General features: G+C 40.1%; 2 protein-coding genes across 11 annotated transcripts in view; both read left to right on the forward strand.

Annotated features, from left to right (window-relative positions):
- The window catches only part of LOC139758328 (cyclin-I-like), a 54,147-nt gene extending 51,889 nt beyond the window's left edge, over positions 1 to 2,258 (forward strand). The window contains 1 exon segment of the mRNA XM_071679586.1: positions 1 to 2,258. This exon segment is cut by the window's left edge and continues 3,985 nt beyond it. The gene's annotated coding sequence lies outside the window, so the exon portion shown is untranslated.
- A 2,773-nt stretch (positions 2,259 to 5,031) lies between these two features.
- mxt (Eukaryotic translation initiation factor mextil) lies at positions 5,032 to 114,812 on the forward strand. Of its 10 annotated transcripts, none has more exons than XM_071679597.1 (16): positions 5,032 to 5,196; positions 47,848 to 47,929; positions 49,051 to 49,191; positions 49,398 to 49,564; positions 50,315 to 50,618; positions 57,009 to 57,080; positions 63,971 to 64,031; positions 66,122 to 66,261; positions 66,767 to 66,805; positions 69,311 to 69,438; positions 70,501 to 70,586; positions 71,269 to 71,430; positions 74,160 to 74,257; positions 79,402 to 79,601; positions 108,068 to 108,151; positions 110,013 to 114,812. In XM_071679597.1, exons 1-16 carry the CDS (start codon positions 5,056 to 5,058, stop codon positions 110,121 to 110,123), a joined length of 2,016 nt encoding a protein of 671 aa, XP_071535698.1. In that variant the 5' UTR covers positions 5,032 to 5,055; the 3' UTR covers positions 110,124 to 114,812. The 10 variants fall into 10 exon arrangements, with proteins under 10 accessions (XP_071535698.1, XP_071535699.1, XP_071535701.1 ...); XM_071679602.1 differs by lacking the exon at positions 5,032 to 5,196 and adding an exon at positions 9,175 to 9,450; XM_071679604.1 differs by lacking the exon at positions 5,032 to 5,196 and adding an exon at positions 23,618 to 23,737.
- The last annotated feature ends 1,560 nt before the right edge of the window (positions 114,813 to 116,372 follow it).

The following is a 116,372-nucleotide window of genomic DNA, read 5'->3' on the forward strand; positions in this document are numbered from 1 at the left end:
CTGATGAAGTGTTGCAAGAAGCAGCCACCTGATTGTGCATTCTGAGTGCCCAGTGGGCATATAAATCTCCAGGATACCTACATTTTCTTGCTTCCAGATGAGAATTTAGGCTTTCTCTTCTTTTGAAAAGTAAGAGCCAACCATCTTGAAGCACAGGTGGAAGAAATACAGTGCTCAGAAGTGGCAGCCTGGAAGAGTAAAGGAAGAATGTCCTTTCCTCGAGGTAGCATGAGGCACACTAAAGTGGGCTGCTGGTGCTCACACCATTAGAAGTACTAGTCTCAGTGACAAGATATATGATGATTTTACCCAGATTGCATCATATGTTCATGCCTGCAATAAACCGTAGTTGTGTATCTCCTTTAAAATATACGGAGGCAGACAGTTTATTTTGTGAATACTGTATATCACCAAGTAGCTTGAGGTGTACAAGTCCTTCCACAACTCAGTTGCCACCAATGAAAATTTCAAAGAAATTAATTCCATGAAAATCTTAATAATTTGGGATAGTGAACTTTGCACACATACAAACAAGACATGGAGAGGGATTTAGATTAAGGCATTTAATTGCTCAGAGCATAGATTGGGCATATAGACAAAAAATAATGGACACTATAAATATTGAGAATGTTAATGCATTTTCTTATTGTAGTAAGTTTTGGGGACACCTGAGAGAACTAAGGCCCCTTAAAGTTTTGGGATAGCTAGTAAGATTACGCTTACCTCAAGTGAGATATACTTGTGACTTTTACGAGATGATAGTGTACTTTATGTACGAGTAAAATGGTGAATTAAGTGAATGTATATGAAGTGTTTGCATAAAGGAAAATTATCAACCTGTTGAATTGTTCCATCTCTCTTTAATATCATTAGCAATTCTAAGTTCCTTATGCTGTTTTTGCTCAAGTGAACAAAGTCTAAATATTATGACCTTTCCTAGTCGGTGAACAAGCATTCTATAGATCTTCATTAGTGTATACAGTGGCATATTTTGTGAGAATGGATGCTGAGCTGTAATATTATATCATTAGCATACATGAAAGGAATGACATTTAGGAGTTTGTCTGATTTATCATGTATTGTCATATATAAACAAGCCTTTAGTTTTAGAATTTAGTAACACTCATTCACCATAGCTTGTGATGAATAAGGCAGCGAATGAACTTTTTTTTCTATGGTCAAGATCTGTGGATTTTGTGCAAGGAATGTAGTATTACCATAGAGAAAGTATCAAAGACAAGTCAAGAAGTGTAATTTTGCTCAGCATCAAAGAGATTGAAGAAAGCTAATCTCAGAAAATAGGATGTCAGTAATAACTTCCTAGTTGCAAAAATATTGTAAGAGTTTTCAAGTGAAAATCCTACTTGCAACAAAGTTTAATGTAAATTGTCTTGCTTTTGTGTATCTAAAATAGTGCCACAGTATTTTGTCAGTAGCTAGTATACATCTTTATCTTTGTAAAAGAATTTCCTGCCTTTTGTGCCAGAGAACGTGATTGTTTTTTGGAGTGTACAAGGAACTGAAGCCAAAGCCATTTTTGTTATGCCTGGCAATGTGTTGGTATCACAATTTGTTTTATGCTACTTAATTTTAAGTCGGTATTTCATTTTCCAAATTAGTTTTTCTTTTTAGTGGATCACATTTTACTTTTTTTCTTTACTTTAACCCTCCTGAATATAAAGTGTTATATTCAGTCGGAATTTTTCTCTGTTCCCCACAAATATTTTCTTATGTTTAATTTTTCATAATAGTTACCAACAAATAGTATACCTCTGTGTGTGCTGTCTTAGAATATTGATCTCCATTTATTAATAAAAGTACAAAAAATGATGAAATCTCAATGATGCATATGTCAAGGTTGATAGGAATTTCCATGGAAGTGATAGATTCCTTGATGTTACGTATTTAAGCTGGATTCTTAACTGTGATGCATTTAAAGGAGTGAATATGTAGGAGAGTTGTGATTTTGTTGTCCATTTAAGGTAAACATATTTTAGAAACGTGGAAATTCTTGATGATAGATGACCCATCTCTTCACTGCAGTATATATTTGTAAAAAGGGGCTGTAAAGTTTAATTTTATATTGTTCTGAACAAGTTAGAAAATCATTTTTATGAGGAACAGTGATCAAAAAGTGAATTGCTTTTACAGCTAGTAGTATTCTAATATTGTCAACATTTATAGAAATAATGAATTGGCTGAAAGCTTATTTTTGATGTAAGTAATGCATCTTACATCCAATAAATAAAAGAAGATAATTTAGTTTTGTTTATTCCTTTTTTATTTCTAAACATCACCAATTTCATTCCTCACTTGAAGAATTTATTACATAACAGTTTATCGAAGGATAATGAGCATTAATTAGATAGAAGTAGTGAAGGTTAAGGTTTTGTCCAGTTACAGTGCTTTCTTACATCTTAACATTGATAACAGTTGTGTAGTGAGAGGGATTATGAATGATGGTATAGGTTGATAGGGGGAAGAAAAAGTTAGGAAGATTTGGAAAGTTGAAGACCCAAAAGTGCAGAAGACAACAGTAAAAGTTGCAAAAGGATAATCAACGGAAAGGATGTTGAAAATAGCTTAAAGAAACAAAGGTACATTAGTGTCAGAAATAGGATGTCATGTAGTAAGCATATTTGATAAGAGAATGGTTACATGCTTAAACTATTATTTTTTTTCGTACTTGATTGCTGTTTTCTGCATGAGTGAGGTAGCACCAGGAACAGACAAAGGCCACATCTGCTAGCATCCATTCTTTAGGTGTCGTGTAATGCACCGAAACCATACACACCCCACAGACCTTTCCATGGTTTACCCTGGAAGCTTCACATACCCTGGGTCAGTCCATTTACAGTGTTTCAGTGTATCCCTTGCACCCGTCTTTACCCTCCTTCATGTTCAGGCCCCAATCATTTAAAATCTTAGTGACTGCATCCCACTCTCCAATTTTTTCAACCCATTCTCCTTGTTTCCTCCATTTCTTAAACATACCCTCTTTGTCAACCTTTCTTCACTCTCTCTCTACATGCCCAGTCCATTTCAGGATTCCCTCTTCAGATCTCTCAAGCACATTGATTTTATTACCACACCTCTCTCTTACCCTTTCATTACAATCAAATCACCTCACACCACATATTGTCCTCAAGTATTTCATTTCCAGAATGTTGCTCCTATAGCCTCCCTGAGACTCAATTCTGCCCCAGTGGTTCCATTTGCTGACATATCTATTCCCAGGTATCTATTCACTTCTCTGTCTCCAACATTTCTCCAAACTCACACCAAGACTAACCAATCCATTGACTCTACTAAACCTAATAACCTTGCTTTTATTCACTTTTACTCCCAACTTCATTTTTTCACACACCCTACCAAACTGTTAATGCTTGGCTTTATCATTTAATAAAGTTGATGGAAAAGCAGATGAAATAAAGAGTACTAAAGTGAAACAAAATATCTGGAGTATCTTGAAAATGATTGAAGAGAAAATTTATTTGTATGATGACTAGGAATATTAATGTAAGCAGTACATCCAGCTCATACTTGTATATTGAATATTAATTTATGACTAAAGGTCAGGTACTTAACGGCTATGGTGAAGGAGGATTGGAAAGGGAAAATATTTAGATAACATTCGTTTAAAGTAAGTATGGCATTGAAAATTAATGTTACTTGTAAGGAAAGTTGCTAACCCAAGAGGGTCAGTTATCAAAAATGAATGGGATAAAATAAGATATATAAAAGAAATAGTTTGGGATACGTAAGCAAACTAGAAGGGCAGCATGAGAATATTATTGAAAGAGAAACGACGGTATAATTCGTCCATAGCTCAATGTAAGAGTGAATACAATTTTTTTGGGTGTGTTTAGAGACATTTTGATATGGGCGAAACAATGTTATTTCATTGTTCATTAAAAATTCATCACATCTATAGCAATTTGACACAAGCTTTTATCAGGTAGACAGTGCAAAATGGTCTCAAAGCAGAGATTATGATAAGCAGCAAGAGCCAGTCTTTTCCCTTGACTGTCAATACTGTGCGGTTTACCAGCAGACGGTGAATACATAGGATAAGGTTAGGATTTTGGGAAGAGCTTATTAATGGTTTTCCTGCTGAGCTGTGATTTACATAGTCACTATTGCAGTTTAATAAGCTATGTTGTTTATATAGTGGTGTAAGACTATTTGGGACCGCTCTTGTCGACTACCACATGCATTTATTTCAATAAGAACCTACAGTCCGAGGTGAGAAAGTAACCTATTAACTGTCAGGAAGAGAAGCTAGTATTTCTACACCGCCGCCGCTGCATGGGTTTCCATCACAACTGTTCAAAATAAGTACAATTCGATATTAGAAAATAGGATGTAGAAATTATACATTCATAAGACTTTCGGATAATCTGGAGATCACTCCCCCACCCCCTTTCCTTTGTTTTCTTTGGTAAAGTTGGGTATAAACCTCAACCAATCTAACTTAGGTGATCCGATTTTTCTTTGGCTTATAGGAAAAGAAATTGAACTTTTAATGTATATCCAAACGATTGTATGTTCCCTACTACTAGCCTGGATGGTTTAAATTAGTTTGACCCGACTAATCATAAGTACAATGCGACGAGCCAGTCTGGATCCGATTCCTTTTATATACATTTTTTTGTTTCATATTCGGTAACATTAGCCAATTTTTTTTTCCAGCGAATTCTAAGCATGCTATTTCCATTTTAGTCTCATTTTTTTTATTCATGAACCTTACTACTTTTGGTGTATTCATTCTAATGGCAAATTAAATGTAATTACCAAGCCATAACTGCTCAGGTTTGATCTGAGTACTGTCTGATGGATCTGTCAACACAAGATTGGACCAACTATAATCACTACATTTTAACACCAGAAACTTTTACCATAATTCATTTTTATTGAAAATAAATTTAGGATTTCTCATTCCTTAAAATTACATTACTTTCGTCCCATATTCAATGGAATTTATACTTTTAGTTCACTCTACGTCAGTGGTCTCTGTCCAGAGACATCAGGTGACAGGTCCAGAGGTCGGGCTCCATGGATGGTGGTGGTGTAACTGTTTTTGTTGTATTTGTGATTTTCTCTGAACGGTTTCCTCGAAGTCTACTCATTATGGCAGCACAAGTGCGACGTGGCATTGTACGCAAGCTACGGGTGTTTAGTAAAGAAGTTCGAAAGGTATGCAATATGATCCCCAAATTGTTTTGTTTTTCGGTGCCTCAGTTGTAATGCCAGAGGAAGCACATACTTCACTTAATGTGAAAGGAAGTTTATTTGGGTAGGGATTAGACTTCAGAATTACCGAATGATATATGATATTTATTCCGAATTATTCATCAGCTGAAACATATTTTGATTTTTATGGTATCTTTGAAAAGAGTTTACATGTTTCATGATTGTTATGGATGCAAATGCTAGTTTATGCGTTGTGTTGTTGATATTGATACGTGAAGTCGTTTACTGTATATAGCAGCAGCTGACTTTACAATATTCATATTTCTCATGTTGGTTGGATATTTGATTGGGCTTTTGGGCTATTATTAGCCATCGGGGTCTTTAAAGCTGTCATCGTCAAGACATATCCAACAAACCGACAAAATCTTTTAAGACCCTTCAGGTGGTAAAGGTAGTTCTAAGACCAGATACATTTTCCTGATGTTTGTATCCCTTGAATCTCTCTATCTCCTTTCATGCCAGCAGCAAACTAAGATATAATTTGCTCTGACCCATTTTCATATATATATATATATATATATATATATATATATATATATATATATATATATATATATATATAATGTATGCATGTATTTGGTGTGATATATCTTATTTGCAATTGTTAAATGAATTGTGATGGACATAAAGTCAAGCTCCTGTTTTATAATTAGTAAGAATCCGAACTTGACAGACTCGCTCCTTGCGTCACTTTCACCCACCTCGGCTAGTCGGGGAATGACGTAAGAAGAGTTATCCGGTTTGTTGTAAGCTGATTACTCACCTCATCCAGTTGTGACTTAGATGTAATATGTTTGATAGTATTCCATTACTTTGTATTTATCAGTTAGGGTTCTCTTACGCGTTGGAATATCAATCAGAGGAGTCGTTGCAAAGAAAGGAACTTACAGGTGCTTGTGTTGTATACTTATTCATGGGTAAGAATGATTCATTTGTTATTGTGCTTTACGAGAATGTATCGGAAAACGCTTCGACCTCAGGATTTTTTCTTCCCAAAGAGATAACGTATTCACACAGAACACCATTAAAAATCGCTTTGTGCAAGTCCCTTGAACATTGCGGCCCAGATTATACCACGCTTGGTGAATACCCATCTCATGTATAACTGCAGTGATAGGCTTCATGAGTGCCATGGCTTAGCCTCTGCCTTGCCGAGGAGATACTTTGTCAACCAGTCAACAAGTTAGTATCGTAGATTGAAACGAACTCAGGAAAGAAATGTAGTGCCTCTTGCAGGTGTCGGTGATGCCATACTAAAGTATAGATTAACATTAACAAGTGAAATCAAGCTAGAAAAAATGTATATCACGAGGCCATTTGATAAGAGCTGATTATCTCGCAAGACAATGGAAGGAAAGCTATCCAGCAGGAGGGAAGGACAATATAAGCCAAAGATGTTCTCTCAGACTGAGAAAATTAATGGATTTCCGTAGGGATCGTTATTTGGTTCTGTTAATGATTTGCCTGAAAGATCTAGACCAAACCTGACTGCGTTTATTCATGCTGCCGAACTTAGGCTGTTCCCAGAGCGGCGGATCATGTTCGTATTGTAGTCTCCTGGATACATATTTTCACTTGATACTCATTCTCACCGTCAGAAACCAGTAAGATACTGTGCCCCATACATGCAAATACTGCAGCTCAGGGATATCGCCGCTATTGTTCGTACAATTCTAGTTTTTTTGTGTTGCCCATAAAAAAAGTTGCCCCAACAAGAACAGCGCTGTCCGTAGCTTATGTTGTTCTTGCTTTCTCCTCCTACTTAACAATATCGTCAAACGTTCTTCTATCACGTCACAGGCGGGTCTTGAGTTCTTTAGCCTTAATTTTTTTTTATAGTTATTATAAGAATTGTATTGTCATTGTAGATCTTGTTGATCCTAATTGTTAAAAGATAGATGGTAAGCGTGAGAAGGGACTATATTTGGAAGTAGCGCGTCTTTTCCATGTTTTTTTTCTGTTCTATCTTCCTTGTTTCCCCACAGTATGTGTAGATTTTGCACATATAGTGCGTTCAGTTTCTTTATCACACATTGGTTGAATTAAATGAGACATTTAACATTTGGCCCTTTTTAGCAGCACATAGTGGTGGGCCGGAGCCTCGTCAGATTTGGCCGTGACTCCGTGTTTGCAGTGCCTGGACACATCACCATCGTGTACAGGCGCTACTCTGTTGACTTCACACTTGTTACTCCCCTGCTCGCTTCGCAGTGACTCCACGCACCATGTCTTCACAGCTCGGTCACTAACCTTCTTCCGTTTTCTATGTACTTTGGTACCAACTCCTTAGATATAAATCGGGTTTACCCCTTATTTCTATATTCATCTGTTAGACATCCCATATAATAATCCAAAGGCCTAAGTTAAGGTATTTTACGGAGCACTGCCCCCATTTCGTTATAGGTCAGAGAGTGGCCTATCCCGTGTTTGTCTTCATCGCTCGGGCGTTGACCTCTCTTTTCAGTACACGGCCATCGAGCTTCTCTGCCCTCATTACAAAGGCGCTGACCCGGGCTAGTGTCTTTAAGGTGATCGATCCGCTCTGAACACGCTAGAAACAAAAGTAGGAAAAATAGTAGTTTATTTTCCTTAAATAAATTAATCACCCAAACGCTACCTTGCTAACGCGAGAAACGGCAAACGAGGATGAAAAAGATTTGTTCATATAGGTGTTACCGGACTCTTCCTGTTAGTAGTTACACTACAAGTGAAAAGTTACCTCCCTGGGGCAGGGAGAAACTTCTCGCTCCAAAGGAGTCCATCATTTCCTTCCTTCTGATTGCAGCACAGCCTCATAGCTGCATATATATATATATATATATATATATATATATATATATATATATATATATATATATATAAGCCTCGGATGTGTTCAGTTACCCTCCTCAACTGTAACTTTTGTATGATACCAGCATAAGGTCCGGGCAGGGCCGGCTCTTCGTTACGCTTTATAACAACGTAAGGCCCCGACTGCTAAGTGGAGCCCTTAGTCCCAACCGTTATATGACAGCTTTCAGAAAGCAGTATTTGAAAAAAAAAAAAAAATCGGGTACATGCCCCGGCTGCCCCCTTAAAGCTCTTGATTGGGACGGAAAATCCCCCAAAAGAGACAGGGTACTCAAAAGGCTACGGCTTCCCCACCCTCTTGGTCCAAGAGTGCACGGCAGCGTACCACATGTCCAAATGAGGCTGCGGGAGGAGAGCCTGAACTTTTTTTTTCAACACTTGCAATCACCGTGTTCCTTTCCTTGCCTGGTAATGTTTTCATCCTCGCTGGGCAGGGGAGTAAAGTTGAATGTTCTTGATCTTGTGTCAGTTATCCAACTTCTTTCTGACGGTAACTTTTGGCAGTCTTGTGTGTTAATCTATCAGTTTTCTTAAAAGAATAATATATTGATAGGGGATACTCAGAAGAGGTAACTTGTTTCATGAAATTGTGGTCCGTCAGTCTAAAATCATGATACAAAGATAATTGGAGACTTCCTACGGTAGAGTTGATTTTCAAAAACCGTCTGCAGCGGAGAGGCTATTTACTGCTCAGTAAGCCAACTTTGGTGAGCTCGTCACCTGTTTTACTTAGGTACTGGATGAGTTTCATGTAGATGTTACAGAAGCCAAAATATGTGATTCATTCACATGTTTTCATGTTGGGATTATTTACACATTTACACTTTCTAACGATTAAATGAATTGGTAGAAATTCCATTTTTTTTTTTTTGGGGGGGGGGGCGTACAGTCTTGGATAGAATGGCTGCATGGGTGTTTATGGTATAAGAAAAATGTGGTACCTAAGAACTTTTCAAGAGGTACGAATTATCCGGCTCTTAGTTTAGCGTCACTGGTGGGTATTGAAATGCAGGAAGGTTAACCTAGGTGGGCGGGCGGCGGGTAGTCTACTGTGGTTTGGGCGCGGGCCTTGGCTGAGTTGGCTCCGCCTCGCTGGTGGGACAGGCTCTACTCGGTGCTGGGAGCTACGTTTCTCCGTTCACTCGTCTCTGTCCACACGCTGTGCCGTGGTACCCTCCTACGTTCCGCTTGTTTATATGTGAAGTGCAGCTCACCCACTTGCCAAGGAAGGATCCCTCTCTCTGAATCTGAGACTTGGTTCTCTGCTGATAAGTGAGGGTGACATTGAGTGGCATAACGAAGAAACCCAACGTTACGACCATGCAGCTGGACCCGTATTGTGATGTGGTAAGTAAAGGTGATACACAGTTTTATCATTATTTACCAGGTGACCTGCGGCGGCGTGGGCAAGACATTATGGTCACTCAGCCAGCAAACTCGAATGTACAAGTGCAACACAATTATAGGTGTGTATGAGGCAAGTTTCACAGAAGGGTTGACGGCCTCACGTGTTCGGTACGTACATCGAAGTACAAGCAGGATGTAAAACCTACGTTAGCCGAATGTATAGGGATGTGATCTTAGAATTCTGTAAGAACACCCAAAGATGAAGGTTTTGGAGGGTGAATATAGGTTGAATTAACGCAGGCGGTCTTAATGAACATGATAGGTGATAAACGTAATGCCCAACGAACAAAGTATATATATATATATATATATGGACAATAGAGTAATATATGATTTCGGTTTCAGTTTGGATCAAGTGCGTCATTGATTAAGTACGCAGATACAAGCACCGTCTTCAGTGGGTTACTTCTCACATGTATGGATAGTAGATTAACATGTATGAGTTAGGTTACAGAGGGGATGCCGAGGTACAGGGTTAAGGGAATATTGAATGAATTCGTACATTGAACCTGATGAGCTATTGCAGCAACTCTGAAGATAAAAAAATGTTCGAGTCTAGTTTAGGAACATAAATGTGTTGAGGACCGCAGACCGCAGATGCTCGTCACGGGAGAAAGTTGAGGGGGTGGCCAGTGAAAGTTCGGTGCTCCAGGCGATGCTAACACAGCTCACTGACGGTTATTTATGTAAATCACTAGACGAGTAACACGAAACTTTTTTTTTTAGATTACATTTACGGTATTTAATTCTTATTGTTCTTTTAAGGAAGGTATGGTACTACGTCTGAGCCTCATATTTGAACTTTGCGTCAATTCAATTTTATCTATGTGAAAAATTAATGAGAACTGGGCTCCTGTATTTTGTGAAAAAGTGAGGAGTAATGGGATCCTAGTCCTATCACCAAGTAGCACTGTTACTAGGTGCTTGTGGTATTGTTTCATCATCTGTTCCTTGGTCCCTTGAGCACGACGGCCTGACTTATGGTTATGATGATCTTGGCTTTGTCAAAGGGTAGGCCCTCATATCAAGGGGCATGCTATCATTAAGATTTTTTGTCAAAATGTATTTTGTCACGACGGGGCTTACGTGCTTGGGGAAGGATCTTAATCTTTTCATTATCTGTTTCTGTATCGTCAAAAAAAAAAAAAAGAAAAAGGATTTGAGGAGTTGATTATTATTATCTTGATAAAGTCGTTGGGATTCCTCATCAAGCAAAAGCACTTTTCGTCAAGTACGAGTCCTATTTAGACTATAAGTACTTAAGAGGTGGCGTGAGTTTTTGATGGAAGTTCTTAAACTGAGGTACGCGTGTAGTAAATTGTTAGTGAAAGTAGTGAAGTCGAGAGAGAGCTCTTCTGTTTTACTGCATCTTACAGTGTTGCCAGACGGTTGTGGTGAAGATTCTGCGTACGCAGAGTATTGTTAAATGTAATGGGGAAAAGTCTCCTTTGTGTTCATAATGTGTTTTATTTAGATGCTAGTAGAGATGATACTGTTCATATTTCTCGAACCAAGCGAGCCAGTAGTGTATGGAAATGATTGCTCGCTTTGGGTATGCAGAGCTGCCAGGGGCTGGAAGCCATGCTCGTCTTTTATTGTACCTGCTGGTACAATAGGGCTAGGGCTATGTCTGGCAGTGTGAGTGATTTATGTTGTCAGTTTACATGACAGCAATGTGAATTGTTACAGAGCTTGGAGGGACAGAGGTGTGCTTCATGAAGCACAAAAAACTATTAAGCGAAAATGATGAAATTTTACGGAAGTTCGGCTCCGCCGTAGGACGTGTGGCGGTAGAGGTTGACAACACCGTAGCATAGCGTCGCCCACCCGTCCATCACGTACTGCACGTAGCGAGACATGCACTCACCCCGAACATGAAGTGCGGGGTTTCGTTATATACTTACTTGATCCAGAAATTGTTTTTCACGTGAATTGTGCTACTAACCTAATCTATTTTACTAGGATTATATACCGACGTTTGAGTGCGTTTACGTAAGGTAGAGACGCTGTATAGCATGTAGGCGTGTGGTTTTATGCATTTGAGATGAGAGACTTTGTTCATCCATCATGGCTTCTGTTCACGAGATAACCTAGTCTAGTTGGAGGATTCTTGTCCTTCAAAAGAGCATTTACGCCTGCAGGTGTCTCACAAACTCCTGGCAGTCTTTTTGAGGCTCCATAGGTCGTCTGTTGGATATCCTGGCTGTTCTTGAGTTTTTTTTTTTTTTTTTATCACCTGTAAGGGTCCGTGGACGTTCAGGATGGCTCCATGTCCACAAGGTCGTCTGGCCATTCTATTGAACCTCTCTTCGCTCGCTTGGCACTAAGTAATTCAAGAGGTCATCTTGTCCTCGAGGTCTTCTAGTTATCAACATACTTCCCAGGTCGTTAGTTCTCTGTGGTCATGATGGCCCAAGGATGGCCATGATGGCTCTTGGTTGTTCATGAGGGTCCATGATTGTCTGAGAGCCTTCCCCCCCCCCCCCCCCTCCCCCGTTCTGTAGGAAGAAGGTGTCTAACTAATGGAAGAAGATATGGAGGTTTTAGATGAGGGAAAAGAGACAGGAAGGGAGACGGGATTGGATCACAGAAAGTATGTGAAAGTAAGGAGATGAAAGAGAAGCATTAAGAAGGAAAATGGTCATGAACAGGTTAAAGACAATGCGGTGAAGGAAGAAGAAATAGAAAAAAAAGATATTCAGTATGAGACGAAAACTAACAGGTGAGGAAAGAAAGGTTGAAGGAGAGAGGTAAAGGTAAAATAAGTATAACTGACTAAAAAAATGAAAAGGGGTTGACGTAAGAAAGTGCATAGTTTTGGGAAGGAAAATATAATACATCTTGGAAGGTGTGCCCTTTCCTTTGTCATGTGCGGATGCCCGGGAGGTGACCGACCTGATGAGCTGAGGCTGTCCCCCCCCATGCACAACTCACACCGGCACAGCCCAGGAAAACAATGATTTCTTGCCACTCTGTCCTCCACTCACTGTATCAGATGGGGGTGTTCCCTGGGTTGAGCGACATCGTCGCGTGGATGTCCATCGCACGTGCTCACCTCAGCCAAACAGGCTCTCCCATTTGGCTCATCTGGCCACATTTCTGTAAACGACTCTTTCCCTTCCAGGCCTTCTTACTTCGGCCTTTCTAAAAGCCAATTGTGGCATTTTGATTGCAGTGACTGCATTATTTTACGGAAACTCTCAACTTTCTATGAGAACTCTTCCGCTCTTTTGGCAGAAGTTACTATTGAAAGCACATATCTGTTCTTGCCGATCAGGCAAGGGACTTTGAAAACTTTCCTTCCTTCGGATTCCATATATTTCGGCCTCATATCCTCATGAACTCATCAGAAGTATATTATCTCTGACGCGAATGGTTCCTTTATCCTAAGGAAGTGTGACTATCTCTTTTCGTCCTCTGACACGTTTCCCTGGCCAGAAGTATCTCTTCATGCTTCTGTAGCACCACCATCCATCCCTTTGCCATACCGTTTCGACATTACATTTGTTTACTGCTCCCGAGAACTGCCAGTATGTGCGCCCCCCGCCATTGGCTAATCACGCCATTCTGTGCAAGCTCCGCGTCCCGTGATCGCTGGGGACTGAAATGTGTTCCTATTCCCAACACCGTCGAACTGTGGATGGCTCCACCTTCTCATGTTTAACAAACCAGCTACGATTTGTCCCATGTTAAAAGGTAGTCTTCCACTTCTTCAAAAACTCATAGAGACGTATCTTTTCACTCCTTTATCTGTGTAGCTCATTTTTATTTTCATAACCTGGCCCCGATGAGGACTCATGTCCGTGACCGGAACTTTCGATATATATATATATATATATATATATATATATATATATATATATATATATATATATATATCCCTGGGGATAGGGGAGAAAGAATACTTCCCACGTATTCCCTGCGTGTCGTAGAAGGCGACTAAAAGGGGAGGGAGCGGGGGGCTGGAAATCCTCCCCTCTCATTATTTTTTTTTTTTTTTTTTTAATTTTCCAAAAGAAGGAACAGAGAAGGGGGCCAGGTGAGCATATTCCCTCAATGGCCCAGTTCTCTGTTCTTAACGCTACCTCGCCAACGCGGGAAATGGCGAATAGTTTGAAAGAAAGAAAGAAATATATAATAAAACCAGGTTAGTAGAGTGAGTGAGGGGAGAGAGGGTAGGGAAGAAAACGGAAGGTTTAGGGAGGTAGGAAATTGGGTGGGGTGGGGGAAGCGCGATGGTGTAGGTATTTATACCAGGTGTACCATGGCGTGCCACAGGCTGGCTGGCTGGCACAGTGGCTCACACCACCGTCTGGCACCGTGTGTGTGGGGCACACGTGCTTCCCACCGCCACTACGCTTGCTTCGCCACTCTCACTAAAACTTAACACCAGGTTATAAAAATGCATTTCCTTTTTTTCTAAATACCCGAGGGAATATATCCCGGCCGTTGAATGGGCTTTCTGGCTCCTTTTTATGCCTCATATACAGGCAACACCTCGTGCACCGGTTAGTAGAAATGATTTAATTATGAAAAAACTGGTGGTTTGGAGAATCCATTTTTATAAGCCTTAAACGGGTGTTCGGGTTTGCCTAATATCTATCTGGCCGTGATAGACTTGAGAGAGGGGTCAAGACACATGGTTAACACAAGATATTTTATTTAGTACGGAAGTGACGCTGCTCATTGCGAGCTGCTGCAAGTGATGAAGAATTACGTAAGATGAGAAATAAGGCAGAAGAGAGGGTCAGGAAGGGTTCCAGCTGAAGAGATGAGTAGTCGTTTGGATTCATGGCGCTTCTGTAGAAGAAAGGTAGTGCGTCCGATGTCCTGAGGTAGAACAGTGGGAGTGAAAAGGCGTCGCCGAGGCGCAGTTTTGCCGCCGGTGCGGCAGGAGGGAGCCGGCGTCACCGAGGTTTCCGAAGTGCGGAAGGAAGTAGGCGCTTGTCGTGGTTGAGTTGCGCTTTGGAGGGGAACCGGGTGACAACACGGTTTTACATGGCCCTTATCAGCCGAGAAAGGGGTCATAATCTTAAGTGGGTTGCTCCTGATGATGGAAAAAGCCCACGGGCCCCCGTTTGGGGTTCGCGTGCCAGAGCGTCACTCTCGTGGTCTGAGGCGAGTTGTTTGCTTGATTGACTGACTAAATGCACTGGTATTAGTAAGCCAGTCGGGTTGCCCACGCCGATTTTGTTCATAGTGTGGTCGTGGTCCCCTTTGGGATTAAGGTTAGGCACACGCAGTGCACGTCAAAGCGACTGGGTTTGTGAAGTGGCGCCGATAAAGGACTCTACAAGCCTAGCCTCTCATCCTTTTTAAAGGCCAATTCTGAACCGTTGCAGTCCATAACGGAAGCACCATGTTATTATCATTGTTATTATCCCAGAGTATAGGTGGGAAAGAATACTGCCCGCGTATCTCCTGCTTGTCTTTGAAGGCGACTAGGTGGGCGTTAATTGTGAGGCTAGACATTCTTCCTTACAGTATTGTTACTTTTCAAACGAAGCTACAGTTGAAGGAGCCAAGTGAATATGTTTTCCTGTAAAGATCAGTCACCTGTTCCTGATGCTACTTCTCCGAGACGAGATAATAATCATAATAATAATAATGATAATAATAATAATAATAATAATAATAATGATAATAATGATTTATTATTATTATTATTATTATTATTATTATTATTATTATTATCATTATCATTATTATTATTACTACTACAACAATTCAGGATATTTTACCGCAGGTGATAAGTTGGGAGTAATGGTGTAATCTCATCCCTTAGCTTAAAAAAATTGAAAGTCAGGTTCAGTGATCTTAGAAAATGAGGCATTGACGTAAAAAGTGGACAAATGCATTGGCTTTCAGTTGAAAAGTGGGCCAAGGAGGCTAAGAGGTGCTGTTCACCCCTCGAACACGACGTGAACTTTGACATGATCCTCTAAAGGTACTAGGCCATCATATCTAAGACATATCGTCGTCCTCAATGGCCTTTATAGGACTAGTCACTTTATACTTTTTTTTCAGTGAAGACAAGATAGATCTGAAACTGTACAAGAGAGACTAACAAGGTGAATTTATGTATTTCAGAAGATTTCTTGATATAGAACGTTCTTATCTAACCTAACTCGATCCACAAAAACCTCTGGCGTCATGACAGCGTGAGGCTTCCTTCCTTAAGCACCAACGGAGGCCTTCTTGCACTGACACGTGACCTCTAAGAATTAGCTCTCGTTTTCCTATACTTAGACATACCAAACTATAGACACGTGACTGCTGAAAGGCAGCCACGAGGTTTTGTGAGGTGTGAAAGGATGACCGTACGTCTAATTTTCTAAATTAGCATAATTTTGAATGGAGATGTGCAACGTGACAGGGTTCAACTGTTTTTGTTATGTATATATTCAGAAGAAAAAAAATCTCAAGCCTAGCATCCATTGACAGAGAGATGCATTTCGTGCTAATGCTCCTGTGCCTTTACATTATCTTGATACTATCTCTCATGGTCTTGAGAGATACCCCCTCCCCTACCATACTAAGGACAAACTGCTTGTCTTTCTACCGGCAGACGTAAATGATTCCCAAACAAACTTCTATATCATGTGGAACAACGGGAATGATGCCATCACAGACCAGTGGTGGTGGTGGGTGCCCGTCCCTCGCAACGCTTTGGTTCCGGTTGTGATCACATTCGTGAAGTCGTACAGGTGTAGGGAGTCGCCTTATAAGACAGTGGCCTAGAAGTCTTGACGAAGGTGCTGCTGAGAGAAACCATGACCGTGCACTCACCAATCTGTCGGCTTCGGGTTAGCCGCCCTACAGCGTGTGTTTATTTGCTTTTTTAGTGTTAGGTCATCATATGCGGAGGTCGTGCTGTTATGCTCAAAGGATTAATGTCGGAACGGTAAGAACTTGCCGGTAATATCGGTAGCTTTTCCTGCGTTTATTCTCTGAAAATAAAAGACCAAATTACCTTTTCTTGCGGAAACCATACCTAAAACTAAGAGTACGGACCCGTTGCTTAAACCCATATCTTCTGCGCTAGACTCCTGCCATCCCATGCTTTGGCTGTGGGGTGGGGCAGAGGCGGCGAGTTGGCGGGAGTCATGCAGGAATCTCCCACCCGACGTCTCTCGCCACGCTCTCTGCACCCCTGATGAAACCAACCTCGCCAAGGTCGCTGCTTTGTTTTAATCTGATCTAGGGTGAGCTGTCTGTTGGCCTTAGAGTGAAAGCCTGTAATCAGATGACGACAGAATGATATTGATTATTGGCTGGACTAGTTTCTCTAGTTCTGTTAAACCCGCTCTCTCTTATGACTGAATATTTCTTAAATATTACACAATTTCCATAATACCACTCAAGGTAATGTCTTCACGTTCGATACAGTGACTAGATGTAACTATATAAATCAAAATGGAAAGATGTGTAACACAGACGCGGGGATTTTTTTACTCCAGTAATTCTATAAAAATCAATCATATTCTCAAAGTGAGGAATGTCAATACGCTTAAAACACTGCTAGACAAATACCTTCATGACTTTGATCGTCATATGAATAGCCTTTTCTGTAATTACTGTATACCATGCATGTAGTGGCTAAAGTCCCCCAAGAGCATCCGGTGATTGTATTTAAAGTCAGTGTTTTCCATTTGTCCTTATAAGATTTCCAATTTCGTATATTTTAGTTAATACGTGGCGTATTTTCAGTTATTTTTTCTTTAGGTACATATGCTAGGGGTAGAGGAGGGTTGGGAGGAGCATTCTGCTTTACTGTCCTGTCTTCATCTTTATAGTTTATATTTTTATTATTTAGGAGAGGGGGGAAGAAATGAGCAGAACATGCAAATAGAATTCAATTCATGAGAATCTGATGCACTTACACAGGATCACGAAACTTTTGAGGGATAACACGTGGAAAAAGAAGTTTAGCTTTTCATAAATGTTGTGGACTTTCAGATAGTGATAAAGGGACTTTGTACCAGTTAAGCCTAGCTTACACTGTGGGAGGCAGCATTAGTGTTCACACACATATACTGACCTGAACTGTCTTTTCAACGTGCCCCAGAGTTGCGTAATTTACGTTGACCTCAGATGACCAGCCCTTAAGAGTTCGGATGTCAATATTAGCACTAGGCCCTTGACACAGGGGATACGTTGGAAAGTTTTCAACCCCAAAAATAGATGTTTGCTTTACCATGGGGAGTTTGTGTGCTCGGTTTGGGTAGTGTAGCCATGTGCCTATTCACTTGAACATAAAAGAGGAGGATGAAATAGTCGTAGTAATTCATTATTCAGAACTAGGAAATTTCATTGTCTAAAACATCCGGGGTTTGTGTGAGAGAGTGCAGGGACAACTGCAAATATTTTCGGTATTAACCATGTAGTTGATAACAATAGGCTGCGCTGAGGTTCTAAGTTGCCGTATGCTGTAAATTCAAGTTGGGGGAGGGGGAGGGGATTGCTAAGTTACATTTTCAGAAACTCGCCCGGTCTTTCATATAAATGCTACATGTTTTCCCAGATTTTTGTTCAGTTTACTGCTGAACATTCATAAATTATGGTTTTTAGTTTACACACGCTATCGAAGATTTTTTTTTTATAGATTGATATTCTGTATTGTTTAAAAGATATTCTGCGGCACATCATTTAAGAAGTTCTTGTAGAGTTGAAACATGATTTGTTTGTGAAATGTGGTCATGTGTGTACTGCGTCACATAAGGAATGAGGTTATTGAGATTAATGTCGTCAGCCAAGACATCATTAAGTTTGGCGACAGATAATATCCAAGTTATATATGTAACTGGAGAAGCTTAGGAACCTAGTACGCATCCCTTAAATGCTGTGCGGCAGTCTCGATACTTTACAGGAACATTATCATTCGAATATGAACTGTGTATTACAAGGAGAGTTTACGCTTGTGTTGCACCTGGTTTTGCTGTTGTAGTTGTTATACCACTTGGATGTTTTCAGGCCGTTATTAAAAGTATTGAGACTCGTGTAGAAGAATTTTATAGTATCAGATGCCCTTTGAATAGCACCGAGTTTAGCGATCTTGTGCTCACACTCTCATTAAGTAGTGTAGGTCAGTCTCGGTGATTTGTTGTATTGTCCTCGACCTAAGTAGGTCTTCAGGAAGTGATTAACCTCAGAATACTGCAAATCACTGCTAAGGGTAGGAAGGATGGGAACAGGTCGGCAGCGTCATACAGGGAGGACATTTTTATTCGTACTTACTACTATGCCAGTATCTTGTGCTCATGAAACATTTGTTATGGGTTTATGAAAGTTTCCATCGTGGAAGGCCGCCAGGGTAGTGTGTGAAGACATTTAGAAGGATTGCTGGAGCTGCGGGTTAAAGTAACAGCCACTGTCACACTTGAAGGTCAAGTGAAAGTTTCATTTTCTATCTGGAGGACGACAGGTCGAGTGTGTGAGGTTCGTAACCTTTCGGTCAGGTCTTACACTCTCCTTGGTAAGTGATGATGTTTATCAGTATAAGAATTACATTTTTTTTTTTTTTTTTTACCTTTTATGACAAAGGCGACACTCATGGACGGAAGTCCTCATCAAGGAAAAACCTTGAACATAAAAGGGATGAGAGATGGGAAAAAGAAGAATCAAGAAAACGCAGAAAACTTACTCTTTAAATAGGTGTAGGTGGTAGCCGTGAGGAAACCATGAGAAAGTAGACTCTCTCTCTCTCTCTCTCTCTCTCTCTCTCTCTCTCTCTCTCTGATAGGCTTGAGCAGCCACGTTCTCGATTCATGTGTCCACACTTAACCGTGGTTTATAATTCAGAGTGAAAGTTCTGTCGATAGGTTACACGCTTAGATTGTTACGTTCACATGAATGATTTTGCGTTCTCATGTCTAATAACTCGTAACTCCACTAACAAAACTAGTCTAGGAAAATGAAGGTTGCCGGACGACACTTGTCAGGAAATTTAAGAAAAAGAAGAAAAAAAAAAGAAAACTTGATCTACCACACGATGCCGTGTTCCTTGGCTTATCTGTTCTTGCTTTCTTCTTCTGTACCATCATTGTGATGTTGTACACACCAGTGCCTAATGTACAGACACAAATACTTAGGTCTCAATTCCCTCATACATTTCCCGAGGCCATTTTTTTTTTTATCATGAAAATGCATTAACTTATTGGCTTTCGTACGAAGCTACTGCTAACCTACATAACAACAAAGAGTGGTTATTAACTAACCAGTTTCCTATGTTCTAATTACGTTAATGCAAGCGACATATGATCCTGGCACGGTGCGCCCTACCTCGCCCAGCTTGCTCCTATTATCATTATTTTTTTTTTTTGTTGGTGACACCTGGAAGTAACTAAACGTTGGAGACATGGAAAGTTGAGAGCAGGCAGTTGACATTATCCAAGGTCTGGGTCGTCACGGACAGTGGTAGGACCGTACTAGTACGGTCTGTCTGTGGGTGGGGAATTAAGACCAGTACGGTCTGGGGCCGTCCCGGAGACGTGGAGGGGGGGGGGGGGGGGGGCGTTGCCGTAAGACCACAACAACTGGTCCTCACCCCAGACCTGTTTCCCTCTTAACTTTCCCTCATATCGTTTCCCATCACTTTCCAGGCCATAGACTAGTATCTACTTCATATTGTCTTTTTGTTTTTTCTTCCTGACTGTGTGTCTTTTGGCTTCACACACATTGATACATTTATGTAGAGGTTCCTCCACACACTCACACAAACACACACGCACGTCCTTGACGTATGCCTCCGGACGGAAGCAGCGGCGACGTTTCACGGTTCGATGCGTCAAGATAGTGCTCCGTCGCGGTCACTTGTGTTTATACCGGACATACGTACATCTCGATTGCCTGGGTCGGCCATGTGTCCGATAAGTCTGTGGGCAGCAGTCAAGTTTCCCGGAGTCTCCCAGCCTGATATGTATCCAAGGTGGTGTTGGGTCGAGATACATTGTCCTTGGTTAGTTATTTGAGCTTTAGGCTTATCGACCGCCAGGGTCATTAGGTTCGTCGACGAGTTTGGTGTTTGGGTGCGTGATCCCGACAGTGCACGTGGAGTCAAGCCAGTTCTCAGGGGGTTTAAGTCATCGTACTTGGTGACTAGGTGTGTCGTACTTGTAACCGTGGTGTATTGGTTAGCGTTCCTGACCGTGACGCGTTAACGAGCCACCCAGGGTCGAACGCATTGGTTCGAATCCTGGCTGCAGAAATCTTTACAATGTCAACCCTTCGGATGTGGTCGATATGATGGGTACCTGGCTCAGATTGACATATATATATATATATATATATACATATTATGAAAAAAGTTGTAGTACCTGTAAGGTTGTCATCGAACATGGTGAAGCAAGTCGTCGTACTTACGAGGTTAAATCGTAATATTCGAGGGGTTGATAATCATTATTAATGCCTTGAACAGCAAGAAGGTGCCGACCCTGGAGCACAGTGGTACGACCCTTGGGTATGATAGCCTAGCCAGTGATCTGACCCTGAAGGCCATCATATCCAAGGGTCGAACCGATGTGCTCAAGGGTCGTACAGTCGTGAGTCTCGTGACTTAGGCTCATACAGTCGTTTAAGTGTCGTACCCTCATCCTCAAGGTGTACAAGAATTACAGTTATTTCGAAGAGAATGTCAAAGAAAACATATATGTTGCTATTGTTCTAGTGGGCATTGTGTTACCACTGACGTTCTCTTGTTACGTTAGACAAGTGCGAACCCTACTGCACACGCGCAGGAGAGGGTCTTTACGAATGCGACAATAATGAGTGGAATGATAACTACATATAAATCCAAGAGAGGCCATGACGACCTTATCGTACAACAGCTCCTTGATGTTAGAAGGGTCCATGACAAGGCGGAAAAATCTGGAAGTTCCTACGGAGTGGACTCATGGAATGAGTTAAGCAATGAGGAGGTAATGCAACAACCGCTTGGAATTTCAAAGAGCCCCGCGAGCACGAACCTCCTTCCCCGAATGCATAAGTAGGTAAACATACAGTAAACACACACACGCGTGTGTGTTTATATATATATATATATATATATATATATATATATATATATATATATATATATATATATATAATGTGTGTGTGTGTCTTCTCCGTAGGGATTGAATAAAAGTGAAATTCCCTGTAACATAAAGCGGAGAAAGTGTATTCGCCTGGCATCCAGTAGATATGGGTTAGGTAGAGCTGGAGTCGAGCCTAGTTCTCTCAGGGTACCCTCCCTGCTGAGCCGTCAGCTCTGGGGCCGACAGGCTCTCTCCGAAGACGGGTTCCCGAGCAGTCTCTCACACCAGACGGCTAACTCCGTAAGGCTCTCTCCCTAGACAGCTTCCCTGGCAAGCTCTCTCCCTAGACGGGTTCCCCAACAAGATCTCACCCCGAGACAGCTTCCCCAACAGGTCTTCATGAGAAACACTGTTCTCTTGTGTTTTTGTTTATCTTAAAATCATCGACCGTTATGAGTTTTTCTTATATTTTTTTTTTCCTCTAGTTTCGATCCGAACGGGGAACGTTTTTACTTGGGCGATCGTCGATGACTGCGTTATAGTACTATCACTTCATAATTCGGTTACTGCTACTAATAATGATATTGAAAATAATAATGATTTTATTAATATTATTAGGAAGGTTAAGAAAGATGCGATACCGACTGAGGGTCATGATATGTATCTTTAGTTTAAAGTTGGCAGGTTCAACCGAAGCAAAAAAACCACAGATCCTCAGCAAATCAGGAGAGGCGGTAAGTACACCATCAATGTCAGTTACACAGTACAGGAATGGTCGTCAGCAGATAGATGTCTCCCTCAGGTTGTTCACTCCTTGTTCTCCGGGAGGCCGCTGTTAACTGTTCAAATCGAGGCTGGGTAAAATGGAGGAGTGTAAGGTTGTTTGTATCCGGGAGTTAAGACAAGCCGGTGAGCTTAGTATAGGGCGTTATTTATATGGAGACCTGTCTTCAAGAGAATTGTGACCCAGAGAATCAACGTAACAACCCAAACATCTCTTTCGCGGTCCTTTACTCGTCTCATATATCTCCTCTCTAAGTAGAAACAATCGTACATACTAACCGACCCAGGAGAGGTTACAAATTTCACACAAACTCATTTCTAGCGTCTTCAGGGGTCTTGTTAATTTGGGTACATGAACCTCCCGCATTTAGCTCCCCATATTTTTTCTTTTCTTTGAGGCTAAGTAACAATGATTAATTATTTCATTATATATATAACAATTACGCCAGGCAAGGCATAATTTATGTGATCCACGGCCCCATTATCCAGGGCACAGCCAGAGGTAGTGCCTCCTAGGCTAGGCTACAGGCTAGGCAAGGCGGTAGGTTAGGGTGGGCACTGCATGACGGTGACAGATCCAACATATTTCACTCTCGTCTTCGGCTGCCAGTGTCTAACCTTGTGTTTGATTTTTCGAGACTCGCCGCCGTACCGTTGCATCATGGCGCCCACACATCCGCTCAGTTTACAAATACAATCCTCGATAGACATACACCAGTGTGCTCCTTCTTTGTAAACCCTTCACTCTTGCCTTTATTTCAAATCACTCCGGATACCGGTAAATGTAAAAGAATTCAGATTACTTAAATGTGATAACCCAAGCAAAGGTTGAGGGTGGGTTGACAATACTTAATACACCTTCAGTGTCGCAGAAGCTGCCATCTGTTTTCACTGACCTATTTGTCGACACCAGCAGGAGACAAGAGGGGGTTTCCTCTTTTCACTCACTGACATTGAGGAAATGAATGTGTCAGCACTGTTCTTAAAACCGTGAATAATTCCCTGAATACTAACGTTTTTCCAGCTTTCCAACACTGCAGACGAAGCGGACGACGCCAGGCAGCTCCACACTTTCTCCTCGGGGTGACAAATAAAAACCCGCGTTCGATTACGTTGGAAAACCAAATGATCATCGAAATATTGCTTATATACCAAGTGTTTGTATTTTTGAAACATTTGTTCTTGACTTATATGTGTAAAGGTAAACGTGGGTGAGAGTTGATAGTTCTGCACCGAAGTAAATAAGGTATATCAATACGTCATTGAGCTGAGAGAGTATCGAACACCGACTTTCTCTTTCTGCTGCTCTCACTCTGGTCGGCGTTGTGGTGGTGTGTGGTGGTGTGCGGCCCTGAGACTGCCGGAGATAGACACGACCAAAGTATTCGTGGCGAGCATGTGTGCAGGGGCCCAAGGCTGCTGCAGCAATGGTGAGGTATCCTTCCCACCCTGTTCCTTGTCATTGCCGAATCGCTTTGTTTCCGACTTTCTCTCCCTCTTGCTGATCACCGTTTTCTTTCTGCAGGTTAATTGTTTATGACCCTGGGTAAATCTCGTCATAGGTACTCGTAAGTAGGTACTCCCCTCGACTTTTTCCCTTTCCTAATGTTTCCTTGAATATTGACCCCCCTCCCCCCATCCTCTATGTCTTTTTCTCTCTATTCTACTCTACTCTGCTCTGCTCTGCTCTACATGTGAATGACGGAAAGCCTGGCCGCATGCTCAAAAGCAAGGCCACCATGGGCGCGGACTTGTGGGGTGGGATGGGTTAGGGTGGGGGGCTGCATATGGCTAGCTAGCTGGCTCGTCGCCCATTGATCTGATGTGTCTTTTGGGCCACTTACTGGGTTCAAGAGTGCACACACACACACACACACACACACACACACACACACACACATTGTCAGGAAAACGGAACATAGATTAACTATGAGAAAGTCACGGAATTTCCGAAGTTTAAGAATACTCGATGAATGATATGTTGTGGTAGCCCGAGAAAAGAAAAAGTTGCAGTGATTTGAAGGATATGAATGTGAGGGACGACATTTTATTGAACACCCCGGAGCAAGAGCGTACGAACCTTGAGCACGACGGCAAGACCCATAAGGTACGAACGTACAACCCTTGATTACGTCGGTATGAACGAACGACTCTTGGGTGTGGGCATACGAACTTTGAGTACGACGAAGTACCCTTTGGCATATTGACTTTTTATCTGACCCTCTAAGGTCAGGAGAAAGGCTCTGACCATCGTATCCCCCCCCCCCACCCCGGGGGTCGTACCATATTACTGCTTGGGTTGCGGAAGTAAGCAGGTGTCGTCTGGCAACACCAGAGCCTCCTCATGGCGCGCCGCCTGCTGCTGTGTTTGTGTCGCCGTGGCATTTGGTTCCCGGCCGGCCGGGTTAGCCACAACATACTTCCATAGGTCAAGGTCACTTCCAGTCCAGGCAAGAGTTGCCATGGACAGATGTGTTGCTGTGGGCACGCGAGTTGCCTTGGGGAGAGATGTCGCCATGGACAGGCGTGTTTTTTTTTTTATATTGGCAGACGAGTTGCCATGGGAAGATATATATTGCCGTGGACTGACGTTTTTTCTGTGGGGAGACATGTTACAGTGAAACTTTCTTCGCTTTGGGCAAACGAGTTCCCATAAGTAGACGTGTTCCCGTGGGTAGACATTGCTGTGAATGGGCCTTGCCATGGGTAGATGTGCTGCTGTAGGCAAACGCGTTGACGTCGTCGGACGCGTTGCCATGGGCAGACATGCTGCCTTGGGTAAACCAGTTGCCGTAGGTAGACAAGTTTTCGAGTGTAGATGGTTGAAGTACAGGGGTTGGTTTGGCTCCCGGAGTAAGGAAGCACAGATCCATCTCTATGGCTTCCACATATAATTAGCCCACGCAGTTGGAGCACTTGACGTCACTAATTATGACACTTGGTAACCCCTTCCCAGTATCAGATCCCCTCTGTACAGATAAAGAATAACTTCGCACTGCATGGTACTGGTAATTACTTTTATGTACGGGACGGAGCCTATGGAAGAGGTAGGCGAAGGGGTTTGATGGTAAGGGGACAGGGGAGGGGAACTTGGTGGTGGAGGGGGTGAGTGGTGAGGGGAACTTGGTGGTGGAGGGGGTGAGTGGTGAGGCCGGGGGGAGTGGTATGGGAGGGGAGGAGGTGACAGGCAGAGGTCTAACCTAACTAGGAATTTTTGCTTCGTGGAGGCGGACTTGTGGTGCTTCCCTGGCCGGGCCGTCTTGCTCCCCGCTTCCTACTGCAGTTGGTGTCTCACCTGTACATGTTCAGCGCCTCAGCGCGTTGGGCAGTTCATGTTCTCTACGTTTCGCCTTAACATTTTCTCAGTAAACTCAGGATACCTGGACTGAGTCTTCCCAGACTCAACCATTCCTTCCAGGGCTGGTCCTCCTCCCTGTCAACCATACAAGAGGGGGCACACACAATGGGGGTGCAGGAGAGGGCACTTAAGATCTTCAGTCCCTCTTACACCCCCTTATCAAGAGGCGCACAACACACTGTCCCCCTCTCGCTCCCTCCAAACCAAGTCATTCATCTCACCCGACAGTTAGGAAAGGAGCTAATTCCCCATCCCGCCACCGTCACTTCTTGCCACCCGAGATCCCTTATCCCCGAGTAGCAGTTCGGCATCACAACAGCATGGTGGTACCCACCCGAGCTGGTACCATGAACAGCGCCATCCCAACCCATTATGTCTGATGCTTTGCTTCCCCTTGTTGTTGATCCACTTCTTTATTTTGTGTTTCTTCGTCAATCTTTAGCATTTTTTTTTTTTTATGTATTTAGATCATTATTTTTCACCTCCCTACTTGACTGCAGTTTCCCGCTTTAGCGAGGTAAGCGCCAGGAACAGACGAAGAAAGGCCACATCCGCTCACATCCACAACTAGGCTCCACACACCTTTCTATGGTTTACCCCGGACACTTTACATGCCCTGGCTCAGTCAGTCCATTGACAGCACGTGTATAATATTAATTCTTATTACTTCCATTGCTATTATCATTTTTGTTATTGATTGTATTTTTGTTGTTCATCTAGCTTCTGTATTTCATGTTTGATACACTAGATCCAGAACCTAACAACCATATCCAAGCCCCGTAGATTACTGCATGAATACTTTAACCGATTTTATGCCCTGGTTCAGCATATTGACAGCACGTCGCTCCTCATATACCATCCATACTGATCCGATTCATTCTGTCCCGTAAACATGCCTCTCGCCCACCTTAATGTTCATTATGGGAATCTCCAAAGCCTTTTCTCTCTTTTCTTTCATCTTCTCGACCTTTCCCTTCTTCTTACTCCCTCCACTTCTGACGCATACCACATACACTGACTTCGACTTTCACAATCTTCCTCATGTCCCCAGAACCTTAGCCCCCTCCCCCCTCCGTCACCCTATGACTCACTTTATTACCCAACTCCCCTATCGCTGCCATGTCCACAAGTAGGTACATAAAGCTTCCCACTTTCCGTGGTCCTCCCCATTCAAATGCCCTCATAGCATCATGTCTCATTCCCCTACTGCACCACATCACCTTACTTCTGTTTACATATACTCTCGGTGTCCTCCTTTCGCTCACTCCCTCAAACTCTGCCACTAACTTCTGAAGCTTCTACCTAGCTTGAGACTGCCACCAGATGCGTGTCATCTGCAGATATCAGCTGAATAGACCTGTTCCCCTCCCCCACACACAATGGAAATCCGCCCTGCGCCCCAGGATCCTCTCACTTACCCATCTCCCCTCCACTATTAAACAGTGATGGTGATATCACACATCCTTGACACAGAGTCCGTGTTGCCGTGTCTCTCTTGGGGATGTGGGGAAGAGTGATTGTTTTGTGGAGCTGGGAGACCTGGGCTCCTGGACTGGCAGGTTCAGGTCAATCGTGTTCACCCTTGGGTTTTGTTCTATCGTTCCCTGCACCAGTATCTGTCACTTGTATTTCCCTCCGTGATCTTGAAGCCTTGAGCTGATGCGGGCTTCTTCAACCAAATCATCCCCTTCCTCTAACCTCCCAGTCTTTTTTTTTCTTCTCATGTTTGTCGTATTTCCGCTTGTCTCTCCTTAAACTTTTCCCACCTTTGTCATCTCTGGGTTAAAATTTGGGAGCCCATAGCCTTAAGAGAAGACCAAGGAAGTAAGTTCCCGCTATTCCCAAGGCTCTCCTCACTTCAATTTTCTTCTTACTATGCTTCAACGGTACTTTCCGAACTTACAGCATTGTTCTTTCAATCTATCAGCCCCTTTGCTGTAACACTGCTGCTCCGCTTTTACCCTCCATCCTACATCCTCACGTTGCAAACACATCATCATTCTCTTCTTCGTACAACTTCCCGGCCACCTCTTGTATTTACCTCCCCCCCTCCCCCCTCACGTGCCGTCGTGTGAGTCATGCGACGTGTCGTTCCCACCCGCTTCCAGCCACATATGTACAGCCCCTCCCCTCATTTTCCTTACCCGTGGCCTCCTGCTCGTGTACTTAGAGTCATGTGGGTAGATTCCCCACTGTATTATGTTGCACCCATCTGAAACATCGACCTTAAACGACTCCCACCGGTATCTTCAGTGTGCGTTCTTTTGTATGTGTGTAATCTATATATATATGTGTGTGTGATAGTTCCCGTCATTTTCTTTCCGGCTCAAAATAGGGAAACTTTTCTGAGATTCAGTAACGGACAGTGATGAGGGGTGGTTCCTTTCCTAACACGGTACCTCGCACTGTGCCCCCTATTCGTAGGTGATCGCTCCTGTGTCATTTGTACCGAGTGTTTGCCGTTCTTCCTCAAGAATCGCAGAGAAACAATAAAAGGGAACATTTAAAGCACAGGTAGTGCCGCTTTGTTGACGAGCTTCCGACTTGAGTTATATTCTTACTTGGCAACTCAGGTGAGCGATATCGACTGGAGTTATTTTCAGTCCTCGATTAGCTTTCCTATATACGTCGAATCTTCATATTTGTAGGTGTACGTTCTTTCGCCGTGAACTATGCCGTTTAACCCACGTTTACAGAATAACCATGTGGACTCTTAAGAGAGGTTATATAAATTATTTCTTCGGTAAGAACTGACACCCCCTCTCCTTAGTGAGACGGCGAAGCTGGTGAAGTTAATTCAGAGGGCTCAGTGTGGTGATGTCCGCTGCAGTGGTGACGAGTGGAGGAGTGTGGTAGCTGAGGTGTCTTTCGAATTAGTGTTAATAAACGACTACTTTACGATATGATGGTGAGTACACGTTACATATGGAAAGAACTGTTAATGGAGGTAGATCTCATGTTTATAAAACGTCTCTGGCCATAGCACATCAGTTCGATATTGTATGTCGTTTTATAGTTAGTCTGGTATTTCACTCTTTATTTGTGACAAGTAAAAGTTGGATGTATGTAATTATGATATTTTTTCCTTAGTTCTATTGCGTTTATATAAACGCGTTGGTGTTTGATGTTCAAGGAATGTGCGTGGAGTTTATATTAGGTATTTATCGTGACGTTTTAGGCTTTTTTTTTTTTTTTCAAAAGCAGGCTGCGTTTACAATCATTAACATGAGAACTACAAAACAAGTTGTTCGCTTATCTCAGCTTTAAAGAAACAAGGCCATATACCGTAAAGTATGGCGAGCCTGACTCATGATGTAGTTTGGTTGTTGCCCTGTAAGGATGTAATGAAACCGTCGCGTTAATCCGTTGCCACATTATCAAGCACCAATGTAAAACAGAATGATTTTACAAAGAGAGGAGATGCATGGCTCCGTCGTGTAAGGTAGTGTATCGAGCATGACCGTGGGTGTGTGCAGCGGCGAGGGCGGTGTCACGGAAGGGATTGCCTGCCAACCCTTCATCCCCAACCATGGCGTTGCATGTTGCCGAGTGGATGAATTTTTTTTTTTTTATTGGGGTTTTTATTATTGTTTCAGACGTCAGGGCAGTGTAGTTGAGTCTTAGGGCATGACCTGGAGAGTTTCCTCGTGTAAGGGGAAATGAATTGCAGGTTTATTGCATAATAGACGTGATGAAGTTTCAATTCTTGACCTCCTTACCCGAGTGGAAGTGTTCTTAGAACCGGGGGAATTAGAAAAAAAGCTCCCATTCTTATAAAGGTGATTTCCGATTATTTTACACATCCAAGGATAACGAAGGAGGCAAACGACCACAGAAATATGGATTTGCGTGGTTGCGTCTTTTGAATTTTACACTGAATTGGGGCGTGACGAGGAGCCCAGTCGGCGCCCTGTTTGGAAGTTGCAGAGACGTCGGTCGCACCTGCTACCAATTGTGAAGCGTTTCAGCAGACACCATAGGACTGCTGTGCTCCTTGCTGCAGATTCATTGAAGAAAATCTTTATGTAATTTCTTTTTTCCTCTTGTACCGTGAATTTACTCAAAATGTCGGAAATATAATGATAAGTTATATTACCAGGATGTCCTCCAGTCTTACAGTTAGTGAAGGATTTTGATATACAAATTCGAATTCATTAAAGGAATAACGTGCGTGGATATTATTTTTCTTTGCTTTCATTCTGCACCATATTGATCGGTATACAGTATGTACGTAATTTACAGTGTTCATCCATGGCTGTAAATGTGTTGGCTGTCTTAGGGAAATGCTTCGGTTAGTTCTTATATGTGATGGGTAGATGTTCTTACCAAGGAGAGGTATCACGGTGAAGCCAGGGAATGTTGCAATATGATATACTGGTGGGCGGTTGCGTTACCTGGCGTGCCTTGTCGGTCGGGGAAACTGTCATGTCACAGCCGCGGGCAACAGGTGGAAACTCAAGCACGGTCTGCCACACAGCTGACTCATGGTAATACTCACATTACTGAGGGAACCGGGAAGTATCGCTCTCCGAAACTGATTGTGATTCATGGTGAGCCCTGCTAACGTAGTGGTTGTTGTATGTGAGCTTGTGATCGGTGCATCAGGAAGGATACTTCACGGTTAACTTATAAATCATGATCCTTTTAGCGACGCAGTGGTAAAGAAAAAAAAGAAGTAAACCATGACTAGTTTCCAGACTAGCGGAACATTGCAGGCCACTGCGCTCTCCAGGCATGGCGGCCAGCCGACAGCAATCCGGTCACGGTGTTATGCGTGGGTTTTATATTTAGATGTTCATTGCTTGGAAAGTTTACTTAATCTTTTCCTATTTTCATGCACTTCGGAAACCATTGAACAGTCCATATTGACGGTTTTCATGGAAATGTAAAGTTATTCCATTATAGACCATTGCGAATGCATAATTATTCCCTTTATGATTCGTGGCGGATTTAGTGCGACTGCGGCCGCATATACTCCATCGATACGGTCGGAAAACTAATTTTGCGATCCTCCCTCACCCCTTAATTTTAAGTTGCTTCCCTATGAGCTTAGAAGTTTACAAACATTTCTCACGAGTCCTATATTTTAGCTTTACTGGTAGATTGACCGCCCTGTCTTACAGATTTCTTTCCCACAAATTTAGAGATTGGCTCAGATATCATTTCTGATGAGCGAGATCAGTTATTATTGCGGGAGAGCGCTTACCCATTGCTATCTAGAAGTATAGGAATAGCAGGTTAAAACCAGTTTACCCATCCCCCTCTTGACCTCTTGCCCATCTTAAGGTAACCCAGAGGTAGCACAAGTGAAATTTAACTGTATCGAAGATAGTTTAGTGGGCAAATTAGCGTTTAACCGGCCGTTGCCGAGGAGTCGACAAAACCACAACGTTATATTCATTAAGAAACTTTTTACATATTTATTCGTCATATATTAATTTTGTGTACTAGGCGGAGTGTTCTATATGAACCTGGATACGAAAATCGCCCAGAAAGGCAACGCTGTAGTACAATAAATAGACTCGATTGCCTCCTGCAGAAGCACTGTTGGTGGCAGATCTTCCGGAACGGGTCCTTGTTTTAACGATGGCTCGCTGTCTGATATGCTCTACAAACAGATCCGAGAAATCTATGAATTGTTTTGATGGAATAGATGTAAGAGACATCTAGTGGGGGTTAAGGAACTTAACAGTTCGTGCCGTAGAAGAGATAGGTAAGGGACCGCAAGAGCGTCCACGAAACTGCTTTTTGTACAGGGCAAATGTTAATGCTTTGCATAAGGTTAGCCGACATTAGGAAGTTTACTGTTTTGGGTCTTGCCTCATTACTTAATGGGTCTTGCCTCATTACTTGCATAGTTCGTGTAGTTGTGTGTAGAGCTGTAATTGGTACGTTAGTGGAATGTGTTCGATCTTTTATGATCGGCTGGTTGGTTATGTATTTCACTCGGTTGTGATGTACAGGGTTTTGTTAGGATGGCTGTGCGCGTCGTGCTACAAGTGATGAAATGTTGATCTCTTGTTTGAAGGCTTTTGATAGGTACGTTGACCTACGTAAGCAGTTTCGATAATTGTTTTGTATTGCTGATTTCTCTTGTGTCAAGGATTTTTGATATGTTTTGCAGTTGACGTTTTGTGTTGTGTCATGGATTTTGATAGGATGGTTAACAAGCGAGGCTTTGAGTTGTGTCAAGGACTTTGTCAGGAGAGGGTTCTTTCGTACTGAACCTGTCATTGGTGGGTTCATGACGTATTAATTTCTGCTTGATTCGTGTTGTGATAATATCTGCTTTAAGTTCGTCTCCTTAAGGTCATTCTTTTTTTTTTTCTCCATAATGTTGCGTTTCTATCCCAAGCTTTTGCTTCAGTTCTGACATCTGTGATCCCTTCACGTAGCAGCCTTCTCTAGTATGGGAATCAGCAGGAATTTTTCAGCGAAGAAGTGGGAGGTATGGAGGGCATAAGCAATATCACTAGGATGATCCTTCAAAATGTTGGCAGTAGAACAAGGGGAATGGGATGTGATTTGTTGGGTTTTGCTTGACTTACTGCTGGCTAGCGCAGCTATACATAATACATGCAAGTGCCCGTTCCCTCCCTCCCTACGCGCGTCCATGTTCTCGTCGCCTCCCCCTTCCCACACATACATACACACAACAGGCTCAGCCGCCGCTTCGCCACGTACCTCCACACGAGCCTGGCCTGGTTTGGCTTCCCCTTCCCAACAGAGGTCATGGGATCACGGCACGCAACTCTGGCCCCGTGACCGCTGTCCATTATCTCGAATGACATCCACATGGTAGCCACGGGACGTTGTGGCCATTATGTTAGTGTGTTCGGGAAGGGATAATCGATTCTCAGTTGTTTTTTCCTAGCTTTTGAACCGATGTTGATGACAAGGGTCCAACGATATTAAAAGGTAACTACAGCTTTTTACTACAGATATTTCGGTATAGCTCGTTCGTTAATGCAGAAGCAGCCCCCTTAATACTCAAAAATTACTCTCAGAAGCATGAAATTTTAGATTACGATGAAATTACCTTCGGTTCCCCATGTCATCAATGAAGCATAATCGATTGGTTTTCCGTGAAGAAAGACGACTTGTCATGGTGCGGAGAGAGGATAGAGTTGAGCATAGGATAGGTTATTGGCTAAAGGGTGGCTGTCGATTTTGTCGACGGAGCAAGCTAACGTATTGAACGAAAAGTGCGTCTAGGTTAGCATGAGATGGGTACTTGTTAACTAGTATGCCAGATTGTTGATGTAGATTTGATTCAAAAAGCTGTGTGTCAGAGTATATTGAGAACAACGTACGCGTGAGAGTGTAGGTGAAGAGCATATAGCAAGGAGACTGGTATAGAGCGTATATCGATATATAGGAGTTTGACGTAAGCTGGTATAGAGCGTATATCGGTATATAGGAGTTTGACAGGTAAGCCCGGATAAAAGAGGCAAGCTTTTCTGTTACGTAGATCACGAGAGAAGAGGTGTGTTGATAGCCATGCTGAAGAGAAAGTGTGCTGTGTAGCAGTCAGGAGAGAGATAGAATGGTGGGATTGGAGAAAGTGTGGGAGATTGGCAGTGCGGAAGATGGGGAAGCTGGTGTGGCGTGTCGAGTCTTCCCTTCACGACACGCCCCACGTGACCCCCTGATGCCTCGCGCGGCCATGTTTCTAGTGAAACTCCCTCATCAAACTCCAATTCTTCTTATCACTCTTCCTTTCTTGGGTGTATCACGAACGTAGGAGTGACACAGACCACTTTATCTATTGTCAAGAAAAATGAGGAAAGCTTGAACAGACAAATGATTGAAGAGGAAATAAAAGCGAGACATCGAGTGCGGGACACTAGATCACGTCTTAAGCTCACCGGTGTTGCATGTCACGTCCTAAGCTTTAGAATATCTTCTCAAAGCAAGTGACACGGGCACCGCCTGTATTATGATGTATCGTGAATGAAGTAGGCGTAACCTTTTTCAAAGGGTATTGCATTATTGTGTAGATTATCCTTTCGCAAAACATTTATTACTTTTTTTAAGTACAGAGTCTCCTTGCGTAGACAAAAGTCCCCAGAGGCTTCGGAAACTGATAGAAGTCCTCTGAGCTTCGTCTCTCCTTTCTCCTAATGATGAATGATCATTATTTTATGTCAGTTTTTTCAATATCTTACATTTATTTTTTCTGTGTGTGTGTGTCTGCGTGTTTGTAGGTTTACGTGAGTAATGACTGTACTATCCTGTGTTATGAACCCTCTCTCCACCAGACTCAACAACTCTGCTTTGTTTACCAAACAAAAGTTCACTAGCTTCGTTTGACTCACTGGAAAGTAAAGGTTTAGTGGCGGTAATACGCACCGAGAGTCTGCCAAACAGAGATACTAGTGTACAGTCTGTCTGTTTGTGTAAATTCATCTTTCTCCAACAGAAAATTTATATTATGTCTTTCGATCGGGAATGCCTCCTCCATGATATATTTATCCTTTTTGAATTTGTTTAACCACGAAGAGTCCGATAGAAGTTCACATTTAGCTTAAAGCTTGCTTGTGTTTTTGTCACTGTGTATACGCTAGCTAATGGTATTGTGTGGGTATAGTTGATGAAGTGGGTGCGAGGAACTCTGTATACGAACTGCGGCCCCAGCCACACCTTCGAAGTGTTGTAATGGGTGGGGATGGTCATCTGCGGTACACACATTATGTTTGGATTGAGGTGGTGACTGTTGCTTCCCAGACGCCATGGGAGAATTTATAGTCGTAGAGGGGAGAGGAGCTAAGTCGGGCTGAGGGACTGCAGAGAAGGATGAAGGGAGAGTAAAGACGAAGTGGTGGAGGAATGGTGAGGGCGTTGAAAAAGTGGGCGAGTCAGGCAGCAACAAGGTGGCGGCCGTGACGTCACCGGTTGTGAGGGGGGAGAGGGGGATTCCACCATGCAGGTAAACACCACCAGAAATAGTATGGGCCACGTGCTTCCTGCTGGGAGGGCGGGCCGGGTATGGCATGCCCATGTAACACGCAGTACCTCCTCCTCCTGCTGGCGGCGGTAGGTAAATGTTGCGGGAGGTTTACATTCTGAAAACAGTAGACGAGATGTATTTTCTTGTATTACGGATGACTGTGGTCACTAGGAGGACGCAATAGAGAAGAAAGGGCGCCTCACTTATGTAACATTGGTCATCGTCTGCGGCCCTGTCGTCATACCGGACTCGCTCCCATGATTTTGATTTCTGTTGCAAAAGCGTCCGATTTTACTGTGCACATCACACCATCTTGTGGGCGATGGCGCGCTCGCGCAAGAACAGACAAGAGAACTCGAAAACTGGGGCATAGGTATTGTGTTATGAATGATTAAATCTTCAGGGAATTGTCTAGAATAGGCAAGGTTAAGATACTTAAGTGTTCTTGAAACTGGCGTGGCTGGCGGCGGAGAACCACCACAGGTGTTACTGCACTCACGACCCTTCGTGGTAAAGAGTGAGTTAACAACAGTGTCGTCAGAGATCACAGTTTTGGGCACAAGGACCTTACTGTACAAGTTATGCCACGGAAATGTATATTGATAATAATGATATGCATCTCTCGTAGACGTGTTCTAGTATTGTTGTTATTTAGATCTTTCAAAGTTATAGCGTATATTTGTTTCTGATATGAATATTTACGGGAAGGATATTAATGTTCAACATTGTCATTAGGTCTATTATAAACATTTTAGATTACGAAAAAAACGAACACTGATAAGTCTCAGTCCCAGAAATGAAGAGTATTATCAGTATTTGGGGTAAGACATATGTGGAGCAAGCGGTAAACACGGCCATGATGTAAATGGTGAGATTGAGTCACAAGGACATCACAGAATGGCCGGTCACGCAACAAGTATAACACTCACCTCCAGTTTTTATTCTTCGTGGTATGACATCAGCCTCTCTGTAACGCATGTCCAGACCAGTGTCTGTAATTGAAGATCATTTAGAAATTTTGTAATTGTCCCCACAGCATTTTACGTCCATGTGAAGTTTAACATGGAGGTTTATGCATTCGAAAGGCTGATATGTAAATCATACAAGTTTTTATTTTCCGAAAGTTGTGATGATAAGTTTCGATGCCGAGTTTCACATCATTTTTCTGCTTGTTAGCGAAAAGTAAAATGCACATTAAAATTTGGAATGTGTTAGGAATTATTTCTTATGGAAAACTATAATGGATGATTTCGATATATTGCAAATAGATTTTTTTTTCGTTTTTTTCATCAACGATTGTCAGGAAACAGTTGTGAAACAAAGGAATTAGAAACTTTGGGTGTTGCCAAGCCACCTGCTGCGGCCGAAGGAGAAAGTTGAGGGACTTGGAAGCCACAGAGTTGGTATTTACAGAATAACAGAAAGGTAGCCAAATACTCTCATTTTATCCTGTTTTGGCACCAGGGAGAAAAATATTGGAGGCGGAAGATTTTGCTATTGCCCATAAAGGTACAAATCTTTATTCCTGTCGCTATATATATATATACCTTTGAATCTTAAGTGAGGAATACTTCGTATATGCGATAAAACTATTTCTTATTACTTTTGCAGACACACAAATCACGTATTTTAGTCGCTGGAGAACATACCGGCATCAATTACCGGTAAAGATCAGTGATCGCATGAAACAGTAGGCTCATGTAGAACACGATGCGTTCAACTTTTGTAATAGAAGTCTTAGTAATAAGCTGCCTCATGTTTAGAATTAGGTTATTGAATATCCGAATTGCAAAACTAAGGAATACATTTACCTGAAATGCCCGTTAAAAGAGTAGTAAACAGAGGCCGAAAAGTAGAGTTGTATCACGGGTGTCTGATTAGTGTACGTGGTGAAAGCAAACTATTGTGTCCAAGTCGGCAGTGTTTGCTGCTCCGCTATCACTGCCTGGAAACACTTTGGCGCACGCGCAGCCATCTTCTATGTAGCACGTGAAAGTTGTGCTTTAAACAACTCGACGTGCATGCGACACATGGATGGATTTAAGAATAATTAGTCGATCATCTTCCCGCGAAAAGGAGCTACTCTGGAACTACTAGTAACCGAGCCCCAGTTTTGGCAGGCTCAGAAACCGAGAGCGCTGCATTCAATTGAGATCTCGCGTACGAATTTCACTTTAGGTTTTAGGATTTAGGTTTGGTTTTAGGTCAGGGTAATGGGGGGGGGGGACGATGTCCCCCCCCCCCCCACTGAACTATATAACAGAAGTTTTTGCGCAAAATCGCCAGACCTCGCGTGAACTCGGCTCTCACTCTTTTTCCCGAGCCTGCAAAAGCCTCGAGCCCAGTTACCGGTTTCTTAGAAACTTCATGTAGCGAAACCCGTAAAATCCACTACTTCATTCTAAATGAACCTGCTCAGTGTGTATGGCGGCGGAAAAACCCTGACAAGTTCTGGGTTTGAAAGTGTTGCCAAGCATCGTTTCCCTGATCGAAGTGTATGATGCACATGCTACCGTGAGTGATTCACTGTGTACTGTTGCGAGCAAGGACTTTATGACGTTATATTCCTAGCGCCCCCAGGTTGATGTAAGACATGTAACTGTTGCCTTCAGTAGGGGTTTGTACCAAGTTTCCTTTTTGTCAAATCGGAGGAATGATCATGTTACTAGGGGTCGTGATTCCGGTAATGGGGGCAGATTAAGGTCACTGGGGTCGCGGTTGATAATCACCAGGTCACGAACGAGAGACTAGTATGAACCTCGGTGAAGTCCAGGGAAAAATCAGAAAGTATGTTGCCATGAAAGTACTTAGCACTTTATTTTTTTTTTATTTCTACAGCGGTTGATTCCTTGAATTGGCGCTTGCGATAGCTGGAGTAAAACCTTACAGCTTAGAGCGTTCATCATCTGGAGGTATTTTTAAAGAAATGTATCTTGCTTTACTTATGTTTTCTTCATTTTTTTTTTTTTTAGCTGGAACTTACACCGAGACAGGCTTGCATCTTGGTACGCGTATTGAGCTGTTCTCTGTGTATCACCAGCAGTCACGCGAACAACATTCTGGAGGGAGAGGCTATGTTCGTATGTGTTTACGTGCAGTTGCTTTGACGTAGTCAGTTTTAATGCTTAAATACACCCATTTCTTATCACTCATAGACGAGCACTGTATTAGATTTATATGAAAAGCGTGAGGAGCAATCGAGGCGGCGTCGCCATGACTGGCTTCACTTTGTTTTCAGACATTTTGCACGCTTAATGTTCAAGTATTTGTCTTCAGTATCTGAAAATTATACACGTTTTTAATGGAATGCCCCTGGGAATTGCGTTGCTGGTTTTGGGAGGCTTGGCAACACCGAACTCTTATCAACTGGCCCAGATGTCGCGGTTGAAGCATGTCTTACAGCATAAGTACTACCATTTGTACGACATGTATGTACCATTCGTGGGAGAGTTTGGACCAGAAACTTTGGGACTCTCAACTGTCATCCCAGAGGTGCGATTTCCATTGTTCAGTGTCAAGGTCACGGTCTTGGCTCTAATGAACGTGTTTTCACTGCGCCAACTGTTGGCCCATCCGGTGGAGCCAGTGTCCGACTTACAACGCGTTTTGAGCGTAGGAAACCTGCACGGGTACGTTTTCTGCCTCTGCCAATGGCGGCGGCGGTGTTGCTCTTGTTTAAGAGTACTCTAGGCCGAGATCATCTGCAGAAAAGTTAACATATTACATATGAATATTTACAGTGGCTTTCCAGGATCTTCCCTTAAGTTTAAACCTGCGAACAGCGCATTTCCCTGGACCCCACATAACTTTACAAGGTTAATAGTGTTTTTTGAAAAGAATGTTACAGGCCATCTAAAACGAAACTTTTGTATGGCATATGACTATATACAGCTGTTTGGCATATCACTGATACGGGTTTGAATAAGTGAGAGTGGTTAGAATAGAATGCGGACTCAAGTGGAAGACAGTTTTTGAGTTGGCAGAGGAAGAGAGAGAGAGCCAGAGAGGGAAGCCCGGGGCCTGCTGATCGACAAAGCCGGGTCAGGAAGAGCAGAAAGACTTGATCATCCGCTTTATGCAGCGGAAGGCGCTCCTCTTTCACGTCCGTTGTTCGTCGTCATCAAAGAACTGACAGGAAATGTAAAACATTAAGAACGGTATAGAGGCGAGTTTCTAAGAGGCAGGTAAGGGAAGCGACGCCCTTGGTTTAAACACAATCGGAACATCTGCGATTATATAGCTCCTCGTCGTGACGAGGTTTAACCATTTGAGCGTTAGAGAGTAGCACACATGATATCCTTCCGGTATGAATTTAAGAAACCAGATTATTTGACGAGTTTAAGGAACGTTCTGTTTACAGGTGTACGTTAGACGCCCAGTTGTTGTCACTTTCGTGTTTGATGGTTGTACACAGGAGCCAGAGGTGCATAAAGTGAAGGTACGAAAAATATTTCTAGATGGGACGAAAGTGATTTAGAGGATTCAGACGATATTACTGGGAACATTTTCTCATTGTCATAAAAGAGCAGGCTTCTTAGAGGTCATCAGTGTAGCGTTCGGTGTGGATTTACCTTGTGGTGAGCCATCTGACGGCTGTCAGCATAACCAGCTCCAGCTGCGGTGGCGGCGACCACAGCCACCACAGGCTCCATGTTTGCTCTGAGAAACCTACCCCTACCGTTGTGACACAGGTAGTGTCCAAATAGACACCAGCAGGCAATGATGAGAATCTTCGTCAGTCTTACTGTATTTTACTGCCATGAACTAGGCTGCAGATACCTTATATTCTGAAGCTAGTTGATTACTATTTTTTTTTTTTTCATCTTGAGTTGCGGGCTAAAGATAATGTGCTTGGTGCTGGGGGAAAGAAAGATGCCTTTACGCTCACGAAAGAAGTAGAGAACATAATTTGACGTTAGGCATCTCACACGATACCGTGGCTATAATCAGCAAAGTGTAACCATAAGAATGAGACAATAAAAACCACTTTAGTATACTCTGAAATGAAGGTGACATGCTTTGGATACAGCATTTGATCATGAAAAATTGCAGTTAGTGGGAAACGAAGAAATTGTGTCGATGCATATATTATTCAGTTTAGGTAGAGTTTCTAATGGAAAGGAAAGAGAATGACGCTGTATGGTGTTAGAATTATCATAACACCCGAGCGTGGTAAAGAGTTTTCGGTTGACGGCCTCACTGATCGTGGCATTTGATATGCTTTAAGCCCCAACATCCTCTTGTTTCTTTAGGCAGTCTTAAGGAAATCATTTATTGAGTGTCATACATAAGAAGAAGGACGACGAGTATTCTTATGATGAACAAAAAAGGAGGAAAATTTTCCTCTTGTCGTCGATAGGGTTACAGTGGTCGGGGAATGTCTTTTCATCTCGTGATGTTTAACCACAACACTGACTTCTTCCTTGTCTGTTTGACCTTCTTACCTGTTCTTGCTTTCACTTTCCCTTCCTCTGTGCCTTCCCCCCACCCTTCCACCCTCAGTGCCTTCTTTCCCTCTCCTTCCTCCTCCCCATGCTTGAAGGTTTGTGTCTTAGATATTAAAAGTGCGTAATATACTCGTCGAACTACTAGGCTTCAGACATTCCTGTAGAGTAACATCGAACTGTGCTGGTTGTAATGGTTTTGCTTCCTAGTTAATTATTTCCGCCAGGTCGTCCTTGGAACTGTGTGGTGACATCACCCAACCGGCAGGATGCTCTGCCAGTAGCTCTTGTACATGGGTAACTCTTTGCAGGTATCTGTCTAGAACTTTTTCAGTAGGTGCCGTTGTTGCTATTGTCGTGTCGTCTCACACAACACCATCCGATGATATATGAAGTATTTGGAGCCAGTTTTTGTTGACTTTTATTATAGTTTAGTTAATTTAAAGGCATGATCATTTGGAGGCCAGGTTTGCCGCTGATTGCTAGTATTGTATTCCTTTGTATGTGTGTGTATATATATATATATATATATATATATATATATATATATATATATATATATATATGTACATATATATATTTTTTTCTTTTAATATATTATACTTTGTCGCTGTCTCCTGCGTTAGCGAGGTAGCACATACACATGTATATACATACACGTCCACACACGCACATGTACATACCTATACATCTCAACGTATACATATATATACACACTCAGACATATGCATATACACACATGTACATAATTCATATCGTCTGCCCCTATTCGTTCCCGTCACCAGTTGCATGGGATAGAAAAAATGGACTGATTAGATTAAGGAACTTAAGAATCGTTTAACAAATTGGCTATAAGCTCACCTGTCCGCGTATAGGCAGCATATTCATAGTTATGGCAATACGAGCTTATGCATTTCATGAGAATTATATTTACACGAGCTTCAGAGGTATTAATAATGATGCTTGGATACTCCTGTATATTTTTTTGGCATATATTTGTAAATACACTTGATGTCTTTAATCATTATGCACGAGAATTGATCATATTTTCTCTAAGTTTATACTTTCGTATTTGTATGCACGTATTGTGGTATACAGTCCTTATTACGCAATGATATTGGAGCAACATTGGCAACGCCCCTCCATCAAATTGTGTAGTTGCCAACGCTTACCAGGGACGTTGTGTGCCTCCATTAGGAACACACCCTGACGTATTCATGTGGTGGGAATTTGTTGTTTAATAAATGATTGTTAGTATAGTCTTATGAAATCAAATCTGCCGTTTTCCGCATGTTTCGTGATAATTACTGCCAATGTCATGTTTGACGCACACATGTGCCTGACGTTGTACGAAGTTCTGTGGTATTAGGTAAAATGTAACAAATGGAGTATATTTCAGAAAATATATCATTTCAGCGCTTACTCATGAGAGTATCAGTTTGGATCCTTGAGTATTGCTTTGGATAATGATTTCCAACACCAGCTGAAAACTTTACTCGTTCATATTACATCATCATGTCAGAAGAATTGAGAACTTGTTCATTGCATGGTTCAGAGAACTGGAACAGTTGGTTAACAGTAAGAGGAGGATCCTAGTCTTCTCTCCCGCGCTGCGAGATCGTATGATATGGAGTGGTTGGGTTACCGATGATATATTTGGTTTTGGTATGGTGGCAAGGCTGTGGCAATTGAAGAGTTTCGTGGATTATTTCGTATTACATCGGTTGGGGGGGGGGGGGAGCTTATTTGGTATCAACTTATATAATCACGATTTCTTTTTTTTTTAAAGTCTGAGATGTTAGAATTATTTTGAATGGCTTTGGCGAACTGCTCATTTTCAATACATATCAAATGAATGAAAGTTTTGAATATTTTTCCGCTTGTTTTGATAGTGTTTGGTTAGTGAATTTTTTTTTATGCCATTCCCCTAAAACAGCTACGTATATGGATATCAAGTATTTAAATGTAACCGATTTTTTTTTTTTTTTTTTTTTTTTTTTTTTACCTCTCCCTATAGATTATGACTACAAGCAGAGGAAAGCGAGACCGTGCTGGTTTCCCGTCAGACTGGCCAGGGTGTGTGTGTGTACAGGCTTGGCCAGCCGTGATTATATGGCGAAGCTTTGGCTAATCCCCTCACTGCCTGGGGTTTTAACTCAAAGGGGAAGGGGATGAGGGTTAGGCTTGTATTACTTGGAGTTCCGGCTCAGAATCACCTACAGGCCAGAGGAGTCGCATTGACATCTCACTCCCTGGATGAAGGGATCGCGTCTTTAATGTCTCTGCCGCGGGGTTAGGTGCCGGGCTGAGGGATTTGGTCTTAGCTTCTTCAGCGATGAGATCAGGTCTTTACATCTACGAGATCGAACTATGATATAAGGGTGAAGGGTCGGCCTGGAACTTCGGGACTCTTTCCTTCATTAAGTGGGTGGATGCGACATTTCGTTGTTTGAGGGGATCGGAATCTGGCCTGTAATTGATTATACGGGCAAAGAATTAACATATGACAAAGTCTGACCTTTCATTCCTGGAGTAAAGGGGCTCTTGCTGTGTGATTGTTGAGTCTAGTCAAATCTCTAACACCTGGTTTGAGGGCGTCGCACCTTCATTGGGACTGAGATGAATAGGGCCTTGGCCTTCAAGTTTGGGCCTAGGCTTGCAGCCAGGGTGATGGAAGGGGCGAGACCTTTGCGTCCAGATGTGAATGAGGTCAATCCTGATACATTATGGGGAGGGTCCGACCTTTTTTTTTTTATACTGTGGACGAACGAGAGAGAGAGAAGAGAGAGAGAGAGAGAGAGAGAGAGAGAGAGAGAGAGAGAGAGAGAGAGAGAGAGAGAGAGAGATCGTTGTAACCTCACCCTCCAGCGTGATTGAACCAGTGGAGGCAGGCAGTCACCCCTTTATGCTGTTGTGCAGAGAGAGATATGTTACCGGACTCGTCCTGCTCGAGTTTACACTGAGCGAAAGTCACCTTTGATGAGACCATATCATTAGTACAGTCTTAAGGAACTCTCTCATTGCAAAGTAGTTCACATTTCACTACTCTTAGAAGTAGCGCAGCCATGGGCTGCAGGAGACGCTGGAAAGAGATGCTGGTTAGAGAGATAGATGTACATATAGAATGCTGTTTTCCTCACAAAGTAATTGAGCCAAATTAGATAGAAAGACGTTGAACAGACAGAGCCATTAGAATATCTGACAAGGATAATTATAAGGCAGCAGGACGTTAATCAGGGAGGGGAAGGCGAAGTTGAAAATGACCGCCAACACGTTGGATATAGTAGAGTTTAATCATACTGGTAGTCTACTTTTGTAACTGTAATCCGTATGGGGAATTATAATTCACTGGAACTGTAACCCAGATGAGGAAAGTAACCTGGCTGGTGTAAAAGCTTTCCTTTGGTGTTGAGGTTGCGAGAGGATCGGCAGGGCTAGGGCAGTCCTCCTCATTGCGTCTCGGACGGTGTTGTTTTTAGGTAGTCTACTATAAGATGGTTTGGTTGTTGGTAAGACTCAGTTTTTGTAGTTTTGTGCTGATACGGATTGGTCGGACGTGGTGTTCGTAGATATGGGCACTGTTTGTGTTGGTGTCTCGTGCTGGGTGTAGGTAACGTGTGGGTGGAGCAGCAAGCAGCCTGGTTGGAGTGGACGGCCGCTCCTTGTGATGATCTCATGCCTGACGTAACAGGTACCGCTAGGCCCCGCCATGTGGCAGCGACCTGGAAGCTTTGTAAAATATGTTATCGAGAAATCCAGAAATTTTTATCTTGATGCATTATTAACCGCAGTCGATGGTTTCAGCACATTCTTCTTGATATGTGATAGTATTGTTGGCTTAATGATCAGAACCTTACGTGGCTTGCTCGTTAAAACAAAAAGATAAAATTCTAGAAGGTTATTCGATGTACCTGAATTGTAACTTTAGGCGATCAGATTAGAATATGGACAGTGTTAAGCGCTAGCGATGGTGATACGGTTCAAACGAACATTCTTGTTTGATATATTTGTAAAGTCATTCTTGAATTTGGCTAAAGTTAGGTCATACACTGATGTTTTTCTTTGTAGTCTCGTCTACATCAGCGGAAAAAAAAAGGGTAAAAGGCGGCTGGCTTCATAAGGTTTGTCCGTTTATACTTTAAGTGTATGAAGGTGGTTACGTTGTACGTAGTGAATCATGCTAAAGAAAGAAACCTATTACGCGAGAAAGGAGAAAGCTCGATAAGGGTTCTCAAAAATGCTCGCCGTCCGCAGGCCCTTGTAGCCACACCGCTGCTGCAGTGAAGCCCACATGCCACCCAGCCTTTGGTCACGCAATGTCCCGAGTTCCCCAGACTCTCGCAGTCCGTACTCTGGTTTTATTCTGATTCCCAACATCTCTAGATTTTCATTGTTGCTGTATAGGTGATATTTTGTAAAATGTTCATGATAAGATGCTTAGCGGCCTTTGCAACTAGTTTAAATGTGGAGGTCTGTTCATCATGTGATAGTTTTTCTTCAACATGAGAGTTGGCAGTGATTAGAAATTGCCCGACTTTTATGTTTATACATACTAGCAGTATATATATATATATATATATATATATATATATATATATATATATATATATATATATATATATTGTGTGTCGTTTCAAATTGCGTTCAGGAAATGATCCTTTACAATTTCGTAAATACATATTGTGCTATGGAAGTAGTTATACCTTATAATTAGATATATCATTTTTATACTTAGTAACACATGGTGCAGTTTTTGCCAATAAAGATCTCTAACTGTTGATAGCCATTAAATCCAACAACATATATACATACTTAGTACATTGGAATATTGAGGTATGTTCCTTAGATTTACAATATCAGTGAAAGATTTTCAGGTTGTAAATGAACGTAAATTGAAACAGGATTATGATTTTTTGAGTGATTAAAGTAACGTCATAACTGTACAGTGCCATTTATTCGTGTGTAGCTGATGAGTGGTAGGATTGGCATGCAGCTTCCCACGGACTGGAGGTCGGCTGAGTCATTCAGCCGGCCGCCCTTAGTGCTCGTATCCCACGTCAGACTACCATTTAGTTGATGTTTCATATTTTACGTTTGTCTAGTTCAGCCCTCTGTACAGTGCATTTCATCATATCGCAGTCCCCATCATTTGCTAACCGTGTTAAATGTATTAGCGAAATTTTCAGCTTAGGATTTTCTAATATATTTTCGATAATTGAAGTTGTATACTGAAGTTTTATAGGAAGGTGGGAGAGGGGCTCAATTAAATTTCTTGTTACATGTCCTGGAAGATAGTTATATTTTCTTAGAACTTTGAATTGTCAATTTCTGTGGATATCACACCACAGTTAACGTGAATACTGTTAATTTGACACTGAAAATTAGAAAGTGCACTAAAAAGTATATTGGTGAAAATTAGAAATTACACTAAAAAGTAATTTGGCAGCCTCGACTGCCAAGTGACTGTGTCTGCAATCGCGACTGTTACTCCGAAGTGCATTATCCGAATTTTCACTCCATTTGGAATGTGCTTTACCCATGTGTTTCGGTATTTTTACATACCAATGAGAGCTGCATCTCTGAACTCTTCTGACATACAGTATCTCGAACCTTTTCATTTTTTCTCCATGCATTGTTCGCTAGTATGAATACTTAGAGTTTTCAGTGAAAAGGCATTTCAAACTTGTGTCCTCTTTTCCTCTAGTTAGCTTACATCTTGAGCTAATAGAGGAGTCCTCTTATACCTGCCTGAGTTACAGGGTCACATGTGTATGGCAGTTCAAGAACATCCAGTTTGTCCCTCTCATTTTCTTTCTAGGCTGTTACTTTTTTTCTTGTTAGCTGAGACAGGATGAGCAGCTGAGGGGCCCTAGTCAAGGCCATCCCATTAATACTAATACTATATATATATATATATATATATCATACAAACCTCCAACAGCCAGGATCGAACCCGGGACCCCTTTGCAAGAGGCGGGAATGCTAACCGCTAGGCCCATATCCTAGGGGTCTCGGGTTCGATCCTGGCTGTTGGAGGCTTGTGTGTTCTCTGAAGGTGCCCGTTTCTAGCCACTATGTTCGTATATATATATATATATATATATATATATATATATATATATATATATATATATATATATATATATCTTTTTTCTTTCAAACTATTCGCCATTCCCGCATTAGGAAGGTAGCGTTAAGAACAGAGAATTGGGCCTCTGAGGGAAATCCTCACCTGGCCCTCTTCTCTGTTCCTTCTTTTGGAAAATTAAAAAAAAACGAGAGGGGAAGATTTCCAGCCCCCCGCTCCCTCCCCTTTTAGTCGCCTCCTACGACACGCAGGGAATACGTGGGAAGTATTCTTTCTCCCCATCCCCAGGGATAATATATATATATATATATATATATATATATATATATATATATATATATATATATATATATATATATTATCCCTGGGGATGGGGAGAAAGAATACTTCCCACGTATTCCCTGCGTGTCGTAGGAGGCGACTAAAAGGGGAGGGAGCGGAGGGCTGGAAATCCTCCCCTCTCGCTTTTTTTTTTTTTTTTAATTTTCCAAAAGGGAACAGAGAAGGGGGCCAGGTGAAGATATTCCCTCAAAGGCCCAGTCCTCTGTTCTCAACGCTACCTCGCTGATGCGGGAAATGGCGAATAGTTTGAAAAAAAAAAAAATATATATATATATATATATATATATATATATATATATATATATATATATATATATATATATATATATATATATATATCCTAGCCTGAGCAGGCACCCATTTTATCGGCCAATCCCTAAGGGTGGATGAACAGCTAGGTTGACTGTGGACCAACTGCTGCAAACAGTCCATGAATGCGTCAGTCAGGAATGCTTACCTTATTATACATGACATCTTGCAATTACGCATCCACTTGTTTTCTTATGATCCTTTCCTATCAGTGATTCTGTCCTGTATTTGATCTCATTTTTGTGTACTATCCTTGTTTAAGAAATACATTACACCTCCAATCGTCCATTTTTTTCACACTAACTACTAAGATTGAGTACATAAACCTTTGGTGTGGCCTGTCATGTGTTCCTGCAGTGACCTGCACATTTGTTGCTGGACCAGGATCACAGATTTGCAATACTGTTTTCCTCTAAAGGTCTTGTGTCATATGATGTAAGCAGTGTGCCATCAGCCATATGCAACAAGATAGTCATGTTTATATGTCAGAATAGAATGTTACAGGATTATATGTTGAATATGAAAGCACAGAAACTTAGAAAGTCAACTTAGTATGCAAGATGAAAAGTTAAGTTCTTATATTAGTGTGGCACCTTAGTTCATCTTGATGTTGTGGACATAAGCGGAGGATAAGTGTGACTGAATTTAAGAGTCTAAATGCACCTGATGTATCATGTATGAATATGGGAACAGAGTTAATGGTAATCAATTAAGTTGATAGATGATATCTTCTTTAGCTTTTTTGATGTGGTTGATTCGTTTATAGAGCCCAATTTCAGTGTAGAAAAGGTTTCCATTATTAGGTCTATTAATGTCAGAGCATGAAATGCCACATAAAAGATTCATAACAAGTGTATAGAGTTAGAGAATGCATTTAGATAGGCTACTTACTAGTGTAAGTGAATAATTTTCAAGTTTTCAGTGGTACTGTTGATGGGATTGTTGGGTGTGGGTTGGGTGCTGCTGCTACATTATTTTACATTATTGATGTTTCTATTGTTTTGGCATTACAGTAGAACAGATGTCAAATAATGATATATCTTTAACAGATGGGGATACCACTGAAGAACCGTAAAGGGAAGGTGGAGAAACCTCGTCCTCTAAAAATCTGCACCCTGGGCGACCAGTCCAGTGAGTACTGAAGTGTTCATTTTCTCACTGTTATTGTTACTGTTGCTTCATCTTTTGCTCCATATAGAGTTATTATGTTTTGAGGACAATATGTGGTGTGAGGTTGTTTGATCGAGTAAGTAATGAAAGGATAAGAGGGATGTGTGGTAATAAAAAGAGTGTGGTTGAGAGAGTAGAGGAGGTTGTGTTGAAATGCTTTGGACACATGGAGAGAATGAGTGAGGAAAGATTAACAAAGAGGATATATATGTCAGAGGAGGAGGGAACAAGAATTGGGGACCAAATTGGAGGTGGAAGGATGGAGTGAAAAAGATTTTGAGGGATCGGGGCCTTAACATACAGAGGGGTGAAAGGAGTGCAAGGAATAGAGTGAATTGGGATGATTTGGTATACCAGGGTTGACGTTCTGTCAGTGGATTGAACCAGGGCATGTAAAGTGTCTGGGGTAAACCATGGAAAGGTGTGTGGGGCCTGGATGTGGAAAGGGAGTTGTGGTTTCAGTGCATTACGCATGACAGCTAGAGACTGAGTGTGAATGAATGTGGCCTTTGTTTTCTTTTCCTGGAGCTATCTTGCTGGAGGGGGAGAGAGAGAGAGAGAGAGAGAGAGAGAGAGAGAGAGAGAGAGAGAGAGAGAGAGAGAGATGCTATTTCATGTGTGGTGGGGCTGCAACAGGAATGGATGAAGGCAGCCAGTATGAATATGTACATGAGCATATATGTATATGTCTGTGTATATATATATTTATGTATATGTTGAAATGTATATGTCTGTGTGTGTATGGGCATTTATGTATATCCATGTGTATGTGGGTGGGTTGGGCCATTCCTCGTCTGTTTCCTTGTGCTACCTCGCTGACGCAGGAGATGGCAATTAAGTATAATAACCAGCTTATTTTACATTTTAATGCAAGTAAAGCTGAGATGTTGGGTTGAATTGTATAAGTGTTCAAGAGATATCCGTCAGTCATTTTTAGATTTTTTAGTGGTAAAAGCTTTCACCTCCTGAGTTTGTTTGTTCCATTTGCTACTGCCTTGTTGCTAGTGGTATTTTTTTTTATATATTTACTGACTCTTGCTTAATTTTCCATTTTGCCTACTAACTTTTTTAATTATTATCAGTGGAAAGCGTTCTGTCGGAAATGGACCTGGTGGCGCAATATCTGAACTCTTCAACATATGACCGCAGCGTTTACCCAGCCATTGTAGCCCTTTGTGAAAACCTAAAGATGTTTGGACCACAGTTGGAAAATGTTTACAAAGGTAAGACATTCACACAAACTTGAAGTAGTTTATTTTTTGCTGATACTTGCCAGTTAAACAATTTCAGTAATCTCTATTATCTCATTTTATTTTGTAGTAATATAAAATGTGGGAAAAGATTTTGATGTGTTGGTTGCACACTTTAAACTTAAGTTGCTTTTACAATATTAAAACATAAGAAACATCTTTTTCCCTTTTGTACACAGATCAGTTAGATAAATGCTACATATCCCTCCGAAATGGTTGCCGTGATGATCGCTTGAGTTTAGCAGCTCGCTATCGTCTTCTTGAGGTGATTGAGCTTCGAGCCATGCATTGGCAGCCTAATGAGAATCTTATCAATTACTACAAGCAGAAATTGGCACAAATAGAGGTGAAGTTTTATATGGAGATGTTCATCAGTTTGCTTGTAAATATGTTCATCCATTAATATGTTGATACATATGCTACATAATTATACCAACTCGTGAGACCAGAAAGAAACATGTTCATTTTAGATTCAGTCTGAATGGAATTACATATTAGTATGTATGGGAAAGGAATAGACGCTCATGGTATTCCCAGTTATACCTTGTTTCCTTTTCTGAAAAGAATTAAAGCATATAGAAGAAAAATATTCGTATTTCATGACAATGTGTAGCACATTCGTCTGTTTGTGTTTGATGGATATTCCTATCTGTGCTCTCAGTTGCTCATAGGACTCTCTGTAGTTGAGAAATTTCAGTTTTGAAGAGTGAGAGTCCCTTTCCCTATTAAATATATATCCCAGTGAGCATCACTTTAATTTCCCTTCGCTCTCTTCCCTCTTCTGAAAAACCACATTTTGATTTTGGACAGTAACATACCTGAGGTAGATACTTATGATCAGTCAATGGATTGTTGTGGTTCAGAGTGCACTACCTTTGAGCTTTGACATCATGGGCTTTAGGCTGGTTGCAGTATTGTTGTATTGTGAATGAGCATCTGTTGACTTCAGTCAGACATTGTATAGAGGTTGAAGGGATGAATTATCAAGGATTCTCCCCATTCTGGTGTATAGAATTGTTTTAATCCTTTACACACATATTTGAGCTAAATTTCATATATTGTGTAAGTAAAATGCATTATCTGTTGATTATATTAGGCCGAGGAAGCAGCGCTTGATGATCAGCAGAGTGATACATCATCCCAAACGACACCCAGCACCATCATGACGCCAACAAGCACTCCACAAATGATGATTCCAGGGTTGCAGCCATACCAACAGCCTATGTATAACCAGCAGCAGCAGCAACAACAAACTCCAACACCCCACCCTCCTACGCCTACTCTCCTGGGACCTGGAGAGATCATCAGGAGCTCTGGAAAATTTGCTAAGCCAACTAGAATTCCTGGCAAGAATTACTGTAAAGATGAGGTGGTGATTCGTAATGCTGACTCTGGCAAAGGTAGGGAACTAAATCACATGGATGATGGTGGTACAAATAAGTCTAAGGAGATCTGGAGAGCTTACCTCACCCAAAGAAAAATGATAATTTCAGAATCACAGTTCTTTTAAAGAAAATATTAAGTCTTTACTCATTTTTCTTAAATAACTCATGCAGATAGAGATGGCAAGTTGTTCAGTTAGTCAGTGGTGAGTAGATGATTATCTACTAAAGTCTTTTGGACACCAAATTTATAGTATTATGTAGTCATTTGGATTGAACTTTTTTCCTCATGATTGGTAGGTATTCTTTATATATTACAAACATAGCAAACTGTAAACTTATTTGATGGAGTTTTCCCGTGACATATAAGACCTAAAAAATATAGTCAGCCTGATTAGGATATTCACTGAGAGCACAACATTATTATAGCCCTGAGGTTTTCTTATAGGAATCCTATGTCAGTAAGATAATATGCTGTGTTTATCAGGTGGTCCCAAAGATTTTATACAAAAGAAATTTATTTTATTTATTTTGCTTTGTCGCTGTCTCCCGCGTTTGCGAGGTAACGCAAGGAAACAGACGAAAGAAATGGCCCAACCCACCCCCATACACATGTATATACATACACGTCCACACACGCAAATATACATACCCATACATCTCAATGTACACATATATATGCACACACAGACACATACATATATACACTTGCACACAATTCACATTGTCTGCCTTTATTCATTCCCATCGCCACTTCGCCACACATGGAATAACATCCCCCTCCTCCCTCATGTGTGCGAGGTAGCGCTAGGAAACAACAACAAAGGCCCCATTCGTTCACACTCAGTCTCTAGCTGTCATGCAATAATGCCCGAAACCACAGCTCCCTTTCCACATCCAGGCCCCACACAACTTTCCATGGTTTACCCCAGACGCTTCACATGTTCTGATTCAATCCATTGACAGCACGTCGACCCCAGAATACCACATCGATCCAATTCACTCTATTCCTTGCCCGCCTTTCACCCTCCTGCATGTTCAGGCCCCGATTACTCAAAATCTTTTTCACTCCATCTTTCCACCTCCAATTTGGTCTCCCACTTCTCGTTCCCTCCACCTCCGACACATATATCCTCTTGGTCAATCGTTCCTCACTCATTCTCTCCATGTGCCCAAACCATTTCAAAACACCCTCTTCTGCTCTCTCAACCATGCTCTTTTTATTTCCACACATCTCTCTTACCCTTACATTACTTACTCGATCAAACCACCTCACACCACATATTGTCCTCAAACATCTCATTTTCAGCACATCCACCCTCCTGCGCACAACTCTATCCATAGCCCACGCCTCGCAACCATACAACATTATTGGAACCACTATTCCTTCAAACATAGCCATTTTTGCTTTCGGAGATAATGTTCTCGACTTCCACACATTCTTCAAGGCTCCCAGGATTTTCGCCCCCTCCCCCACCCTATGATTCACTTCCACTTCCATGGTTCCATCGACTGCCAGATCCACTCCCAGATATCTAGAACACTTTACTTCCTCCAGTTTTTCTCCATTCAAACTTACCTCCCAAGTGACTTGACCCTCAACCCTACTGTACCTAATAACCTTGCTCTTATTCACATTTACTCTTAACTTTCTTCTTTCACACACTTTACCAAACTCAGTCACCAGCTTCTGCAGTTTCTCACATGAATCAGCCATCAGCACTGTATCATCAGCGAACAACAACTGACTCACTTCCCAAGCTCTCTCATCCCCAACAGACTTCATACTTGCCCCTTTCTCCAAAACTCTTGCATTCACCTCCCTAACAACCCCATCCATAAACAATATTATTTATTTTTTATTATACTTTGTCGCTGTCTCCCGCGTTTGCGAGGTAGCGCAAGGAAACAGACGAAAGAAATGGCCCAACCCCCCCCCCCATACACATGTATATACATACGTCCACACACGCAAATATACATACCTACACAGCTTTCCATGGTTTACCCCAGACGCTTCACATGCCTTGATTCAATCCACTGACAGCACATCAACCCCGGTATACCACATCGCTCCAATTCACTCTATTCCTTGCCCTCCTTTCACCCTCCTGCATGTTCAGGCCCCGATCACACAAAATCTTTTTCACTCCATCTTTCCACCTCCAATTTGGTCTCCCTCTTCTCCTCGTTCCCTCCACCTCTGACACATATATCCTCTTGGTCAATCTTTCCTCACTCATTCTCTCCATGTGCCCAAACCACTTCAAAACACCCTCTTCTGCTCTCTCAACCACGCTCTTTTTATTTCCACACATCTCTCTTACCCTTACGTTACTTACTCGATCAAACCACCTCACACCACACATTGTCCTCAAACATCTCATTTCCAGCACATCCATCCTCCTGCGCACAACTCTATCCATAGCCCACGCCTCGCAACCATACAACATTGTTGGAACCACTATTCCTTCAAACATACCCATTTTTGCTTTCCGAGATAATGTTCTCGACTTCCACACATTCTTCAAGGCCCCCAGAATTTTCGCCCCCTCCCCCACCCTATGATCCACTTCCGCTTCCATGGTTCCATCCGCTGCCAGATCCACTCCCAGATATCTAAAACACTTCACTTCCTCCAGTTTTTCTCCATTCAAACTCACCTCCCAATTGACTTGACCCTCAACCCTACTGTACCTAATAACCTTGCTCTTATTCACATTTACTCTTAACTTTCTTCTTCCACACACTTTACCAAACTCAGTCACCAGCTTCTGCAGTTTCTCACATGAATCAGCCACCAGCGCTGTATCATCAGCGAACAACAAATAAACAAATTAATCCTTAAACAAAAGAAATACTGAAGTTTATTGTTTGTTGGAAAAATAATGGGAAGTTGACAAATAGATATTTTGAATCTTTATTGGATTGGTGACAGTATGAGGAGGGTTTTTTTTTGTGTTTTATAGTGGTGGGTGATGGCTATAACTGAGGTATGATGGCATATATTTCTGTAGGTGGTGTGGATTGGAGAGGGTTTACATGGATTTAAGAGGGGTGTTAGGGGATGAGTTTTTATTGTTTGGTAGTTGATGTGTGTATAAAAGTATTTGTGTTAACATTGTGTTAACATTGATACTGATGCACATTTGATGCAATATACATCCAAAGGTTTAGAGTTTCTAAAAATCCATTTTTGGGTATATAAATGCAGTGGGGCTTCCTCCCAGCTGTATCATTTATGGTCTCACATGTAGTATAGTGGCGATTAACACACACTGTAGTGGTGATGTTGGTATAAGACTTACTATTTGGTTTTTACAATTAATATGAAGCAGTTGCTTCAAACAAATGCCTGTAAGAAATGATGTAAGATGAAAAAAATATCGCAGAATTATAATTATCGTAAACAGTTATTTGCTTGTGGTAGCACACATCTCGACAAACTTGCTTTGGTGATGTTTATTTTGTAATAGATTTATTCTTTGGTTAACACAATACTACTGAGCAGCATTTATGAACAAATTATATGATAAAACATTTTGTGACCAAACACAGTATCACATTCATCATTTGATTAGATTAGCTCTAGCAGTAGTAAGCATCTCAACAAAATTACTGTAATAGTGAAATTGATATGAGATTTACTTTCTTCTTTGATATGATATTACAGAGAAATCATTTCTAGACAAATGCATGTAAAAAAGTATGACATAAATTGGTCCAAATTTATAATTAACATAAACAAACATGGTTGACTGCAAAATGTGCATACTTAGTTCACCTTGGAGATACCAGGAAGAGTTGTCCCCATGTCCATAAAAGGATTAATACAGGTTGGTAGAGGGTAGAATTGGTTTATAGGTGATTGATGTGTAAGGCTAGGGGCATGTTTTATGATTTCTGGTTGTGTTTGGACACTATGTTAGAAGAATGTTAAGGATGAATTGGGTCATATGTGGCTCTAGTGAATTTTGTCCCATCTTAAGTTTGCTTGCAGTGTTAGCATTTGGACCTTTGCTTATAGGTAATATGTAAATGGTTAGGTTGCATCTTTTGGTTCTAAGAACATTGCTTTCAGTTATTTGAAGATTTTTTGGTGTGAAAATTGCATATTTTGTGGATATGAAAATGGGATGAGACCTAGGAAGCATAACATATATTAGTGTGATTGAAGTGTTCATAGAGAACAGATTTTTTTCAGTGTAGTTGAAGAATTTTTTGCTTTTCATCTTTTAAAAAACCTTTGACATGAGAAAATGTAATGTATGTATCATAAGTGATGCCTGGTATTGTGGGTATTTTGATAGGGGGTTATTAGAGGAACAGCATGAAGTCAAGGTGTGTATTTGATTTGTGGTTTTTGGAACCCTACTAGTAAGATTTTGAGGATTTTTGAGAGGATGCTGTCATTCAGTTACTGAGGAGCCATTGTTGGAGATGTATGAGATATTGTTGGTTATTTTTTAGCTTGCAGTATTTTGCCATGCTGTGATGTGATGAGTAAGAGAGGGGATAGTGTTCATAAGAGGAGCTGGTAGATGGTTATATAAGAAGAAATTGAAGAGAAGGGTATATAATGATATTTGAAGAACTTCACTAGTAAGACCACAACTTCTTGAAAACTAAAGAGAATGTTGTCACCCACGATTTGTTGTTTGTTGTATCTGAGGGTTGTGAGAAATATGAATACCTTGACAGTGTGGAGGAGATTTATGGCCATGTACGCTTACCCAGTGATGTACTGTTCTGTTAAGTGACTGGTGACTATAAGTGATCTCTTAATATAATTTGATTTTCCACAGACTTATATTGTTTGATAAGCAAAACAAAATAGTGTGATTTTGGCATAGTAATTTTTTTATTTTGATTCATATTATTGCAAATCTATAATAGTCTAGTTGTAGACCTGAAGAGTTGTGATAGATATTTGCAGCTTTAAGGTGTTTCAAGGTAGCAAGCTTATTACTATTTGAAGATTTTAGGAAATAAATTCCTGAGATAAGCTTTTCCCTCCCTGCTCTCTTGTGGGAAGGAACCCATGTTAGCAGACATTTTCTTATTTCTTTTGGAGAGAAAAGAGATTTTCTGCTCATGAGATGCATTGTATATGTTTTTGTTCCAGATATTGCTTCATATGTATGTTAAAATTTTGATGTTCTCTGATTGTTTATGAAGTTGTTCATTTTCATAAGCAAATACTTAGAGGTGTAAGTATGCATTTTTAAACCAAGCTCATCCAACATTGGCTATTCATGGCCACAAGTACTCGTTTAAACTCAGTTTGACTTTTTCACTTTTTTGCAGAACTCTGTGTGTGATGAAAGAAAGCTTTATGATTAAGTATTTTTTATTTTTCAAATAAGATTATCATATACTTTACAGTTTTCACAGGATCATGTAGATAGCTATTACTACTACTTAAACTATAACAGACATTAGAATATATTTTGGAAATACAATAGTGCATTATTTGGAATGACTTAAGATAACTTCCAGTTGCTTCACAAGACTGAACAGAAAGCCTTTTTGATAAGATTGCTACCATCCATATGAATTATGTTTTCTGTTAAGAGGTTTTGTTATGATTTCTCCCGACAGGGTGTATACTGATTTCAAATGTCTGGGAGAATATTAAGATTCTGAGAATTTGATATGTTCATTTTTATGTCATTTTAGTTTTTGATGGCAGAGCTTAGTACTATACATAAAAGACTATTTGTAAGCTGTCATAAATTTCTTTCATTGCATTTTTTTCATGAATGAAAATCCAAAAATTTATTAGAATTTTAAGTTGTTAAATGACTTTGGGAATGAGCCTTAAAGATATTCATAAGACATAATCTCTTTATTACTACATGCTATTGAAATCTTTATTACTACATGCTAATGAAAGCAGAAGTAATGGATGGATGCAGGAATAAGTACCCCATCTTTGGAAAAAAAATCAGGGAATAGATGTGTGTAGACTATGACACAGGCACTGTGATTGCGACTGCCTTTGTTGACTTGTTCCACCCCATGCAAATGGGAAAGCAGTTACTGATAACCAATTGATAGATCAGTAGGGAGCGTATCACAATGCTTAAAGGTTTATATGCACATCATCCATCCCGTTCAAATGGGAAACCAGTTTATGATAACAGGATGATAGATCTGCAGAGAGTTTATTACAGCTGATTTAAAGTCTCTGTGCACTTGATCCACCCCTTACAAGTGGGAAACATTGAGTGATAATGATAGTTCTGAAAAGAGGTTTTTAAAGAATGTACTAGTATCCAAACTTCATTGTTAATGACACTCTGCTGGTGATTGATGAGACATTTTGAGATGTCTTTTGGTGACAGGTTGACCTGCTAATTTCTCAGATAGTATCCTAAAGTTGACCCAATCTGTCTCCTGGCACAGTTATGGGAATAAAGGGCAGGCGGGTTCACATGATTGAGGAGCTTTCTGAAACCATCATCTCATTCCAGAGAGGTAAAATAGAAAAAGTGGTACTGACCTCCCCTAACCTATGCTGCTTGACCATGATCCCTTTTTCATATTCAAATAAACAGTGTGCTTCTAGATGGTGATAATTATATATACAAATTTATTTAAAGTAATACTAAGGAATACACTGCTTTTTTGAATATTTTAGCTAGCTACCTATCTGACTGGTGACATCTCTAACCTGAATACCCCTAGAGTAGCTGAAGTCAGGAAGATCACATATAACACATTCATATGCTATACATACACACTTACTTTATTTCCATGCATACATACTTACATGTACAAGTGAGATTGATTGGAGGAGGATCAAGAGAACTTTTAAGAAATCTAAAAAAGACATTAACAGAAAACTAAAAGGTTTTAATCCTTACAAGGCTCTTGATCCTGATGAAATTTCACCATATGTCTTGAAGATGTGTGCTTATACACTAGACAGACCCTTTGAATTACTGTTGAAGATGTCTTTTGGAGAGAGGCAAAGTGCTAAGAAATTAGAAAAGGGCAAACATCATACTATCTGTAAGACAGGAGACTGGGAAGAGGCAGTGAACTACAGGCCAGTCTCAATGATGATGATTGTGGACTTTAAGGTTCTGGAAAAGATGATTAGAAAGCAAGTGGATGACTTTGCTGTGAAGAAATTATCTAAGTGAAAGAAATATTTGTAGGAAAAGGAGGTCATCTTTATTGTACATCTTGGATTTCTACAAGATAATGAGCTCTTCAGGAAAAGAGGGAAGACTGGGTGAATTGTTTATATCAGGGCTTCCAGAGAGCATTTGACAGTGTATCACACTGGAGGCTGATTAGGAAGCTGAGCACAAGGCTGGAATAAGGGAGAAACTCCTTTAATGATTAGAAGATTATGATAGTGGAAGGAAACAAAGGACGCTTTTCAGAGGAGCCTTCTCAAAATGGGTCAAGGTCACCTGTAGATTGCTGCAGCGTTCTGTTCTGGGACCATTACCTCTCATGATATATGTAAATGATTTGATAGAAGGTATGAACTAACTGAATGTAATTGCAGATGAGGGAAATGAAAAGCATGGGAGACTATATCAATTTTCAAGGGAACCTTAACAGACTCTGAAGTTGGTCTGTTGCATGGTTGATGAAGTGGAATCTGAGTAAATGTAAAGTACAGTAATGAGGATGAGTCACAGCAAAAGAATACTTTAACATGATTATCATCTAGGAGAAAATGAGCTGCAGGAATCTCTGTGTGAGAATGGCTTGGTAGCCAGCACAGTTCCTAACTTCTTGCCAGAGTTCCCTCTTAGGAGAACACTTAAGGCGACCAACTGTCTGCTGGCAGATATGAGAATTGCAGGGAAGTTCATATAAGTAAAGAAATATTCAGGCTGCTTTTTGTAATATATGAGGCAAAACTAGATTATACATCTCAAGTTTGGTCACCACACCTAGAGAAGCAAAAGGAGCTTACAGAAAAGGTCCAGAGGAGAGCAACAAAGATGATATTAGAATGAAAAGAGCTGGGTTACAAAAAAAGGGCCAAAGGCTTTGAATTTGCCTACTTGAAAGAGAGAAGAGTGAGGGGTGACTTTAATACAACTTTTAAGTTTTTAAAATTATATCTTCCAGATATGAAGAGTTAGAACAATCGGAGGATGTGACTTGAAATTAAGCAAGACACATTTCAAGAAAGATGTTAAGAAGTAATGTATGATATAAGAGTAGTGGCTGAATTGAATGAAATGAGTGAAGACATGGTTAATGCACACACCATACACAAATCTGTGTATGGCAGTAGAAGATATTCCACAGATTGGGCTCCATCTTCATTGTAAAGATGAGTTGATTACCCACCTACATAACATACACAATCATATATATATATATATATATATATATATATATATATATATATATATATATATATATATATTATATATGTATATATATATAATTAAAAACATGATTACATATGAAGATACTTACATACATACAAGGGGCCCCATGATTGTTAAAATTTCCTCCCTGTACAGTACAGATTGGTAATTACATACATCCATGCATACATACACAGTACTAATAACTGCATCCAGAATCTGCAATCCCATGTATATGCATGACCTTTAGCTATATCATAGTAATATTTCTAAGTAAATGTCAAGGCCCATATTTATAAGTCAATTAGTATGTTATATGCTTATTGTTTAATTCTTTTTTTTTTTCATAAATCAAAAAATATTAATTTCTGTGAAGCTTCAAATAGATATATTCAATCATACAAAATGAATTATTTCAGCATTAGATTCCTTTAGTACTTTTATTTCATTTGTGTATGATTATATGACCAAAGAAATTACACCTTTTTGGTAAGGAAGTCTTGGGTAGTGTTTAGCTAAAGCTCATAACCAGTGCATGGCTTCTACTTATATATCTAACACTGTACAAAGCTTGATTTTAGATTTTAAGATAAACTTAATGGGGTTTGAGTACATTTTATAAAACTAAAAGAGTATCAAGATGAGAGCTAATGAAATATGGAGAGAGTTAATCAGAAAGATGAAAATAGGTGATGGGTTGAAAGAGTGAAAAGGTTAGTAATATTTTTCATTTGAATTTTTTGAGAACCCAGTGAAGAAAATGTAATTGTTATATAGATTATTTTTGTCATAGGTTTAGGTGCAGGCTTTATATTTGCAGAACAGTAATTAGATGAATAGCCTTGGGTGCAGTTAGTAAGTTATAGTTATGAAATAATCTGGCTGTTAAAATGTTTTTGAGCTGAGGTTGGTAATATAAAAACAATATAGATTAGAAGAGACCTGCTTATTATACTTTGATAATGAGAGGGATTAATGGAAATTGTGAATGTTTCCTGAATGTGACTTTCTGGTGATAAGCTAGGTACCCTCAGTCCCCGAGACCTTTTCATACATAAACTATGCAATATATCTTTCACAAGATTGGGATCATATATGAGATTCTTTTCACCATTCCCTATCTTTATATCTTCTTTTGATTGGGTTGAACTCCCTCAACTATGTGTTTGATCAAAATTGGAGTTTGTCTGGGTTACTATGTATTTTGCTGCATTTCCATGAAATTATTGCTTCTCTTGATTTTTGCCTCTTGTGCAGACTTGTTCAGGTATGACTTAAGTCCCTTTGTCAAGTAATATATGGAAAGCAGGAACAAAATTGTGCCTAAGTTTGAGCCCAATCGAACATCAGTGGTTGTTCTTGAGTTCTTTGTTCCCTTCCAGATCAGTAATTTCCATCCCACTGAAAGAGTTCCCCTTATATGCTTGCTTAAAAATCCAATTTTCACTCGTCGTTCACTTTCATTTCAAGGTTCGTGTTTGGTTTTCTTATATCATTGTGTTCTGTTATCAGGTGGGTGAGGGGGCAAAGGTTCTGGGAGCACTAAGGAAAGTGTAGAAAGAGAGGTTGTTGTCTAGGAGGGCAAAAATAGGTATAATTGAAGGTATAGTACTTCCAACAATGTTACGTGGGTACAAGGCATAGGCCATAGATGAGGATGTGCAGGTGATGGTGTGTTGGAAGTAAAATGTTTGAGGGTAGTATATGGTGGATGTGGTTTGGTCGAGTAAGTGAGAAAAGGGTAAGAGAAAGATATGGTAATAAAAAGGGTGTGGTTAAAAGAGAAGGGTGTGGTAATACAGATACTGTGGTTGAGAGAGCTGAATAGGTTGTGCTGAAATAGTATGGACATATGGAGAGAATGAGTGAGAAGGGGTTAACAAAGAGGATATATATGTCAGAAGTGGAGGGAAGAAGAAGGAGAGAACAAATTGGGGATGTAAGGAGAGAATGAAAAATATTATGAAGCGGCCAGGGTAAACCATGGAAAGGTCTGTGAGGCTATGACAGCCAGAGAATGAATGTAAGTGAATGTGGACTTTCTTCATCTTTTCCTGGTGCTACCTTTCTAGTGCAGGAAACAGCAATCAAGTATGAAAAAAATAACTATCATCATATGGAAGATGGAAGGAAAAGGATACAAGTGAGGGCAGTGGCATTAGAGCAAGAAGGGAGGTAAAAAGATGAGGTTTAAGATAGGAAAGCCACCTGGAGTGGATGGGGATATGGCTGAAATGTTGAAGTATAGAGGTGTGGTTGAGTGGATTCATTTGATATGCAATTTAGCATGGAAGTAGAGGTTTGTGCCTGAGGATTATGGTAAAGCTGTTATTGTTCCTGTATTCAAAAGAAAAGGTGCTATGGATGTATGTAGCAACTATAGGGAAATAAGTTGGCTGAATATACTTGGAAGAGTGTTTGCAAGAGTGTTGATTGATAGAGTGAAGGAAATACCAAACGCAGAATAAATGAGGAGCAGGGGCTTTTAGGAAAGGTTGGGATGTGTGGATCAGATCTTTGCAGTGTGAATGCTTGTGGAAAAGTATGTAGCATAAGGTAAGAAGCTGAGCGCAGCTTTTATGGAGCTGGAGAAAGCACATGACCAACTCAATTGGAATGCTTTATTGGATGTGTTAAGGATATATGGGGAATGGGGACAATTGTTGGATGGTGTGAAAGTCTTCTTTAGAGGAGCAAATGCATGTGTAAAAGTGGTTGAAGATTTGAGCAAAAGTTTCAGTATAAACATAGGTGTGAAGCTGGTTTATGTGATGTCATTGTGGCTTTTCATTATTGCATGACAGCTAGAGACTGAGTGTGAACAAATGGGGCCTTTGTTGTCGTTTCCTAGCGCCACCTAGCACACATGAGGGGGGAGGGGATGGTATTCCATGTGTGGCGAGGTGGCGATGGGAATGAATAAAGGCAGGCAGTGTGAATTGTGTGCATGGGTATATATATGTATGTGTCTGTGTGTATATATATGTGTACATTGAGATGTATAGGTATGTATATTTGCGTGTGTGGACGTGTATGTATATACATGTGTATGGGGGTGGGTTGGGCCATTTCTTTCGTTTGTTTCCTTGCGCTACCTCGCAAACGCGGGAGACAGCGACAAAGCAAAATAAATAAATAAATAAATATATATATATATATATATATATATATATATATATATATATATATATATATATATATATATGGGTGGAATGATGAGAGAGTTGAAAGAAAAACATTGGAAAGAGGGAGTAGAGATGGAGTTTGGTGGTGAGGTATGATGGCTAGAGACATCCTTGTTTTTGGATGAAATTGCATTGTTTGTAGAAAATGAAGTCACAGAAGCTTGTAAGTGTGTTTTATGATGTGTGTAAGTGCATTCAATTAAAGATAGATCTGAGTAAAAGAATAATAATGGTGTTTAAAAGGAAACAGACAAAGTATTGAATTTGCACAGCCATGTAGAGTGAGAGCAGAAAATGTAGTAAATTGTGGGGAGAAAGACTGAAAGAGGTGACAGAATTAAGGTTTTAGAAGCTATTTTGGGTAATTTTGTGATGCAGGAGGAGAGATATTGCAGGGAGCAGTACATGGTAGAGGAATCATTAGGTTCCTTAATAAAATGATGAAGGGTTGAGGTGTAAGTATGAAGTGAAGAAAGGATTAAGGGACGGTATAGTCACCCTGACCTTTGCAGCTGAAACATGGAAAGAGTCACAGAGGTCAAAAATCCAGGCTGTGGAAAAATGTTGTTTGAGAGGAGCATGTGGTATAACTTGATGGAATGAAGAAAGAAATTAGGGAGTGGAGGAGAGATTTGGAATGGCAAGCAACACAAAGGTAATGAATTATGAAGTGGTAGAGTGGGTGAAATGTAATACTTTGAAGTGGTTTGGGCATGCGGAAAGAGTGCATGATGGGAAGTTTACAAAGAGCGTATGATAGTATGATTAAAGGGATCGGTGTGAAAGGAATCCCATCTGATATGGGGAAATATAGTGGAAGAGTACTAGAGGAAGAGAAGTGGTAGAAGACTGCATGGAATGGTGTATGTGAGAGAGGCATGTAAGGGCCAGGATAAGTTGAGACTTTTTTTTGCTGTGGCCACCCCCTTGATAGAAGTTCCTGGAGGGAACAGGTGTCAGAGATGTAGATAGACAGATAGATAGACCATCATCTTCACTTTTCTGTTGGGGACTTCATATTCTACACTCTGCTTTCCATTCATTGCTTTTTTTCTGGCAGATTCATAATTTGCTCTGAATATATTCTGCCTTCCCCACTTTTTTAAATCTGCATTCCATCATGCATTACCACCCTTTCCACATCCTATATGTGTAATGCTGTACATCTCGGTGGCTGACTGATAATGTGTAAAAGTAGATAAGAAGATAGGATTGATCCTTTGGAGAGGTTACACGATGATTGTTTTGCTGAACAATGAATATGTGTGAGATAGAAGGGAATAGAATGATGGGACGAAAGCTGATATCCTAGAAGGAAAAGTGAGTGAAGATATTAGGTAAGGGACATAGGAAGGTGCAAAGGGGAAGAACACTAAGGCAGCTAATAGACTCTGCATTGGTTGTTCTCTATAGAGGGCAAATTTCCATGAGGAAAAAGATACCAGAGATGGAGGCAGGTATAAGTAAGAATGAGTTTTATGGGAATTTGATAATATCCATGAAAGAAGCCACTTTCATTGCAAACAACAATGAAAAATATATTGTATATAAGATGTAAAAGTAATGAATATTTCGTTAAGGAGGCTTCAAATGGTGACTGTCATAGGTATTCTCAATGAAAGAGCTAAAAGAATAGCAAAACTTGTGGTATTGTCTGTGTAATATTGTTTGGGGAATAGTCTTTGCTACTCTATGCAAAGTGGTAAATTCCATTATAGGTGAATGACCTTGAGTAGTATTGTGTTATTTGAGATGAATAGCTGCACTGTTTGGTGATTTGATTTTGATTAATGTTGCACAAATCTTTGCGTTATTTAAGCTTATTATATTTTAACAGTGGCTCCTGGTGCACGTGAACGGCTTGTACAGATAACTGGCCCAGCAGAGGAAAATATCAAGTAAGCTTTTTGTTATAGTTGAGAAAAAAATATAGGGATGAATTATTTCTAACTGCTAGATTGCCTGTCTTTATACTTTTCATTGAAATGTAAAAGAGGTGCTTTGAAAGCTCTGTTATATAAGGCATTTATGGGTCAAGAGAAGGTATATATTTGGGTTGACACATATGCTTATTGAAAGATGCCACTAATAGATAAAAAGTTGTTAATGCAGTGATGATTTTTTATTTTTTATCAGGAGAGTAAGTTACATGTGTAACAAGATAGGGAAGTGAATGGTTTCTAGTGAAGGTGAGTCTGCGTGAAGGATGTGTAATGTTGCTTTGGTTTTTTAATTTGTTTATGGACAGGGTGGTGAGGGAGGTGAATGCATGTATCGTAAAGTTAGGGAATGGGTTTTTTCTATGCTGAGGTTGATGGTAGTTAGGGATAAACCATTTTCTATTTTGTGGATGGGTCTGGTGACAGACTCTGGAGTGAAATTCCAGAAGCTGGTGTCAGAGTTGGGAAAGTTTGTGGAAGGTGAAAGTTAATAGTAAATTTGAACTAAAGTAAGGTAATGAGGTATACCATGGCGAAATGAGACAAGATGGTTTAAGTGTGAGTTTGAATGAGGAAGACATGGATGAAGTGGAGTGATTTCAGTAACTTGAAGTGGGTGTAGCAGTGGGTGGAACCATAGTGGCTGAAGTGAATCATAGGGTGGAAGATAAGGCTAAGGCCTTCGTTTTATTAAGAAGCTTGCACAAGATGCTATTGCCTGTTAGGGAAAAAGATAGATATGTCTCAAGATACATTAAGCCTGACAGTAATGTAGAAGTGTAAATATTAGGCTTTGAATATGAAAAGGAGGAGAATGAATATGTTAGAAATTAAATACCTGAGAAAATCCCTTTTTTGATTCTTCTCTGTTCTCTACCATTGGTACTTGTGTACAGACACCCTCATTATTAATTTCACAGAACCTCAAACATTGTTCTGTATTCTGGCCATGGAATTTTGTATTTTAGTTTAGGTATTCCTTAACTCTGCATTCTTGTGGTTACACTGTAAATGAGGAGAAACCCTCGAGGAGGTTGCATAGTTGTCAATAGATAAAGGGAATGCATTTTCATCAGTAAACTTCTCACTCTAAAGGAGTCCATCCTTTCCCTGCTTTTGACTGAAGCATAGCATCAGAGCTGTAGGATCCCCATAAAAGGAGTCCTTTATTTATATTGGATAATTACAATGATAATTTTCCTCCCAAAATTGTTTAGTCCTTTAATGTCACTACAACTTTATCTACTTTTTAAGTCTGGTTATCTTTGGTCTCTTTGTGTTCTCACGTACCACATTGTCAGATTCAAGCACTACATAGGGTATCACTTTTCCTATTTCCATTTAAAGATGAGAGTTTCTGTTGATGGTGTATTACCCTCTGAGATTATATGTAAGTGTTCTCAATGACTTATTGATATAGGAAATTTTCCTTGACCTATTTTAAGAAATTGTTTCTCTGACTTTCTGTATCCAAGTGAATCCAAATATTCTCTTTCTATTATTAGAACTTTACCACCTAAAAGAAGCTCATGCCTTGCTTCTTACTGCACTTTTGCTATTTGCCTTCTTTAATGTCTTAGAGAATTCCTGTAGCACAATAAAACTCTGTTGTGGATTAAAAGTGTTTGCCATTTCTTAGTGAGGTAGCTTCAAAAACACACAACTGATATTTCAAGGAATAATCCTCTCTAAGCTCCTTTAGTTCCCACATCTAGAAACTTGATGATAGAGGAGGAAAGAATTTCTAGTAACATTGAGGACTTCCTTGCCTGAAAGGGGCCCACCTAACCCAGTTCTCACATGGAATTTGTAACTAACTAGTAAAAATCATATGTATGCATATGGTAAATTCCTGTTTGATTAAGTAAAGTTAATTAAATTCCACTATCATTTATGTATCTTATGCATTCATGTAGCTATGTAAAATATTTCATTTCTCTGTATGGAATTGATTGATAGATAAGCCCCAGGCATACCATACCTAGAATTTCTTTTCATGATATATTGACAGTTGTTGGTGACAGATGTAAATATTTTCTTTTTATCAGCCAAGCCAAACATCTCATAGAAGAAACTATCAGGCGTAATGCATCTCCTGTTCGTGGTGATGAGCGAGGTTCTATCTTTACCACCTTGGGTGGATCTTCTTCTTCCATATCTTCCCACACCTCAGATGAAACACTTCAAGGTAAATTTATATGTATGTATATAAACCAAGGTATATAATTTTGTATAAGTGAATTTTGGTTTGTAGATATAATTTTTATGCATAAATGTGCTGGATAAGCATTAAGTTCTAGCACTTTAAAGATTTCACGAAATCATTCTTTTTTTTTTATATTTGAAAAGATTTACAATGAAATCATACCACTTTTGATTACTTTCTTAGTGTTCGTTGAGTATTAATCTTAATTTCTTTTACAATTTTGGAACAACCTGGGCCTTTGTAAATGGTCTCATGTTGACACTATGGACATCCAGCTAGGTGTTCTGTTAGATATGAATGTATGTATATTTGATTAAACCATCATCATTGATTTTTTCTCCTTTGTATTGATTTTTTGTAATAAGTGCAGAAGATAGTTTTGGTACAGCCTTTTTGCTATTTTTTGTAAAGCTGTTGAATTTAGGGCATAATATATAATGTTGAACATATGCAGAGGGTTGTCTGATATGATCTGTATTTCGTTCAGTGCTTCGGAAGCAGCTGTCTCTTGATGAGATGGCGTTCAGTAAGTTGTTGGCTTAATTGAGTGTACAGTATCATGATTTTTACATCCCATCTGCTAAGTTGTAGGAAGTATTTTGACTCTTAAATATGAATGGCAGTAGATGCATATTAATTCATTTAGAAACACTTTATTGAAAAGCCTATTTTATTTCATTACTTTGCCTACATGTTTGTGGACTTGTGTGTTTTCATATAGGTATTGACCTTTTAGAAAGTGTACAGTTGTAGTTAGAAAAAGATATTCTGTGCTGTATGATTTAAGGTGTAGAATAGAATACTTCATTGTTTTTCGTACCCATATACAATTGAGATTGCCATATCATGTTGAGAATATCCCTTAAGGGTAATATACAAAACTGTCACAAGTTCTATGACCCTCATGTAGTCTGTAGCAAAAGAATTTATAATGGACAATTCACCCTCACAGTTAAGTAGTTACTCAGCCCTTGAGTTAGAAATTACCCTCTTGCTCCTTATTTGGTTCTGGAAGCAAGCTTGCATACCAGAGACTTCATTTTCTTCCTTTTATCTCTTTTAATCAGTATGATGAGAATGCCATTAGAGTTCTTTAAATAACTGAAATGATAAAATGATTATAGATGAATTTGGAGACATCTCAGCACCAAACAGAATTTGAGTATTCTGAAATAAAAAAGATCACTGGGAAAACCAGTGATGCTGATGCTGAGATGGAGCTTGGATTGTAACAATATAGATATCCCTCATTTATAGTTAAAGGTATTTTCCTAGAATAGGTTGGTATAAATGAACATGATAGAAACAAGGATAGGTTTCCATACTGAAGGGGGTGAGAATCACTCCCAGCCAGTGCCAGAGTTCCCCTTTTCTTGAAGCTTATATAGTGTATTGATTTTTCATGCATACACTAATAAATACCCCGTCCTTGCTGTACATGGGACCAGTAAGTGCAGTTTCACTCAAGCCCATTTTATTTTTTGACTTGTTTCAGAAAACGTGGATGGGTATTATTCATGCACACTGCTACCCTAAAGCTATTTTATCTATATCTCTGATGCATGTTCCAACTGGAACGCCCTCAAGAGGGTGGCCATGACAATAGAGTCTCCATAACAAGTGGACTCCAGTGCCACTTCTTAGCCTTTAGTGCCTCACCCTTAACAGGCCACTGGCAGAGGGTATCTCTAGTGCAGTGTTTGCAGAGGCTCCTACATAATGTTCCTACCGACTACTACTACCTAATGTGTCTACCCAGTGCTCATGCCTACTTCTTTACCTAATGTTTCTCCCTAATGCTCCTGTCTAAATGTTCCTACCTGCTACTGCTATCTACTGCTCCTACCATTTTACCAAGATGCAGGGCTAGTGCATAGTGCTCAGCGCAGGAAAATCTATAGTTACAAAGAATGAGCTGCGTGAGTTAAGTGTTGTCAAGTGCTATGTGTAACAAGGAAAGATTGTATATTTTTGGACAGAAAGCCAGTAGCCCATGTGTGAGTGAGGCAGAAAGAAAAGGTAGCTACCTGAATCAGAAGAGTGCAATTTAACCACTGAAGCACTGGCTCACTACGCAACTATCACTAAACCTCCTGATACCAGGCTGGTAGTACTGGTAACATACCTCCCTGGTCATTGGCTGCCTACCAACTACTACCTAAGTTGCCCTAAAGCAACATACCATTTATTCCATATATCCATAGCTCTTTCCATGAGGTATTTCTGTCAACACTGTCACGTGCCTTCTTTAGATCTATAAATGGCTTTCAAGTATAAGAAGTGTAATTACCCTTGAAGAATGTATAAGTTGTAGAGATATGTATTTGCAAACACACCCACCTTGCTCCCAGTTTATTGTGTATGATAGACATGAATGACTGAATGGCTGTTTAGATGCCTGCTATTGGATAATCTCATTTCTCTAGGTGGATAAAGTTAATCATATCTAAGCCAGTGAGTGTTGGGCTTAGTGAATTAAAGTCAACATTGCATGTGATTAATGTGTATTTGTTGGTTCATTATAATGAAGAAGGTAACCACTGTGTTAATGGTTTCCTTCTCTCTCTTATAGAGTTATAGAGTTTGTATAGTGAGGTTGTTTTCTCCAAGGGTGAATTTTTATCCAGGTTCATAAATTCTTTTACTTCAGTATTACTTTTTAGTTCATTTACCTATCACAAACATGTCTTTGTGTAATTAAAATGAACTTTATGATTGTTCTTAAATTCTCATTAATTAGCCTTTTTTATAATTTAGAAGTGACAACTCTTTAAAAAGCATTTATTCATGTACATTATATTGACTACCTTTTTGTTGTATGCTAAGAACAAATCACCACTAAGCATGAATATGGACTGTAGAAATTGGTTTATTTATGTTGCTGTAATCATTTACTAAATTTACCTCAAAAGAAAGTGATATATTATGTGAAACTTCTTGAAGAATATTACCATTAACTCTGAAAATATGTTAATTTTATTTTCTCCATTGAATAGGTTTTTATTACAATTTTTTGTCTCTGCTGTCTCAGGCTCGAAGAGGAACACCCTTGTCCACAGTCAGTCCATTGGAGATGAACCACTGGGGGAATACCGATACACTGTCACCCATGGAAGTGATGCTCTTAGAATCACTGGAAATAACTTGCATCTTGTCAGGGTTAGTCATCTGTATGCATATTAGCCTAGACATATTGCATTACTATATTTTCTTCTCCAGTATTAGTGGGTTCATACTTTAAGGCTTAGTCTCTGGAAACAAGGCATTTATTGTATCCATCAGGATGAAGAAGGATGAATGCTAAGTAATCAAGGCATGCTTTTGAAAACAAAACAGTCTCAACATACCTTTAATATTGCAGCATTATTATATGTAGTGGTAAGTATTAGATTCATTTTTTTAATAACTTTCAGAGGGTTCAAGGTTTGCTGGAAGGTTGCACTACACTTTGATAAAGGAAGTGACACATGAGGTGGAAGAATTTCATGAGTAGTGTTTTTGCGTTTTGAATCTTGCAATCCCAGAGCCTCTTTCGTATTGTTCCCACAGCATGTAAGTGTAGGGCAATTGAGGAATAAGTGTTTGGTGTTTAGGTGTGGAAGTTTCATCTTAAGCTTGAAAAGTCCTGAGACATGTTTTGAATGATGAAGGGATGGATGGTATTCACAGATGTGAATAATATCTTACCATATAGTATGCAGTATTTCTTTCTGTTTTTTATGATGATTAATGGCATGTTGCAGAACATGTCTCAGTCAAGGTTGTCTCATGTGCAAGGAAAAGGAGCAAGAGAAAATGAATGTGAATATTTCTCAGGGCTCTGCAGGTGTTTGTGGACCTGATCCTTAAAAGTAGTAAGGTTTCAGGAAGAAGGAAAGATGAAAGGGGGAAGAGAATAACACAGCATAATTGTTTGAGGAAAGGAGGTGTCATAGCATTTAGTTATATATTTGTTAGTTTTTGGAATAGGTACCTTATTCAAAGCCACTGACAAAATAAGAAGTAATTAATTTTGCAGTTTTTCATTGAGATGTCTGCAGGGAGGATAATTGCATTGCAGTGAAAGGGTTAACAATGTCATTGGCTATCAGGACAGCATCAGTAGCAAACTAGAGTGGAATATATCTGTATTATGTTTGGCTTTCCTTTATAATAAAGTAGAATATTTTGCAGGAAATAATCCTGACCAGTCTTTTCTTGTAAAAACAATTTTATTTCCAGACTGCAAAACTGGTGCTAGATGAGTTCTTCAATGGTGAAAGGAACCTAAACAACATTGCTTTACTCCTGGGCACAGATGCAAGCAGGTCAGTGCTTTATCCAAATAAACTGGATGATACAGAAAAAAAAGAAGTGCAATTTTGAGCAATTATCTTTGTATTACAAGGATGATGATGATTTAATCTTCTTGAGATATAGGTTTGCTCCTGCATTAGTTTAGTTTTGTCATAGTGTTATTCATTGTGGTAAACAGACTGCTATATTGCTATGTGAATGCCCCAGATTACATATCTTTCTCACCTAGGAGGTGCTGCCTTATAGAAAAGTAGAGATTACATGAAATATTAGTATTCTTATGGACAAAGTTTATTAGATATAAAGCTTAGAAATAACTAAGGTACTAGGAGATATTCAATGTCAAAGTGATGTAGTGACTGTCTTCTTTACCCTTTGAACAGCAATCCCTTAAACCTTGCTAATACAGGAAATGGCGATCAAGTATTAAAAAAAAATATTTATACATGTTTGCCATTTCCCATATTAGTGATGTAGCATTAGAAGCAGATGAAGAAATGGCTTCATTTGCTCACATCCATTCTAGATCTGTCGTATATAAAGCATGACAGCTCAAGAATGGATGTGAGCAAATAAGGCCATTTTTTCCAGTTTCTTAGCACCTTTTTTTCCCCCCCACTGTTTTCTCATGAAGTTAATACTCTGATGTTTGTTGTCATAAGGCTGATTTGCATACTTATATTTCCAACTCAGTGAACCAGTAGAGCCAGTGACCTCACCAACTACAACAAACACTCAGGGACGACAGCCATCTCCAACTGTTCAGACACCAACCATGGATATAGACCCAATGACTGAGAGTTTCAAAGGTGTTGTTACAGTTGTGCGTCAGCCTCTCTTCCCTTCTTCATCAAAGTAAGAAGTGCTATCTCCTTTTTTTGCAGTATTTTGTTTTTTGATACCCTGTTTCTTGTCTAATCACAGTGAAGTAATGTCAGGAACAGACAAATAATGGCCATATTTGCATATCCTCTTCCTAGCTGCCAAGTATAATGTGCTTAACCAGAACCTTCCTACAATAGCCAAGCCTACAGACTGTTCTGTGGTTTATCATGACTGTTTCATTTGTCATGGTTCAGCCCCTTCCAGTTCATGCTATCCCATGCATGCTTCTCATTTCCTAAATGTTCAGGCTCCAGTATCCCAAAGCCCCCTTTACTCTGTCCTGCCGCCTTCTCTGTGGTCTTTTCCCCACAAACATCCTGTATCCACTCCTGACATATAGATCCTATTTGCCTTTCTTTGCTAATCCTCTTTTGTCCAAATCATTTTAGCACACCATTTGGTAAACATGCGATTGTCCAATCGCATGTTTACCAATTGGTGTCCTAGCTTCGTCTCTTTGATGTATATCAACTGACTGTAATATTTCTCTCTTGTGCCTCCCCTGATGATGTGATTATTACACGAAAGTGCACTTGGGAACTTATCGTGTTTCATTTTCCCCGTAGACTTGCAGGAATATCTTGATCACGTGCAAAATTGTGATCCTTTCCAATATATATATATATATATATATATATATATATATATATATATATATATATATATTTTTTTTTTTATTTTTATACATCGTCGCTGTCTCCCGCGTTTGCGAGGTAGCGCAAGGAAACAGACGAAAGAAATGGCCCAACCCCCCCATACACATGTACATACACACGTCCACACACGCAAATATACATACCTACACAGCTTTCCATGGTTTACCCCGGACGCTTCACATGCCTTGATTCAATCCACTGACAGCACGTCAACCCCTGTATACCACATCGCTCCAATTCACTCTATTCCTTGCCCTCCTTTCACCCTCCTGCATGTTCAGGCCCCGATCACACAAAATCCTTTTCACTCCATCTTTCCACCTCCAATTTGGTCTCCCTCTTCTCCTCGTTCCCTCCACCTCCGACACATATATCCTCTTGGTCAATCTTTCCTCACTCATTCTCTCCATGTGCCCAAACCATTTCAAAACACCCTCTTCTGCTCTCTCAACCACGCTCTTTTTATTTCCACACATCTCTCTTACCCTTACGTTACTTACTCGATCAAACCACCTCACACCACACATTGTCCTCAAACATCTCATTTCCAGCACATCCATCCTCCTGCGCACAACTCTATCCATAGCCCACGCCTCGCAACCATACAACATTGTTGGAACCACTATTCCTTCAAACATACCCATTTTTGCTTTCCGGGATAATGTTCTCGACTTCCACACATTTTTCAAGGCTCCCAAAATTTTCGCCCCCTCCCCCACCCTATGATCCACTTCCGCTTCCATGGTTCCATCCGCTGACAGATCCACTCCCAGATATCTAAAACACTTCACTTCCTCCAGTTTTTCTCCATTCAAACTCACCTCCCAATTGACTTGACCCTCAACCCTACTGTACCTAATAATATATATATATATATATATATATATATATATATATATATATATATATATATATATATATTTATATACACATAAACACCCATATAGGCTTATATACATACATGTACATAACATGTACATAAATGTACACAAACATATATACACATGTACAGATTCAAACTTGCATGCCTTCATCCATTCCTGTTGCTACTCCACCCCACAGGAAGCAGCATTGCAAGCCCCCTCAAGCAAGTTAGCACCAGGCAAACAGAAAAAAAAGGCCACATTCATTCACACTTGGTCTCTATCTGTCATGTGTAATGCTCTGAAACCACAGCTTTGTATCCACATCGAGGCCCCACAGACCTTTCCATGGTTTGACCCAGATGCTTCATATATTCATGCTCACCAATTTTCTGCCTTTGGAAGGTAGTGCCATAAGCAGTCAAATAATTGGCCATATTTGCACACATCCATGTCTTAGTTGTCATGTATAATGCACCAAAATTAAGAGCACCCTATCCACAACCACGTCCCACAGACCTCTCCATGGTTTTCCTTAGCTGCTTCACATACCCAGTGTCAGCAGGTTTTCCCCTGTATACTACATTACTCCAGTTCACATTATCCCTTGTACACCTCACTTCTTCCTGCATGTTTAGGCCCCTTGACTTTTAATATGCATACCCTTTTAGTAATGCTGGTGAAGGCCAGATACAAACTTAGAATGGTTTCATTTGCTCACATTTGCTTATGTATTTTGCACTGAAACCATAGTCCCCTATCAATAGCCAAGTCCCACAGACCTTTATTTGGTTTTCTTTTGTCTGCTTCATGTACTTTGGTTCAGCCAATTGACAGCATATCACCCTGTAGCACCAGTACACTTTCCCATGCATACCTTACACCCTTTTGCATATTCAGGCCCCAATAACTTAAAGCATTTTTCACTCAGCCGTTCCACCTTATCTTCAGTCTTCATCCATCCTTCTTTCTTCCACTTCTAGCATGTATACCCTCTTACTCAGTCTCTTCTCACTCATTATCTTCATATGAATGACATCATACATAAACTGTGTACTTGCTTAATATAAATGGGCGTGCCATACATGAATATCATTGCTTGGTTGTGTAATGGTAGTTACCTGTGTGTATGTAATTACCAATAATCACCGCTCAACCTTATAAATTGTACATTCAATAGGGAAGCCATAGAAAATGCCGAAAATAGCAGCCAGCCAGGAGATCTGAGCTCCAAAAATCGAAGAGCTTTGTTCCAGAAGACAAGTGAGGATCGCACCAGTAAGTTACTTTTGAATCTTGTAGATTTTTTATATTTTGTTGTTGAATTTGAAAGCAAGAGATTTACTTAGTTACTGAACGTTTATGTGGTATTAATGATGATTTCTTCCTGAGTGCACGTACTATCAGAATCTGATATGAATCTTATAGTCAATACTGTATTTTGTGGTGAATTGACAGTAGTTTCTTCATATATTCTACCATATTGTATATGTTTTCTTAATCATGATGGAAATCTCCTGCAGTTTTGTATTTCTTATAGATATGTGATAGAAGCATAGTGCATGTTCAGTAAAGTTTAGTTTAAACATATTTAAGAATTTAGAAAATCTGGTAAAGATGTACAAGTGCATAATGAAGTAGACAGGTAGAACAGTTGGCATAAGTAACCCATATTATCAAAGATATGGAATGAGATAACTTTTATTTTTCCTTTTGATGATTTTTTTCCCCTCTCACTGTTCACACACTTACACCTTAGCTTTGAGTTACACATCAGCTTGTGACATTTTGGACCTCTGACACTTTAGAATGAGAATGCAGTACTTTGTATTGATGAATGACACTATGCTCTGACTTGCAACTGATTGGAAAAGATCTAAATTTTTTGTCAATTTTTGATGCATAAAGATTTTTTTTTTTTTTTTTTTTTTTTTTTGCCGCTGTCTCCCGCGTTTGCGAGGTAGCGCAAGGAAACAGACGAAAGAAATGGCCCAACCCACCCCATACACATGTATATACATACGTCCACACACACGCAAATATACATACCTACACAGCTTTCCATGGTTTACCCCAGACGCTTCACATGCCTTGATTCAATCCACTGACAGCACGTCAACCCCAGTATACCACATCGCTCCAATTCACTCTATTCCTTGCCCTCCTTTCACCCTCCTGCATGTTCAGGCCCCGATCACACAAAATCTTTTTCACTCCATTCTTTAATAAAGCATAACAACATACTATGGGTTATTTATATACTTATGTACATTTTGATTATGTTCCTGCAAGATTCTATTCAATTTGTATCCCACCACTAAGCAAAATACATTTGTATGTGCTTACTGCTATCCTCTTATTTGTTGCATTCATTGTGAGTGTACATTAGACATTTCAATATGTCTAGATGTCCTCCAATTTAAACAGTTGCTGGATCAGATGATTCAGGGGTTGATGTAAACAAGCCAATCATCCTCCCTGTCCCTCTCGATAGCTCTGATCATTTATGGGGTGACATAAAAAAGGCAAGGACTCTGCATTTCCCTCCCAGGAGCCCCTAATTATTTAAGGGGGTGACGTAGGCAAACCTATCACCCTCTCTTTTCCTCTTAGTAATCCCCATTCCATTCTACCAATACTTCAAGCTCTCATTATCTCATGTTTCAGTAAGTCTATTAGATGTAGGCTACATTACCTGTAATATGACAGTAGTCAGGTAATTTAAGGGGTGGCTTAGGAAATCCTAGTGCCCCTCTCTCTTCTTCCCAGTAACCTTTAGTTCACCGCATCCCATTCCATGAGCACCAAAAGCCCTCATCACTGTTTCGATACAGTAATTTTTCTGTTAATTTTCTTTAAATTTCTTTTTGTTCTTGTTTACCATTTTCCACCTTAGCAAGGTAGTGCCAGGAATAGAAGAAGAAAATGCTTAAGTGCCTTCCATCCATTCTCAAGCTCTCATGTGTAATGAACAGAAACCACAGCCTCCTATCCACAAACTATCCATTATTTTATAACAGAGCATGATGTGCTGCTCTTTATATGGTGGGTGGTAGTTTGTTGTTTACACTGTTTGAAAACAACCATTGTTGTGTGGGTTTTAGTAGCATTGGAAGCTGCAGTGATTAGATGTATAATGTATATTGTGAAGTGGTAAGCATCTTGAGATATAAATCTAATAAGTACATTATTTGTTTTTGGATCTGGCAGGTAACACAGTCATTCCAGCTGTTTGTCCTTTCATTTAGGATTAGTTGGTAAATCGGTATGTCCTTGGCATAAGCTTGGTTATCTAGATATATACAGACTTAATGTAGGCATTAGTGTCCTCTTTTGATGCCTTGCTATTAACATTGATTACAATGATAATGATTACATCAATTACAGTGATAATGATTACATCAGTTACAATGGTAATGATTACATCAATAGTAATGAATTATTATTGGGTGCCTAAAAAGTCTTAAATTCAAATACAAATCATTTTTGAATCGACTTTTGAGACACCCTGTATAATATTATTATTATTATTATTATTATTATTATTTATTTATTTATTTATTATACTTTGTCGCTGTCTCCCGCATTTGCGAGGTAGCGCAAGGAAACAGACGAAAGAAATGGCCCAACCCCCCCCACACACATGTATATACATACGTCCACACACGCAAATATACATATTTGTTGAGTATTCCTGGTAAATTATATGGGAGGGTATTGATTGAGAGGGTGAAGGCATGTACAAAGCATCAGATTGGGGAAGAGCAGTGTGGTTTCAGAAGTGGTAGAGGATGTGTGGATCAGGTGTTTGCTGTAAAGAATGTATGTGAGAAATACTTAGAAAAGCAGATGGATTTGTATGTAGCATTTATGGATCTGGAGAAGGCATATGATAGAGTTGATAGAGATGCTCTGTGGAAGGTATTAAGAATATATGGTGTGGAAGACAAGTTGTTAGAAGCAGTGAAAAGTTTTTATCAAGGATGTAAGGCATGTGTACGTGTAGGAAGAGAGGAAAGTGATTGGTTCTCAGTGAATGCAGGTTTGCGGCAGGGTTGTGTGATGTCTCCATGGTTGTTTAATTTGTTTATGGATGGGGTTGTTAGGGAGGTGAATGCAAGAGTTTTGGAAAGAGGGGCAAGTATGAAGTCTGTTGGGGATGAGAGGGCTTGGGAAGTGAGTCAGTTGTTGTTCGCTGATGATACAGTGCTGGTGGCTGATTCATGTGAGAAACTGCAGAAGCTGGTGACTGAGTTTGGTAAAGTGTGTGAAAGAAGAAAGTTAAGAGTAAATGTGAATAAGAGCAAGGTTATTAGGTACAGTAGGGTTGAGGGTCAAGTCAATTGGGAGGTAAGTTTGAATGGAGAAAAACTGGAGGGAGTAAAGTGTTTTAGATATCTGGGAGTGGATCTGGCAGCGGATGGAACCATGGAAGCGGAAGTGGATCATAGGGTGGGGGAGGGGGCGAAAATTCTGGGAGCCTTGAAGAATGTGTGGAAGTCGAGAACATTATCTCGGAAAGCAAAAATGGGTATGTTTGAAGGAATAGTGGTTCCAACAATGTTGTATGGTTGCGAGGCGTGGGCTATGGGTAGAGTTGTGTGCAGGAGGATGGATGTGCTGGAAATGAGATGTTTGAGGACAATGTGTGGTGTGAGGTGGTTTGATTGAGTAAGTAACGTAAGGGTAAGAGAGATGTGTGGAAATAAAAAGAGCGTGGTTGAGAGAGCAGAAGAGGGTGTTTTGAAATGGTTTGGGCACATGGAGAGAATGAGTGAGGAAAGATTGACCAAGAGGATATATGTGTCGGAGGTGGAGGGAACGAGGAGAAGTGGGAGACTAAATTGGAGGTGGAAAGATGGAGTGAAAAAGATTTTGTGTGATCGGGGCCTGAACATGCAGGAGGGTGAAAGGAGGGCAAGGAATAGAGTGAATTGGATCGATGTGGTATACCAGGGTTGACATGCTGTCAGTGGATTGAATCAGGGCATGTGAAGCGTCTGGGGTAAACCATGGAAAGCTGTGTAGGTATGTATATTTGCGTGTGTGGACGTATGTATATACATGTGTATGGGGGTGGGTTGGGCCATTTCTTTGTTGCTGTCTCCTGCGTTCGCGAGGTAGCGCAAGGAAACAGATGAAAGACTGGCCCAACCCACCCACATACACATGTATATACATACATGTCCATACACGCACTTATACATACCTATACATATATCGATACTTTACAGTACATGAGAGATAGATTTGCTGGTTTATGTTGTATCCAGCTTAGACAAAAGTCTTCTTTTTATCTGTACAGAAAAGTATATATTTGTTGCTAATCAAAACCCATTTTATAATTCATTCCAAGCAGAAGTTAATGTAAAACTTACTGTACATCTTACAAATAGAGTAATGTTCAAATACAGTTTGTTTGAAATGTATTGGATGTTTGATATATCATTAGATTATTTACCAGTTTACAGAATTTTTAGATTAATTCTTGGTAATGTGAACATAATTTCCTTTTGATTAAACAGGGAACATCTGTTCAATGCATTTTAAACATTCTGTATATCAGTTAAGTATATTTTAGGTAATGATTATTTTATTCTTAAATTAGAACTCCAGTTTCTGGTTCCTTTGATTAACCTATCTGTTCCACTAAACATAGTTTTTTATTTAATTTGACTTTTGTAACTAACCCATTTGTTTTGCTGAATTGATCAGTGTGTAGCTTTCCTCATTCAATGTGGTATTAAGATAACCTGGAGTGGAGGGACATGAGAAGGGAACCCAGAAACTAAGTCCCATTTGAAATGAAGGGTTATGTAGTATCGTTAACAGTATTAGAACCAGTAAATCTGCATGATTGGCAGTTTTCTATTGTAAAATGAAAGGCCAACTCTGAGACACTGTTAAGCCTGCTTTGGACAGATACAGGGTTAGTAAAGTTGAAAGTCATACGTAATGTCTTGAATAGATTTACTAGAATCTTTCAGTACTATATAACACATTTTTAATTTGACTGAATGGTACATCTTAGATATACACTTAGTAAGAACTCACAATTGAAATTATGAAATTCAGTTAAGATTCAACCAAAATTTGATACATTCATTGGTCACTCTGTTGAAGTTTACATCTTAATTTTTAGATTTACTTTTTTTCAGTGAAGTTAGCTCATATCAAAGAGTCATTTTGTTAAGGAAAAGTATTAACTCTTAGCAAAGGTTGCTTAAAAGCAAATGAATATTTGTCATTAGTATGGTTAAACCCAGGTTCATATATATTCTCCCTTTGCGAATCGTGTTTTGTTTACTCAAAGAACGCATGAAAACATCAAATTTGATTTGAACCATATATGGGTTTACATGCTTCTCATGGTTGGGCCAGTCGAGTAACCTTTGTTGATCATTATCGTGGCTCTTCCTCAGATGGGGATGATGCAGGGCCCTCCACTCCTGGTACCATTTGTCCCACGCTCGAGGTTGTGTTGGACCCTGTACCTGCTGCTCCCGCTCGCCGCTGCTACACTCGAGACTTCCTTGTGCAATGTGCTGCTTCTCCCCTAAGCCGCCTCACCCCTGACAACTGGTCCCAAGTGGTGCGACAGTCACCTGTGGTGCTGAAGAAGGTGCAGTGTTGCTAGCATATCAGCAAATTTTGATCCCATAAATCATTTTATTTTAATTTCGTTGCAGTGTAATTAATAAGTACTGATGTCGTAGAGTTGAGGTAAATGCTCCTGGTAAATGAATGATAAAATGGAAACTGGCATAAACAAATCAGTGAGGAAGAAAGGTCCTATTATAATTATGGCATTTTGATTCCCAGTATAACTTTTGAGTCGTAGTTGAGTGATAGTAATTAGCTGTATCATGTTTTTACATAACTCGTACCAATTCCCAGGGTGGATCAGGTACATATACAACCCTTCAAATCCCTCATGTACATCCTCAGCCCATATCTAATATGTTTAGGTAAAATCTGATTTCCACACAATTGTAACTGCCTATTTCTTTTTCGTTCTACACGGTCAGTTGCTATGTCAAGTGTGATTGCAGTCTCTGTTCCCCAATATCCACGCAAAATTTGTTTCCATTTCATTTTATTGCAAATTATTCCTCCGGCTTCCATTTTTGAAATATCTTTGGCTGCAATCAATCTTCCAAGTGCTAATTTCCATTTCTTCTGTGGTTTGTTTTTCCTCCTTGTATTTTCAGTTGTACTTCTGTTTATTATAACGTCATGACAGACCTGTAATATCACATATTTGTTTGTTGTATCTTACATTTTGTAAGTAGTACTAGGAACAGATAAAGGTTGGCTTCATTTACTCACAACTGCTGTATATCTGTCATGCACACTGAACCAAAACTGGCGCCCCTATTCACAGCCAAGCCACACAGACCTTTCTAATGGTTATCATATACCCTTTCTAAATCTGTATATGTTGCATACACCAAAGCTAAAATCTTTACATATTGCATATACCAAAGTTAAAGTCTTAGTTTAACTTTATTTAATTTAAACTTTAAACAAATGATTTTTTAATTGCCATATCTCATTTTCCTTGCCAAATTGATTTGGAAAAGTGAATCCTGCCTCCTCACTGCCATTTCTCCCATGAATTTATGGCTGTATTTGGTTATGCCCCAGGAACATGTGCCAGTGCCATCTCCTGATTTTAGGCAGCAGTGCTAACATCTTGTTACTTAATATGAAAGCAGTCTAACTCAGATAATGATTATTTTGTTGATGCTTCCCTGGTCTTTGGGTCCAGTTTTATCTGTTTCTGGCTCATCAGCCTGACCAGTTGTAGGGTCAGTTACATGGACCATATCATTTGTAGTGATTTGAAGTAACAAAACATTTGAATAAGATTTTTTTTTCATTGGTAATAGTTACACTTGACAGCTAGAAAATGGGTGTAAGTGAATGAGGGCTTTTCTTTGTCTATTTCTAGCATTTCCTTGCTAACATGGGAATTGGCAAACAAGTATGAAAAACTCTTGAACACAAGTGAACTACAGTGCCTGTTACTAGACATAAGAATTGGTTAGAACAAAACCTTCCTTGCACAATAACTTGCTTGTAGATTTGATGAGAGAGAATTATTTGTACATAATTTTTGGATTATGTACTATTTGATAGGCATACAAGGGAGTGACCTTTAGATGTGAATGTGATGAAGGGGGTCGCTGATAGGATGTTTAATTACTTTTTGTTTGATGAAAGTGTAAATGTCTATACTGACTGTAGAAAGGGAAAATGACATGGGTGGGAATGGGATAATGAAATGTGTGAGCTTGGAAAAATGCTTGTGTGCAGAGGTACTAAGAGAGAATGGTTTTCATGGGCCTCCATGGCATAGTGGTTAGCATTGATGACTGTGATGCATTCACAGGGTTGAGTCTCCTTACGTTAGGTTTGCCTGTTCGCAGTTAGCTCTGCTCTTCATTATCACTGGATGATAAAATGAGGTAGCAATGCTGTTTCCTGTGGGGCAGGATGGCACCAGGAATAGATGAAGGCAAGCAAGTATGTATGTGTATATGTCTGTGTATGTGTATGTATGTATATATTTTTTTTTTTTTTTTTATACTTTGTCGCTGTCTCCCGCGTTTGCGAGGTAGCGCAAGGAAACAGACGAAAGAAATGGCCCAACCCCCCCCATACACATGTATATACACACGTCCACACACGCAAATATACATACCTACACAGCTTTCCATGGTTTACCCCAGACGCTTCACATGCCTTGATTCAATCCACTGACAGCACGTCAACCCCGGTATACCACATCGCTCCAATTCACTCTATTCCTTGCCCTCCTTTCACCCTCCTGCATGTTCAGGCCCCGATCACACAAAATCTTTTTCACTCCATCTTTCCACCTCCAATTTGGTCTCCCTCTTCTTCTTGCTCCCTCCACCTCCGACACATATATCCTCTTGGTCAATCTTTCCTCACTCATCCTCTCCATGTGCCCAAACCACTTCAAAACACCCTCTTCTGCTCTCTCAACCACGCTCTTTTTATTTCCACGCATCTCTCTTACCCTTACGTTACTCACTCGATCAAACCACCTCACACCACACATTGTCCTCAAACATCTCATTTCCAGCACATCCATCCTCCTGCGCACAACTCTATCCATAGCCCACGCCTCGCAACCATACAACATTGTTGGAACCACTATTCCTTCAAACATACCCATTTTTGCTTTCCGAGATAATGTTCTCGACTTCCACACATTCTTCAAGGCCCCCAGAATTTTCGCCCCCTCCCCCACCCTATGATCCACTTCCGCTTCCATGGTTCCATCCGCTGCCAGATCCACTCCCAGATATCTAAAACACTTCACTTCCTCCAGTTTTTCTCCATTCAAACTCACCTCCCAATTGACTTGACCCTCAACCCTACTGTACCTAATAACCTTGCTCTTATTCACATTTACTCTTAACTTTCTTCTTCCACACACTTTACCAAACTCAGTCACCAGCTTCTGCAGTTTCTCACATGAATCAGCCACCAGCGCTGTATCATCAGCGAACAACAACCGACTCACTTCCCAAGCTCTCTCATCCCCAACAGACTTCATACTTGCCCCTCTTTCCAAAACTCTTGCATTTACCTCCCTAACAACCCCATCCATAAACAAATTAAACAACCATGGAGACATGTATTGTTGACTGGTTGGTAAGGTTATTTAATGTATGTATGACTCATGGTGAGGTGCCTGAGGATTGGCAGAATGCGTGCATAGTGCCATTGTACAAAGGCAAAGGGGATAAGAGTGAGTGCTCAAATTACAGAGGTATAAGTTTGTTGAGTATTCCTGGTAAATTATATGGGAGGGTATTGATTGAGAGGGTGAAGGCATGTACAGAGCATCAGATTGGGGAAGAGCAGTGTGGTTTCAGAAGTGGTAGAGGATGTGTGGATCAGGTGTTTGCTTTGAAGAATGTGTGTGAGAAATACTTAGAAAAGCAAATGGATTTGTATGTAGCATTTATGGATCTGGAGAAGGCATATGATAGAGTTGATAGAGATGCTCTGTGGAAGGTATTAAGAATATATGCTGTGGGAGGAAAGTTGTTAGAAGCAGTGAAAAGTTTTTATCGAGGATGTAAGGCATGTGTACGTGTAGGAAGAGAGGAAAATGATTGGTTCTCAGTGAATGTAGGTTTGCGGCAGGGGTGTGTGATGTCTCCATGTGTATATATATATATATATATATATATATATATATATATATATATATATATATATGGTATGTACAAAATGAAGAGTTTAGGGACTTTGTGACAGTTTTCTTTAACTAAATTCTTCAGTTCTAGTTGACAATAAATAGCTTGTGCAAGGAGGTGATAATCTGCAGAAAATCTGGCAAATTCCTGAACTTCTTTGCACAAAATATCAGACAATGTTTGTCTGAGAAAGAATACTTTCCACGTATTCCCTGTGTGTTGTAGAAGGCGACTAAAAGGGAAGGGAGTGGGGGGCTGGAAATCCTCCCCTCTCTTTTTTTTTTTTTTTTTCCAAAAGAAAGAACAGAGAAGGGGGCCAGGTGAGGATATTCCCTCAAAGGCCCAGTCCTCTGTTCTTAACGCTACCTCGTTAATGCGGGAAATGGCGAATAGTATGGAAAAAAAAAAAAAAAAAAAAATATATATATATATATATATATATATATATATATATATATATATATATATATATATGTGATTATTACATGGGGGTGCACTTGGGAACTTTTCGTGTTTCGTTTTCCCCGTGGACTCATGGGAATATATATATATATATATATATATATATATATTATCCCTGGGGATAGGGGAGAAAGAATACTTCCCACGTATTCCCTGTGTGTCGTAGAAGGCGACTAAAAGGGGAGGGAGCGGGGGGCTGGAAATCTTCCCCTCTCTTTTTTTTTTTTTAATTTTCCAAAACAAGGAACAGAGAAGGGGGCCAGGTGAGGATATTCCCTCCAAGGCCCAGTCCTCTGTTCTTAACGCTACCTCGCTAACGCGGGAAATGGCGAATAGTTTGAAAGAAAGATATATATATATGGATATGTTTGAAGGAATAGTGGTTCCAACAATGTTGTATGGTTGCGAGGTGTGGACTATGGATAGAGTTGTGCGCAGGAGGATGGATGTGCTGGAAATGAGATGTTTGAGGACAATGTGTGGTGTGAGGTGGTTTGATCGAGTAAGTAACGTAAGGGTAAGAGAGATGTGTGGAAATAAAAAGAGCGTGGTTGAGAGAGCAGAAGAGGGTGTTTTGAAATGGTTTGGTCACATGGAGAGAATGAGTGAGGAAAGATTGACCAAGAGGATATATGTGTCGGAGGTGGAGGGAACGAGGAGAAGAGGGAGACCAAATTGGAGGTGGAAAGATGGAGTGAAAAAGATTTTGTGTGATCAGGGCCTGAACATGCAGGAGGGTGAAAGGAGGGCAAGGAATAGAGTGAATTGGAGCGATGTGGTATACCGGGGTTGACGTGCTGTCAGTGGATTGAATCAAGGCATGTGAAGCGTCTGGGGTAAACCATGGAAAGCTGTGTAGGTATGTATATTTGCGTGTGTGGACGTATGTATATACATGTGTATGGGGGTGGGTTGGGCCATTTTTTGTTTTCGTCTGTTTCCTTGCGCTACCTTGCAAACGTGGGAGACAGCGACAAAGCAAAAAAAAAGAAAAAAAAAAAAAGAAATATATATATATATATATATATATATATATATATATATATATATATATATATATAGATAGATAGATAGATAGATAGATAGATAGATATTATCCTGGGGATAGGTGAGAAGGAATACTTCCCATGTACTCCCTGTGTGTTGTAGAAGGCAACTAAAATGGGTGGGAATTGTGTGTGTGTGTGGGGGGGGGTGCTGGAAATCCTCCCCTCCAGTTTTACTTTTCCAAAAGAAGGAACAGAGATGGGGGCCAAGTGAGGAGTTTTTCGTCTAAGACTCAGTCACCTGTTCTTGATGCTACCTTGCTCATGTGGGAGATGGTGAACATTTATGAAAAAAATTCACTAGCGAACTGCTTTCCAACTATGAGTCTAGTCTTCTCAACTGAAAGTTTTTCAGTATGCTATTGTTCCCCAAGGATGGACCACAGAGGAAAGAAATTAGAATTTTGAAATTTTGAAAAGCTTTCCTCCCTCCCTCCCTCCCTCTGCAAATCCTGAGCTGATGAGTGGCTGAGAGTAAGTGGCTTCATAATGTTATCTCTTTGACAGTCTTTTGATTGGTTCGAGGCAAGCCTAGGTACTATGAGAATAACATGGGGAAAAGCCAGTGTTTCCACACTGAAAAAACAAAGGGTCAGAAGGTGCTAACCCTGATTTTTGTGGAGAAATTGTAGAATATCTCTCATGCTTGTAGGACACTGCCTTGAAGAAAGAAGGGGATTCAAATTTCAAAACGCACAGTTTTGAGATAGCCATAATTCCTCTGTGGAATACATAACCATGGAGTATGGCTTGTTTCTCTTAAATGTATTAAATTGAATGACACGTAGTATTATGCAAAATGGTCTGTGGGGTTTGTATATATTTTTTTTTTTTTTTTATACTTTGTCGCTGTCTCCCGCGTTTGCGAGGTAGCGCAAGGAAACAGACGAAAGAAATGGCCCAACCCCCCCCATACACATGTATATACACACGTCCACACACGCAAATATACATACCTACACAGCTTTCCATGGTTTACCCCAGACGCTTCACATGCCTTGATTCAATCCACTGACAGCACGTCAACCCCGGTATACCACATCGCTCCAATTCACTCTATTCCTTGCCCTCCTTTCACCCTCCTGCATGTTCAGGCCCCGATCACACAAAATCTTTTTCACTCCATCTTTCCACCTCCAATTTGGTCTCCCTCTTCTTCTTGCTCCCTCCACCTCCGACACATATATCCTCTTGGTCAATCTTTCCTCACTCATCCTCTCCATGTGCCCAAACCACTTCAAAACACCCTCTTCTGCTCTCTCAACCACGCTCTTTTTATTTCCACGCATCTCTCTTACCCTTACGTTACTCACTCGATCAAACCACCTCACACCACACATTGTCCTCAAACATCTCATTTCCAGCACATCCATCCTCCTGCGCACAACTCTATCCATAGCCCACGCCTCGCAACCATACAACATTGTTGGAACCACTATTCCTTCAAACATACCCATTTTTGCTTTCCGAGATAATGTTCTCGACTTCCACACATTCTTCAAGGCCCCCAGAATTTTCGCCCCCTCCCCCACCCTATGATCCACTTCCGCTTCCATGGTTCCATCCGCTGCCAGATCCACTCCCAGATATCTAAAACACTTCACTTCCTCCAGTTTTTCTCCATTCAAACTCACCTCCCAATTGACTTGACCCTCAACCCTACTGTACCTAATAACCTTGCTCTTATTCACATTTACTCTTAACTTTCTTCTTCCACACACTTTACCAAACTCAGTCACCAGCTTCTGCAGTTTCTCACATGAATCAGCCACCAGCGCTGTATCATCAGCGAACAACAACCTGACTCACTTCCCAAGCTCTCTCATCCCCAACAGACTTCATACTTGCCCCTCTTTCCAAAACTCTTGCATTTACCTCCCTAACAACCCCATCCATAAACAAATTAAACAACCATGGAGACATGTATTGTTGACTGGTTGGTAAGGTTATTTAATGTATGTATGACTCATGGTGAGGTGCCTGAGGATTGGCAGAATGCGTGCATAGTGCCATTGTACAAAGGCAAAGGGGATAAGAGTGAGTGCTCAAATTACAGAGGTATAAGTTTGTTGAGTATTCCTGGTAAATTATATGGGAGGGTATTGATTGAGAGGGTGAAGGCATGTACAGAGCATCAGATTGGGGAAGAGCAGTGTGGTTTCAGAAGTGGTAGAGGATGTGTGGATCAGGTGTTTGCTTTGAAGAATGTGTGTGAGAAATACTTAGAAAAGCAAATGGATTTGTATGTAGCATTTATGGATCTGGAGAAGGCATATGATAGAGTTGATAGAGATGCTCTGTGGAAGGTATTAAGAATATATGCTGTGGGAGGAAAGTTGTTAGAAGCAGTGAAAAGTTTTTATCGAGGATGTAAGGCATGTGTACGTGTAGGAAGAGAGGAAAATGATTGGTTCTCAGTGAATGTAGGTTTGCGGCAGGGGTGTGTGATGTCTCCATGTGTATATATATATATATATATATATATATATGGTATGTACAAAATGAAGAGTTTAGGGACTTTGTGACAGTTTTCTTTAACTAAATTCTTCAGTTCTAGTTGACAATAAATAGCTTGTGCAAGGAGGTGATAATCTGCAGAAAATCTGGCAAATTCCTGAACTTCTTTGCACAAAATATCAGACAATGTTTGTCTGAGAAAGAATACTTTCCACGTATTCCCTGCGTGTTGTAGAAGGCGACTAAAAGGGAAGGGAGTGGGGGGCTGGAAATCCTCCCCTCTCTTTTTTTTTTTTTTTTTCCAAAAGAAAGAACAGAGAAGGGGGCCAGGTGAGGATATTCCCTCAAAGGCCCAGTCCTCTGTTCTTAACGCTACCTCGTTAATGCGGGAAATGGCGAATAGTATGGAAAAAAAAAAAAAAAATAAATATATATATATATATATATATATATATATATATATATATATATATATATATATATGTGATTATTACATGGGGGTGCACTTGGGAACTTTTCGTGTTTCGTTTTCCCCGTGGACTCATGGGAATATATATATATATATATATATATATATATATTATCCCTGGGGATAGGGGAGAAAGAATACTTCCCACGTATTCCCTGCGTGTCGTAGAAGGCGACTAAAAGGGGAGGGAGCGGGGGGCTGGAAATCTTCCCCTCTCTTTTTTTTTTTTAATTTTCCAAAACAAGGAACAGAGAAGGGGGCCAGGTGAGGATATTCCCTCCAAGGCCCAGTCCTCTGTTCTTAACGCTACCTCGCTAACGCGGGAAATGGCGAATAGTTTGAAAGAAAGATATATATATATGGATATGTTTGAAGGAATAGTGGTTCCAACAATGTTGTATGGTTGCGAGGTGTGGACTATGGATAGAGTTGTGCGCAGGAGGATGGATGTGCTGGAAATGAGATGTTTGAGGACAATGTGTGGTGTGAGGTGGTTTGATCGAGTAAGTAACGTAAGGGTAAGAGAGATGTGTGGAAATAAAAAGAGCGTGGTTGAGAGAGCAGAAGAGGGTGTTTTGAAATGGTTTGGTCACATGGAGAGAATGAGTGAGGAAAGATTGACCAAGAGGATATATGTGTCGGAGGTGGAGGGAACGAGGAGAAGAGGGAGACCAAATTGGAGGTGGAAAGATGGAGTGAAAAAGATTTTGTGTGATCAGGGCCTGAACATGCAGGAGGGTGAAAGGAGGGCAAGGAATAGAGTGAATTGGAGCGATGTGGTATACCGGGGTTGACGTGCTGTCAGTGGATTGAATCAAGGCATGTGAAGCGTCTGGGGTAAACCATGGAAAGCTGTGTAGGTATGTATATTTGCGTGTGTGGACGTATGTATATACATGTGTATGGGGGTGGGTTGGGCCATTTTTTGTTTTCGTCTGTTTCCTTGCGCTACCTTGCAAACGTGGGAGACAGCGACAAAGCAAAAAAAAAGAAAAAAAAAAAAAGAAATATATATATATATATATATATATATATATATATATATATATATATATATATAGATAGATAGATAGATAGATAGATAGATAGATATTATCCTGGGGATAGGTGAGAAGGAATACTTCCCATGTACTCCCTGTGTGTTGTAGAAGGCAACTAAAATGGGTGGGAATTGTGTGTGTGTGTGGGGGGGGGGTGCTGGAAATCCTCCCCTCCAGTTTTACTTTTCCAAAAGAAGGAACAGAGATGGGGGCCAAGTGAGGAGTTTTTCGTCTAAGACTCAGTCACCTGTTCTTGATGCTACCTTGCTCATGTGGGAGATGGTGAACATTTATGAAAAAAATTCACTAGCGAACTGCTTTCCAACTATGAGTCTAGTCTTCTCAACTGAAAGTTTTTCAGTATGCTATTGTTCCCCAAGGATGGACCACAGAGGAAAGAAATTAGAATTTTGAAATTTTGAAAAGCTTTCCTCCCTCCCTCCCTCCCTCTGCAAATCCTGAGCTGATGAGTGGCTGAGAGTAAGTGGCTTCATAATGTTATCTCTTTGACAGTCTTTTGATTGGTTCGAGGCAAGCCTAGGTACTATGAGAATAACATGGGGAAAAGCCAGTGTTTCCACACTGAAAAAACAAAGGGTCAGAAGGTGCTAACCCTGATTTTTGTGGAGAAATTGTAGAATATCTCTCATGCTTGTAGGACACTGCCTTGAAGAAAGAAGGGGATTCAAATTTCAAAACGCACAGTTTTGAGATAGCCATAATTCCTCTGTGGAATACATAACCATGGAGTATGGCTTGTTTCTCTTAAATGTATTAAATTGAATGACACGTAGTATTATGCAAAATGGTCTGTGGGGTTTGATTATGGAAGGAGGCTGTGATTTTGATCCATTATATATGATAGCTACGGAGTAGATGTGAGTAATGCTGCCTCCCTGTCATAAGAAATGGCAACAAGCATGAGAATTAGTTTTTGTTTTATTTCTGCTGTTTATGTTCATATATGTATATTGGAAAGGATCACAATTTTGCATGTGATCAAGATATCCCTATGAGTCCACGGGGAAAATGAAACACGATAAGTTCCCAAGTGCACTATCGTGTAATAATCACATCATCAGGGGAGACACAAGAGAGAAATATAAGTTAGTTGATATACATCGAAGAGACGAAGCTAGGACGCCATTTGGTAAACATGCACATGGGGACTTGTCGTGTTTCATTTTTCCCGTGGACTCAGGAATATATATATATATATATATATATATATATATTTTTATTTTTATTATACTTTGTCGCTGTCTCCCGCGTTTGCGAGGTAGCGCAAGGAAACATACGAAAGAAATGGCCCAACCCCCCCCCCCATACACATGTATATACATACGTCCACACACGCAAATATACATACCTACACAGCTTTCCATGGTTTACCCCAGACGCTTCACATGCCCTGCTTCAATCCACTGACAGCACGTCAACCCCGGTATACCACATCGCTCCAATTCACTCTATTCCTTGCCCTCCTTTCACCCTCCTGCATGTTCAGGCCCCGATCACACAAAATCTTTTTCACTCCATCTTTCCATATATATATATATATATATATATATATATATATATATATATCCCTGGGGATAGGGGAGAAAGAATACTTCCCACGTATTCCCTGCGTGTCGTAGAAGGCGACTAAAAGGGGAGGGAGCGGGGGGCTGGAAATCCTCCCCCTCTCGTTTTTTTTTTTAGTTTTCCAAAAGAAGGAACAGAGAATTGGGCCAGGTGAGGGTATTCCCTCAAGGCCCAGTCCTCTGTTCTTAACGCTACCTCGCTAATGCGGGAAATGGCGAATAGTTTGAAAGAAAAAAAGAAATATATATATATCCCTGGGGATAGGGGAGAAAGAATACTTCCCACGTATTCCCTGCGTGTCGTAGAAGGCGACTAAAAAGGGAGGGAGCGGGGGGCTGGAAATCCTCCCCTCTCACTTTTTTTTTTAATTTTCCAAAAGAGGGAACAGAGAAGGGGCCCAGGTGAGGATATTCCCTCAAGGGCCCAGTCCTCTGTTCTCAACGCTACCTTGCTAATGCGGGAAATGGCGAATAGTATGAAAGAAAGAAAGATATATATATATATATGTATATTTATATTATCCCTGGGGATAGGGGATTAAGAATACTTCCCACGTATTCCCTGCGTGTCGTAGAAGGCAACTAAAAGGGGAGGGAGCGGGGGGCTGGAAATCCTCCCCTCTCGTTTTTTTTTTAATTTTCCAAAAGAAGGAACAGAGGGGGCCAGGTGAGGATATTCCAAAAAAGGCCCAGTCCTCTGTTCTTAACGCTACCTCGCTAACGCGGGAAATGGCGAATAGTTTAAAAGAAAGAAAGATATATATATATATATATATGAGGAATCACATAAGCTAATTTCTGATCACTGTTTATGCACATCTACATATGATGTAAGAATACATAGTAGCTTATCTTTACTTCAGTAATCTCTCTGCAAGTAGCACATTAAAAAACATAGTTGCCGACAGTGGAGGACATTTCAGCATGTACTTTTATAGTATAAGAGTGGTGGATGAATGCCATAGAATGACTGAGGACATAGATAATGCAACCAGCATACTTAAATTTAAGAAGTGTGATAATAGAAAATGCTTGAGAGATGGGGACCCACAAATGTAAATATCCCTCCATGTACAGGTACAAATAGATGATTACTTAAAATAAGTTTTCTGGGATTTTCTTGGCTCTTTGCTTGACGTTGAGGTCCAAAGCAATTTTCTATGTGTGATGTTGGATAATGGAAATGTCTCTAAACCATGTGTCTTGGATGTCGACCTACATGACCATTAAGTGTGATAAGGCCCTAATAACAACTGTAAATTGTTTGTTATATAATGGCTTTACCAGACACAAGCATTAGTGATTTATTTCCTTTTTTCTCATGTTAAGTGTTTTATTCATTCAACACTAACACATCCACAAAGTGCAATAACAGCTTGATGGACTCTTATGGAGTTTTTTTTACATACTTAATGCAGCTGATCTCCATGTCACAATTATCCATACTCTTATTTCCTGAATATATTCCATCACTTCAGCAGGCATTTTTCTGTTTCACATGCTTGGCATTTCTTTTCACTGTCAAGCATATTGTCTTGGTGAACATTGGAAATTATATGTATGATACAGCTTTTGCTCCAGTTGTACATAGAATTTTTACCACTTTAACATTCGATAAAGCAATGTTTTCTTATTTTCTCATAACATGCCTTATGCTTCTTGAATTTCCTGTGTAAATGATCAAGCACAGTTGCACTTTCTATAGCATAACCAGGGGTATGTTGCTATTTATGGGATGAATGAGCTGATAGAAAAAAGCAATTTTGCTTCTTGAGTTTGCCAGACATTTTCATTTCATATGATTCATTCATAATTCAGCATTCATTTACTTGTGTTTCTTTGCACAGGACATGAACATTATGATATATAAAATATAAAGCATTTCACCTCTAGTCGTAGAAGTGAAGATAACGTAACTCTTTGGAGTCATCTGTAACTGAGTAAGCACTCATCATACAGACTTTCTTGAGTCACAGGTAATTTATATTGGACAAAAATTTATAGAAGCCCACATTCAAATAAGGTATAAAACCTCTTCTTCACCTTTGCACTGTCCTTTGTCTGCTGTCCTCCTCATCATAAGATCTCAAATCATTTGTACCTCATGACTGATGGTTGTGTGCACATCACATTTTATATCTGACCAGTTAATTTTGGCATTACTATCCTTTAACCTTTTTGAGTCAGTGGGATCTAATAAATATGTGTAATACTTGGGGTTCTGAGCTGCTGTCCTGGCAGTGCAAGCATGTTGTATGCCTCTTGTTACCATTTCAGCAGTACTGAGTCGGCAAAAGAGAAAAATACTAGATGCATATGGTAATAGTGTACAGCATAAAATGCAAGTTACCGTATTCTTACTTATAGAAATCATCTCAGATGTACACAAAATTTTTTAAAATGCTTGGCTGTATATGGAGACAACCATAGTGACTAGAAAATAGAATTGGCATTTATGAAAAAAAGCTGCAGTGAATGGGTTAATTTGTTTATTGCTGGTTTTAACTTTACTTTTAGATGTTCACTAAATATGGTGCAGTAACCTTTATGAGGTCTAGCTTCGTGCTACGTGTATATTTCATGAGTCATTATTTTCTGATTTGGGATGTAGAATCACATATGTATTAATAATTGTAATTGATATAAAGTTTTTCTTATCTTTTTGTTGTAGCAAGATTGATTATATGTGTAGATTGGATTAATATTAGAATCATGTAGTATAGTTGTAGAGAAGATCATTAGACTGCATTATAAGTAACTAATATGATAATTCTTTCATGGTAAGAAAATTCACATCTTTGTTACCCTGTCTTCTTAGTTATTCAATGGCACTTGTTGCTGTTATTTAGTTTTGTTATGTACAGTTTATCTCTACCAAAGATTTTGTTACAGAATTATTTTAGAGAATGTAGACTAAATGTAAACATGAAACATTTTTATCACACACCTGCCCTCGTTATTAATACACCTTTTTCTAATACTTGCCTGTGTATTATTGTAACCTAATAGCAGATGCATATAAAAACTAATATCACTAACATTATTAATTTGTTTACTAATACCTTTAACATAATGCTTGTGTATCACAGTACATGGCCACACAATCCTTTAAGTTAAAAACTGGTTTGAATTACTTTTTCAGTATATTTTCTGAAAAGAAACAGTCTTTGTGTCTGACATCCAGGTTTAAATCATGGCTTTTAAGTATTACATGCAATGTGCCATCCATTACAGCATAAGAATGTGTTTTCTACTGTTTGCATAAACTATACGTATTGCAGAATCACATATCACAAAGAACAATTTGAATGAAATTATTTGTGGTTACAGTAACAAACATTAACAAAACACATACACACTGAAATAAACCTAGAAGCATTAAACATCTGACCTCAACTCATTCTTTAATCCACTCCTCCTGACCTCCATCCATCGGAAACCACATTCCCCAGGCAGGCATGAGTCACACTTTCCCACTTACACTCTAGACTCTGGAGATCACCCATCACTACAAATACTGCTTTAAAGATGTCCGAAGACCCTTATTGAACAAGATGCAACTTTCATAAAGAAGACACTTAGTGCTCATTACTCAGTTGCCCTGCACTTTCTGCATATAGAAACACACACAACATCTCTATGATGTATGGTCCCAACTGGTGGGCATGGGCAGCTTCCTGAGTGCTGCAGGAGCCTCAAGGATAGAAGGGACTCATAGGGCAGGAAGGGAAGGTAGGAAAAGGCAAAAGGGTAAGAGAAAGAGCTCAGTTTTGCCAGTGGTAATGAAAAACTATCAGTCTTAATTTGCAGCTAGATGTGTAAATGTGATATGAAAGTGGATGAAGTCTTATTGTTAGATTGCATTATATAACCAAATGATTATATCTAATGTATTAAGTAACACACACACACACACACATATATATATATATATATATATATATATATATATATATGTATATATATATATATATATATATATATATATATATATATATATATATATATATATATATATATATATTTTTTTTTTTTTTTTTTTTTCATACGATTCGCCATTTCCCGCATTTGCGAGGTAGCGTTAAGAACAGAGGACTGGGCCTTAGAGGGAAAATCCTCACCTGGCCCCCTTCTCTGTTCCATCTTTTGGAAAATTAAAAAAAAAAACGAGAGGGGAGGATTTCCAGCCACCCGCTCCCTCCCCTTTTAGTCGCCTTCTACGACACGCAGGGAATACGTGGGAAGTATTCTTTCTCCCCTATCCCCAGGGATATATATATATATATATATATATATATATATATATATATATATATATATATATATATATATTATTTTATTCATTTATTTTGCTTTGTCGCTGTCTCCCGCGTTTGCGAGGTAGCGCAAGGAAACAGACGAAAGAAATGGCCCAACCCACCCCCATACACATTTATATACATACACGTTCACACACGCAAATATACATACCTGTACATCTCAATGTACACATATATATACACACACAGACACATACATATATACCCATGCACACAATTCACACTGTCTGCCTTTATTCATTCCCATCGCCACCTCGCCACACATGGAATACCATCCCCCTCCCCCCTCATGTGTGCGAGGTAGCTCTAGGAAAAGACAACAAAGGCCCCATTCGTTCACACTCAGTCTCTAGCTGTCGTGCAATAATGCCCGAAACCACAGCTCCCTTTCCACATCCAGCCCCCACACAACTTTCCATGGTTTACCCCAGATGCTTCACATGCCCTAATTCAATCCACTGACAGCACGTCAACCCATCACTATAACTCGGTCTTGTGCATCAAAACCACTAACACACTCATTCAGCTGCTCCCAAAACACTTGCCTCTCATGATCTTTCTTCTCATGCCCAGGTGCATATGCACCAATAATCACCCATCTCTCTCCATCAACTTTCAGTTTTACCCATATTAATTGAGAATCTACTTTCTTACATTCTATCACATACTCCCACAACTCCTGTTTCAGGAGTACTGCTACTCCTTCCCTTGCTCTTGTCCTCTCACTAACCCCTGACTTTACTCCCAAGACATTCCCAAACCACTCTTCCCCTTTACCCTTGAGCTTCGTTTCATATATATATATATATATATATATATATATATATATATATATATATATATATGTTATTTTTATTTATTTTTTTCATTTTGATTTGTCGCTGTCTCCCGCGTTTGCGAGGTAGCGCAAGGAAACAGACGAAAGAAATGGCCCAACCCACCCCCATATACATGTATATACATACATGTCGACACACGCAAATATACATACCTATACATCTCAATGTACACATATATATACACACACAGACATATACATATATACACAAGTACATAATTCATACTGTCTGCCTTTATTTATTCCCATCGCCACCTCGCCACACATGGAATAACATCCCCCTCCCCCCTCGTGTGCGAGATAGCGCTAGGAAAAGACAACAAAGGCCCCATTCGCTTACACTCAGTCTCCAGCTGCCATGCAATAATGCCCGAAACCACAGCTCCCCCTCCACATCCAGGCCTCACAGAACTTTCTACGGCCCACGCCAGACGCCTCACATGCCCTGATTCAGTCCATTGACAGCACGTCGACACCAGTATACCACATTGATCCAATTCACTCTATTCCTTGCCCGCCTTTCACCCTCCTGCATGTTCAGGCCCCGATCACTCAAAATCTTTTTCACTCCATCTTTCCACCTCCAATTCGGTCTCCCACTTCTCCTCGTTCCCTCCACCTCTGACACATATATCCTCTTGGTCAATCTTTCCTCACTCATTCTCTCCATGTGCCCAAACCATTTCAAAACACGCTCTTCTGCTCTCTCAACCACGCTCTTTTTATTTCCACACATCTCTCTCACCCTTACATTACTTACTCGATCAAACCACCTCACACCACATATTGTCCTCAAACATTTCATTTCCAGCACATCCACCCTCCTGCGCACAACTCTATCCATAGCCCACGCCTTGCAAACATACAATATTGTTGGAACCACTATTCCTTTAAACATACCCATTTTTGCTTTCCGAGATAATGTTCTCGACTTCCAAACATTCTTCAAGGCTCCCAGAATTTTCGCCCCCTCCCCCACCCTATGATTCACTTCCGCTTCCATGGTTCCATCCGCTGCCAGATCCACTCCCAGATATCTAGAACACTTTACTTCCTCCAGTTTTTCTCCATTCAAACTTACCTCCCAATTGACATGACCCTCAACCCTACTGTACCTAATAACCTTGCTCTTATTCACATTTACTCTTAACTTTCTTCTTTCACACACTTTACCAAACTCAGTCACCAGCTTCTGCAGTTTCTCGCATGAATCAGCCACCAGCACTGTATCATCAGCGAACAACGACTGACTCACTTCCCAAGCTCTCTCATCCCCAACAGACTTCATACTTGCCCCTCTTTCCAAAACTCTTGCATTCACCTCCCTAACAACTCCATCCATAAACGAATTAAACAACCATGGAGACATCACACACCCCTGCCGCAAACCTGCATTCACTGAGAACCAATCACTTTCCTCTCTTCCTACACGTACACATGCCTTACATCCTTGATAAAAACTTTTCACTGCTTCTAACAACTTGTCTTCCACACCATATATTCTTGATACCTTTCACAGAGCATCTGTATCTACTCTATGTTGTCTTTTCCTAGCGCTACCTCGCACACATGAGGGGGGAGGGGGGTTGTTATTCCACGTGTGGCGAGGTGGCGATGGGAATAAATAAAGGCAGACTATGAATTATGTACATGTGTATATATGTATATGTCTGTGTGTGTATATATATGTGTATATTGAGATGTATAGGTATGTATATTTGCATGTGTGGACGTGTATGTATATACATGTGTGGGTGGGTTGGGCCATTCTTTCGTCCGTTTCCTTGCACTACCTCGCTAACGCGGGAGACAGCGACAAAGCAAAATAAATGAATAAATAAATATATATATATGTTTGATGACAATATGTGGTGTGAGGTGGTTTGATCGAGTAAGTATTGAAAGGGTAAGAGAGATGTATGATAATAAAAAGTGTGGTTGAGAGAGCAGAAGAGAGTGTTTTGAAATGGTTTGGTCACATGGAGAGAATGAGTGAGGAAAGATTGACAAAGAGGATATATGTGTCAGAGATGGAGAGAACGAGGAGAAGCGGGAGACCAAATTGGAGGTGGAAAGATTGAGTGAAAAAGATTTTGAGTGATCGGGGCCTGAACATGCAGGAGGGTGAAAGGTGTGCAAGGAATAGAGTGAATTGAAACGATGCGGTATACCGGGGTTGACATGCTGTCAGTGGATTGAACCAGGGCATGTGAAGCGTCTGGGGTAAACCATGGAAAGTTTTGTGGGGCCTGGATGTGGAAAGGGAGCTGTGGTTTTGGTGCATTATACATGACAGCTAGAGACTGTGTGTGAACGAATATGGCCTTTGTTGACTTTTCCTAGCGCTACCTCGCACACATTCGGGGGGAGGGGGTTGTCGTTTCACGTGTGGCGGGGTGGCAACGGGAATGAATAAAGGCAGCAGGTATGAATTATGTACATGTGTATATATGTATATGTCTATGTATGTATATATATATATATGTATATGTTGAAATGTATAGGTATGTATATGTGCGTGTGGGGACGTGTATGTATATACATGTGTATTGTGGGTGGGTTGGGCCATTCTTTCGTCTGTTTCCTTGCGCTACCTCGCTGATGCGGGAGACAGCGACAAAGTATAAAAAATAAATATTTATATATTTATTTATTTATTATCCTCAATCGCTGTTTCCCACATCAGTGAGGTAGCGCCAGGAAACAGACTAAGAATGGCCCATCCACTCATATACACATATATATACATAAATGCCCATACACGTACATATACATACACATACATATCAACATATACATACATTTACATACACATACATAGACATATACATACATACACATGTACATATACATACTTGCTTGTCTTCATCCATTCCTGGCGCCACCCCACCCCACCCCACAGGAAACAGCATCACTACCCCATGCTTCAGCAGGGTAGCGACAGGAAAACATAAAAAAGGCCACATTCGTTCGCACTCAGTCTCTAGCTGTCATGTGTAATGCACCAAAAATAAAGTTCCCTATCCACATTCAGGCCTCATGGGCCTTTCCATGGTTTACCCAAGACATTTCACATGCCCTGGTTCAGTCCATTGACAGCACGTCGAACCCGGTATATATATATAGGCCAGACTGGAAAAACTGTAACAGAGAGGTGTTATTGCCACCGTCATGCATCATGCAGGGATGACCACAAAAATGCGATCGCTAAACATTGTCATGAAAATGATCACCCCATATATCTTGAAAATCCCATTATTCTATACCCCTCTGCTGATTATGCCACATGCATTTTCATTGAATCTGTCTTAATTGCTAATACTAAGAACTTTAATTTGTCCCCAGGCAACTTTAAAACCAAATCACTATGAGAGAATTGACAAAACACGAAAACATAAAAAAAGTTGTTCAAGACACACCCAGCTACCCATGTCAACTCCCACCACGTGACCCCCTTTAATCACTTTCCCTTTTAATGGTTACTGATAGTTGGACAGTGGTTGGTAAGTACTGGTTGATGCTAGATGGCAGTCCTCTGGTAGTAAACAAGCTTCATAGCTGGCTACCATGCTAGAGTCCTACTGGCTTCACCTCTAAAGCACCTTAATCACTGAAATGGGGTTCCCCAAGGTGCAGTTTTCTCAGTCTTCAATCTCCTGCTACTTAACTCCGTTACATCCAGCAATACCACAACATGAAGACTGTTCCATATGCAAATGACATCACAATCATGTCACAACACCCCAACACCTCATTAGTAATAACAAATATGTAGCACTACATTACACAGTTTGAACAGTCTTTCACCCAGAAAAGATTATTTGCTTCTCCACAGAAGCCCTCAATCACTCATTTAACCCCAGACAGACTCTAACTTCATGCTCCAGTCACCTTGAATAGTCTGTTGCCCCCACTGAACATACCACCAGTAATTCTTGGCATCACATATGATACACATTCACTTTCCATACCAAAAACAACAAAAATGCAACACACAAAGTAACTGCCCTCAGAACACCAAATGGCACCAGATTTGGACCAGAAAAAATATCCCATAGTATTCCCTACAAACGATTCATCTGCTTCACCTGCTTGGTCTTCAGCTCGCTTGAAAGAAAATATAACAAAGCTGCAAACCACACTAAGTAGAGCACTCAGGAACATTCATTAGCAGCCTAGCAACTACAGACACTCAACACCTACACAGTGAAAGAGGTTCTGCAGTACAGTTGTTCCTTATCATACTCGGCACTCATTTCTTTGCAATGGCACTAGACCCCTCCTGTCCACACCCCTCCATAATGAAACACCAAGCCCCAAGTAGAAATGAAAAAAAAGCTTACCCTTACTCATACTTCAGCAGCTTTTAATCCCCCCCTCACACATACAAACTCAAAACACTGACAAAACATACTGAAATGACCTAACAAGTACGAAACAAATGCCCTTCCAACTCATTCTTAAATACCACCCCAGAGGGCTGTCAAGAGCTGACGTGAGCTCTTGGCAAGACTAGAATATTGGCCCCATGGGCCTGCTGGGGAAGGAGGCAAGGGATCCTACCTGAGTTTGAATCTTGGTTAGCCCTTACCCAACCCATGTTTTTATATCTTCCCCTTGGTGTTGGTTAGTAAATGGGTACCTGGTGTAGGCTGGGTGGTGTGTCTGATTACATTTTTGTGTGTTATGGGGAGAGTTTTCACACTCATGTTGCCCCATTTCATAACCTTGTACATGTGTATTATGGCTTTACTCCAGTGTATGGATGCACATACATACACACCCTAGCCTGTGCCAAGTATACACATAGAAGTAAAGACACGGTATACATATGCTGTGTTAGGAGATGAGAGAATGTGAGTGTGTAGCTCTTCCTGTAATTGACTAATAGTAATCACACACACACACGCACATCAGGTTAGGTCAGAAATAGAAACACAAAGAGCTAATAGAGAAGGTCTACAGTAGGGTAACAAAGATGGCAATGTATCAGAATTGAGTAAGTTGAGCTATAGGGAAAGGTTAGAAGCGATTGATGATGTAGACAGATGTAAGAATAAGATAACCATTGGACACATAATGATATTAAGCAGGAATTTTGTTTAAAAAGATGTAAAGAAGTAATTACTTTTATAATATTAGAGTAATGGAAGAGTGGAGTAAACTGAAGAGTTTGAGAAAAGTATGGACAGCATACAGTACAGAAGTTTAAAAGGTTGTGCATAATGGAGAATATTCAAGAGCTGGGGCCCCATGTGTGTAAAACTCCCTTCCCATACAGTGTTAATAGGTAATTATACATACATACAAACCTTATGAAGAAACATTGCCAAAATTTATACTGTATCTCAAAAATAATTGATGGGCCTCTGTGGTGTTGTGGTTAGATTTAATGACCATGAGTCAGCATGGTTACCCCAAGGGTCGGCCCTGCATGGGTTTAAAGTCTGAGTGTGGCTGTCTGCTTACACCCAATTCAGGTGTTTACCCTTTCTCGAGGCTGGTCAGTGAATGTGTACCTGGCTTAGGGTGAGGGGTGTGAGTGTAGCGATGCTTTTTCATGTGGGATGGGGTAGCACTAGGAATGGATGAAGGCATGCAGGTATGAATATGTACATGTGTATATATGTATATGTATGTATATGTGTACCTGGCTTAGGGTGAGGGGTGTGAGTGTAGCAATGCTTTTTCATGTGGGATGGGGTAGCACTAGGAATGGATGAAGGCATGCAGGTATGAATATGTACATGTGTATATATATGTATATGTATGTATATGTGGGAGCGGGGGGCTGGAAATCCTCCCCTCTCGTTTTTTTATTTTTTTTTTAATTTTCCAAAAGAAGGAACAGAGAAGAGGGCCAGGTGAGGATATTCCCTCAAAGGCCCAGTCCTCTGTTCTTAACGCTACCTCGCTATCGCGGGAAATAGCGAATAGTATGAAAAAAAAAAAAAAAATGTATATGTGCGTGTATGGGCATTTATGTGTGTATATATATATATATATATATATATATATATATATATATATATATATATATATATATATATATATATATGTGTATATATATATGTGTGTATATATATATATATATATATATATATATATATATATATATATATATATATATATATATATATTTTTATTATTTTTTTTTCTTTTTTTTTATTATACTTTGTCGCTGTCTCCCGCGTTTGTGAGGTAGCGCAAGGAAACAGACGAAAGAAATGGCCCAACCCCCCCCCCCATACACATGTAAATACATACGTCCACACATGCAAATATACATACCTACACAGCTTTCCATGGTTTACCCCAGACACTTCACATGCTTTGATTCAATCCACTGACAGCACATCAACCCCGGTATACCACATCGCTCCAATTCACTCTATTCCTTGCCCTCCTTTCACCCTCCTGCATGTTCAGGCCCCGATCACACAAAATCTTTTTCACTCCATCTTTCCACCTCCAATTTGGTCTCCCTCTTCTCCTCGTTCCCTCCACCTCCGACACATATATCCTCTTGGTCAATCTTTCCTCACTCATCCTCTCCATGTGCCCAAACCACTTCAAAACACCCTCTTCTGCTCTCTCAACCACGCTCTTTTTATTTCCACACATCTCTCTTACCCTTACGTTACTCACTCGATCAAACCACCTCACACCACACATTGTCCTCAAACATCTCATTTCCAGCACATCCATCCTCCTGCGCACAACTCTATCCATAGCCCACGCCTCGCAACCATACAACATTGTTGGAACCACTATTCCTTCAAACATACCCATTTTTGCTTTCCGAGATAATGTTCTCGACTTCCACACATTCTTCAAGGCCCCCAGAATTTTCGCCCCCTCCCCCACCCTATGATCTACTTCCGCTTCCATGGTTCCATCCGCTGCCAGATCCACTCCCAGATATCTAAAACACTTCACTTCCTCCAGTTTTTCTCCATTCAAACTCACCTCCCAATTGACTTGACCCTCAACCCTACTGTACCTAATAACCTTGCTCTTATTCACATTTACTCTTAACTTTCTTCTTTCACACACTTTACCAAACTCAGTCACCAGCTTCTGCAGTTTCTCACATGAATCAGCCACCAGCGCTGTATCATCAGCGAACAACAACTGACTCACTTCCCAAGCTCTCTCATCCCCAACAGACTTCATACTTGCCCCTCTTTCCAAAACTCTTGCATTTACCTCCCTAACAACCCCATCCATAAACAAATTAAACAACCATGGAGACATCACACACCCCTGCCGCAAACCTACATTCACTGAGAACCAATCACTTTCCTCTCTTCCTACACGTACACATGCCTTACATCCTCGATAAAAACTTTTCACTGCTTCTAACAACTTTCCTCCCACACCATATATTCTTAATACCTTCCACAGAGCATCTCTATCAACTCTATCATATGCCTTCTCCAGATCCATAAATGCTACATACAAATCCATTTGCTTTTCTGAATATTTCTCACATACATTCTTCAAAGCAAACACCTGATCCACACATCCTCTACCACTTCTGAAACCACACTGCTCTTCCCCAATCTGATGCTCTGTACATGCCTTCACCCTCTCAATCAATACCCTCCCATATAATTTACCAGGAATACTCAACAAGCTTATACCTCTGTAATTTGAGCACTCACTCTTATCCCCTTTGCCTTTGTACAATGGCACTATGCACGCATTCCGCCAATCCTCAGGCACCTCACCATGAGTCATACATACATTAAATAACCTTACCAACCAGTCAACAATACAGTCACCCCCTTATATATATATATATATATATATATATATATATATATATATATATATATATATATATATATATGAATGTAGGTTTGCGGCAGGGGTGTGTGATGTCTCCATGGTTGTTTAATTTGTTTATGGATGGGGTTGTTAGGGAGGTGAATGCAAGAGTTTTGGAAAGAGGGGCAAGTATGAAGTCTGTTGGGGATGAGAGAGCTTGGGAAGTGAGTCAGTTGTTGTTCGCTGATGATACAGCGCTGGTGGCTGATTCATGTGAGAAACTGCAGAAGCTGGTGACTGAGTTTGGTAAAGTGTGTGAAAGAAGAAAGTTAAGAGTAAATGTGAATAAGAGCAAGGTTATTAGGTACAGTAGGGTTGAGGATCAAGTCAATTGGGAGGTGAGTTTGAATGGAGAAAAACTGGAGGAAGTGAAGTGTTTTAGATATCTGGGAGTGGATCTGGCAGCGGATGGAACCATGGAAGCGGAAGTGGATCATAGGGTGGGGGAGGGGGCGAAAATTCTGGGAGCCTTGAAGAATGTGTGGAAGTCGAGAACATTATCTCGGAAAGCAAAAATGGGTATGTTTGAAGGAATAGTGGTTCCAACAATGTTGTATGGTTGCGAGGCGTGGACTATGGATAGAGTTGTGCGCAGGAGGATGGATGTGCTGGAAATGAGATGTTTGAGGACAATGTGTGGTGTGAGGTGGTTTGATCGAGTAAGTAACGTAAGGGAAAGAGAGATGTGTGGAAATAAAAAGAGCATGGTTGAGAGAGCAGAAGAGGGTGTTTTGAAATGGTTTGGTCACATGGAGAGAATGAGTGAGGAAAGATTGACCAAGAGGATATATGTGTCGGAGGTGGAGGGAACGAGGAGAAGAGGGAGACCAAATTGGAGGTGGAAAGATGGAGTGAAAAAGATTTTGTGTGATCAGGGCCTGAACATGCAGGAGGGTGAAAGGAGGGCAAGGAATAGAGTGAATTGGAGCGATGTGGTATACCGGGGTTGACGTGCTGTCAGTGGATTGAATCAAGGCATGTGAAGCGTCTGGGGTAAATCATGGAAAGCTGTGTAAGTATGTATATTTGCGTGTGTGGACGTATGTATATACATGTGTATGGGGGGGGGGGTTGGGCCATTTCTTTCGTCTGTTTCCTTGCGCTACCTCGCAAACGCGGGAGACAGCGACAAAGTATAATAAAAAAAATAATAATAATATATATATGTATATATGTATTCCCTGGGGATAGGGGAGAAAGAATACTTCCCACGTATTCCCTGCGTGTCGTAGAAGGCGACTAAAAGGGAAGGGAGCGGGGGGCTGGAAATCCTCCCCTCTCAGATTTTTTTAATTTTCTAAAAGAAAGAACAGAGAAGGGGGCCAGGTGAGGATATTCCCTCAAAGGTCCAGTCCTCTGTTCTTAACGCTACCTTGCTAACGCGGGAAATGGCGAATAGTGTGAAAAAAAAAAAAAAATATATATATATATATATATATATATATATATATATATATATATATATATATATATATATATATATATTTTTTTTTGCTTTGTCGCTGTCTCCCGCGTTTGCGAGGTAGCGTAAGGAAACAGACGAAAGAAATGGCCCAACCCACCTCCATACACATGTATATACATACGTCCACACACGCAAATATACATACCTACACAGCTTTCCATGGTTTACCCAGACGCTTCACATGCCTTGATTCAATCCACTGACAGCACGTCAACCCCGGTATACCACATCGCTCCAATTCACTCTATTCTTTGCCCTCCTTTCACCCTCCTGCATGTTCAGGCCCCGATCACACAAAATCTTTTTCACTCCATCTTTCCACCTCCAATTTGGTCTCCCTCTTCTCCTCGTTCCCTCCACCTCCGACACATATATCCTCTTGGTCAATCTTTCCTCACTCATTCTCTCCATGTGACCAAACCATTTCAAAACACCCTCTTCTGCTCTCTCAACCACGCTCTTTTTATTTCCACACATCTCTCTTACCCTTACGTTACTTACTCGATCAAACCACCTCACACCACACATTGTCCTCAAACATCTCATTTCCAGCACATCCATCCTCCTGCGCACAACTCTATCCATAGTCCACGCCTCGCAACCATACAACATTGTTGGAACCACTATTCCTTCAAACATACCCATTTTTGCTTTCCGAGATAATGTTCTCAACTTCCACACATTCTTCAAGGCTCCCAGGATTTTCACCCCCTCCCCCACCCTATGATCCACTTCCGCTTCCATGGTTCCATCCGCTGCCAGATCCACTCCCAGATATCTAAAACACTTTACTTCCTCCATCATAGGGTGGGGGAGGGGGCGAAAATCCTGGGAGCCTTGAAGAATGGGTGGAAGTCGAGAACATTATCTCGGAAAGCAAAAATGGGTATGTTTGAAGGAATAGTGGTTCCAACAGTGTTGTATGGTTGCGAGGCGTGGACTATGGATAGAGTTGTGCGCAGGAGGGTGGATGTGCTGGAAATGAGATGTTTGAGGACAATGTGTGGTGTGAGGTGGTTTGATCGAGTAAGTAATGTAAGGATAAGAGAGATGTGTGGAAATAAAAAGAGCGTGGTTGAGAGAGCAGAAGAGGGTGTTTTGAAATGGTTTGGTCACATGGAGAGAATGAGTGAGGAAAGATTGACCAAGAGGATATATGTGTCGGAGGTGGAGGGAACGAGGAGAAGTGGGAGACCAAATTGGAGGTGGAAAGATGGAGTGAAAAAGATGTTGAGTGATCGGGGCCTGAACATGCAGGAGGGTGAAAGGCAGGCAAGGAATAGAGTGAATCGGATCGATGTGTATACCGGGGTTGACGTGCTGTCATTGGATTGAATCAGGGCATGTGAAGCGTCTGGGGTAAACCATGGAAAGTTGTGTGGGGCCTGGATGTGGAAAGGGAGCTGTGGTTTTCGGGCATTATTGCATGACAGCTAGAGACTGATTGTGAACGAATGGGGCCTTTGTTGTCTTTTCCTAGCGCTACCTCGCACACATGAGGGGGGAGGGGATGGTATTCCGTGTGCGGCGAGGTGGCGATGGGAATGAATAAAGCCAGACAGTGTGAATTGTGTGCAGGGGTATATATGTATGTGTCTGTGTGTGTATATATATGTGTACATCGAGATGTATAGGTATGTATATTTGCGTGTGTGGACGTGTATGTATATATATGTGTATGGGGGTGGGTTGGGCCATTTCTTTCATCTGTTTCCTTGCGCTACCTCGCAAACGTGGGAGACAGCGACAAAGCAAAATAAATAAATATAAATAAATAAATATATATGTATGGCGAGGTGGCGATGGGAATGAATAAAGGCAGACAGTGTGAATTGTGTGCATGGGTATATATGTATGTGTCTGTATGTGTATATGTATGTGTACATTGAGACATTGAGATGTATAGGTATGTATATTTGCGTGTGTGGACGTGTGTGTATATACATGTGTATGGGGGTGGGTTGGGCCATTTCTTTCGTCTGTTTTCTTGCGCTACCTCGCAAATGCGGGAGACAGCTACAAAGCAAAAAAAAAAAATAAAAATAATATATATATATATATATATATATATATATATATATATATATTTTTTTTTTTTTTTTTTTTTTTATACTTTGTCGCTGTCTCCCGCGTTTGCGAGGTAGCGCAAGGAAACAGACGAAAGAAATGGCCCAACCCCCCCCCCCCCCCCCCCATACACATGTACATACACACGTCCACACACGCAAATATACATACCTACACAACTTTCCATGGTTTACCCCAGACGCTTCACATGCCTTGCTTCAATCCACTGACAGCACGTCAACCCCTGTATACCACATGACTCCAATTCACTCTATTTCTTGCCCTCCTTTCACCCTCCTGCATGTTCAGGCCCCGATCACACAAAATCTTTTTCACTCCATCTTTCCACCTCCAATTTGGTCTCCCTCTTCTCCTCGTTCCCTCCACCTCCGACACATATATCCTCTTGGTCAATCTCTCCTCACTCATTCTCTCCATGTGCCCAAACCATTTCAAAACACCCTCTTCTGCTCTCTCAACCACGCTCTTTTTATTTCCACACATCTCTCTTACCCTTACGTTACTTACTCGATCAAACCACCTCACACCACACATTGTCCTCAAACATCTCATTTCCAGCACATCCATCCTCCTGCGCACATCTCTATCCATAGCCCACGCCTCGCAACCATACAACATTGTTGGAACCACTATTCCCTCAAACATACCCATTTTTGCTTTCCGAGATAATGTTCTCGACTTCCACACATTTTTCAAGGCTCCCAAAATTTTCGCCCCCTCCCCCACCCTATGATCCACTTCCACTTCCATGGTTCCATCCGCTGCCAGATCCACTCCCAGATATCTAAAACACTTCACTTCCTCCAGTTTTTCTCCATTCAAACTCACCTCCCAATTGACTTGACCCTCACCCCTACTGTACCTATATATATATATATATATATATATATATATATATGTGTGTGTGTGGGTGTGTGTGTGTGTGTGTATGTGGGTGGATGGGCCATTCTTCATCTGTTTCCTGGCACTACCTTGCTGATGCAGGAAATGGCGATCAAGTATGATAATAATGATGATAAAAAGTATCTTCCCATAACACACAGTTAATAATTACAGACATTCATACATCAAGAAGTGTGGTGATGTTTGTGTGTCTGTCTTTGTGTAGTGAGTACAGTTGAAGAAAATGTGTACTCTGCAGAAAAAATGAAAATGAAAAATGCAAAACAGATTCTTTTAGAAAAATTGTAAAACGTATTAAGTTTATTTTTGAATAGCAGCACTGACATGAAATTTTCCTGCAGAGCTGGCAGTATCTGTCCGGGGTGGTAGCGACACTGAATGAACAAAATGAGGCTGCTGTAAATGGTGTGCCAACATATCTTCAGGTGAGGACTTAACTGTGTTTACTAATATCCATCTCATGTGTATATATTGATATCCTAGATGTATTTCAAGTTGTTGGAACCCAGTACAAATACATGAAGAGAGATAGCTTTGACAGTTTAAAAAAATATTCAAATCATGAGGTTGAGCAGTTGTACTAAATATTTGCCAAAAGTCAAGAGGAGTATATATTGAGGTTGGGTCAGTGGTATAGGGGAGAGTTTAATACGTCCAGCTATGAAAGTAATCAAAAGTGAAACGTAGGATGGTACAGTAGTTGTGATTGATCAAGTAACTGGAGAGATGCTGATGGAAGTGCTGAAGGATCATAGAATGGGTTTCGTCAAGCATTTGTACTCTGCTCAAGCGTTTGTACTTTGCCCAAAGACAGTTTTGTTTAGAATGCCTCAGAAACTAAAGGGGTCATGTTTTTAACCTTAAGTAGAGTTTGTAGCTGTTATTGTTCAGAAAAGAAATTTAGCAATGGCATGGTACATTTTAGAGCACTGCTTCTGATAAGTTTACCCATATTAAACTCTAACTGTAACTAAGATGGTTCTAATTGATCTTTACTTGTAACCTAAATTTATCTCTACAAGTGATCTCAAATGAGTAAGGGAAAATGGACCAATAGCTTGGAACTATCTTTGAACATTAAAGGAATACAAAGTCAAACAAATCAAAAGTTGTTAAATAGAGTGATAGGAAAATACAAATGTTTATATAGATTTCTTAAGGATTTCTTATGGTTTGTAATTGTAGAAAAGCTTCAAGCAGCATAAGTAAAGAGCTTTGAGGGACACAGTTGTTGTTAGATGTATCTACGTAAGTCTTACATGTGAATGTGTGTTTTGATGGTCTGTTTGACTTGAACTAATGACCTAAAAGGTTAGGGAAATAGAACAATTGAATTGGAGTTAGCTCTGAAAATTAAGTTGAAACAGTCAAAGAAACCCTGACTTATTAAATGAAGCCATGATGAATGCTTATAGACTTCCTTAGGAATTTCATTTGTAACTCTAGTAAAGCTAAGAGAAGCATGAGTAAGCCAATGTTAGGAAATGGCAGTTCACCCTGTTACTCTTAATTTGTAACAGAACACTGATAATTCACATTGAAATCCAGCAATGATGGGAAAATATGACGGATAGAGAGAATTAAGCATACACATAGGGAATGGGGGCTTTTTTTTTTTTTTTTTTTTTTTGTCGCTGTCTCCCGCGTTTGTGAGGTAGCGCAAGGAAACAGACGAAAGAAATGGCCCAAAAAGGCATTTCTGTGGCACAAAAAATTAATTCTTCATGAGAAGCCCTAAGAATAGGGGGTATCAGTGATTATTGAAAAAAAAGAGCGAGAATGAGAGGTAAGCATGTAACTGACCTAGGATGAGTGTTAGCACAGCACCACTTTTTTTTTTGTATTATTTTTGCAACTTACAAGTTGTTTTATACCATTTTTAAAGTTTAGCTAACCATAATTCTATAAATAGTTTTTCAGTTTTCAGATATCTTTTCAGCTAAAATATATAATTGTATAAATTGTTTTAAATTTTTAGAAATCTTTTTCATGCTGAAAATCTACAATACAGTATTATGAAATGTAAACATAGAAAGAAAGTCAGTGAACATTTTCATTGTGGCTACTGGTTTAGTTTGTTTTAACTGTGTAAAGTTTTACTCTTTCTGCAAATATGACCATGTCTGGGAATACCACAGAAACTCTCCTACTTACCCTGCTTTGTTAGGACACTGGCATACTTTTATGAATATATATTTGAATTGTGGTTATTGAATTGATTCCCAAAATTTCGTTTGGTAGCCATTTCTCTCTTGTAGTCATATTTAAAGTTATTTCACTAATTAGGCAGGTGATCTTGAAGATGCAGCTGTGTTATCCAAGAGAGAACTTCGATGGACACTCATTAGAACAATGTCTACCACTGAAGAGGATGATAATGGAAACAGTGCTTCATAGATGGTTGTGAAATGTTAATTATGCTCTTAGAGTATTAAGTATTTTTAAGTAGTGTTATGTATTTAATATCATTATTGAAGATAATATGACAGTTTCTTCATTTGTTCTGAAAGTATAACATACAAACTTCTTGTAAAAGTTTATCATTTTGAGTATTCTCCAGATTTGAAAAGTGATGACTGTTAGTGTAGCATTACAAAGTTGTCAAGCACTTGTTATGCATTTGAAATTTTGAGTATGTTAACAGCAGGTACAAAAAGGAAAAAAGAGAAAGGTACTTTTGTCTTTGACCTTGGTTGATTACATCCATATTTGGAAATGTTCCAGTTGTTGAGACCTGTGTTTGTAATTTGCCTGAAGTAATTTTTAGTCCCAGAGTTATTTCATATATGAAGCTTACCAATAATGTTTCATGATGGATGAAATGTGAATTACAGAATAGTCGGATGGTTCCTGTTGATATACTTAAGTAAATCCGTCACTCAAGGATATTAACAACCTTGTTAACAAGCACATCCATCTTGAAGTAAATGAGCAATTGCTGTTCTCAGGATTGCTTCATAAGGGAATGCTCAGGCTGATCCCTTAAAGATGAAAGATGAGCATTTCATAGCTAACACTATATAATTCTATAGTTCATGACTCATTGTAAAAAATAATACTCCCTGCCTGAAACAGTACAGTAATCAGTGCCTTTTTCATTTGATTTTTGCTTTATAACATAAAGCATCAGTGTTGCAGTGAAATGCAATATATTGTGTGTTGGGAAAGTCTTAATATTTCTTTTTCCAGTATAATATTTGTATCTAAGATTTTGCATATTGTCACTGCAGTGGTCATGGGTATTTTAGTGTGCTCATTGTCTGTATTCATTCTTTGGTATACCTTAGTCTTAGAATCTTTTGCATATCAAGTTTAGAACTAGTAATGCAATTATCTTCTCTTGCTTATCAGAAATGTTTGAAAGTGTTATCTTAACCCATTGCTTTAACTATGAAAGTATGTTTATCATCACTTTTATTATTATATGTTATTCATCTTTATAGGTGGCATCTTTCTAAATCAGAAAGAATTTTCTAGTCTGGGTATCTGATTGATGGTGTGAGTGTTACTAGCAGAGCATGTTACATTTACAAAGGTAACCTCAGGTTTATATGTTGTCCATGTTACATGCTACATTGCCACAACTTCATTCATGTCATCTTGACACCCTTGATATTCATGACATTACCATATTCATGTTGCATGGCTGTCAGTTATACCATTACCCCATTTAAAATTAGAGGGCAAATATTGTATTATGACACAAGAGTCTGTGTCCCATTTGCATTCTCCTATAAAGTAAGTTAGTCTGTGCCGAATCCTTTTTACATATCACAACACTTATTCATTCTCATTCAAACATACTCTACTTTCTTTCGAATAAACTGTATGCCAGTATATTTTGCAAGACATCTTGCTGTGCCTGTTGCGAAATCCTTCAATACTCAGTATTGTAATGGATGGCTTCTTTTGACCGTGTTGTCTTATCAGAGTACATGAGAGATGTTGCTTCCCTCTGCCTCCCTTAACCCAAAATATTTACTCATTTTCTAAATGATAGGGAAAAGACTTCCCCATTTTCCATCTTTTCCTTTCTAGTGTCTGGTGTCACACTCCATAAGACGGTAATATTTTAATGTCCAACTTGTTATGTAAGTGAGGAGCTTTACCTTATTGTATTCCCAAAGGCTTCTGTTAATCCTCATCAGACATTTTAGTGTGCAACTCAGGTAGACTAATAACATACCCCAGGTACATTAGTTTTAATGTTAAAGAAAATATAGATATTTTTCAGAGAGAATATTTAAAGAAATTTTAAGTTGAATTCATACTGAACAGTGAGTCAGAGTTAGCTATCACAAGAGATGGAAGTCAAGTCCTTTTGCATCAATTGTCTTATATTTGGCTTGTATGAGAGTAAAAGGTGACATTTATTATTGAACTCCACCTGCAAGTGAGAGTCTACCTACCCTTAATGAGACTGTATCATCATCAGCATACAGAATAATAGTTTCAATAGAGACATCACCTCAGAGGAGTCCACTTTACCCAAGTCCTATGTGAAGTATAGTTCCAAAGCCACTTGAGCTGATAAAAGGGGTCCTTGGATTATGTAATACATTAATAGTAATATAAATAGATGAAGTAGATTGAACTAAATAAAGGAGTGCAACAAATATGTAAAGTCACCATGATTATATATGTATTTCCACTTTCAGTTGCTAAAATATTGTAAAACAAAACTTTGGGTGTTAGTAGATTAAGGCATCATACAACCCCCAAATGGAGGCAACTTTTCAGGAAATCCAGGGAATTCTTTAGTTGCCTGCCACATCATACTTAATTTTTGCAGGGATTTTTCATAACGTTTTGTGGATTTTTTTTTAAAAACACAGGCATGCACAAAATATGTATATACAGTGTGTATGTGGGTGGGTCGGGCCACTCTTTCATCTGTTTCCTTGTGCTACCTCGCTAATGTGGGAGATGGTGATTGAGTATATTAAAAAAAAAATATATATTTTCTTCTTTCTTTCATACTATTTGCCATTTCCCGCATTAGCAAGGTAGCATTAAGAACTGAGGACTGGGCCTTTGAGGGAATATCCTCACCTGGCCCCCTTCTCTGTTCCTTCTTTGGGAAAATTAAAAAAAAAACGAGGGGAGAATTTCCAGCCACTCGCTCCCTCCCCTTTTAGTCATCTTCTACGACACGCAGGGAATACATGGGGTTGGGGAGGGGGCAAAAGTTCTGGGAGTGTTGAAAAATGTGTGGAAGTCAAGAATATTATCTCAGAAAGCAAAAATGGGTATGTTTGAAGGAACAGTGGTTCCAACAAGGTTGTATGGTTGCGAGGCATGGGCTATAGATAGAGTTGTGTGGAGGAGGGTGGATGTGCTCAAAATGAGATGTTTGAGGACAGTATGTGGTATGAGGTGGTCTGATCAATAAGTAAATGAAAGGGTAAGAGAGATGTGTGGTAATGAGAGCAGAAGAGGGTGTTTTGAAATGGTTTGGTCACATGGAGAGAATGAGTGAGGAAAGATTGATAAAGAGGATATATGTGTAAGAGGTGGAGGGAACGAGGAGAAGTGGACTACAAATTGGAGGTGGAAGGATGGAGTGAAAAAGATTTTGAGCAATCAGAGCCTGAACATGCAGGAGGGTGAAAGGTGTGCAAGGAATAAAGTGAATTGGAACTATGTGGTATATTGGGGTTGATGTGCTGTCAATGGATTGAACCAGGGCATGTGAAGCATCTGGGGAAAACCATGGAAAGGTCTGTGGGGCCTGGATGTAGAAAGGGAGGTGTGGTTTCGGTGCATTACATACGACAGCTAGAGACTGAGTGTGAATGAATGTGGCCTTTTTTGTCTTCCTAGCACTACCTCACTGGAGGGGGCGACGGGAATGGATGAAGGCAGCAAGTATGAATATGTACATGTGTATGTATGAATGTATATGTTGAAATGTCTATGGCAAAGTGTGTCCTAGAAATACTACCTATGAGTAAAGTAGATAATTTTATTTTGTTTCATTAAACTTTATCAAATTAAGACAGCTGTTGCTTTTATATGGTATGGCAGCGATATCATCTGTAAAGTTTGTTTTCATGATTTAACTTTAGCTTCCACCAACTACCCTCACCTCATCACCACCCTGTGGCTGTATTTTTTTCCCCGTAGGGGACTCTTTATTCTCATTTGTAAATTGTTACATTATGTATATATCAGTAATAAATTGTAAGTAGAGCTTTTACCATCCCTTATGAAAGAAACATAACAGTATGTGTGTGACCTTAGGCCAGTTTTATGTCAATAACTAGTTACTTTTTAGCCAGAAATATAGCATTTGAAATTTGATAAACTCTGGAAAGCTGCCTTTTTTTTTTTTTGTTGCATGTAATGTAGTCTTCAGATACAGCTGATTTACAGATCGTTACTGTAACCATTGTTCACTTAGTTTTTTTTTCATGCCATATTTACGTTGAACCCTAACGAAAATGAAGTCAATACATTTTCGAGTCCTGACTTTAATAATGTTTCATGAAAAATGTAAACATATCTGACAAACTGAAATCCAAATGTTAACATTTTAATAATAGAATTGTCCCTTTATATATACTAATATAAAATTGGAGCCTGCATTTTACAACACACAAAGGCTTTTGTTACAGGGGTTGAAATAAATTGCTTGAGGTTTTTAAGTGTATTTTGAGCATGATATACTCGGCAAAGATAATCCTGAAAACACACAAAAAAAAAATCATTCTTCTGTTGAACCTATTAGATACTTCAATGTAATTGTGGTTATATCTGTAGTTTTTTCTCATATTAAGTTTGTACAGTACAGTATCATTTATGGTACCTCTTGGGTATACAGAACATAAGTTACATGTTCATCTTGCTATATAAAGGAAAATTTTAATAGTTTTTAAATAATTTACTGGAAACAAAGTAGTAATAGCTTGTATATTCAGCTTATGTCTTTGAATGAAATGTCTTATTCTAGTCTAATGAGAAGGAAGGTGTATATTTTTGTTAAACCTTATTTTCACAATTATCATTCAAAATGTATGTGGATGTTTGTTGCAATAGTCTCCATTCTTTATACTCGATTAAAGAAAAATAAACAGGAAAAACAAATTCTATTTCTCTAACCTTAAGAGTGAATAGTGAAAGGGTAAGAGAGATGTGTGGAAATAATAAGTGTGTGCTTGAGAGAGCAGAAGAGGGTGTGTTGAAATTGTTTGGACATATGGAGAGAATGACTATATATATATATATATATTTTCATACTATTCGCCATTTCCCGCAATAGCGAGTTTCCTTGCACTACCTTGCTAATGCAGGAGACAGCGACAAAGCAAAATAAATAAATATATAAATCTATTTATTTTGCATTGTCGCTGTCTCCTGCATTAGCACAAGGAAACAGACGAAAGAATGGCCCAACCCACCCACATACACGTATATACATACACTTCCACACATGCAAATATACATACCTGTACATCTCAACATATACATATACACATGTACATAATTCATACTGTCTGCCTTTAGTCATTCCCAGTGCTACCCCACCACACATGACATAAAAACCCCTCCCCCCTCATGTGTGCGAAGTAGCGCTAGGAAAAGACAACAAAGGCCACATTCGTTCACACTCAGTCTCTAGCTGTCATGTAATAATGCACTGAAACCACAGCTCCCTTTCCACGTCCAGGCTCCACAGAACTTTCCATGGTTTACCCCAGATGTTTCACATGCTCTGGTTCAGTCCATTGACAGCACGTCAAACCCGATATACCACATCGTTCCAATTCACTCCATTCCTTGCACGCCTGAGTGATGCAGGAGGGTGAAAGGCGAGCAAGGAATAGAGTGAATTGGAACGATGTGGTATACCAGGGTCGATGTGCTGTCAATGGACTGAACCAGGGCATGTGAAGCGTCTGGGGTAAACCATGGAAAGTTGTGTGGGGCCTGGATGTGGAAAGGGAGCTATGGTTTCAGTGCATTATTACATGACAGCTAGAGACTGAGTGTGAACAAATGGGGCCTTTGGTGTCTTTTCCTAGCGCTACCTCGCGCACATCAGGGGGGAGGGGGTTGTTATTCCATGTGTGGCGAGGTGGCGATGGGAACAAATAAAGGTAGACAGTATGAATTATGTATATGTGTATATATGTATGTCTGTGTGTGTATACATATGTGTACAATGAGATGTATAGGTATGTATATTTGCGTGTGTGGACGTGTATGTATATACATGTGTATGTGGGCGGGTTGGGCCATTCTTTCGTCTGTTTCCTTGCGCTACCTCGCTAACGCGGGAGACAGCGACAAAGCAAAATAAAAATTAAAATATAATATATTTTTTTTAAAAAAAGGGGCGAAAGAATACTTCCCACGTATTTCCTGCGTGTCATAAAAGGCAACTAAAGGGGGAGGGAGCGGGTGGCAGGAAATCCTCCCGTTTTTTTTTTCTTAATTTTCCAAAAGATTGTACTCGCTGCTCTACATTGCATATCTAATTTCAATTCATGAATTGGCCTTATCCATCACAAGGCAAAAATTGTTTTTCTTCATACATATTCACCATTTCCCGCATTAGCAAGGTAGGGTTAAGAACAAAGGACTGAGCTTTAGAGGAAATATGCTAACTCAGCCCATTTCTCAGTTCTTTCTTTTGGAAAATTA

This window comes from Panulirus ornatus, chromosome 30 (genome assembly GCF_036320965.1).
Source record: "Panulirus ornatus isolate Po-2019 chromosome 30, ASM3632096v1, whole genome shotgun sequence".
In the NCBI taxonomy this organism is placed as follows: domain Eukaryota; kingdom Metazoa; phylum Arthropoda; class Malacostraca; order Decapoda; family Palinuridae; genus Panulirus; species Panulirus ornatus.

What these genes read in the sequence shown, in the direction of transcription:
- mxt (XM_071679597.1), top strand. Translation starts at nt 5,056, where the DNA reads ATGGATGGTGGTGGTGTAACTGTTTTTGTTGTATTTGTGATTTTCTCT. An exon ending in CCAGCAGAGGAAAATATCAA is followed by an intron (nt 64,032 to 66,121) that starts GTAAGCTTTTTG and finishes TCTTTTTATCAG; the next exon opens with CCAAGCCAAACATCTCATAG. An exon ending in TCTTGATGAGATGGCGTTCA is followed by an intron (nt 66,806 to 69,310) that starts GTAAGTTGTTGG and finishes CTGCTGTCTCAG; the next exon opens with GCTCGAAGAGGAACACCCTT.